General features: G+C 40.8%; 3 protein-coding genes across 4 annotated transcripts; 1 reads left to right on the top strand and 2 right to left on the bottom strand.

Moving 5' to 3' along the window:
- Positions 1–28,348: 28,348 nt before the first annotated feature.
- On the top strand, positions 28,349–100,422 carry CTNNAL1 (catenin alpha like 1). Its single transcript, XM_087721940.1, has 19 exons — positions 28,349–28,565; positions 55,405–55,594; positions 58,964–59,151; positions 59,945–60,064; positions 63,436–63,525; positions 63,864–64,034; positions 64,496–64,696; positions 67,770–67,856; positions 71,312–71,470; positions 74,259–74,351; positions 75,106–75,256; positions 88,342–88,379; positions 90,501–90,551; positions 90,652–90,806; positions 92,339–92,387; positions 93,198–93,254; positions 94,771–94,890; positions 98,189–98,272; positions 98,365–100,422. Exons 1-19 carry the CDS (start codon positions 28,404–28,406, stop codon positions 98,521–98,523), a joined length of 2,325 nt encoding a protein of 774 aa, XP_087578066.1. The 5' UTR covers positions 28,349–28,403; the 3' UTR covers positions 98,524–100,422.
- Positions 100,140–107,572, bottom strand: ABITRAM (actin binding transcription modulator). Its single transcript, XM_087721941.1, has 6 exons — positions 107,433–107,572; positions 103,281–103,332; positions 102,371–102,500; positions 100,753–100,829; positions 100,607–100,676; positions 100,140–100,518 (listed from the first exon to the last, which is right to left on the bottom strand). Exons 1-6 carry the CDS (start codon positions 107,518–107,520, stop codon positions 100,357–100,359), a joined length of 579 nt encoding a protein of 192 aa, XP_087578067.1. The 5' UTR covers positions 107,521–107,572; the 3' UTR covers positions 100,140–100,356.
- Positions 107,573–113,075: 5,503 nt separating this feature from the next.
- SLC39A6 (solute carrier family 39 member 6) lies at positions 113,076–136,452 on the bottom strand. 2 transcript variants are annotated; one of them, XM_087721942.1, is made up of 10 exons: positions 136,322–136,452; positions 131,122–131,726; positions 128,341–128,521; positions 127,869–128,038; positions 124,794–125,006; positions 124,228–124,324; positions 121,284–121,661; positions 119,346–119,426; positions 116,226–116,416; positions 113,076–113,904 (listed from the first exon to the last, which is right to left on the bottom strand). In XM_087721942.1, the coding sequence occupies exons 2-10, from the start codon at positions 131,716–131,718 to the stop codon at positions 113,752–113,754; spliced, it is 2,061 nt and encodes a 686-aa protein (XP_087578068.1). In that variant the 5' UTR covers positions 131,719–131,726; positions 136,322–136,452; the 3' UTR covers positions 113,076–113,751. The 2 variants fall into 2 exon arrangements, with proteins under 2 accessions (XP_087578068.1, XP_087578069.1); XM_087721943.1 differs by lacking the exon at positions 136,322–136,452 and adding an exon at positions 133,189–133,272.
- Between the last annotated feature and the right edge of the window lie 7,727 nt (positions 136,453–144,179).

Below are 144,179 nucleotides of genomic sequence, written 5' to 3'. Positions count from 1 at the left end.
GGCTTAGGGTTAGGTTTAGGGTTAGGTTTCGGAGGGTTAGGTTTAGGGTTAGGTTTCGGGGGGTTAGGTTTAGATTTACGCGTTAATTTTAAGTTTACCGCTCACAACGTGCTGTTTTCGTCGCGCTGTGATGACGTCACGTACACGCTTTCATCGAGCGCGCTTTAATCTACCGCGGTTTTGTGGTGGAACCCTTTTCAACTCTGTTACCATTCTATTCTATTCTGTTCTGTGCATCACTCTCATTATTGGCTGTGGAGGAAGCAAACACTGACAGATAGCTAAACTGGCAAACTAACTGTTAAAAAGTACTTGAGTGCTTTATCTTCCATGAGAAGCTGACTATCATCTGGCTCCTTTTAAACATAGGCTTAACGTTATCGTGGAACCTAGCTATTCTAGAAAATTGCTACTTATGAAAAAAGAAGAAGCAGGGAAAGTGTAACCCTAAAGGCCAAAATCAACTAATAGAAACTTGAAGAAGTCATCTCCAGTACTATCCAGGTGGCATCTCAGCAGAGGTGGGTTCCTACCAGTTCGCACCCATTCGGCAGAACCGGTTCGTCAAATCTACCGAACCGGTTAGAAGAGGTTCCACCAGTGGACCCGGAAAGCAGGCCACACCTACAGAAGAGGTTCCAACATCTTTTGAAACCCACCACTGGTCCTTGGATATGATTATTCTACACTATCATGATCATATTTATAAAACTCAGGGCCTCTGTGAAAGGTAAGGATGACTACTGCGTTTGTGGTGCAATCAGAACATTGCGTGTGTTGAAGTTGTTTTAAGGCAAACCAACGATGCCTTTTAAAAAACAAGTTTCCATCATATTCTTATGCAGGCCAGTGCTGTGTGTGAGGTAATTTAAGGTGGTTCTGACAAGTGTCGTCGGCATCTTCATATCTGGTCACATGGGCGGCAAGCCACTCCCATCCGGTCACATGGGTGGCAAGCCACTCCCACAAAGGAGGCCACACCCACAGAGTACGTTCGAACAATTTTTGAAACCCGCCACTGCATCTCAGGTGGTCAGTATCAGGAAGAGACAGAAAATCCAACCAAGAATATTTTTTTCCTTGGAAAAGAGGGACTGAAGCAGAATCCTTCTATTTGGGAAACTGAATTAAACCCCTTCCCAAGAGGAGGGGAGACCACACATAAAGTACAGAGGTCCAGTTATGTTGCCTATGTCTTTGATTTCAGTGGGGGGAAAAGGCATTCATTAATCACAATGGTTCCAATTATTATCTGATTCATTAGGAAGAACTGAGTTTCTGGGCACAGATATCTCTCTCCCCACCACCCCAACCTGGATCCCTTCAGGCAAGCAGAATATTAGCCAGACTGCAGACGTTAAACTTACAAATAGGAAAATTAAACTGCTGAGAACTGATGTTCCTTCCATCGCTTCTACATCTGCCTTTTGAATTTTAACTGCTTAGAGTTGCTTCAAAAAAGTTTGCTTTTTTAATGTTTTATTTGAACATTCTACACGCTACCGATAGGTGGGAAAACACAAAAATCACTGAATAAATCAATCACATCAGCCAGTTGCTCGCTGGATTCTAATTCTGGAGATGTCAGTGAATTCCTCCTCTCCTCTTGAAAAGATAATAATATTAGTAATTAGTAATTTAATAAATTTATATGCCGCCCAATCCCGTAGGACTCCGGGCGGCTTACAGAACAAGGACGTGTCTGTCTGTTAATTAAATGCCGTAACTTATCTTTGTGTGTTGGTGTGGGACAAGGGGGTCAGAACAGATATACATTAGAGTCAGCATGGATGATGGTTAAAGTACTGGATAAGGAGCAGGGAGACCCAACTCCAAGTCCTTCCTTAGGCATGGCTGGCTGGCTTTGGGCCAGTCACTCTCTCTTAGCCCTGAGAAGTCAGAAAATACCTACCAACCAATCCATACTTGGGGCAGTGCTGTAAATTATTGTCTAAAACCTTGAGTGAAAAGGCCTTTATCCTGCAGAGAATTAATTGGGGCTGTTGATAATATGCACCTGGCACAGACACGCACTGCTGCGCGGTGATACAATCAAATAATGGCTTGCTGCAGATTTATACCCCTGTGAGAACTATAGTAAAGTTTTTCGTTTTTTTAAAAAACCTTTAAACTGTTGTTATTGATCCTGCTATTAAAAAAACTAAGGTTTTGTTAGAAAGGGACTATTTGGTAAATGACCCAGAGCATGTGAATTTGTAGTCATCATAATTAAGGATAAAAAAAATCCCTCTCTCCCTTGTAGCGGTCCTGGTTTGGCATTAACTCCATAACTGTCACATCAGGAAAGTTCAATTATTTCTTTTGGGCTCCGAGCAATATTTATAAAAAAAGCTGTAGCTTAGGTGCAAATATAAATGTTTTACAGGTGGGCCTCAATTTACGACCATATATTTAACAACTGTTTGAAGTTACACTAAGTGTCCTTAATTGTCCTTGCACTTAATGTCCCTGTTCTCTTGTGATCAAAATACAGGTGCTTGGCAATCAGCATATATTTATGATGGTTGTAGCAACCTGGGGGTCATATGATTGACATTTGTGACCTTCTCAGGGGGCTTTCGACAAACAAAATCAATAGGGGAAGCTAGACTTGCTCAACAACCATGTGATTCATGGTTAATGACTATTGCAAAAAGGTTGTAAAATGAGGTGTGACAAAAAAAGAAATCACCAAACAAATAAACAGTATAACAAAAGTGATCTCCAATTTTTATGCAGTATAGACCATGGTGATACAACAACCTTTCTCTAATTTAAAGAAATAATCAATATTTAAACTATCTTAAAATATGAATAATAAACATTCTAAAAATCAATATTCACATTCTCTTGATTTTAATCTAACACATAACATAAAGTGTCAAATATTAATAAGCATACACAGTACTTAAGAAACCGCAATATTTCTCAAGTCAGATCAGGTCTAATCCTCAAATCCCAAAGTAAAAAGTTGAAAGAAAAATACTGGTACAATATATTGTAGTACCAATACACCAGAGGTGGGTTCCTACGAGTTCCCACCTATTCGGTAGAACCGGTTTGTCAAATCTACTGAACCGGTTAGAGGAGGTGCCACCAGTGGACCCAGAAAGCAGGCCAAACCTACAGAAGAGGTTCCAAAATTTTTTGAAACCCACCACTGCCCCCCACACACAGAGACAGACAGACTGACACAGAGAGAGAGAGAAAGAAAAAGAAAAGAAGAAAGAAAGAAAGAAAGAAAGAAAGAAAGAAAGAAAGAAGAAAGAAAAAGAGTGAGAGAGAGATGAAAGAAAAAAAGAACAAAGGAACAAAGAGACGAAAGAAAGGAAAGAGAGAGAGAGAGAAAGACAGAAAGACAGAAAGACAGAAAGAAAGACGAAAGAAAGAAAGAAAGAAAGAAAGAAAGAAAGAAAGAAAGAAAGAAAGAAAGAAAGAAAGAAAGAAAGAAAGAAAGAAAGAAAGAAAACACATGGCTGGCAAGCCACTCCCACCAGGTCACATGGCCGGCAAGCCACTCCCACAAAGGAGGCCACACCCACAGAGTAGGTTCCCAAAATTTTTGAAACCCACCACTGCAATACACACACACAGAGGGAGGGAGGGAGAGAGAGAGGGAGGGAGAGGGAGAGAGAACTTAATAGTGCATACAGTTCCAGTGACCAATACTTGAAGAAGATATTGTAGAGCTAAAAATGTGTAAAAACTTACAAGAAGTCTATGAAAAATAATTAATTGCATCTGATGCTTTTTAGCTGTATATACCTCTGTGTGTATAACAGAGGTATATAAATAATGTACAAGGTGGAAACTGTGGATGAAGAGGTGTATAATATAAGAACTCTAGATCATTCATTAAAGCTACACATGGCAAGATATAGATGTAAAACAGTAAATCCAAAGGAATTCACTGCCATTGTTATGATGGCTGCCAATTTAGACATTTTAAAAAGACGATTGGACACATTAATGGAGGATAGAGCTGGGAATGTCTACTATTCTTTTTAAAGAACATTTAAATTTGATTTTAAAATATTTAAAACAATGGAGTCTATTAGAAGGGGGGGCTAATAAATTCAAATAAATAACTAGAATTCATTTTAAACCCTTAAGGAACAAAATAAATGACTACATAACAGAAAAAAGAAGAACACAATAAAGTACATAGTAAATAGACAATAGCAGTAGCAATAGCAGTAGACTTATATACCGCTTCATAGGGCTTTCAGCCCTCTCTAAGCGGTTTACAGAGAGTCAGCATATTGCCCCCAACAATCTGGGTCCTCATTTTACCCACCTCGGAAGGATGGAAGGCTGAGTCAACCCTGAGCCGGTGAGATTTGAACCGCTGAACTGCTGATCTAGCAGTAGCCTGCAGTGCTGCATTTAACCACTGCGCCACCTCGGCTCAATAAAACTGTTGACTGTGCGTCCAGGATCCAAGGTCACCCAGCAAGCTCTCTTGCATACGGTCAAACTAGAACTCCCAATCTCCTGGTTTCTAGCCTGGTGCTTTAACCATTAGACCAAAGTGGCTCTCTTTACAACAATTTTTCCTGAAAACCGGTGATTGTTCAGTAAAAAATGCTCCATAGTGTACAATGGGTTTGCTTAACAATCACGATGTTCACTTAAGGACCACTGTCGTGTTCGTTGAATTGGGCAAATCACATCATGACCTACTTTACAACTGTCATGGCGTATGAGCGTAATAAATTCATAATAAGAGTTATGAATCCACCTAGAGCGGCCCCATGGTGAGATAGGCAGCTAATAAATCTAACAAATAAATAAATAAATGTCAGGCTCGAATATGGTCATAACTTGAGAACCACCTGTATTCATTTTCTCTGGCATAGAGCAGAGGTATCAAATCTGCAGCCCAAGCGCCACTGGTGGGATTCAGCCAGTTCGCACCTATTCGGGAGAACCGGTTGGTAACTTTCTAAGCAATTCGGAGAACCGGTTTTTGGAAGAAATCTTTTGGTTTTTCCCCAACTTTACAGGGCTAATCCTGTAAGGAAGGCAGGAAGGAAACATTCTGGTGTTGTTTCTAGCCTAATCTTTGTTGCCCTACTTACAGAAACTGCCTCTCCAGTTAACTCTTATTACCATTGTAACAACTAAGGCGAAGCGCCCATCGACCTGAGTGACATTGACACGCCCACATGATCACATGACCACCGAGCCCCGCCTATCCAGCTGGTCATTAGGGCAGAGAACCGGTTGGTAAATTATTTGAATCCCACCACTGGGCCACCCCCACCCCCATTTTAGCAAAGGGGAGGGGGGAAAGTTGCGATGCATCGCATGACGACAATGTGATGATACACGTTTGACACCCCCGGCATAGAGAATCCAGAGCACTTTGCAGGGTTTAGTTTAACTAGCAGCCATTAAGAACTTTTTTGTTAATTCCAAACATTAATAATGGGTTGCATAAGAAGTCTAATTAAATAAAAGTTGATAATAGGGTTTTCCCTAAGGGAATCCCAGTTAGGATCATCAAGTGAAGTTTGATAATCTTTTTACAATTCATTTTCTTCTAGAAATGTAGATATAACTATGAGTATTAAAGGCACAGCTCTCAAACTAAATTAAATGTATTATGAAATTGTTTATGAATTCATATAAATAATAATAATTCGGCTATTTTTCACTGGAGGATAAACACTTTCCACTTCGTTAATCAGCACTGTATCCATATATTGATAAACAATTTAGTATAAAAGAACATCACCCACCTGCATTATTCTCTTCCTCCTCAGAATTAAATATTTAGCAGTATTTCACCTGCTGATAAAATATTTAAGCCCCATGGCAATTGTAGTGGGAGGCCTATAGAGAGGTTGTTACTGTAATTATTCACCAAAGATGTACCCCTAGATAGATTGTGAGTGCTTTCTTGGGCTTATCTTACTATCTATTTTGTATCCTTTCATTTTGTTTTAAAAGCTCTCATTATGGTATTCATTTTTACAAACACAACAAAAGATACAAATATGGACTTATATACCTTTAGAACAGTGGTGGGTTTCAAAAAAAAATTCGAACCTACTCTGTGGGTGTGGTCTCCTTTATGGGAGTGGCTTGCCAGCCATGTGACCTGGTGGGAGTGACTTGCCCACCATGTGTTTTCTTTCTCTCTCTTTCTCTCTCTCTCACTCTCTCTCCTTCCTTCCTTTTGTCTCTCTGTCCCTTTTTCCTTTTTTTCTTTCAACTCTCTCTCACTTTTTCTTTCTTTTTTTCTTTTTTTCTTTATTTTTTTCTTTCTTCCTTTCTTTCTTTCTCTCTGTGCGTCTGTCTGTGAGTCTGTCTGTCTGTCCCCCCCCCCCTCTCTCTCTGTGTGTGTGTGTGAGTGGTGTGTTTCAAAAAAATTTGGAACCTCTTCTGTAGGTGTGGCCTGCTTTCTGGGTCCACTGGTGGAACCTCTTCTAACCGGTTCGGTAGATTTGACGAACCGGTTCTACCGAACTGGTGCGAACTGGTAGGAATCCACCTCTGGTTTAGAAACAAAGTAAATGTATCTTGGTCTGAAGAAAAGTGTGTCTAGGATTACAGACAATGAAAAAGCAAATTGATATCCATATCTTGGTCAATCCACCATTACAGTGCCTAGTGAAAATCAAAGACCTAAAAATAAAAAAGAAGAAAATCATAGCATCTCACAACATTCTTAATATCCATAGATCCAGCACTAACAAAAAGAATCCAATGAAGTTGTCAGGCCTGCAATTATATTCCTTTTAGCATTTTGGCCTGCCACACTTTCTCTTATTTCATTATGCTGTTTCAGTAGTGTAGTTGATGGGAGGAGGGAATAGAAAGGAGTAGGATTGTGGAATGTGTTGTTGTCATTCTTTTCTAGAAGACCAAGGTTATCTTTTGTCTCCGCACTTTTACACCTGACCGGAAGTAGCTGGGTGGAGATGCCAGCGTGGAAGAAGAAGATTGGACCATGTGATAGATTTGTGGGTGTGGGGACAAGATCATGAACTTTTAACTGGGTGGAATTCTGATGTCATTTCCAGAATTGGGATTAACACAGATGAGCTAAGATGTCTGCTTTATTAAATTGGAACTTTAAGGATCATTTTGCCTTGGACTCTGATTTAATTCTACATGATACTTGGAACGCTGACAGAAGTATCATTAAGCAATATACCCAACTATGCACTGATTAAATACCCATAGAACTCATTGACCTACATTCGATTTGATGGACAAATACACTGTACCAACAAATCAGAGAAAAACACTCATGAAATCACCACAGTCACACCGAAGATGTTATGCAATGTCTAAAGCAGGGTGTCCAACCTTGGCAATTTTAATACCTGTGGACCAACTTCCAGAATTTCCCAGCCAGCTATGCGTGCTGGGGAATTCCGAGACTTGAAATCCACAAGTCTTAAAGTTGTCAAGTTTGGACACCCCTCATCTAAAAGCATAGCACTCCCACACAAAAAACTAAAAGTATGGATCTCCTTAAAAATAACACTTTCATTACAAAAAAAGGAACAGTTACAGAAGACACCTGAGACAATCAACAATATCTTTAAAGGAATAAAATGTACAAGAGAAAAACACACACTGTCATCTTGGATATCTTCATCAGCAGAGAAAACAATGGCAAATTAGAGACCTATGTTTGTTAAAACAAAACCTCACACTAATCCAGTGCTTCACTATCAAAGCAGTAACCCAACCACCCACAAAATAAGCTATATAAGAACTTTATGCAGAAACATACTGCAGTAACCCAGAATGCCTAAAAGAGGAAACATACCAGCTACACTTCTTCCAAAACAATAGATACCCATCTCGCTTTATCAAAAAGTAATTGACTACACAACCCACTGCAACACAATCATTACAACTTACAAAAAGTCTCTCTGTATCAGTGTTGGGTTTCAAAAAATTTTAGAACCTCTTCTGTAGGTGTGGCCTGCTTTGTAGGAGTGGCTTGCCAGCCATGTGACCGGGTGGAAGTGGCTTGCCAGCCATGTGACTGGGTGGGCAGATAGCAGTCAGCTGAAGTGGCTGCAGTACTACACTCTAACCACTGCGCCACCTCGGCTCATATTTTCTTACCATTGGTTCGCTGCACGCACACACTCCCGCTTTGTGGGCACACATACACTCTGTCCATGCATGCCATCAGCCTTCCACCCATGTGCTTTGCTTGTGCACGCACTTTTTGCACATGTGCCCATGTGCAAAATGTACCTCTGGTTGTAATTGTGAAAAACAGTCATAAGTCAATTTTTTCAGGGCTGCTGTAATGTTAAATAATCACAAAATGAGCACTACCTATATGGAGATTACAATATAGCAATAGCAATAGCAGTTAGACTTATATACCGCTTCATAGGGCTTTCAGCCCTCTCTAAGCGGTTTACAGAGTCAGCATATTGCCCCCAACAACAATCCGGGTCCTCATTTTACCCACCTCGGAAGGATGGAAGGCTGAGTCAACCTTGAGCCGGTGAGATTTGAACCGCCGAACTGCAGATAACAGTCAGCTGAAGTGGCCTGCAGTACTGCACCCTAACCACTGCGCCACCTCGGCTCTATATAATGTATTTATAATTGCACGTATCTGGTATTCAGACTTCCTCTCTCTTTTGGTTGTTTTCTCTGAATAAAACGAATTGAAAAGTTAATCTTTTTGTGTTCACTTTATAAATAAGATTATCATTCCAGAGCCTGGAAGCGTGCAAACATCGTGAAGAATATGGGCTGAGCGAATTCGTAGTGCTAATTTAAAACATGGGGCAGCAACAGTAAATTCCCTTCCCTCTCCCAAGGAATTCACATGCAATCCATAAATGGCATTCTGATGATTACTGTGGTTGTTTGTTTGTGTGTGCGTACAGATGTGTGCGCCCACATCAAGTTTGCATCCCACTCGTCTATACTGTTGCCAGGATAACTACAGTGCCATGTCTGTGCAGTCACAGGCAGTCAAACCTGAAGGAGGTTTTGTTTTTGCTTTGTTCCAAAGAAACTCACAATGACATACTTGGAGTTACATATCTTCACAAATACCCTATGTGAAGAGATAGTAGCTTCTTCTGTGTCACTTGGGTCGGCTGTTATTAGCTCTAATCCCTTGAGCCCTCGGTTGTCCCTTGCCACGGAATCCTTTAAAAAAAAGGAATTCTGACCTCACAAAATGAATAGCCACTATCCTTGTAACCAGGTAGGCAAGATTATCGCTACATCAACCTCCCTCCTGTGGCATCGGAAGCTAAGATTTGAAGAGGCAGAATAATCCCACAGAGAAGAACTATGAAAAAAAAAAAAAGAATTCACCTATTTTACTGGAGTGCTCAATAGCAATCATAGGTTCTTATTACTTGTATAAAATAAATCAAACTGATGTATTAATGTGTGCCTGTTTATTTAGAGGGTTAGGAAATCAGAGGCATAGGTCCAATAACTCTCTTTTGTAGAATGAAAGATTTCTTTTTTAAAAAATATATTTTATTTTCATTTTCATACACTCACATGTATACACCATACAGTATTAAACAATAATTGCATCAATTCCTCTTGTCGACAATGCCCCAGAAAATAAAAGCCCAATATACCTCTTCCATTCTCCATACACCTCTTTCTTCCACCATCCTCCAACTTTCTATCTTCCCTCCATCATCCCCCTCTACCCTACTTCCCCTCGCCCTCTACCACTCCTTTCTCCAGATCCACTCCCCCCCTTCCTTTTCGCCTCCCCCCCCCTCTCTCTCATCCCTCTCTACCCATCTTTCTTCTTTCCTACTCCTACTCCCCTCGGTGTATTTCCACTATATGTTAATGTATTTGACTTATCCTATTTTTTAAAAAAAATATAGAGAAAAACAGTATACATGTGAAGTCACATTGCATTGAGATCTAACACATCGTGTCTAGCCTAATATATATCCCTCCCCCCCTCCACCCTCCCCCCGACCCCCCTCCTCCTTCCCCCCCCAACTTCCCAGAACCCGTACATGGTATAGATTTTTAACAAACACAGTCTAAAATCTATTGAGAAAGAAGAAATAAAGAAATTAATAACATCTCTACATTGATCTTGAATTTCTGTTCACAGAAACAGAGCAGTTTCCAATTGAAACAGGGAGGAGGTCAGTGGTGGGATTCAAATAATTTAACAACCGGTTCTCTGTCCTAATAACCAGTTGGGTAGGCGTGGCTCAATGGTCATGTGACTGGATGGGCATGGCCAACTCAACGTCACTCATGTCGATGGGCGCCTTAGCTGTTACAATGTACTAAGGGTTAACCAGAGAGGCAGTTTCTGTAAACAGTGCAATAAAGATGAGGCTAGAAACATCACCAGAATGTTTCCTTCCTGCCTTCCTTACAGGATTAGCCTTGTAAAGTGGAAAAAAAACAAAATGAAGTTTCTTCCAACAACCAGTTCTCCAAACTGCTTAGAAAGTTAACAACCGATTCTTAGTGCAATTCTGATGATGGGATAGGAGCACACCCTTAAATGGATTAGAAGGCCAGTTAGATCTGCTTTTCATACCCATATGTTCTCACCCCCCCTCGTCCCACAAAAACACATAATCCGAGCCAAAGATACTTTACGCAATTTATTAACAGACAGACAGGTCCTTGGCAGCAAACCGGCACAGACAAACAGGGGCAGCAATCCAGCACAGATAAGCCCTGGCAGCAATCCAGCCTGCCAAGCTCACAATAATGTTCTCCGACATTAATTCCTGCGTTAACTTCTGCAAGAGGGGCGTGTGCACAAGCAGTCTTTTTATAGTCTGAAGAGGAGCCTAATGACCACCAGCTGAGTGCAATTACCTCCTGTAACTGCGCAACTGTTCCTGACGCCTAGTAGCTCTTCGGTGCCGGGCATCCACTGCTGACCTCAGGCTCACTCTCCCTTGTCTCCTCCCCTCTGGTCCAAGGCTCATGTGCCTCCTGATGGCCAACCAGACTCTCTGTGCCCTGCTCAGAGTCGGAACCCTGTCCAGGGTCCTCCACATCCTCTAGAGCCGACTCATAGGGCCCCTCGCTGTCGGAGTCTGGTGGCAGCTCCAACGGCTCCTGCTGGGCCACAACACCCATATATATGCTCCTAGAGAGTTTCTTTCTCTTTCTCTTCTTTCTCTTTCTCTTCCCTTCCCTTCTCTTTTTTCAAGCTGGCTAAACATTTAAGAAAAAGGATGGTCCCCAAATTCAGAAGAGCCCTAAATCTGGCAAGATTTAACGCCCTTTCGCTTTTGAGGGGAAATTATGAGGTATACTATTCAAAGACTTTTTCCCTGTTGTGATGATGTTACTGAAATATTACGCTATAATTCGCTATATTGCTCTTATTATAAAGCTGCCTGGATTGCAGTTAATAAAGCTCCATCTCCGTCAGATTTCTGGGCCACCTAGATTCATTTTATTTTACAGTTGTTATCGTGTGATCAATGTGATTTTATTTCTCTGAAGATGGTTAACTTTTCCTTCAAGATACATTGTATTTCCACTGCAACAGTGTTATAATTATTAGATTTTATTGTCATTTTTATTTGCTATCATGGGATTTGTTTTCCTTTTTCAAGTGTAATAAAATATACTGCATTGTACTGTGCTGGCTACAGAGTTTGCAAGCACAAATAATCCAATTTCCCCTTTACACTGAAAAAAGGAATTGGCCTTATTTTTTTTTCCCCAAATATGATTTATGCATTTTGTGAATAACTTGTGGTTGGTCCTGTCATTCTAACAAAAGATTTCTATTTGCTTTAAATCTTGCAAATATTTATTTCAGCTAAGCCCCATAAGATCCACATAGGCAAGGATTAAAGAAAAATCTCCTTCAGCATTTCCCATCCTCAGAGGAAAAAATGCATGCTGCTTTCCTTGGCTGGAAAGCAGCTTTCAGCTTCAACCCCAGAAATAAGTTATGGGAGAATATTAGCTCTAATCCTGAAATTTCACAAGTAAAATACTATGCAGGTTATTATCACTCAGGGATATGCTGAATACATCTCCCTAAACCAATTTAAAGTAACAGTTCTATCCTTAACCCTATTCTTTTTCACTGGTATAGAAATCAAATTGTACAAGTTCTGTATCGAATTCCACTGCCCTTGTTAGCTAGTAGGCTAATTTTGATCTAATTAGATTACACAGTCATCCAGTTCTCAAGAAGTCCTGTTAAATGTCAACATTTGTGGTCAATAGATAGGATTAATTGAGTTACCCATATATACTCGAGTGTAGGCTGACCCGAATATAAGCAGAGGCACCTAATTTTATCACAAAAAACTGGAAAAGTTATTGACTCGAGTATAAGCCTAGGGTGGGAAATGCAGCAGCTACCGATAAATTTCAAAAATAAAAATAGATACCAATAATGCCATTGCCCATTGAATAACAAATACAGCCTGCCTGTGCCCATTAAATATACAGTAGCCATTGTAAAAATTTGCTCTGGATAACAAATTATTATCACACAATACCGGTGTATTCAATGAAATACTTCACTCACCTCATGATGCTGATGTCCCGCTGTGATGATGATGTCCCGTGCAGCCGCGGGAGCGATGTCCCGCCTCCTATGACACACGGCACAGTGATTCCTATCATTGGATCACTGTACCAGAGGAGGTGGGACATCGCTATGTGGCTGCTTGCCATAACAAGGAGGAGGTGGGACATCGTTGCAGAGCGGCAGGAGGGGGAGGAAGGGGAATCGTAAGACAGCCCTGCATTACATTAGAACGTGAGGAGGGGGGATGGTGCGGTGCGCGCTGCGCGGCAAACTGACACAGAGGGAGGGGAAACTCACAGGGGCGCCGGGCCATTCACGAGCGTCACCCAGCGGCATGGCCCCGCCCCTTTTTCTCCTCCATTTCGGGCAAATTTTTCACTGACTCGAGTATAAGCCGAGGCGGCTTTTTTCAGCCCAAAAAGTGGGCTGAAAAACTCGGCTTATACTTGAGTATATACGGTAATTGCTTTTTATGTTTCTAAGTCTTGGTTGGGGGGGGGGGAACACCAGATGGACTATGTCCATAAAAGCTCCAAATCTGGCAAACATAATTTTGTACATTCTGATTCAGAGTAGATGCCCCCAAGCATCTTCTAGCAACTCTTTAAGATATCTAGGACAAAGGTTTTGAACAACCAGAAATATCACCTTTTTTTTGAAACTGTTCAGTCAAAATTTCTTGGGGCTAGCTAGATATTAGACGTTCTTCACTGTATTTCTATTCTTCTACTCAGGCTGGAGGCTGACCTGATGTATACTGAAATATATATTTGTTGCTTTGCCATTTAAAATACTAGTTCAAATAAGTGTATTTGACTTCCCCGGTTGTTTGCAACAAGGCTGTGTTCTCATGGCTAAAGGAAATAAATTGAGATGTACAATTTCCTGGCCTCTCTACTTAATATCGTAGCTGATTTCAGGAGAGTCTATATGGATATAAAATGGCAGGTTTTTAATTAAAACCTGCATACCTCTTTTGCCCATTTTCTAACCTGTTTGACTTATTCAAAAAACTCTTACTCCTATCGCAGAAGAACGTTTACCTAAAGCATGGACAAAACTTTATTCTGATAATCTATTTATCATCCAGAAGTGGGTTCCTATCAGTTCGCACCTATTCGGTAGAACCGGTTCATCAAATCTACCGAACTGGTTAGAAGAGGTTCCACCAGTGGACCCGGAAAGCAGGCCACACCTACAGAAGAGGTTCCAAAATTTTTTGAAACCCACCACTGGCAAGGATCTTGTAACTTGACAGCTTTAAGACTTGCATGCTTCAATGCCAGAGTTTCTGAACAGCTATTTGGACCGACCTAAGTACTAATTCATAATTTCATATCCGGTCACATGGGCGGCAAGCCACTCCCATCTGGTCACATGGGTGGCAAGCCACTCCCACAAAGGAGGCCACACCCACAGAGTAGGTTCCAACAATTTTTGAAACCCACCACATCTCTCTATCCATGTACGTTTTTATCTTTCTTTGCATAAGGATCCAATTGTGTCACATCAATCTCATAGAAATCCAAATATTCTGTTCTTTTCATTCCCATCTATACAGTATGTTAATGACAACTTCTAGGATGGTTGCAAAAGTTTGTGTGATTGCCTTTTTAATCCTTCATACGAATGTTTTAGATTTGTATTATGGATTTGTTTTTGATTGCTGCGTTTAAACAGCCAGTAGTAAGCATACTACTATGGCTGTAACTATAGTAGGAAATTAAAACCCACCCCTCTGCTAGAAAACTGAAATATCCTGGGAAATATTAAGAAGGCAAAATATTATATTTCCCTGAATGTGAAAAGGGAGAAACATGTTTTTAAAGACAAAGTAGCTCCCTGCAGCTTCCTGCCCCCTCCACCCACCCACCCACCCGACTTTGTCAATCAGCCATTAAAGACTGAGCTAGTCTACATAACAAAGGTAGGATTAGCCTTCTACAGAAACTCACCACAAGGCACCTGGGAAAATTACATTAGCCAGCAAGACAGCCAAACCTGGACTCAAAGCACAGTCTACAGAGTTGCCCCTGCATGGCCCTATGGGAGTCTGACAACCAATCAGAATAAAAGATCAAGATCAAAGGCCAGAGAAAGCATAAAACCAGGAATTTTCAGCCTCCCTCTTTTTTCTTCTTCACCCAATATCTTGAAGCATGTGACTCCCCCTTTTCTGTTCAGGAGCTCAAACCATGTGGTCCTTTCCACCATTAAACCATCTTTCCAAGCAGCCTCCATGTTCCCAGTGTCTTTTTCCCCACTTGGAACTGAACCAAGAAAGACATTTCTTCCAACACTATGAAATGTAAAGCATAGCATCAGGCGTTATATGTTTTTTGATTGTGCTTATTTGGGTCCAAGATTGTAACAAAACCTTTACATATCATGTTTTCATGGCAGCAATATGAAAGTTTTCCACTATTTCTTCCAAGATGTTTTTTTTTTTAAAAGCTTCTCGATTAACCCAACAACTCTGGAATTCCAGTGGTCTCTCAAGTATTAACCAGCTCCAATCCTGATTAACTTCCAACTCCAGGCAGGCTTAACAAGATGCTGCCATATGGCTTAATCTAATGAACGTAGGGTTTATGTATAGAACAGTGGTGGGTTTCAAAAATTGTTCGAACCTACTCTGTGGGTGTGGCCGCCTTTGTGGGAGTGGCTTGCTGCCCATGTGACCGGATGGGAGTGGCTTGCCACCCATGGAACTGGATATGAAGATGCCGACGACACTTGTCAGAACCACCTTTAATTACCTCACACACCGCACTGGCATGCATAAGAATATGACGTAAACTTGTTTTTTAAAGGGCATCTTTGGTTTGCGTTAAAACAACTTCAACACACGCAATGTTCTGATTGCACCACAAACGCAGTAGTCATCCTTACCTTTCACAGAGGCACTGAGTTTTATAAATATGAGCATGATAGTGTAGAATAATCGTATCCAAGGACCAGTGGTGGGTTTCAAAAATTTTTGGAACCTCTTCTGTAGGTGTGGCCTGCTTTCCGGGTCCACTAGTGGAACCTCTTCTAACTGGTTTGGTAGATTTGACGAACCGGCTCTACCGAATAGGTGCGAACTGGTAGGATCCCACCTCTGGTACAGAAGTAAGTTAAAGTAAAAAAAACCTTAGCTCTTCCAGGAATTTTGTGCTTTCCTAGAACTACTATACATCTTAGTCCTTGGTATAAGCGAAAGTTCTCTGAAAAGGATCTTAAGATCTTTCTAACAATAATCTGTTTGCCAACAACCCAATCATCAGGGAGGATGGGGAGAACAATCTCAGGAAATCCTGAGAAAGATATCCTAAGTGATCCATCAACGCATCCTATCAAGTCACTTGCCTTTTCTAGTGCCCCCAGTGCTTTCATTCCTCATTCCCACCCACCCGCAGTTGATTTTTAATAATATATGATGCTGGAACAAAGGCCCTCAGGTTTATATGGCTTTTCACAGTCTCTTTAAGCTGATTATCTTGCATGTGAACTACCGTAATGGGCTTTGCACAGGGCTGCCCTTGAAGATCACTAAGATGATGCAGCTGGCCCAGAACATAGAGTTGCAAGTAGTTATGGGCTTCAGCTCTGTGTGCTTATCTGTTCTGACCCCCCCTTGTCCCACACCAACACACACTCCGAGCCAAAGATAAGTTACGGCATTTAATTAACAGACAGACAGGTCCTTGGCAGCAAACTGGCACAGACAAGCTTGGGCAGCAATCCAGCACAGATATGCCCTGGCAGCAATCCAACCTACCAAACTCACAATCATGTTCTCCGACATTAATTCCTGCGTTGACTTCTGCAAGAGGGGTGTGTGCACAAGCAGTCTTTTTATAATCTGGAGAGGAGCCTAATGACCACCAGCTGAGTGCAATTACCTCCTGTAACTGCGCAACTGTTCCTGGCGCCTATTAGCTCTTCGGTGCCGTGCATCCAGGAACAACTCACTGCTGGCGTCCGGCTCACTCTCCCTTGTCTCCTCCCCACTGGTCCAAGGCTCAGGCGCCTCCTGGTGGCCAACCAGCTTCTCTGCACCCTGCTCGGAGTCGGAACCCTGTCCAGGGTCCTCCACATCCTCCAGAGCTGACTCATAGGGCCCGTCGCTGTCGGAGTCTGGTGGCAGCTCCAATGGCTCCTGCTGGGCCACAACAGATAGCTACCAGCACTATAAGTCAAAAAGCATTCATGACTATTCTGCCTTTTCCCCCCTTTCCCTGTTTTTTTTTTTCTGGTGAATAAAAAATGAGAGTTAGAAAAACACGGAAACAAAAACCTGATTAATTAACTAAAACTGAAACAAAAACGGTAATTAAAACGGTAACTAGGGTTCTTAATTCATATGGATTGGACACCTTGATGGTTAGTAAGATATCCAAAAATAACTCCTATAGTAAAAGCCATTAATGTTCGAAGTATGATCACTTGTATGAAATCATCAAATATCAACGAAACTCTTGAGAACAGCCTGCATCCATTTATATTTCTACAGATCTAATAATGAATGAAGACATAAGACTGGCTTAAAGCAATTGGTGCTGTTATCTTCTTTAGCAGAATATGTGACTTTAATAATGCGTGACCCGTCAAAAGCGCGACAACACCGCTGCGCTAAAACCGCAATTTCAAAAGCGCACCGACAACAGCACGCCGACAACACCGCGCCGACAGAAGCGCGATTTCATTTAAGGTAAAATTTACAGTTAGGTTTAGGGTTAGGTTTAGGGTTAGGTTTAGGGTTAGGTTGAGGGTTAGGTTTAGGGTTAGGTTGAGGGTTAGGTTGAGGATTAGGTTGAGGGTTAGGTTGAGGGTTAGGTTGAGGGTTACGTTACAGCGTGCTTCTGTCGGCGCGCTTCTGTCGGCGTGCTTTAGGGCTAATTAGTCGCTAATTAGTCACGCGGTTTTGTCACTGCGCTTTAGACACCGCGGTTTAGTCAGGCGCGCTTTTGTTGTGCGCGCATTTGTGGTGGAACCTAATAATGTTGGTGACTTTACGCCTTGAAACGTTCTTGAAAACAAGGTTAATGCTTTCTAAATTCAATCCAGAAAAGAAAGGATAGGGGTTTGTTTGTGTATTGCTTTTCGGGTGTTTATATGTATATACACCAACTAAGTAAACTGGCAACATATGCTAATTTTTACTAATTGCTTTTTTGAATAATGCCCACACAGCGAATACATTTTCTGAGCAAGTATTGAGGAGAGGTTCCTTAATTCCCTAAATCCCCGTGGTTCCAAATGTACAATTAACATGTCTACGTAAAAGGAATTCCCAAGAACATAAGTGACTAGTTTCTATGCAGGTTGAATTTTGACCAGGTTGGAATGGAACGGGCTTTCCCTATTTCCTCTTAGAATGACTCTTGTTATGTTTGTGCTAAGAAGGCTACAATATGTGTCAGGAAACCAAGGACACAATGAATTGCTCAAGTAGATTCTGTATTGCTGTTTGCCCATAGATAAGGATCTTGCCAGATTAAAGCACACTCTGAATTACTGTCAGATAAATGGTGTGAAGATGTAGGGAGGGTGTTTTCTGGACCTCTTCCTTCAGCAGTGCTGATTTCTCTCTTTACTTCTCCCTCCTTTAACTCAGTGCCACTTTCTACTACATTATTGATCCCAAAATTATATTAGTTTAACAAATTATTATGTATGAGTAATCTACAGTTAGATTCACAGTCTAAGACTGGTGGAAATTTATACTTCAAATGCTAACCGAGGTCCTAAGAATTACTAAAGCAACATCAAAGAATAAAGGCAGTTCCCAGCTGTTTTGTGTAAAATGTTTGTGCAAGTATTAAAGTGTCCAGGTCTGATAAATTAAATATTTGAAAATATTGAGAAAGTCTTCTAAGTATCACTCTGAAGTCTCCAATCATGATTGGTAGAATGGATTTCTTTTTCCCTAAGCATCCAACTTCTATCTCAAGTCTTGGTATTTCATCCCCCCTCCACCCAATAATTTTTCCTCAATCCTAGCATCACCCAGAATATCAACATCAATGAACCACTTTCTTATTTTCAATGTTGTTTCATGCATGTTATGAACAAGATGCTTGGGTCTTCAAGTCACATAAGACCTTATCTGATCATTTTCCAAAATCTTCTCAACTTGATGGTTACAAGAGTTTTTACTACATCCAAATCTAAACCCCTGGCAAAGTTTCCAATGAATCATTGCAGCAACTTGGTCATCGCAGTGATTGTAGCCAGTAGATGTCAACTTTTATTTTATCTTTATTGAATTATTTTGTGTACTTAAACAAGGGATCTAGCTGTTGTGTATTATTATTTGCCTAAAATTGGAAAGATAATTCTAGTGAAGGTGTTCTGTTCTTCCCCCCAACAATTCCGCATACAATTTATGCATGTACTGTGAGATGAAGGAAACAATTTTTGCTTCTGTAGAAAATTTCATATTCAATACCTAACATTATCAGATTGGTAAGCTTTTTGTGCAAAAGAGCAGACAGTGTATTGCAGACCAGTCGACCTTAACTTGATACCACCTCAAAGTGTTGGATTAATTTACAATTAATCTTGCCAGCACCTAAGAGATCCACTTGCACAGTAGCTGTTCTAGTCCAAAACGTTTGACTCCCCAGATTGAGAAAGGCTGTTCTAGAATTCAATGGATCATTGGATGCCCTTGATGAAGGCAGCTCCTGGGCATTTGGACTGATGGCTATTGTGGGGTATTGACAACATTGTCCAAGTATAGTTTCATTATTGTGTCTTTGCACTAAAAACACTAATACACCCAAGAGCAGAATCCTCAGCTGGCACTAAAACCGGGAGCCAAGGTGGCGCAGTGGTTAGAGTGCAGTACTGCAGGCCACTTCAGCTGACTGCTATCTGCAGTTCGGCAGTTCAAATCTCACCGGCTCAAGGTTGACTCAGCCTTCCATCCTTCCGAGGTGGGTGAAATGAGGACCCAGACAGTGGGGGCAATATGCTGACTCTGTAAACCGCTTAGAGAGGGCTGAAAGCCCTATGAAGCGGTATATAAGTCTAACTGCTATTGCTATTGCTATTGCTAAAACTAAAAACAATGCTTCTGCCATTTAAATTTAACACCGGCCTCTCATATCTGTCAATATTAGTAGATTCTGCCTTATTATGATAATTAATGTCAAGGAAAATGTAAAAACAAGGGAAGAGTTGGTGGTAGAAGGATATACATGTGCCTGTTTTTCTTATGTACAATTATTAGGGGGAAAAATAAAGTAGACCAAATAATTTTTAGGCTTGAACATTGTAAGACTGAATCTGAAACCCAGTTGTAGTTAAATAATGAATATGTTATTGCTGAAATGTATAAACTTTTATTGAAATTTGTAACAGAACAAGTGAAAGAATGTGTGATAAAGTGAGCTAAAACTTTGGTAATAAAATGCAAATGGAACAGTGGGGAGAATATGTGGCCGAAAGCATAGAAATTTACATTTAGTCTGAAATACAATTTTTATAAAATGACGTATTGTTGAAAAAACTATCTATAATATATAGAAGTACTTCAGATTCATGCTAGAAATATAATAAACAAGAAGAGACATTTTGTCACGCTTGGTGTACATGTAAAAAAACCTTTAAAATGAACTCAATTACATATACCAATAGAGAAGATTTTAAAGATTAATAAGCATTTAGAACCATAAACCTTTCCTTTGGGATTGAGGGATAAACGTTTGGAAAAGAAACTGATTTTGTTTTTTGTAAATTACAATTACAACAAGACTACTATATGCACAATGGTGGAAATATTTGACCTTACCCACAATAGAGGAATGGATGATGAAGATGATATAGAACTTACCAAAATGGTCCAATTGACAGTTTTAATTAAAGACATCCAAATACAATTTATTTCATTATTAAACTTATATGCTGCCCATCTTGCCAATGGCGACTCTAGGTGGCTTACGCTCATTCCATAAAAATGCCACATAAAACATTAAAACAATAAATAGAGATCTTACAATTAAAGTTCGGTTAAAATTAAATTGAACAAGATGGAGAAGAAGGGAGCAAGGTCTCCATAGAGAGGAAGTGGATGTTATTTAATTCATTAGCCACTTCCAGAATGCCACGTGCACCTTGGATCCCAGGGCAGTTGGCAGAGTCATGTCTTCAAGCCCTTTCGGATGACCAAAAGAACAGGTGTGAATCTCACCTTGGGGAGTGTAATTTTCCAGAGGGTGGAAGCCAGAGTTGAAAAGGCTCTTCTGGATCTGCCACCTGAAATTCCTTAAATAATGGGATCGGTGGCATGCCTCTTCTGGCAGCATGGGTAGGGTGGGCTAATCCAGTGGTGGGTTTCAAAATTTTTTAGAACCTCTTCTGTAGGTGTGGCCTGCTTTGTGGGAGTGGCTTGCCAGTCAGGGGGTGGCTTGCCAGTGACTGGGTGGGAGTGGCTTGCCAGCCATGTGACTGGGTGGGCGTGGCCAGCTTGTAAAATGTGGTGAAACTCACTTAACAACGCTCTTGCTTAGCAACCAAAATGTTGGCTTCAGGAACTCTGGCATTTGAAGCACGCAAGTCTTAAAGCTGTCAAGTTACAACGTGACTTGACAAATGTGCACACGACAAAAGCACGCCGACAAAATCGCGGCACTAAATCCGTGACATCATCAATGCGCCGACAACAGTGCGCCGACAACAGTGCGCCGACAACAGCGTGCCGACAGAAACTCGATTTAAGTTAAGGTAAGGGTTAGGGTCAGGGTCAGGGTTATGGTTAGGCTTAGGGTTAGGTTTAGGGTTATGGGTTAGGGTTAGGGTTAGGGTTAGGGTTAGGGTTAGGGTTAGGGTTAGGGTTTGGGTTAGGGTTAGGTTTAGGGTTAGGTTTAGAGCGCCCTTCTGTCAGGGCGCTGTTGTCGGCGCGCTTCAGCACTCATTCGTCGGCGCGGTTTAGAACTCATGGTTTTGTCACTGCGGTTTTGGCGGGCGTGCTTTTGTCAGTCGCCCTTTTGTCGGTGAACCAAGTTACAAGACCCTTGCACCCCTAACCCTTTAGGAAAAAAAACCCCAAGGGTGTTCAAACTTGACAGCTTTAAGACTTGTGGACTTCAACTCCCAGAATTCCTCCTCTCGCTCTTCATCTTGATGATATGCGGACGGGCGGGAGGGGAGGGAGCTGGAACCGCTTCTAAACGGCACTGTAGATTTGTGGAACCTCTTCTATAGAAGAGGCTAGAACTGGCCGGAACCCACCCCTGGGCTAATCCCATCCAAATGAGACAGCTCCTCAAACAACCTGGACCCATAAAAGGCTTTAAAGTGATAGCCAACACATTGAATTGGACCAGCAAGCAAACTGGCAACCCGTGTAGTTCAGAACAGTGAGCCATCCGGGGACCCCAAGAACTGCCCATGCAATCTGAACCAGCTGAAGCTTCCGGGTATTCTTGAAGGATAGCCCCGTGTACAGCGTGTTGCAATAGTCGAAGTCTATGATGACCGGGGCTTGATTGACTGAATGTAGTACTTCCAATCCAGGAAAGGGTGCAATGGGGGTACAAAATGAAGTGGTGCTGTTCTGACCCAGCCTTAGCAGAACCAAGAAATAGAACCCCTTGTCCCCCCAAAAAAACCCTCTTTATTTAACTACTGTGAATTCATGCATTCACACACAAAAAAAGTCCAGGCAATAATTCTTCCAAGGGTTAACTGACCTACAGACCTTATCAGTTCTTGGATAATTGCCAGGCCGGGAGCTTCCAGCCACAAAGCTGTAAATCAAACTCTCGCAAACAGTCTCTGAGACACGAATCACAATGAGCAAATCTTCCTAAATAAATCGAATGGTTGTTTCCCACAAGACCACTCCCCTTTTGCTTCCATTTATTCCCCAGCCAGGGAGGGGCCACTCAGCGTCCACATGTGCCTTTCTTTCTGAGTCAGCTCCTGGTACTCGGTTGTTCTCCACTCCTGACAGCTCTGCTCATACGGGCATCTGTAACAGGCCCCAGCTGTTCTTTCTCCCCACCCATCTCCAACTCCGAAGGCAGCTGGGAACTGTCCAACGGCCCTGGCTCTATCTCTGCTTCTGATGTAGAGCATCGATCAGACCATTGCTAGACTACAGGACCGGCCCAAGTTCCTCCTCAACCTCATTGTCTGAATCTGCTGCCAGCTCCACTGGCACTTGGTGGGCCATAACAGGTCCCTAGCTACAACTGTCACAAGCTCATTGAACTGGAGTCATGAGTCCAGGAGAATCCCAAAATTGCGCACTAGGAAATGCCACCCATCCAGAGCTAAAGAAGTTAAAGTCCCAGAAACTGATGTTCCACATAACCAAAGCCATTCAGTCTTACCAGAGTTCAGCTGAAATCTGTCGTCCCTCATCCAGACCCCCAAAGCCTCCAAGTACTGTGAGAAAGTAGCAACAATAATCCCGATTGGAAGCCTTTCTTAGCTTGTTGGTTTGTTTGAAACAGAAAAAATGAAATTTTGACGTTATATCTTCATAAACATGGAACAAATTTTTAAACATCAGTGTGTATAAATTACTATTATGACTGTCAGGCCTGCAATTATATTCGTTTTAAAATTTTGGCCTCCCACACATTCTCTTATTTCATTATGCTGTTTCATTAGCATAGTCGATGGGAGGGGGGAATAGAAGGAGTAGGATTGTGGAATATATTGTTGTCATTCTTTACTAGAAGCCAAGGTCATCCTTTGTCTCCATACTTTGACACCTGACCGGAAGCAGCTGGGTGGAGACGCCAGCGTGGAAGTAGAAGATTGGACCATGTGATGGATTGTGGGTGTAGGGACAAGATCATGAACTTTTAACTGGGTGGAATTCTGATGTCATTTCCAGTAATGGGACTCCATAACATAATGCCAAGATGTCTGATTTATTAAACTGGAACTTTAAGGATAGTTTTGCCTTGGTCTCTGATTTAATTCTACATGATACTTGGAACGCTGACAATGACATTATAAATCATAATATAATAACAGCATAATAAAGCTGTTAAACAAAGTTTTGATGATTAAAAATATTTAAAAATTACAGAAAAAATGTCTTACAATTCTGTAACCATAGGGTAAGAGGCTAAACTACATTTATAGCTACTGTACAAGAAAATCAAGTCAGTTCTTTAAATTTTTCTTTCTTCTTTTCATTTTTTCTAGTTTCAACTTTTCCGTATTTCCTTTTTTTCTGTTCATTCTAAATATTAGTTCTTTAGTTCAGATTTTATCTTTTATCTTAAAGTTTTAATATAATGATATACGTACTTGAGAGACCGCCTGCTGCCAATCACCTCCAATAGACCTATTAGATCCCCAGACTAGGCCTCCTCCGAATTCCATCTATCGGCCAATGCCGATTGGCTACCACCCGGAGGAGGGCCTTCTCTGTGGCTGCTCCGGCCCTCTGGAACGAGCTCCCCATGGAGATTCGGACCCTCACCACCCTTCAGGCTTTCCGCAAAGCCCTTAAAACCTGGCTGTTCCGACAGGCCTGGGGCTGACGAGTTCCCCGTTCCCCGCTCGAATTGTGTGGTTGTTGATTATTTTTTAAATTGTTGTAGTTGTTTGTCCGTTGTTTTTCCTCCTGTTTGTATCTCCCCCCCTTACTTTGGTTTGTGAGCTGCCCTGAGTCCCTCTGGGAATAGGGCGGCATAGAAATGCAATAAATCAAATCAATAAAATCAATAAAAAATGTGATGACCAGCAGCTGAATAAGTAATTGCATTTCAACAAATAGCATGGTTCAAAATGATATGAATGTACTGCCGGTATGTATGTTGCCTAATTAAGTACTGTTCCTTCAGCTCTGCAATGGGATTGTAATGATAGGAACATCAAGTATCAACAGCAGATCCCACCTTTTTCCGATGCATTCACAACCTCTCCAAATATTAAAATAGCTGCTCTTAAACAAAAAAACTGACATTAGATAAAAGTAACTAGGTAACTCATGCATTCTCCTTGAAAGCAGTCTAGAAGCAGGCTCACCACTCTCTGCTTCTGGAATATTTTTGTATTCCTTCCAGTCTAATCTTCAGGCCAGAGATTTCTCATCCAAGTATTAACTTGATCTGACTCTACTTAGCTTTTGGGAATCACTAAGATCAACCGGTAGCTGCCATGTTCTGTGACAAATGCTACTTAATTTTAGCCCCTTCCAGTGGTATTCTGAGCAAAAGCGTGTCAAGATAAGAGGGCTTAATATTACAGGCATTTACATTATGAGGATCTCCACGTACTTCACACGTGCCTGAGGCTTAAGCCCTCCTATGTTATAGCAGGTTTTAGGAATAACTACACATTTGTAATAGTTAATATTTCTTTTTAATTTTTTTAAACCTTTTTTTTTTTGCTCTTCTTAAAAACATACGAATCCCTCTTTATAACCGTGAAATAATTTACAACAAGAATAATGAGCCACAATAAAACTTGAATTATCATAACTGCATTAAAACATCTATTTCAGGTAAAACTATCTAATAACTGAATCCTAAAACCCCCAACCCTACATACGTTTACTGGTGAGAAAGACTTACTGAATGCAATTAATCTTATTTCCAAAGATGCATAGAATTAGGCTTTATGATTTCAATCATGTGCCTCTTTACATTCAGTATGCTGATGTTATCCAGCTGTATATCTGTATCATGAGTCAAGAAGTTTGTCAGCACCTCTCCATTTAATAATTAGGAAAGAAAAACCATGAGACTCCATACGTGGAAAATCAAATGTACTTTTACTAATTAAAAATGGTTAAAGAGCGGTTGCATAGCGAAGTCTGATTAATTAGGCGCGAAAGCAGTTGATATATAGAATAGCCCATTCCACACCCCCTGGCATCATAGGCCTAGTCCAATCATAAGTCCTTCAAGTGTCAGGTGTGAGATAACTTCAAAAGGCATCACAAAGATGGAATGTCGGTGCCGTTAGTCCAGGCGGGAAACACCCACGCATGCGTAGTCTGACCATCCAGAGAACTCCAGAACATTCCTCCAGCACATCGAGTAACCCCACCCAAATACCATGCCCTCCCTCCCCGGTTCATGGCAGCTGAAGCAACAGCAAAGCAGAAGCTGACAAAGTGAAGGTGTCAAGGTTTTGTCCCAGCGCCTGTTGTGGAGAAGAATAGGCTTAAACTCAGCACTGAGAAGACAGGCAACTTAGTTTTGAATTTTTCGTTGATATGAAAAAGGCTGCATTTTCTCAGATAGAACCAGGGCACGATTTGAGGGTTCTTTGAATTCACAGCTCCTACATGAAGACCAGCTGTGGACAAGACGGTCTTTGCTCAGATTTGGTACACCAACTGCCCCCTTTCATGGACTAAGAATGCCTTTTCACAGTCTCTTTAAGCTGATTACCTTGTATGTGAACTACTGCAATGGGCTTTGCATAGGGCTGCGCTTGAAGATCACTGATCACTGAGCTGGCCCAGAACACAGAGTTGCAAGTAGTTATGGGCTCCAGTTCTGCATGCTTATCTGTTCTGACCCCCCTCGTCCCACATTAACACACACTCCGAGCCAAAGATAAGTTACGGCATTTAATTAACAGATAGACAGGTCCTTGGCAGCAATCCAGCACAGATAAGGCTTGGCAGCAATCCAGCCTGCCAAGCTCACAATAATGTTCTCCGACATTAGGGGCCCTATGAGTCGGCTCTGGAGGATGCGGAGGACCCTGGACAGGGTTCCAACTCCGAGCAGGGAGCAGAGAGGCTGGTTGGCCACCAGGAGGCGCCTGAGCCTTGGACCAGTGGGGAGGAGGCAAGGGAGTGTGATCCGGATGTCAGCAGTGAGTTGTTCCTGGATGCCCGGCACCGAAGAGCTTATAGGCGTCAGGAACAGTTGCTCAAGTACAGGAGGTAATTGCACTCAGATGGTGGTTATTAGGCTCCTCTCCAGACTATAAAAGGACTGCTTGTGCATAAGCCCCTTTTGCAGAAGTCAACACAGGAACTAATGTCGGAGAACATTATTGTGAGCTTGGCAGGCTGGATTGCTGCCACAGCTTATCTGTGCTGGATTGCTGCCCAAACTTGTCTGTGCCAGTTTGCTGCCAAGGACCTGTCTGTCTGTTAATTAAATGCCGCAACTTATCTTTAGCTCGGAGTGTGTGTTGGTGTGGGATGTGGGGGGGGGGGGGTCAGAACAGTATGTTTACACGATGTAGCAACTATCAGTTGGCCCATCTGCTAAGCCGATATGCCAATCAGTGTTTTATTAATATATTTTTTCAGTTACTGTACTTAGAAGTGTACAAAAGGTCATGTCAAAAGAATGTGTTGGAACGAAAATAGCAATCCATTCACACATTTAACACAATGTAGATACTAGTCTATATGACCTGACATTTATTCTGTCTATCTATGTATAATTCTTTTTGTCTTCGTGTAGCAATTTAGTCAATGAATAAACCAGTGGTGGGTTTCCAATTTTTTTAGAACCTCTTCTGTAGGTGTGGCCTGTTTTGTGGGAGTGTCTTGCTGGTCATGTGACCAGGTGGGAGTGGCTTGCCAGCCATGTGACTGGGTGGGTGTGGCCAACTTGTAAAATGTGGTGAAACTCATTTAACAATGCTCTTGCTTAGCAACCAAAATGTTGGCTCAGAAACTCTGGCATTTGAAGCACGCAAGTCTTAAAGCTGTCAAGTTACAAGACCCTTGCATCCCTAACCCTTTAGGAAAAAACCCCCAGGGGTGTTCAAACTTGACAGCTTTAAGACTTGTGGACTTCAATTCCCAGAATTCCTCCTCCAGTCATGTTGGTTCAGAAACTCTGGCATTTGAAGCACTGTAAGTCTTAAAGCTGTCAAGTTACAAGACCCTGGCACCCCTCACCCTTTAGAAAAAAAAACACCCCAGGGGTGTTCAAATTTGACAGCTTTAAGACATGTGGACTTCAACTCCCAGAATTCCTCCTCCAGTCATGTTGGCTCAGGAACTCTGGCATTTGAAGCACTGTAAGTCTTAAAGCTGTCAAGTTACAAGACCCTTGCACCCCTAACCCTTTAGGAAAAAAAAAACCCCAGGGGTGTTCAAACTTGACAGCTTTAAGACTTGTGGACTTCAACTCCCAGAATCCCTCCTCTCGCTCTTCATCTTGATGATGTGCAGACGGGCGGGGGGGGGGGGAGCTGGAACCGGTTCTAGTGGCACTGTAGATTTGTGGAGCCTCTTCTATAGAAGAGGTTAGAACTGGCAGGAACCCACCCCTGGAATAAACGAACCGCACAGCGCGCTGCCATCACCGGCTCACTTTAGCACAACCAAATGGAAAGTAGCACAGATGGAAAGGAAGGGAATATTCTTTTGTCCGTGGTTTACGCGCGCGCGGACGCGCTTCGCAAGAAAGATCTGCGCCCCCCCAAGAATTTTACATTCACACAATTCACAATTTTACATTTCACGCAAACGCAGTTTATTCAGGTCAGTTGCAAACTTAACCGGCTGCAGCGCCCAATAAGGTTAAAAACTCGACCAAGTTTAATTTTAAACTTAGTTTTGGGTTTTGACGGTTTCTGCAAGGCTGCCGCTCTCCAAAGCTGGTTGCTTACTTTAGGATTTGGGGGGCTCCTGAAGTGCGTGGAATAAAAACGAGCAGACGGCAGGAGGCTTGAACGTTGGTAACAGTGAACACGGCACTGTGCAATTTTCCCCGCTCGAAGGATCGGCGAGATCACACCAAGGGGGGAGACCCGCGTCCCGTTTGCAGCTGGAGGGAAGGGCGAGGGCAGAAGGCGGGAAGACGGAGGAGGAGGTGGAGACCGGGCGGAGCTCAGTCAAAGCAAGAGAGCCTCGGCTTCGCCTCCCGCCTCCTCCTCCTCCTCTTCCCCGGCAGGTCCCGTGCGGGCGGGAGAGTCGGGAAAAAAGAGCGAGCTGTGCAGCGCCGGAGCAATGGCCGCGTTTCCCGGGGTTAGCAGCAGCAGCGGCGGCGGCGGCTGCGGACTCGCGTGGCCGCGCTCGCCGCCCGCTCCGGCTCTGGCTTGGGAACCGATGCTGGGGCTGCAGATCCGTTCGCGCTCGGTGGAGCAGACCCTGGTGCCGCTCGTGGCGCAGGTAAGGAGGCAAGGGAAGCCTTGATCTCAACCCGATCGCTCCGTCCTTCTCCTTCTCTCTCTCGCCGGCAAGGAGCCTTAGGATACCCGCGCGCCCTCTGCACCCCCCCAGCCCCATTTCGGGTGCAATAGGATCCGCGCTCCCTCCGGAGAGCGGCCTTATAAAACAGACGGCTTCTCCAGGAAAGTGCATTTTTCGGGGGGGCTCTGCTTGCTTGCCCCAACTCGCCCCCCTCTCCGGGGCGTCGTGGGAAAGCGACCGGAGTTGGGGAGAACCGATGCAATATGTGCGCGCGCGCTCACGCGTGTTTGCTTTGGTTTAAAGAAAAAAAAAAAGCATTTTAAAGTAGCCTGGAGCAAGAATCCCTTTTCTTTCCTTCCCCCCCCTCCCCTCCCCTCCTCTCTTTGCGCGCTCCCGCGCTTGCTTTCGCTCCCTCCGGAAAGAACTTAGGAAGCGTCTCCCGGAACGGGCGATTGGGGGGGAAACGGCTGGGTTTTGGCCCGAGCCCAAGTTTTGGGGGAAACGAAAACCGACTTCAAACCACTTTGGTTTCCAGAGTTCCAAACTGGAGGGTCTTCGGTCCGGTTAGAACTCCAGCCCGGCCTTTGTGCTTTGTTTTTTTTTGGCTTTCTCTCGGGGCCCAGGAGTCGTGCAAATAACTTTTTTGTTTTGCTTTCAGCCTCGCAAAACTGTAATCCTTGGAAGGCGCGCATCGACCTCGATTGGTGTTTTTTCCTTGGAGACGCTTTGCTTCTCATCCCAAGTTCGTCTTCAGCTTCACTTCGGAACTGAAGAAGCTTCTTGGATGAGAAGCAAAATGTCTTGAAGGAAAAATGCCAAGGAAGTCTAGTTGCCTTTTGAAAAAAAGCACCTTTGGGATAGCCTGGTCTTCATTTGATCAACCCCAGAAGGATAGAAAACTGAGACAACCTTGAGCCCCGCCAGGATCAAACTCCTGGCTGTGGGCAGAGTTAGCCTGCGATCCGGTACTTTAGCCCCTGCATCACCAGGCAGTTACTATTGTATGTTACTTATGTTTATAATAAACATAATATTAACAATATATTATTCATGTTATTCTAGTACAGTGGTTTCCCAAAGTTGGCAACTTTTAAGACTTGTGGACTTCAACTCTCAGAATTCTCCAGCCAGCTCTTGTAAATCGAGTAGGAGATATCGCTTACGAATGCAAACCCCCCCCCCCCCAATGTCCCACATAAAGGAATATAATGATTTAAAATCTAATACTTATATAAACCAATAAGTAATGGGGGAAATAGAAGGCAGAAAGATTTCTCTGCCAATCCTAGGCAGGAGGGTTGCTGGAGGGTGCGATGGGAGGCATATATATTTTTAAAATATATATATATATATTGGTTCTTTTTAAACAAAACAACACGTACAGAACAAAGCAAGGGGGGAAAAAAACAACAACTCTCCTCCATTTCATCAAGCGCGTCGTTCGGTTGCAAGTTTTTGTGCATCGGTTCTTAAGATTTAAGAATCGCATCGCTGGTTTGGCATGAAACATAACTGGATATATGCTCGCTGTGGTTGAGCATTATGCGTGCAAATCACCATGAGTGTTCTTTCATTTGGTAACAATCCTTGGAAGCATTTTGACTGCCTTCCGGAGGATTAGCAGCGCATCCCGCTGTAGCCTTCACTCGCAACCTCAGTAGGGTGAGTGGTGGGGGGATATACATTACAGGAATGTTAACCTTAATCGAGGTCGATGCGCGCCCCGTAAATCTTATAAAAGCAGCACTTCTCCGGCCTCCAAAAATCCAGCAAATTCAATAAGAGCAATTCATCTGCAGCTCTCTGAAGTTATTCTTCAAGTCGCCCCATCGGCTTTATAAAATACAAAGTTAGAATAGAGCCATTCTGAGAAAATGTACTGGAAAGACGATGGAGTATTGGTAAATCTGTGCCTTTGGAACCAGTAAAACTTATTTCCCAGTTAAATGTAAGATACGTTTGGAACTTGTGAGCACACAAATTAAGACTTGCCATTTATGCAAGGGTTGAACTAGCTGAAGTCGTGGTATCTTCATTATCTGCAGTTCTCATTCATTTCACAAGGAGCATTTTGATCATCTTGGCTTGGTGGCCATCAGTGGCTATCCAAAGGCACTGGGAAAGTCAGTCGGCTTCTGGTATCTTCATTATCTGCAGTTCTCATTCATTTCACAGGGAGCATTTTGATCATCTTGGCTTGGTGGCCACCAGTGGCTATCCAAAGGAACTGGGAAAGTCAGTCTGCTTCTGAATTAATCCCTATTCGGGAAGTACATTTCAGCAGGACTAAGAAGCTTGCTGAATCGCAGCCTTAATTTTATTGAATGTTAAGTCTGTGGGTGTGGACAGAATTTGAGGCATTTCAGTTGGAAGCCAGGATGAATGGAAACTGGGAGAAAAACTGATAAAAATGTATTTGGATTTTACAGGCATTCTTGATGAAGCGTTCTTTTTTAAAATTCTAAACAGACTAATGGTTATGTTGGATGATAAACTACTATGACTTTTTTTCCCTGTATCAATTTATTTACAGAATGCATATAAGACATGATTATATATTCTTCTGGATTTATGGTCTGTGGTTAATGAGGGGAAATGATTTGAAACAGAAGTTGCTCTGCTGCTTCCAAACTAAATGATGGTTAGAATTATTCAAATATTTTAAAAAAATAGTTTAACAAACTCATAGAATATGCTGTTCCATTTTTTTTAAAGATTATTTACTTCCCTGTAGCTATTCAAAAGTTTCTTTACTGTACTTAATGCAAACCTTTTCTAATGGGTAAATTAAAAAGCAGCTATTTACTTGCTTACGTGCGCCAGACCCAGTAAAAATGTTGTAATAGTTTACATCATTCAATGCATTCTGAAGCATGAAATATTTGAGAGTGAATTTCAGTGAATTAAACAGAATAAGTGAACATGTTTTGCATTAAGATTTTGGAAGCGCCTTTAAGACAAGAGACACAATGTTCAATAGTTTAGGGACTGGCTTTGAAAAAATAGGAAATCAAGAAATATTGAAACAAGAACTGAAGTAATAGTTTAAAAGCTAACATTTAGGAATATTTAAAAGTAGTCCATTTATTCTGGTTTTGACTCCAGTACTTTATTAAATGCAAGATGCATTAGTGATAATTTTAGGTTAGAATTAATAAGCCATTCTGTGTATATCTGAATAAACAAGTAATATGCATTTAGCTTTCCCAGGAATTCAAGTTGAATTTAAATGAACTTGTTCAAATAAAATAGAAGTACCATATTTTTCGCACTGTAAGATGCCCCTGACCACGTGACCCGACAAAAGCGCGCATGACAAAGCCGCGCTGACAAAACCGTGTTGCTAAAACCGTGATGTCATCAATGCGCCGACAACAGCGTGTCGACAACAGCGCGTCGACAGAAGGGCGATTTATAACAGCGCGTCAACAGAAGGGCGATTTAAGTTAGGGGTAGCGTTACGTTTAGGGTTAGAGTTAGCGTTAGGGTTAGGTTTACAGTGCCCTTCTGTCAGCGCGCTGTTGGCGCGATTCAGCGCTCATTCGTCGGCGCAGTTCAGAACTCGCGGTATTGTCACCGCGGTTTAGTCGGGCGTGCTTTTGTCGGTCGCCCTTTTGTCGGTGAACCCCCTGACCATTAGATGCACCTAAGTTTAGAGGAAGAAAACAGGCAATGAAAAAGACAGAAGAGGCGGGGTTCAGCACTGTAAAAGGACCCTGCAGTGGCGGCCTGTATTTTTAGCTTCATAAGATGCACAGCATTCCCACCCACTTTTTTTGGGGGGGGGGAAGGGTGTCTTATGAAGTGAAAAATACGGTATATGAATGCACAGAAGGCCAAACATCATCATGAGACAACTATAATTTTGGCTCTAAATTGCACAGAATAAATTTACTTTTGAAATTGTAGAGTACAGGTAGTCCTTGACTTAGGACCACCATTAAGCCCAACACTTCTGTTGCTAAGTGAAACATTTGCTAAGTGAGCTTTGCCCTATTTTACGACTTCTTGCCAGCGTTGTTAAGTGAATTACTGAAATTGTTGAGTTAGTAACGGAGTGGTTAAGTGAATCTGGCTTCCCATTGACTTTGCTTGTCATAGAAGGTGATCACATGACCCCGGAACACTGCAGCCATCATAAATAGGAATCAGTTTACAAGCACCTGAGTTTTGAGCATGTAATCATGGGGATACTGCAACAGTCATAATGGTCATAAGTCACTTTCAATGCCTTTGTAACTTCGAACAATCACTAAATGAACCTTTGTAAACCGAGTACTACCTGTACTAGATTACAAGAGCAAGAATAACTAATATAGATTATTTGCCTAGAGTTTAAATGTATATTAAATTGAATTATTCCCCTCACTGATCTAAACCAGTGATTCCCAAAGTGTGGTACGAGTACCCCCAGGGGTACGGGAAGAGTTTGGTGGGGATACGCGTTGAACCGGAGTTTGGTGGGGATCACGTGGGAATATCCACTGCACCATGCTTAGCTGCGCCCACAGGACAAGGAAAGAAATAGGCGCGTATCGCCGTTTTTACATGGGAACTGGGGCCATCGTACATCGTATCGCCACTCATTATGGCGGGAACTTCTGCGCATCCTTCGCGCAGCTCGGGTTCGGCCATTTTTAAACTGCGGGAACATTAACAGTTGACGTTGAGCCGCGGAGATGTTTAATGTGCTTTTTATGAGGGGTACTCAGCGTTACGAAAATTATAGAAGGGGTACGCATATGTCAAAAGTTTGGGAAACACTGATCTAAACCTTTGCTATTCTTGTTATCATGCAACTGGAAAAATAGGGGTGATCCTTTATGCTTCACAACCTACTTTATTGGATTTTGATGAAGATAAAGGAGAGGGAGACTCTGTATGAACTTCCACAGTGAACAGCTAGTCTAATATTACAGCATATGCTCATAAAGCCAGTGCATGTCTTAATCACCTGTTGACTGAATTATCACAACAGTCTTCCTGCCACTTTTATCTGATGCTTGATCTTTGTAAAATTATTACTGTTGTCAAATCATTTCCTTTTCTGCTGCAGATATTTGTAGCTGTTTTTTTGTCTTGTCTCTCTCTCTCTCTCTCTCTCTCTCTCTCTCTCTCTCTCTCTCTAGATGATGATAGATAGATAGATAGATAGATAGATAGATAGATGATAGATAGATAGATAGATAGATAGATAGATAGATAGATAGATAGAGAGGGAGTGAGAGTGAGAGTGAGAGTGAGAGTGAGAGTGAGTGAGAGAGTGTATATGCCGGAATATTTGGGAAGAACTTACTATTCGGTCAAGGTGGAGTTTCTACTGTCCTACTCTGCATTTTATCATAGAAAAATTGCCTTGATGTTTATAGTGAAACAATAGGAGGCAATTCTGAGTATTTTCTTTTACATAGATTAACTGTATTATCCTCAAAGACCTTTGAGGACTACCGTATAAATTAGGGATTTATTTTTATTTTAAAGAAAAAAACAATGAATTTTTTTTTTTGTGAGATTGCCAAATCTCAAGAGAAGATTAGTGTGTTCATCTTAAAAACAAAGATGGCCTTAAATAAATATCTCTTTTATTTTACAAATTCCAAAAATGACCTGCAGTAACTTTCTAAACCGCCACCTGTCTCCAGAATGGAAACAGTTGCAATAGAGCTGTCCAACTCGCGGGCTGCGGGCCAGTTGTGTCATGCGCTGGCCACGCCCCCGCTGATTTAGTGAAAGGGGGCGGGAATTGCAATACATCACGTGACCACAAGGTGTCAACAACAAGTTTGACACTCCTGCAATAGAGGAAATAAGTGGATAGTTTGGAGATGTTTCTTTTTTAAAAAAACGAGCCATGCTTAAACTACTGTGATCTGAGCCTGAACAATATGTACTGAAGAATCAAATTGTAACAGCAATAATTGTTTCAGTAAAACAAAAATAGAATTGAAAATTAATTAAATGTTGGCAGTATGATGCTGGTGGTAAGGATGGCTTATGAGGGGTGGACAACCGAATACCCTTCATGTTTGAGAGAAGCTTGTTTTAAGGAAGCTGGTGATACAGATAGCAATAGCAATAGCAGTTAGACTTATATACCGCTTCATAGGGCTTTCAGCCCTCTCTAAGCGGTTTACAGAGTCAGCATATTGCCCCCAACAATCCGGGTCCTCATTTCACCCACCTCGGAAGGATGGAAGGCTGAGTCAACCCTGAGCCGGTGAGATTAGAACCGCCGAACTGCAGATAACAGTCAGCTGAAGTGGCCCGCAGTACTGCACCCTAACCACTGCGCCATCTCGGCTCTTGCCGAGATCAGATGGGTCAGTGATATAAAGAAGAAGATTTCCTATTTTTTTCTGATTTTTTAAAAGAACATATAGAGTTAATTCGTATATGCCCCACTAAAAAGTTTTGGGAGAAACTTTTGGCATTCTGCCTACAGATTTTCCATTCCTGCTGCAGAATTGCAGGCAGATGCTCAGGAAGGAAGAGCTGTTTTGTTTTTTCATGATATATGTCTATGAAGACCTTGAAATTTCAATGCCATCATGGTGTTCATGATCTATTAAATTTTCAGGCAAGAAAAATGTCGAAACGATTCCGGATTTATTTACAAAAGCATATTCTTATACTTTCTAACACGGAGATAAGCATCAAATCTATGACTTGTCCATTGAGTATACATTCAAACCAATGTCTCATTAATAGTTTTTTAAAATAAATTTATATAGGTTGTATTGATATAATTGTACATGACTGCATACAGGGAGATTAATTGGAAGGCTGTACATGATTCATTATAAAAACTACCCAGAGGGCCGTTATTATACAATGGATACTGGCTGAGGCAAGATTATATCTGAAAGGATATTATCATAACTGCAAGAATTAAAGTACAAAACAGGTTATCCTTTTTGATTCAACATCAAGATACATAACTCAACATCAAGACATAAAACACTGTGCAGATACAGTGAAGATACCTTTTATTTCTTCCAAGTGTGATACTTTTCAATGGGCAATTTCTTGCATTTTTTGTAATCTGAACCACTGAGTTGAGATATATTTACTTGGAAATGAGTCTCATTAAATAAAAGAATTTATTTTGTAGTGGTATTTATCAATGTATGTGAATCACAAGTGCCTACAATTATTGCTGTTACAAAGTATTGAAAATAGATAGTCTGTAAAATTGACTTGAAGATTGGTAAAAAAGTAGGGAGTGTGTTGTGAGATGAGAGGGAGGGAAGAGGAAGCGGGATGGCAGGAGAAAATATAATGTATATTTTCTCCAAAGAACAATCTTTTCTCAATCTAGCAATAGCAATAGCAATAGCAATAGCAGTTAGACTTATATACTGCTTCCTAGGGCTTTCAGCCCTCTCTAAGCGGTTTACAGAGTCAGCATATCACCCCCACAGTCTGGGCCCTCATTTCACCCACCTCGGAAGGATGGAAGGCTGAGTCAACCTTGAGCCGGTGAGATTTGAACTGCCGAACTAGCAGTCAGCTGAAGTGGCCTGCAGTACTGCACTCTACCCACTGCGCCACCTCGGCTCTTACTATCTGCAATATAAACTGCCTTTGAAACTGTAGGGAGGGGTGTGGAATTAAGAAGGGATGTTCTGAAATCTCAAATTATTGATATGGGGATGGGATTAGTGTGAACCAGTCTTCTGGACCTTTTGAATTCAAGCTGCAGTCTACCTGTATCTCTCAGGGGAGCAAGTCACATTGAATTTGAGTTGACGTGCAGAAAATTGAACTGTCAGTCACATAAGGTGAATTTAGAGCCAAGGTGGCGCAGTGGTTAAATGCAGCACTGCAGGCTACTGCTAGATCAGCAGGTCAGCGGTTCAAATCTCACCGGCTCAGGGTTGACTCAGCCTTCCATCCTTCCGAGGTGGGTAAAATGAGGACCCAGATTGTTGGGGGCAATATGCTGACTCTCTGTAAACCGCTTAGAGAGGCCTGAAAGGCCTATGAAGCGGTATATAAGTCTACTGCTATTGCTATTGCTATTGCTATTGCTAGTTACCTGTAAAAAACAGTTTAGTTACTCTGCCTGTAGAGAACAAGTGGTGCATAACAAGTGGACCAAAACCAACAATTTATAACATTCGGCATCATTATGTCTGCCTTCTTAGAAGTGCAGTTTTGTCACGAAAAGCTTTAGCAACAATGACTAACACCTAATCACAAGATTAGATTACTGTGGTGCTCTTTCCATGGGGCTCCCTTTAGATACCACTTGAGAACTGTGGTTGGAGCAGGGCAGCTGGCCCGTATACTAGGAGGAGGCATCCGTTACAGCTTATTACAGCCATATTACAGCATCTGTAGGTGGCATTGTGTTGACGTTCGGTAGGTGATTCAATGTTCCAGTTTTAAAGCTCTGTTTGGCTGGGCTGTCAGTCATCCTCAGAAATGCTGCCTTTCTGTACTGCCAGTTTACCTTCTGTATTCATAGGGATGTTTAGGGTGTCCCATATATATGAGAGTGAAGGGGAGAAGTGTCCTGGAAGTAGTGGTTTTCAGTGGCAGCCCCATTTGGTAGAATAGTGTCAACAGTGGTCTGTTTAGTATTTACTCTTTTATCTAAAAGAGTATCTTTTTTAGTGGTTTTCAGTGGCAGCCCCATTTGGTAGAATAGTGTCAACAGTGGTCTGTTTAGTATTTACTCTTTTATCTAAAAGAATATCTCTTTTAAAGCCCTACATGGCATCGGACCTGTCTACCTGAGAGACCTCCTCCTGCCAATTACCTCCCAAAGACCGATTAGATCACACAGATTAGATCGCACAGACTAGGCCTCCTCCGGATTTCATCTGCCGGCCAATGTTGGCTGGCCACCCCCCGGGGGAGAGCCTTCTTTGTTGCAGCTCCGGCCCTCTGGAACGATCTCCCCGTTGAGATCCGGACCCTCACTACCCTTCCGGCCTTCCGTAAAGCTATTAAGACCTGGCTGTTCCGGCAGGCCTGGGGCTGTTGAAGTATCCAGCCCCACTTTAAGTGATGAATGTTGCTGTAATTTTAAATTGTTGTATTGTCTTTTATATTCCCCTTCCCTTTTTGATTGTAAGCCGCCCGGAGTCTTCTGAGAGTGGGCGGCATACAAAACTAATAAATACAAATCTACTTATTTTATATTTATTCATTTCTTTTATTTACAGATAGTCCTCCGTTAACTGTACGTGGGAGTGGGGACTTCAGAGACACGGTTGTAAAGTGAAAAATCATATGATGGTGGGAATGCTGCATGGACCAGCATAGGTCTCCTCATTCAGCACCATTATAATTTTGAGTGGCTAATGAAAAAGTGTCGCTGAGGACTACTTGTATTTAGATTTTTTAAAAAAACATTTTAATGTTTGTGAAGATTAAATTTTTCTGGAAAGTCTTTGAAATCCAATTGTTGCTGCTATTAAGCTATGTGATGTCAGGATTGTATTTTGTGATTTGTCATTTTTCGGTTACTTTAAATTACTTTAGTAATTGTTCTCCTAGTTTATTATGTGCTTGCTTTTAATTGTTTTGCAAAACCCTGAGAATAATCTGGTGACACCAGTCTGTAAATACAAGATATGAATAAACAAATCCGTTTAGTACAGTAAGTAGTGTTTTTATCTTCTCAAGAGTTACATTCCACTGTGCGTGTGTACTATTTCAATTGTATTTTGTACTGTCTACAGTCAGAGATAATTGATGTGCTTATCCTTGGGAAAAGGAATGTTGACAACCTGTGGTGTATAATATCTTTAAAAATGGTCTGCCAATTTCTGGTTTTTAAAGACTGGAGCTATGGGGCCTTTCAGCTATGTTTTTTGTAGTGTTCAATAACTTGTAAACTAGGGTGAATCCTTCTTTTTATGAGATTTGGTCTTAGCCTCTAAAAGCAAGATTTCTCCCCTCCCCTCCTCCCCATTTTACTCCCCAAAGTGTAAGGGAATGGTGGGAAGAAAGTAGAGAGAAGATATAATAGATTAGGGAAGAAAAACAAGAAATATACACCAGTATGTGTTCATGCAGTTTCTCTACATGTATGCATTGTGAAAGCACACAGAACAGAAGCAAAAGGGAATATAGATAGCATGTTTGTGAGTATTAAATATGACAGTGTCATATTTAATTCATGTCATTCAATTTACCTTTTTTTTGCTGTGATCCTAAATCATGTATTCTAAGGTAGGAGTTTTCAAACTTTTTTTAGACTACAGAATTTGTTAGTTTAAATATATACTATACATCCTGGAATAAGGCAAAATTCTAGTAATAAGAAAATTAGTGACTGTATGATTTAGTGAATTTTTTTGTTTTGTTTTTGCCCTTAGACCAGTGGTGGGATTCAGCCAGTTCGCACCTATTCGGGAGAACCGGTTGGTAACTTTCTAAGTAGTTCGGAGAACCGATTGTTGGGAGAAATCTCCTTTTGTTTTTTTCCACTTTACAGGGCTAATCCTGTAAGGAAGGCAGGAAAGAAACAGTCTGGTGTTGTTTCTAGCCTAATCTTTATTGCCCTGCTTACAGAAACTGCTTCTCCGGTTAACCCTTATTACATTGTCACAGCTAAGGCGAAGCGCCCATCGACCTGAGTGACATTGAGTTGACCACGCCCACCCAGTCACATGACCACCGAGCCCCACCTACCCAGATGGTCATTCGGGCAGAGAACCGGTTGTTAAATTATTTGAATCCCACCACTGCCTTAGACTCTCACAGAACATAGTTTGAAAAACTCTGCTTTAAGTGTGATTTTGCATAAAAGGCCTAAGAATGGCCACTTTTCTCATCCTCAAATTCATTTAAGTCAATTCCAGGCCTGTAGATAATAGTGCAAGCTCTGGGGTCACATTTGTTAAGGATGTCTTGATTTAATATTTGATGGTACATCTTGGCACGAAGAAGCCAAGCTCAAATAAGTTTATTTGGAAGCACTTTAATTGCTCTGCTGGCTGGAGAATTCTGGGAGTTGAAGTCCACAAGTCTTAAAGTTGCCAAGTTTGGGAACCACTGCTCTAGACATTAACTGCTCCAATAGCCTTTGCAAAGTTGAGGGGGGTTTCTCTCTCTTTCTCTCTCTCTCTCTCTCTCCCTCCCTCCCTCCCTCCCTCCTTATTATGTTTAGGAAAGAGATTGTCATTGCAACTTACATCACTGTGTTCAAACTTGCAAATACATAACACAATGAAGAAAGCATGGGGGGGGGGAGAGAGGGAAACAAACTTATGAAGTGAAATTTTCTTTCGTTCTTGAAAGATGATGCTTCTGAAAGTTCTGTGGTCAGATTCCATGTTCAAGAATTACGTAGCTAACATAATAGCTAAGATAATTGGCTGTAAAAAAGTGTCTGAAGCCCTACAAAAAATATTACTAATTACTAATAAGACATCAATTTGAGGTAAGAGAAACCCTGTTCCTCAATTTACTGGGGTGTTGCGGAATTATAATGTATTTTGCATAAGTGCTTTTAGGGATGTTCAAAAGAAGGTTTGTGGCCTCTGCTCTGCTGACTGATTGCCTTCTGCTATTATTGTCTTCTTTGGGTACCTGTTGTGACTCAGCAGAAGTTTGCTGTGAGTTGAGTCGGGATGCAGGATTAACAATGCAGCTGGGGCTCGTTAGTGTCGTCTTTTGGAGATAAAAGGACGGATGGTGCCACGCCCTGGTTGCAGAAGTCAACGTTCACTCGTTCGTTCATTCATCGGTCGTGGTTTATTTGTGAGAGACACTTGGATAAGTGATTTGCTTTCTGTAACCCTGATTAAAAGAGACACTTGGAGAAGTGAATTGCTTTGTAAGAGATTTTGTTTTGAATTCTGTTATCTTCTTGCCAGAGACTTTATTTATGTTTATTTTTGGGCTCGCAGCCAGTGTGAGTCGAGGCTGATAAAAGTTCTTTCCTTTTAAGTCTATCTGCCTGTCGTCTTTGAACGAGCGGAGAAGGGGGGGTCAGAACAGGTACCACTATTAAGGACTAACTGATCAGGGTGGTGAAGATATGCTTCATCATCCTGATGCTACCGTAGATGAGCAGAAGACATACATACTATGTACATCTTGACTTCTGCTTCTGACAGGATGAGGTAGCATCTCCAGCTTCCCTGGAGGCAAAGAAAAGGCAAAATCCAGCGTGATCTCCCATCCATTGCCTAGAAAAGAGGCAGCTGAAGCGAGCTTCATCTTCCCATCCCTCTAGAAAGAGCACTTTGTTCCTCCTGCCAAGTTTAGAAAGAGGTAAATCACTTTTTTCCATGTGTGACCCCATCCACCCAGAGGAGAAATGGTTTCAGGATATGTTAAGCCTCGGGGACCATGTGATTGAAAGGATCTAATAAAGGAACTATGTGTGTATGATGCAGTGTGACGGACTTCATATTCCTACTTCCACTGAGCCAAACTCTGGAAATTAAGATAGATTAGCGTAAATATGCGTGGTACATACCAAGTTATATGCGGTCCTTTTCACTGTTCAAATGTTCAACTGTCTTGAGAGGAATGCAGGTAGCCTGGGTTCAGATTTGCAGGTTTTGAATATTATGCACATACTTTCCCATATGAACATTTTTAGCATAAAGATTTATGGCACTCCATATTAAACATTCCCCCTATTATATTAACATGGATAGTAGCAGAGTGCTAAATGACTCAAGTTGTTTTGTTTCTCTTTTTGTTTGATGTGCTCAGATTAACCAAACACTTCCTTGATTTTTAACATAGGCTTAATATTCCAGGTATGCTGCTGAGTAGCAGATTTAACTCTTGGGAATATTAATATCCCTTGAAGAACATGTAAAGACTATTTAAGGAATAAGATGCTGATGTTTGAATGCCAAGGGTGAAGTATAATGAGATGTAGTTAAAATTAAATTAGCCGTTTGGACGTATTGCATCTTAGACTTCCTGTCTTTCTAAGGATAAAGTATAGGCTAAACATATAGATACTGTGGATTAATATAATAACTTTTTTTTCTTTACACTGTATACGAGAAGGATCCTTTCTAAACTGTCTTTATAGAGAGAATCAAGAATTAACATGTAGAGAAATTCCAAAGATTCCTAGGTGCGCGTGAGCTCTCAATTCCTAAGTGGATTCTAAGCCATGATTTGGTTTCCTTGAACAAGTCTTATGTGCTTGCATGAAATGTTGAGCTCAAGGGCTATGCTGTCTCTCTTGTTTTGAGCATTCCTCCCCACCCCCCTTTTGTATTCTGCCAAAAGGAATTTATTTCAACAGTCAAACTAAAGCAGATTTCATTTCAGTCCCGCAGATTCTTGGCTTGTGATTTTTTGGGGTAAACCCAGGGGTGGGTTTCTCGCCCCCTTCCAACCGGTTTGGTTGGAACGAGGCCGGCGGCGTCCTCGCGCATGCATGCGGCGTCCTCGCACACGCACGCGGCGTCCTCACGCACGCCCGCGACACGCGTGTGCATACTAGCGTCTGCGCGATGCTCCAGCTGCTCCTGGAGGATCGCGCAGGCGCTGTATGCGTTCTGCGCATGCGTAGAAGTGCAGAATTTGTAAAAACCGGGTAAGGAGTGGGCGGGCGCGGGGGGAGGGCTTCACCGTTCCCTGAAGTTACTTACTTCCGGGTTCGGCGACCAACCGGACCGGTGCGAACCGGTCGAAACCCACCCCTGGGTAAACCAATATCGGAAAGTGAAACTATAAACTCTTTACTTAGATAAATCATTAAAAAAAAAGATTTCCATGGATGATTTATTGAGCAAAGAATATTATTTTAAAATCATAATTTCCAATCTGCATATAAGAAGGCAAACCAGGAATCTGCAGATAAACCACGCAGCTCTAGTTTAGCCATCTCCCAGTTCAGTGGTGGGATTCAAATAATTTACCAACCAGTTCTCTGCCCTAATGACTAGCTGGGTAGGCGGGGCTCGGTGGTCATGTGATCATGTGGGTGTGGCCAAGTCAATGTCACTCTGGTCGATGGGCACTTCGCCTTAGCTGTTACAGTGGTAATAAGGGTTAACTGGAGAGGCAGTTTCTGTAAGCAGGGCAATAGAGATGAGGCTAGAAACAACACCAGAATGTTTCCTTCCTTCCTGCCTTCCTCACAGGATTAGCCCTGTAAAGTGGGGGGAAAACAAAATATTTCTTCCAACAACTGGTTCTCCGAACTGCTTAGAAAGTTAACAACCGGTTCTCCCGAATAGGTGCGAACTGGCTGAATCCCACCACTGTCCCAGTTGAAGAGGAAAGGTGGGTAGGATAAGAGTGCCAAGCATTATGTGTGTTTAGGCCTGTAATGCTGTATTGTGTGTTAGCCTTATGGGAGAACCAGCCTACATAAGCCATGGAATGTCAAGTATCATACAATTATTTACTGTTGTATGATACTTCAAAATCAATCTACCCTTTTCAGGAGCTTTTCTCCAGTAAACAGTATCACTAAATATATTCTGATTTTATACTGCACTTGAAAACATTTAAAAAACCTATTCTTTAAAGAGTGGTAGTCTTTTGCTGTGTCTTGGTGCCTTTTTGAATAATATTTTCTATACTCATAATGATTCAATATGTAACCTGTTGTGGCCCAGCAGGAGCCGTTGGAGCTGCCACCAGACTCCGACAGCGAGGGGCCCTATGAGCCGGCTCTGGAGGATGTGGAGGACTCTGGACAGGGTTCCGACTCAGAGCAGGGCGCAGAGAGGCTGGTTGGCCACTAGGAGGCACCTGAGCCTTGGACCAGTGGGGAGGAGACAAGGGAGTGTGAGCCTGAGGTCAGCAGTGAGTTTTTCCTGGATGCCCGGCACCGGAGAGCTAATAGGCGTAAGGAACAATTACGCAATTACAGGAGGTAATTGCACTCAGCTGGTGGTCATTAGGCTCCTCTCCAGACTATAAAAGGACTGCTTGTGCACATGCCCCTTTTGCAGGAGTCAACGCATGTCAGAGAACATTATTGTGAGCTTGGCAGGCTGGATTGCTGTCAGGGCTTATCCGTGCTAGATTGCTGCCCATGTTTGTCTCTGCCGGTTTGCTGCCAAGGACCTGTATGTCTGTTAATTATATGCCGTAACCGATCTTTGGCTTGGAGTGTGTGTTAGTGTGGGACAAGGGGGGTCAGAACAGTAACCTAAAAGTATAAAGTTAAATATTATATCTTTCTCCAAATTTGAATGCATATTTGACATTTATGTGTCCTTGTTTACAGATTCAAAAGAATAAAACACTTAATATAGCAGGCGCAGAAATTTGGATACCCTTCTGGTCAGTGCTTTGTAACACCTTCTCTGGCAAAAAAATAACAGCTTTCAAATATTTCAGCTTGCCAACTAAGAGCTTATTTTTGGTTTTGGATTCTCCCCCTTTCCTTGCAAAACACATCTAGTTCATGTATAAAAATGGTGGCATTTTCCGGAGGGAGGGACAGGAGTCCTCAGTTGTGGTATAATCACGCTCAATTGGCCGCGAGACTGTGATGAAGCTGAAGCCACGCCTCTGTGCTCCACCCCTTCTGGCTCCAATTTCATCTCAGTCCGGCCAGTCACAGGACATATAAAATTGGACTCCGTAATTATAGCCTTCTGGATCCTCTTTACTTCCTTGATTGTAAGTTTCCTGGCTGTAGCTGCCTGGGGCTGGTCACTAGGTGGGAGCAGGCTGTTGCTGAGGTTTGCGTGGCTGAGGATGAGGAGGATTCCAAACCGGATCCCCCCGCCTTCACTGGATTATTTCCCCCAAATTTATTCCGATCCCTTTTGTGCCACTGCACAGCCGAGGGGGCTATGGAGGGGGCTAAAGAGTGGGCTAAGAAAGGGACTGTGGCTAAAAAGCCTGAGAGCCCAGTTTTTTCCGAGCCCAAGTCTGCCAAGGAGGAGATGAGCTAAGGTGGCGCAGTGGTTAGGGTGCAGTACTGCAGGCCACTTCAGCTGACTGTTATCTGCAGTTCAGCGGTTCTAATCTCACCAGCTCAAGGTTGACTCAGCCTTCCATCCTTCCGAGGTGGGTGAAATGAGGACCCAGACTGTGGGGGCGATCTGCTGACTCTGTAAACCGCTTAGAGAGGGCTGAAAGCCCTATGAAGCGGTGTATAAGTCTAACTGCTATTGCTATTGCTAGATTCCTGCACTGCACCTGTTTCTGGAGATGTAAGATAAATGAACTTTTAAAATGATGGTTCTCCGACAAATGCGCGCCTGACAAATGCGCGCCGACAAAAGCGTGAGGTCAAAAGCGCGCCGACAAAAGCGTGCCATCAACAAACAACATAGTGGGACACGAAAACGACTTTATAACCCTAACCCTAATTGCGGTTTTGTGGTCACAGTTTTGTCGGCGCGCTTTTGTGCGTGTGCTTTTGACGTTGCGGTTTTGTCGGGTGCGCATTTGTCGGGTCACGAAAATGACAGAGCCAAGTGTCAAAGAATAAAAAAAGCAGTTTGTTAGGGAAGCAGATTAAAGGAATAAAAAAAAAACAATTAAAAGCGATGCACAGATGCAACTCCAAATAAAACAAAATTAAAATGCATTTTATCTAATTAGATAGGACTTTTGGTTTTGAGGCCCAGCGTTCCTTATTGAAAAGATGGTCTGGGCACATTTGGTTAGATGTTGTCAGAAAATAAGAAGTCACATCTGTATTTTTACGGAAACTTGAAATTCTAAAAGAGGTGGATGGTTTTCCATTCAGTGATGGATCAAAGTCCATTTCTAAGGTCACCAAGCAGAAGGAAGATAGCAATAGCAATAGCAGTAGACTTATATACCGCTTCATAGGCCTTTCAGGCCTCTCTAAGCGGTTTACAGAGAGTCAGCATATTGCCCCCAACAATCTGGGTCCTCATTTTACCCACCTCGGAAGGATGGAAGGCTGAGTCAACCCTGAGCCAGTGAGATTTGAACCGCTGACCTGCTGATCTAGCAGTAGCCTGCAGTGCTGCATTTAACCACTGCACCACCTTGGCTCTTACCAGATGGCTACTACCACGCTATTACAGGTTCTAATAAGACTATGGATGGTTTGTAGTAGGTAGCAATAGATTTTAATTTTCTTGTGGTTGATAATAACAACAGGATGGCTAACAGCAGCAAAAAACAATCAAGCAATTGGATAGGATATAGATGTGAAAATTATAAAGTGAATTCTTCATTTTATGTTCTTCTACCAAACTATCATTCTGTACTTAGCGGACTTCTGGGTTCTTCAATTAATACATTTAAAAATAACTCGGCGAGCTTAAAGAAATCTGCCTGACCCATTCTTCAGTCAATCAGCATGTTAATTAAGAACTAAATCAATGCCTTAGTAATTCCGAATTTGTATTTCTAAAGAACTGCGAAGTTCCAAATTCAATACAGCGGTTTGAGGGAAAAATCAGTGTTTTATGTATCTTGAATAGCGATATAGAATCGGTTTGATTTAACTGCAAGTTTAAGGGGAGAAAGTTCATTTAAATTTACTGATTTAGCAGATATAGATTTACTCTAAAATGCTGGATAATTTTCAGAGAGTAGCAATAAAAAAATTCCTTCTGTGACTAAAACTAGTATGAAATGAATGAGGCTAGGAAGCATAGCCATTGGTTTTTAAATAGGATAACTATGGGCTCTTTTCAGTTTTGACACATAAAGTAATTGGATACTTGCCATTTCTTTATCTATCTAAAGAAATAGCATTTTAGAAAAAAAGAAAATGTAACTTATAGATGTGAATTTTGAGAAGATAACATTTTACATGTTGATTGACCCATTCCTTGGAGGATAATGAAAAATAGAACCCTGGTGAACTCTGACTCCATTCAGAAATTGAATTTGCCACATCTTTCAAATGGCTGTTATGCATAATATATATGTTTTTTGAAAGTGGGTGCTTCAGGCATAATTTGATTCACTGTGTCTATAATATAAGTTGGGTTTCAGTTATGAGCACCAAGAAATCTGTGTTTTTTTTCCCCCAGGCCCATGAACAGAATATGTGATTAGAAACAAGTCAGATGATTTGTAAAAATAATGAATATGTGTGTATGAATGTGAAAAAGAGAGAATGCGGTCTCAAATAAGCTTTTATTGAATGCTGAACTGAATTATGCTGAAATTCAGCCTCAGTTCATTAAAAACAGAAATAATTAAAAATGCATATATGCAAAGTATAATGTCCATTTGTCGCACTTAGTATTATTATTATATTGTCCACCAGGAGGTTGTTTTGCCATGCAATTCTTTTAATATCCATGAAACACATTAGGAAGTAATTGCCTCAAAAATAGCATTGATATGGCATTTTTTTTTTAGCAATAGCAGTAGACTTATATACCGCTTCATAGGCCTTTCAGGCCTCTCTAAGCGGTTTACAGAGAGTCAGCATATTGCCCCCAACAATCTGGGTCCTCATTTTACCCACCTCGGAAGGATGGAAGGCTGAGTCAACCCTGAGCCGGTGAGATTTGAACCGCTGACCTGCTGATCTAGCAGTAGCCTGCAGTGCTGCATTTAACCACTGCGCCACCTTGGCTCCTTTAAATGCTTTTCTTTAAAAAAAAAACAGTATATCAGTAGTTTGATGTTTAAGGTATTTTGCTGGTCCCCATTTGAAGATAGGCAGGCTGAACAAGCCTTACAGTGGTGGGTTGCTAATCCCGTTCCAACCGGTACGGTTGGAATGGGGCCAGCGGCGTCCTCGTGCACGCGCGCAGTTCACGCATGCATCTTAGCGCCTGCGCGATGCTCCAGCTACTCGCGGAGAATCGCGCAGGTGCTGTATGTGCCATGCGCCTGCGTGGAAGTACAGAAGCCTTTAAGGAGTGAGGGCGGATGGGTGGGCCCTTCGGCGTTCCCGGAAGTTAATTACTTCCAGTTTCACCAACCAACCGGTCCGCGCGGACCGCCGCGGACCGGTTGAAACCCACCCCTGAAGCCTTATAACACAGACTGGCTCCAATAATACTGTTGTTGCCTCCATTTCCAGCAAGTGCACAAACTCGGCTACAGTCCTCTGAAATAGGAATAGATAAATAGAGATAAATGCAAGCATCAGCAATGCACTATTGCTCATTTGTCACTGGAGCTGTTTAGAAAAGATGAAAGAAGGATTTAAGGGGTTGGTGAAACTGAACTCCCACGTCCAAACATCTTTTCAAGGACAATATACTACCCTCTGGATAGCTGGAATGCACGATCGCAGGAGAGACGACAGAACAGAATATGTTTCCAATTCTAAGGCAATGGCCATTGTCATTACATGAAATAAAATGTTCCGGTGCTAGGGGCAAGCATGCTCACTTTCAGTTCAATGCAAACAATGTACCCTGATTGTTTTTGTTACGCATTGTTCCAGAAAAATATCTTAAATATAAATATGTGCCCCAGAGGTTCCAGCGACTAGCCAACCTCGCTTGATTTCAGTTGATCAGCCCATGTTAGTATTTGAATGACGGACGGCTTCAATTTTCCAGAGTTGTAAGCGAGACTTGAGTATTTGTGGGGTCCAGAAAATAACTGCAAAGCATTTTCATATTGTTGTCAGCAAAATTGGATTGTCTTTGAGAGTGCCTTTATAATTTGAAACAAAATGATCAAATTCTGTACTTGTCTAAACAAGATTTACAGGTGTTTCTTTTAAGAACAATTAACCCTGTTAATGTAAAGGTTATTGTAATTACGGCCCTGAGTAGAAAGATGGGTTTTAAATTGACTGGATAACGTTTTGGAGACAAGCAGCAGTTAAATTTTTGGTGGGGTTGAATGCACAGAACAATTATATCTGCTTCCCAAAAGGGAACTGCTATACATTTTTGCAACCACATTAGAGGGAGTCCCAGGGAACATATAAAAACATAAGCCTCAGGCCCGCAGGTTTCTACTCCCTGTGGCAGTAATACCTACTTAATATTACTTTATAGAAAGAACCCACCACACCTTTCAATGAATTTGCATAGCTTTCTGCAGTTAAAAACAGCTTGCGGCAGAAAAATATTAATAAATGCTATGGCAGATAACATTCCTAAAGGATGGTCTTTGTTTCAAATAAGGAGAAGGTATAATTAAAAATCTCATTGGCAAACCAACCTTCTGAGGATTCTCCAATAAATAGATTGCCACCAACACTGAATCTCCTGCCATGACTCTTGGGGAATTTATAGCCTTTCCATTAAGAATTTGTGCCTTCAACCATGCTGCTTTTGTGTGTGTGTGTGTGTGTGTGTGTGTGTGTGTGTGTGTGTGTGTGTGTGTGATTGCTTAAAGAAGTCCCTGTAGTTTTCTTGGCAAGATTTCAGAGATGGTTTGCCCTTGCAGCCTTCCAAGATTGACAAAGTGTAACTGGCCCAGGGGTGGATTTCAATTTTTTTTTACTATCGGTTCAGTGTGCGTGGCTAAGTGGGGCATGTGACTGAGTAGGCGTGGCCAACTTGATGTCACTCACGCACACTCAGTCACATGACACCCACCAAGCTACGCACACTGAAACATTGGTGAAAATTTTTGACAAGCGGTGGGTCCCAGGCTGGGGCTCTTCACTGTCTCCTCGACCGCACTGGGGGCGAGCCGAGCAGCCGGCTCTTGAAATGGCGGCTGTAGCTGATGAGCTTGGGCTCTCGCTCTGTCTGCCTGGGACGCTCCATCTGCCCAGGAATCGAAGCCCAGGGAGAAAGGTAACGGCCGTTCAGGTGGTACCGCCCGGTATACTTTGGAGGCAACAGACCCAATGGAGGCAAGCGCTCCTCTTGGTGGGGCGGCTGTGCTCACCTGCTCCTGGCCCGAAGCCTCGTGGCCCGTCCCCCCCTGTCGGGCTAAGCGCGCTTGGCTGGGCAGGGGGGTGGAGTGGGGTTTGCAAGGCTTTGAGCCAGAAGCGGGCGAGCATGGCCATGGCACCAAGAGGAATGCTTATCTCCATTGCCTTTGAAAGCGGAGGGCAGGTGCGTGGCAGCGGGGAGCGGCGGGCGCTGCTGCTACAGCTTTGAGTGGAAGGTGCTGGGGATCAGGGGCGGTACGTCCACCTCGTAGAAGTTGCCCGGCTCCATCGATTAGCTAAAGCGTACCGTGGCACATGGTTGGGAGTCTGGCAGGTATCCAGTGGTGGTGGCACTCGAGGTCGGGATGGGTTGGCTGATCTGATTGAGTCATCCTGGGCCGGCTATTTATACCTGCCAGTTGATGGGTGCCCCATAGTATCTGCCTCCTCCCCAGCCCAGCAGTTCCTCCCTGTTCCACCTCTGGCACCACTTCCGGGCCGGCTGCCTGGATGGGCCTTGGGAGGGGGCCATCCCTGCCGATCCAACCGGTTCGGAGAGCCAGGCCCAATTTTTACTACCGGTTCAGCTGAACCGGTCCGAACCAGTAGGAACCCACCTCTGGACTGGCTCAAGGTCAACCCGGCTGGCTTCATGCCTAAGGTGGGACTAGAACTCGTAGTCTCCCAATTTCTAGCCTCTTGCCTTAACCTACACGAAACTGGCTCAACCAGCCACGTTTTAGGAATATAGAAAGCAAATTGGATCTTTCAATCTTCCTGCCCCAAGCCCCAAAGTATAGTTTTAGGAAATGTGGTGACACATATATATGTTAGTGATTTTCCCCGATTTATTGCTGCTGTAGCACGTTTCTCTCGGCCCAATTCTATGTTAAAAATTCTTACAATATTTGTCAATGACTGAATTTCAATTTTTGATTTTCCATAAACCTTTAGGTCATCCATATAAATCAAATGTGAGTTTATTTTTGCACTTTTTGCCTTTTGATAGCCATTTTTTTTTCAAAATCACTGAAAGTGGGATCATAGCAGTGACATACAATAGAAGTTGATAATGCCTCTCCTAACATTGATATGTGTTGTTTTCTTTCATTTCCAACCACGAAGTCTGTCTTCCACTGCTTCATTATTTCTTCTATAAACAGTTCAGTGACATTGGTTGTTTCCAAACATTTGATTACTGTGGGAGAAGGACTTGCAGAGCCAGGGGGAGTAGTAAAAAGAGGGATCTGCTTAGAATCACTACATAGCCACAAGTGAAATAATTCTTTATCCATCGAGTATTTATATTAGTTTTTAGAGCCAAGGTGGCGCAGTGGTTAAATGCAGCACTGCAGGCTACTGCTAGATCAGCAGTTCAGCGGTTCAAATCCCACCGGCTCAGGGTTGACTCAGCCTTCCATCCTTCCGAGGTGGGTAAAATGAGGACCCTGATTGTTGGGGGCAATATGCTGACTCTCTGTAAACCGCTTAGAGAGGGCTGAAAGCCCTATGAAGCGGTATATAAGTCTACTGGTATTAGTTGAGATTGCTACAGAGCTTTCCAAAACTAGATTGTTTCCTATTTTGTTTTCCATTTTCAGGGTTTGGGGGAAGTTTTATCAGTGAGTCCTGGCTGTGTCTCACTCTGAAGATTCACAAAGGCAGTCCTTGCATAGCTTCAGATGCCACTTTATTGTGATCACTTTGGACAACTTGTGTTTTTCTGGATGCCATACATTTTTGTCTCATTGTAATTTGTCTCATTGAGTCTGACATTCTTATAATATTTTGCTTCCCCAGATTCCTAGTTTGATATTTCTTACTGCAAAATGGGTTAGTGGAATTGAACAGTATAATTTTGTATTACGGGAAAGCGGGAGAATTGCATTATTAAATATTCTTAGATATTTTAAAAACAAAAGGGAAGTTTCATAGACGTAGAAAGTAACACAGCAGGACAATTGTGCAGCAGAAAACAGAGATAAAGGTAGAGAAGAAATACTTAGCTGTTGTGGCCCGGCAGGAGCCGTTGGAGCTGCCGCCAGACTCCGACAGCGAGGGAGCTTATGAGTTGGCCTTGGAGGAGGTGGAGGACCCTGGACAGGGTGTCGACTCTGAGCAGGGCGAGGAGAGATTAGTTGGCCACCAGGTGGCGGCAGAGCCTTGGATCAGAGGGAGTGTTCAGGGAAACACTCGTGAGTTGTTTCAGGATGCACCCCGTCGAAGGGTTACTCGACGGAAGGAACAACTGAGTACTTAACAGGAGATGATTACGAGCAGCTGTTGCTGATTAAGATCATCTCCTGAGTATAAAAGGGACTGTTTGTGCCACGCCCTGGTTGCAGGCGTCAACGTTCTCGTTCGTGTTCACATACCGAGAGAAACCAACTTGGATAAGTGGCTTGATGAGAGAAGCTTGTTTGCAGTGCTGCATGAGTTATAGGACTTTTGCCAGAGCGATTATCTTTGTTTGTTTTGTGCTCGCAGCCAACAAGAGCCTGGACTGATTAAAACATTCTTTGGTACGTCTGTTTTGGCTTTCGTTCCTGGATGGAGAAAGGGGGGGGTGTCAGAACACTTAGTATGCAATAAAGACAATAAAAAAGTCTCAATTCGGGAAAGAGTATGATAAATGCTTAAAATAACCCCTACCTTTGTTCCGTATGGTATAAGAAGATTCTCAATAAGGGTGGAGATAGCAGGCGGGTTATATAGTGGTTAATTAATTAGTAACCAGACTCAGTCCAATCAGAGCACGAATAGTGTCAAACCATGCATGGATGCTATCTCCACCTTATTAGAAGAGGCGGATCAGGTAAGTTACCAGGTTCCACCACAAAACCGCGCCCGACTAAACCGTGTCCGACTAAACCGCGTAGCAGTAGCTGACGTCATCAACAGGGCGACAACAGGCCATGCAGTGTGCCTCGCAATGAGTTAAGGATAGTGCTGTTCTTGAAATTTGGAAACAGTGATCTTGTTTGGGTCGCTGACTGATTTGTAGTAAATAGGGTATTAATACAGTAAACATATAAAGGGGATAAGCTGCATAATCCAGTTGACCGTCTGTATTTAAATTTCTTTGTTTCAAAATTGAATTGACTTCTTCTAACTCCATTGGTTTAAAAAAAAAAGGTTTCCTAAGAAAAGCTGTAGAAATATAATTACCTGGAAATGTTTTTATTTTTATTTTTACTAGTTGGAGTCAAAAACGTCTACTATAATTAAAGGGGCAAATCCAACTGGATCATGTAATCATTTCAGCCAGCATTTATAATTATAATCCAAAGGCCAGATTCCGGTGACTTTTGCTTTTTTTTAGAGTACTGTATTTGGGAGAGACTTGTGAAATCTGTCTCAAAAATTATGTTTGGACTTTCTCTTTTATTGCTGTCTTGCTGTAAGGACCCAATTGAACCCACTATAATAATTTGATGTTTTTAACAGCGATTGGAATGAGCTATTTATTTTGAGTAAAATAGAAAGCTTATATAGCCGAGTCCAATTTCTGCCCTTTGGGATATGTAGAAAGGCATTTTAGGCTCCAGAAGTTTGGAAAACCTAAGTATTTAAAAATTCTGATTTGTTTGATGGTGTGCCCTCCTAATTTGCCAGTTCTGGGTTCACCGACAAATGCGCGCCCGACAAAACCGCACCGACAAAACTGCACCGACAAAACCGCGCCCGCCATCAACAAACAACATAATGGGACGCGAAAACAACCTTCTAACCCTTTATAACATTGTTTTCGCATCCCATTATGTTGTTTGTTGATGGCGGGCGCGGTTTCGTCGGTGCAGTTTTGTCGGCGCGCATTTGTCGGGTCACGCAGTTCTGTACCTTGGGAAGTTTGGAAAATACAGATATTTTAGATTTGGAATATTTTATCAGGAGATTCTCATTATTAGAACAAAGCTACCACTTCATTGCCATAGAATAGTAATTTCATACGCCATTAGCCGAGTGTAGGCTGCTTAAACTAGCCACAAGTGAATGTACGTATACATTAAACTGTGCTGGAGGTACCACACAATCCTGTTTTTACTTCTGTACTCATTGGTATTTCTTTGGTTTTACGTCCTTGGTTACTGCATCTGACTTTCATTCTTACATCTTTATTTATTCTAGATATTAGTAGAAGCAGACTTTTATCAGTTGCGCTAGTTTTACGTTTGTGCCACGATCTAATCCTGAAAATCAAGTTGAATGCACCCTTAAAATCAATGAAAAGCACAAATGCAGATGTTGCAGCACTATAGTATGGTCCCTAATGTAAATCTGGCTTCCCCAAACTTTGCCTGTTTATCACTCAGAATAGATTAAGACCAAGGCCAGTCTGTGGAAGTTCATCTGCAGGTATAGTATCAATTTAGACCAGTGGTGGTCAACCTTTTTCTACTTACTGCCCACTAATGGATCTTTCTTGGTGGAAAAATTTCCTTACCGCCCACCAGTTTTTGCGCAAGTGCGGAACATGAGCATATTTCTTTTTTTCAGACATGGGTTCTAAATTTGTTTCACAATTTAACCACTACTTTTACGTTTTGATCTGCACTCCACACAGTGCTTTTTTCCCTCCTCGTTTCCCTTTTATTACAAACACCAAAAACAATGCTGTATTAGGTGCCAATTTTTATTAAGTGTCACCATCAAAACAAAATTCCTTTTCCTGCCTTTTTCTTTTTTACCTTTCTTATAGTATTTCACTATATCAAGGATCTCTTTTTCCCTTTTTTTATTTTCTCCTTCTTCTTCCTTACTTCTTCCTTTCTTTTATTTTATAAGATAGCAAAACTTAATTTATGAGCCAGACTAAAGACTGCTTACTCTCCTCCTTTATTTTATCCCCTTTTCTCTATTTTTCTTCCCTTTTTTTCTTAATTTTTTTTTATCTTTTCCTTTTTATCTCCTTTTTTTTACCTTCCTTAGGGCAATGTACAAAAGTAAGGCTGAGCTAGTTAGCCCACTGATTATTATTAGCCAACAACAATTCTCTCCTGCCTATAACTTTTCTTTCTCCTATTTTGCAACTGCTCCGCTTTATTTTATAAGATAACAAAACTTATCTGCCTGTCCCTGCTATCAGTTTCCACTCCTCCCCTTCCTCTTCCCACGTGTTTGCTTGTTTGCGTGCACGCGCACATTGGTTTATTGATGTGTGCGCTCGTGCCTGCCCACTCGCTCAAAAAGAGGTTTTAACCTCCGAAGTCCCTACCGCCCACCTGGAATCCCAAAACGCCCACTAGTGGGCAGTAGGGACCAGGTTGACAACCCATGATTTAGACCTGGCAGGAAGCGGATAGAGGTGAAATTAAGATTCGAATACAGAAGCACCCTTTTACAAGTACTCCCCAACACATTTTATAAATGTCTTTTTAGTTAGCAATTACTTTTATTTCCGTTCATTTTGTTTTAATATTGCTTTCTGCTCTGCTTATCAGACTTGGAATTTTAATTGAATGTTGATTTTTTCTTTGTCCGCTGGGTTCTGCCTGGACTCTCTGTACTCCTTCACACAAAGAAAGTCATTGGGATGGAGAGAGAGTGAATTCTGATGTATAAACATTGCATTGCATACATTATTCAAATAACAAAAATTAAAAGACCTCAAAGGAACTAAAAAAAAAAGATAAAAAGGAACATTTAAGTAAAAATTTAAAAATACTCATCCTAGCAGTGGCCAAACACGGTTCACCGACAAAAGGGCGAACAACAAAAGCGCGCCCGACTAAACCGCGGTGACAAAACCGCGAGTTCTAAAGCGTGCCGACGAATGAGCGCTGAAGCGCGGCGACAAGAGTGCGGCAATAGAAGCGCACTGTAAACCTAAAACTAACCCTAAACCTAACCCTTACCTTAACTTAAATCGCGCTTGTGTCGCCGCGCTGTTGTTGCCGTGTTGATGACATCACGTTGATGACGTCGCGGTTTTAGCGCCGCGGTTTTGTCAGCGCGCTTTTGTCGTGCGCGCATTTGTCGGGTCATGGCCAAACACAGGCAAGGGAGATGAAAAGGGTTTCAAGATCTGTTATTTAGGTATTATTTTGAATGGAACTTCTTGGGAATAAAGATACCAAAAACAATATTTAATACATGGTTTTGCCTGTCAACTGTTTCTGTTTTTAGATAACAACTCTGATTAACCATAAGGATAAACCAAAGAAGTCCGATAAGACATTGAGAGCAGTCCAACAGGTGGGCCAGGCGGTTAAGCTAGCTGTTGGAAAATTTGTCATGGTGGGTGAAGCTATAGCCAATGAAAACCAAGAGCTGAAAGAAGAAATGAAGGCAGCCTGCATTGAAGCAAAGCGAGCAGGTAGGTGAAGGTTTATGAACCTGAGAAGCAGGGCATCATTTGCTATAAAAATACCGGATGGATGGATGGATGGATGGATGGATGGATGGATGGATGGATGGATGATGAATGGATAGGGATGGATGGATGGATGGATGGATGGATGGAAACAACACTGTCAGTGCTTAGATGATTTATTTAGAGCCAAAATTGAGTTATTTATATACAGTCAGTTGGTGGTTTTAAAAGCTGCATTGAGGAACATCTCAAGAACATCCCAAGGATGTCTGGTCTGCAGGATCAACCCAGGTGGTTTTTCTGACATATTATGGGTTTTTAAAATCCATGTGGAGATTCTTTTAGAGAAGAACAGATTCTCAAGAGAAGTTTGAAGACTTCGTCTCTGATCCAACCATCAAAAAGGTTTTGAAGATGTTCTCATTAAAATACCTTGCTCTTTACCCTCAAAAAAAAAAAAACCTGCTGCCTTCTGTTCTCCTGGAGTTAGTAAATCCTTACCTGCAATGGAGACTTGCATTTTAATCTCTTAAATGTTTGGAGAAAATACCACGGGAGATTATTTTAGTTCCGATATCTCCAGTCTTGTTGAAATGGTATTAACTTCTACTGTTGATCTCTCGCATTCAGTAGGGAAGCATTAACACAAAGAAACTGTGGAATAGTTCATGGTTCTCAAAAATATCTGCTGTGATTTAAAACAGTAAGTCTAATTATGAATTTGTTCTTTGGAGAATGAATTGCAGTTCCTAGTTTCTCAAGAATATTGAGTCATGTGGGATAGGTGATATTCTAGATGCTTAAAATGGGTCTGAATTCTTTTTCGTGAGGAGCATTTGGTGATTATAACAGCCGCCTTTCTCAAACCATGAAAGTTTACAGGAGAAGAACTAATTGATAGGGCAATTAAAAAAGATACACCACCGTTCTCCATATTTTGTAAGAATAAGAATGAGTAACTCCAACATATAGGTAGTCCTTGACTTACAACACTTCATTCAATGACTTTTTGAAGTTTCAATGGCACTGAAAAAAGTGACATGATAGTTTTTCACACTTAACAATCATTGCAGTATGCTTTTGGTCATATGATCAACATCCGGATGCTTGACAACTGCTCATATTTATGATGGCTGCATAAATGTCCTGGAGTCACGTGGTCTTTCACGACCTTCTGATAAACAAAGTCAATGGGGAAGCCAGATTCACTTAACAACTAACTATTGCTAACCTAACAGTTGCAGTGATTCACTTAACAACTGTGGCAAGAAAGGACATAAAGTGGGTCAAAACTCACTTTTAACAACTCTCTTGTAGAGCAAAAGAAAATTTGGGCTCAATGTGGTTGTGGTTATAAGTCAAGGAATATTATATATATATATATATTGTTGTATTTGTGCTGATAAATAAATAAAGGGAGACTAGTATAGATCTATTTCAAACTATTTAGCTCTCATCAGCTAGCCATACCCTTACTGGGATTCGGCTAGCTGATGAGAGCTAAATAGCTTGAAATAGATCTATACTAGTCTCCCTTTATTTATTTATCAGCACAAATACAACACGTGTAAAAGGCAACAGTAAAAATATTGGGTTTCTGTCTGGATGGTCTCTTGTGACGAGCCGATGGACAGAGAATGGAAGTAATGACCTTCCTCCCATATTTGGGCATACCAGGGGTTGTAACTATATATATAGTTACATATGTATATGTATATATATGATTTTTACAACCCCTGGTAAGCCCCAATTATGGGAGGAAGCTAACTGCTTCTATCATCTGTCAATCGGCTCGTCGCAAGAGTCCATCACGACAGAAACCCAATATTTTTTTTACTGTTGCCTTTGTTATATTTGTGTTGTTTTTTTTTATTTGTGCTAATAAAATAAATAAAGGGAGACTAGTATAGATCTATTTCAAGCTATTTAGCTCTCATCAGGTAGCCATACCCTTACTGGGATTCGAACCTGGGCTGTATTATATATTAGGCAGTTGTATTAGCCACTAGGCCACAGCCTTTATCAGCTAAGCCAGGGAAATAGGTATGTATTGTGTCACAACCCCTGGTATGCCCAAATATGGGAGGAAGCATACTGCTTCCTTTCTCTGTCTATCGGCTCATCACAAGAGACAACAGTAAAAATATTGGGTTTCTGCCTGGATGGTCTCTTGTGATGAGCCGATAGACAGAGAAAGGAAGCAGTATGCTTCCTCCCATATTTGGGCATACCAGGGGTTGTGACACAATACATACACACACACACACAAACACACATATATATAAAACAGATCTGTAGGTCTCTATGTTCTACTCAGCTGTAACAAGTTTCCTTGGTCCCCAAATCATAGTGAATGAAGAAGATAATAAAAACTAAAGCAGTGACATTACATAATATGTTTTAGATTATTAGTTATTATGCCAAAGAATAAGGATCTAATCGCCAGAAAATGTGGTTTCAGCCCCAAAGATGAGCAAAGGGCTTTTAAGGAAAGCAAACACTATGACAATATCGAAGCTTCGTTTTTTTTAATTTACTAAACTTATTATTATTAGACATTCCAGACCAAAAGAAGGAAGCCTAAGTTAAAAATGTTTTAAAATAAAGATGAACACGCTTACTTCTTCCTAAAACATAACCAATGTCCTCTTGTATCAGACAGAAATCCATTAAGTCCAGCAGTCTCTTTTCATAGAGATTCCCCATTGTGCACGGAGGTTCCACCACAAATCCGCGAAGCGCTTATCCGCGGAGACATAAGCGTGAAGACTAATTCGCACTGTTCGAAGCGCTAAGGAAAAATGCATATGACATAATCGCGGGGGCAAATCCGCGCATTCCCAAGCACTCAGTACCCTAAACCTAACCCTAAAACAAACCCCTAAACCTAATCCTAACCCTTACCTTAATTGAAATCGGCTTTCTGCTGCGGCGCCATTTTAAAGCGCCCTTCTGTTGCCGTGCTGTTGTCGCCGCGGTGATGACGTGCGGTGATGACGTCGCGGCTTTAGCGAAGCGATTTTATCGCCGCTATTTTGACGAGCGCGGTTTTGTCGTGCCACAGTGCAAGGAAGCCCGTTAGACTCCAGCAGGTGGCCTTCAGAGGCAGTTACAATGCCATCAAAGTTAATCACTATTGATCCCCATGATTTCCCTGAATTGGCCCCACACATTTTTGAAGCCAGTTAAGCTGGTAGCCAGCACCACATCTTGTAACTATCACCACCATCACATGGCAAAGATAATGCATAGAATTTAAAATTCTCTTGCTGCCCTGCTGATGTTGGCCTATATTCTCTTTTGTAAAATATGTTTTTTACCAGTGGATTTTGTATTTGGAGGAAGCCCGAACTAACTACTATTTGCTTATAGGTGAGACCATTGCACACCTCACAGAGATGGCAACCTTGGATCGTCCAGAATCTGATGGCCAGATAACAATTTTTACAGACAAAACAGGAGTGATAAAAGCTGCAAGACTGTTGCTTTCGTCAGTTACAAAAGTATTGGTTCTGGCTGACATAATCGTTATTAAGCAAATTATAGCTTCTAGAAACAAGGTAATTGTGATTTTTGTGAACAGCGATTGTACATTTGCATACAGTTTTATACTGTATATTATGGAAGTGATAATTTAATATTTTTAACTGGCATTGAGTTCAGTCCAAGGAAGTGGTGGGATTCAGCCGGTTTGCACCTATTCGGGAGAACCGGTTGTTAACTTTCTAAGCAGTTCGGAGAACTGGTTGTTGGAAGAAATCTCATTTTGTTTCCCCCCACTTTGCAGGGCTAATCCTGTAAGGAAGGCAGGAAGGAAACATTCTGGTGTTTCTAGCCTAATCTTTATCGCCCTGCTTACAGAAACTGCCTCTCCAGTTAACCCTTATTACATTGTAACGGCCAACGCGAAGCGCCCATCAACGTGAGTGACATTGGATTGGCCACACCCACCCAGTCACATGACCACTGTGCCCAACCTACCCAGCTGGTCATTAGGACAGAGAACTGGTTGTTAAATTATTTGAATCCCACCACTGGTCCAAGGTCATTGTGTGTGTTTTTGTCTCTGTGTACATACATACATTTTCTTATTAAGAAACCTAAGTGCTAAACTTTAGCCAGATAATACATTATAGATATGTATAGCCATTATGGGAGCAATAAATAAGCCTTTCATCCAGTAATACATAAAGTTAAACTGCATTGTGTGTTGAAAGTACATAAATAATCTTGACTTGCCATGCAGAATTGGTTGCATCTTAAAATAGAAAACAAGAACTGATTTTTGAGAAATTCTAAATTTGTCTTGTCAGCGATCTATCACTCATGGTTTCTTTTCAACATATTTGACAGGTCCTTATGACAATGGAACAGTTAGAGAAAGTGAGCAGTTTTCAGGAATTTGTGCAAATATTCAGTCAGTTTGGAAATGAAATGGTAGAATTTGCCCATTTAACTGGAGAGCGACAAAATGTAAGTGCTCGATAAAAGTTCTTATCCGTTCAATGCTTTGTAGAAAACATTAGCAAAATTACTTCATGTTCAATTCTGCCATTTTACAGAAAAAAATAGTCACCTGGTTAGAAACTTACAATTGGTGTTTATAACGTGAGCACCCGACCTGCAATTTATCAAATATTGTAAGATATAAAAGTATCTCTGAACACTGAGATCCCATCTGAGCTGTCATGGTTAATAACCATAAAAGGCACAATACCACTGACTTTAGTCGTGACCCATCAAAACCGCGGTCCACTAAAGCGCGCCCAATCAAAGCGCGTACGTGACATCATCAGCAGCGCGACAAATAAAATTAAAAATAAATTAAATTAAAATTAAAATAAAATTACAGCAAGACGATTCACATAAAGGTTAGGGTTAGGTTAAGGGTTAGGGTTAGGTTTAGGGTTACATTAAGGGTTAGGGTTAGGTTAGGTTAAGGGTTAGCGTTAGGTTTAGCGTTAGGTTAAGGGTTAGGTTTAGGGTTAGGTTAAAGGTTAGGTTTAGGGTTAGGTTTAGGGTTAGGTTTGGGGGGGTTAGGGTAAGGTTTTCGCGTTAATTTTAAATTTACCGCTCACAGCGTGCCATTTTTGTCGCGCTGTGATGACATCACGTACGCGCTTTCGTCGAGCGCGCTTTAGTCTACCGCGGATTTGTGGTGGAACCACTTTAGTAATACTAGGGATTTTTAGTCTCAGCAACTGTTCTAATGGAGCCACAGCAGCAGTGTTTCCTCCCAACTGTGAAGTTCTGGCAATCTTGGATGACCCAATATTTGCAAAAGTACAAAAGAAAAAAAAAAATAAAGTAGAAATATGCTGGGAAACTGCCGTCGTTAAATAAAAAAACAAAACCCTCACAATAGCCTGCGTAGTATGGAATGCTGACTGACCATCAGTGGGAAAATGTTCTTAAATAGATTGCTGGGTTAGCAGAAATTCTTCGTCAGCATGTAGACCATTGTGAGAAGTCTTGCAAGTAGCTTCCCACTTGAGCACCCAAGACTGCCCGCCAGAATTTGCCAGCAAACTACTATACTAAAGAAAAGCACCTTGATTTTTGTGCAAAATGAGATGTTTCGGACAGGCATAAGACACTAATGTTGCTTAAACAAAGAGAAAGCCCCACATCTAGTTCCAAAAAGAAACCAAAAAAAAAATGGTGTTCCGGATCTTTTGGACATACATTGTTGCCTTGCTCTCTGTTGCTATCTACCAGGGGTGGGTTCCTGCCAGTTCTAACCTCTTCTATAGAAGAGGTTCCACAAATCTACAGTGTCATTTAGAACCGGTTCCAGCTCCCTCCCGCCGCCCGTCCGCACATCAAGATGAAGAGCGAGAGGAGGAATTCTGGGAGTTGAAGTCCACAAGTCTTAAAGCTGTCAAGTTTGAACACCCCTAGGTTTTTTTTTTCTAAAGGGTTAGGGGTGCAAGGGTCTTGTAACTTGACAGCTTTACGACTTGCTCATTTCAGTGCCAGAGTTCCTGAGACAACGTGACTGGAAGAGGAATTCTGGGAGTTGAAGTCCACAAGTTTTAAAGCTGTCAAGTTTGAACACCCCTGGGGTTTTTTTCTAAAGGGTTAAGGGTTTTGTAACTTGACAGCTTTAAGACTTGCGTGCTTCAAATTCCAGAGTTTCTGAGCCAACATTTTGGTTGCTAAGCAAGAGCGTTGTTAAGTGAGTTTCACCACATTTTACAAGTTGGCCACGCCTACCCAGTTCACATGGCTGGCAAGCCACTCCCACCCAGTCACATGGCTGGCAAGTCACTCCCACAAAGCAGGCCACACCTATAGAAGAGATTCTAAAAAATTTTTGAAACCCACCACTGCTATCTACCTTGAAGAAAGTGGTAGAAAAGTATGGTTACTGGTTTAGTCTAGCAAACAATTCCTTTAATTGTTCTATACTAGCAGACAGCTCCTTTAATTCTGTTGAAACCAAATCTATCTTACATCTAAATTGTTAAATGTTTTGGATTCCTTCTCTGTAACTTCTACATTGTAAAGGGAAAATGTTTGTGTTATGTCTGTGGAATGCTTTTTTTTGTTAAATCCGAGATATTTTCCTGACCGAACCTATTTCAGTTGTTATTCTCACTCTATTTAGAATTCTAAGAATTAGGCAAAATTAACATCTTCATCAATGACTATAATAAAGAGTAATAGTGTTTCCCCCAAAATAAGACCAGGTATAATTTTTTGGGACCAAAAGACCCATTAGGTCTTATTTTTCAGGGAATGTCTTATTTTGTGTCTGGTACGCCGTTCCCTCCCACCATCTGCTTCCCTGCGGCCGCAACGACTTACAAGGCTTCCTAAGGCAGATGCGCTTTTCACCCGGATGGAGAAATGATGGAGACTCGAAGCTTCGTCTGCTGGCAAATGGGACGCTTTGAAACTGAGCTGAGCTCATTGGGATCGCCGGCCTCTCCCCCCCCCCCCCCCCCGCCTGGGATCTCCGAGTCTCCCTCATTTCTCCATCCAGGCAAAAAGTGTTTGGGCACCTATGGGGCGCTTGGGAACGGAACATGAAATCACATGAATCTAATAGTTCAGTAGCAGCGGAAAATCTGCCCCAAATTTCTCTCCATATCCCATTTTTGGTATCTGTCGTTTGTTTTAATAATTAAAAGATACGACACGCTTTGTTTTTCAGTAGATGCTCTCTACCTCCCTTTGCCAAGAATTATTGTTGTCCATTAGGTTAGGTTAGGTTAGGTTTATTAAACTTGTATGCCGCCCTATTCCCGGAGGGACTCATGGCGGCTAACAAACCAAAGGGAAGGGAACAATACAAAAACAAATAAGACAGGAACAAATTAAAAACTCACAGCAGCCATAACCATTCGAGTGGGGCTGGGAACTCATCAGCCCCAGGCCTGCTGGAACAGCCAGGTCTTAACGGCTTTGCGGAAAGCCTGAAGGGTGGTGAGGGTCCGGATCTCCACGGGGAGATCGTTCCAAAGGGCCGGAGCAGCCACAGAGAAGGCTCTCCTCCGAGTAGTCGACAGTCGACATTGGCCGGCGGATGGAATTCGGAGGAGGCCTAGTCTGTGGGAGGGATCTAATAGGTCTTTGGGAGGTAATTGGCAGGAGGCGGTCTCTCAAGTACCCAGGTCCGATACCATGTAGGGCTTTATAAGTGACGACTAGCACCTTGAAGCGTATCCGGAGACCAATAGGCAGCCAGTGCAGCTCGCGGAGGATAGGTGTAACGTGGGTGAACCGGGGTGCACCCACAATCGCTCGAGCGGCTGCATTCTGGACAAGCTGAAGTCTCCGAATGCTGCTCTTCAAGGGCTCCGAATGCTCTTCAAGAGATTTTGCTTTTCTTTCTTTAGGATCTGAAAGATGAAAAGAAGAAAGCTAAAATGGCAGCCGCTAGATCTATTCTCGAGAAATGTACCATGATGCTCCTCACTGCTTCCAAGGTAATTTTTTTTTCTTTTTGTTACGAGCAAAACAAATATCTTGAGAGCTGCTCTCCAGAAAACATGGGGACAGCATTGACTAAAGCCACATCAGTCAGCATGTCTAGAGATTGGAAAGCTTTCTGGGGGATACCAGAGGAAATGTTGACAAATTCAGTGGCTAATTGACTGATAAAGCCGCCTTGGCTGATTTGCTCAAGGTGGGACAACACACACACACACACATTAATGGGATTAATGGGTAAATAGAATAGAAAGATCCAAAGAGTGTTGATGTATCTATTATTTACCTGCTTGCTTATTCCTCCCCCTCCTCAAATTATTGATTTTTTTTTCAGACCTGTTTAAGGCATCCTGATTGTGAATCTGCCCGTGTTAACAAAGGAGCAGTGTTCCACAGAATGAGACTAGCTTTGGAACAGGTTATAGAGATTGTGGCAGACACTCGGCCCAATGGAGAAAATGAATCGGGCCCAATGAGTATCTATACTGGCATCAAGGAATTCAAGGTATGAATCAGATGAGGCTTTTTTTGGAGGGTATTTCTAGATGCAAGAGGAAAAAAACATTTCATTGGTTTCGATTAGAACTTTCCAGTGATTGTCAAATTCTTCAGTGTTCTGGCCCGCCCTCGTTCCACACCAAAGCACTCCCAAGCCAAAGATACTTTACGGAATTTAGTAATAGACAGACAGGTCCTTGGCAGCAAACTGGCACAGATAAGCCTTGGCAGCAATCCAGCACAGATAAACCTTGGCAAGCTCACAATACTGTTCTCCAACATTAGTTAACCAGCAGTTAGCCCAAACATTGGTAAAACACCAAATTAACTGATATGTGAATCTCACTCGTGAGACATGCATAGTCATCATAAAGACACTGAGATGCCATCTTTAATTCGATCAAAAGATATTTCAGTCTTTTTTGTTTTATTTTTAGCATATCATCCATCCTTTTCCCCTCTTTTCAGAATAAGGTGGAAGGTCTGCGAGAAAACCTTTATCTTCTACCAAGGGAGAACCTTCGAGCATTGCTGCGTCTTGTCCTTGAACTCACAGAAGATTTTACTGATTCTGCTTATACAAGCCATGAAACACGGGGACGCATCTTGGAGCTCTCCAAGCAAGCAAAGTTGGAATTGGAGCAGTTGCTATCAGCCTGGATCAATGCTGTAAGGAACACTTTTTTCCCCAGCACAACTCGTTGTTGTTGTTTGTTTTTTTTATTAGTTTTGTATGCCGCCCACTCCCGAAGGACTCCGGGCAGCTCACAATAAAACAGGGAAAGGGAAATAAATAAGACAATACAAAGAATTTAAAAATGCACAACATTCACAATTGAGGCAGGGCTGGATATTTCAACAGCCAGGACTTGGTAGCTTTACGGAAGGCCGGGAGGGTAGTAAGGGTCCGGATCTCCACGGGGAGCTCATTCCAGAGGGCCGGCGCAGCAACAGAGAAGGCTCTCCCCCGGGGGGTTGCCAGCCAACATTGGCTGGCCGATGGAACCCGGAGAAGGTCAAGCCTGTGAGATTGAATCGGTCTTTCGGAGGTAATTGGCAGGAGGCAGTCTCTCAGGTACCCAGGTCCGATGCCATGCAATAGCAATAGTTAGGCTTATATACCGCTTCATAGGGCTTTCAGCCCTCTCTAAGCGGTTTACAGAGTCAGCATATTGCCCCCAACAACAATCTGGGTCCTCATTTTACCCACCTCGGAAGGATGGAAGGCTGAGTCAACCTTGAGCCTGGTGGGATTTGAACAGCCAAACTGCTGAACTGCAGTGCTGCATTTAACCACTGCGCCACCTCGGCTCCTGCAGGGCTTTATAAGTAACGACTAGCACCTTGAAGCGTGTCCGGAGACCAATGGGTAGCCAGTGCAGCTCGCGGAGGATAGGTGTAACATGGGTGTACCTGGGTACATCCACAATCGCTCACGCGGCTGCATTCTGGGCTAGCTGAAGTCTTCGAACACTTTTCAAGGGCAGCCCCATCTAGAGCACGTTACAGTAATCCAGTCTTGAGGTGACGAGGGTGTGAGTGACTATCTGAAGTGCCTCCCGGTCCAGGTAGGGTCGCAATTGGTGCACCAGGTGAACCTGGGCAAAGACCCCCCTGGTCACAGCCGACAAATGGTGATCTAAAGTCAGCTGTGGGTCCAGGAGGACTCCCAAATTGCGAACCCTCTCTGAGGGGCGTACAATTTCACACACACACCCAGCCTGAGAGATGGAATAGTTTGCCAATCTTTGGGAGGGAACATCAATAGCCATTCTCAAACTGTTTGTTTGAGAACTAATACTGGTACTAAATCAGCTTATACACTCTGCGTGATAATATGTATCATACCACTATTGCAGTTTCTATCCTTGCCATCTAAAACCGGATTTTATAAATGTTTACCTAAATCAGAACAAAATCTCAATATAATTCTTTTTATAACTTTTATCCTAGCATTAGTAGTCAGATTCAGAAAAAGATATATGCGGTACATATTTGTCCTCTGCTCTGCTACTATTGGTTGCTGTTGTAATTTATCCTACATACAGTAGTGATCTTTATAGAGAATGGGACAATAGCACCTACTACTCTCAGCTAATATGGGTAACCTAAAAATGTTAAACCCCAATACATGTGGAGAGCTCCTAAAGATTTACATTTTCTCAAAATGTAGGGAAGAAATTAAATTCATGTAGAACTGAAATACAGGTGAGCCTTCAGATTAAAATTGGGAATCAAATTGCCACTGCTAAGCTAAATGGTTATAAAGCTTTATAGCAATAGCAGTTAGACTTATATACCGCTTCATAGGGCTTTCAGCCCTCTCTAAGCGGTTTACAGAGTCAGCATATCGCCCCCAACAATCCGGGTCCTCATTTTACCCACCTCGGAAGGATGGAAGGCTGAGTCAACCTTGAGCCGGTGAGATTAGAACTGCTGAACTGCAGATAACAGTCAGCTGAAGTGGCCTGCAGTACTGCACCCTAACCACTGCGCCACCTCGGCTCTTATGCCACGTGACCGTTTCACTTAGCCTCAACAGTTCTGACAGTCCCAATTGTCATTGTTAAGCAGTGACCACAGGGCTCAGTACGCAAACTGATATCCTGTCAATTTCACCCTCGATTTTGCTTGTGGGAAGCCAGCAGGGAACATTAGAAATTGTGATCATATGACTGTGCTCATTGTGATGTCATAATTGTGAGCAGGGCACCGAAAACCTAGATGTCAAACATGTGACCATGAAAACACTGCCACAGTGGAAACTCTTAAGGACCTGTTATAAGTACCACTTGTTCAGAGCCGAGGTGGCGCAGTGGTTAGAGTGCAGTACTGCAGGCCACTTCAGCTGACTGTTAGCTGCAGTTCGGCGGTTCAAATCTCACCGGCTCAAGGTTGACTCAGCCTTCCATCCTTCTGAGGTGGGTGAAATGAGGACCCAGACTGTGGGGGCAATATGCTGACTCTGTAAACCGCTTAGAGAGGGCTGAAAGCCCTATGAAGCGGTATATAAGTCTAACTGCTATTGCTATCACTAGTTTGAATGGTCATTGAAAAATAGATTGTAACCTATCTGCAATATTGCTTAACAAATTAAATATATTTTATTGGCTTTAGAACATACCATATATTAGAGAAGTATATCTATCTGTATGCTAACCTGTGAAGCCATTGTTTATAAATTACAATGGTTGGGTTCCCATGTTCTTCTAAATTAAAGTTTGCTTTGTTTGGTTTTGGTTAGTATGATATATGAACACAACTATTACAGTTTGAAAACTATGTAAGCAAACACTGGATTAGTATGATGTATCAATCCAGCTAAACTTGCCACATTTGTCTTGTCCATATTAAGTGTATCAACAATATACTTAAGGACAAATTTTGCGAAATAAGAACAAAATTGATTATTGTCATTAATTATTCATATGGAAACTTATTGAGTTCTCATATTGCACTAAACCATAAACTAGTTTGATTTTAGCACATTGTTCATCACTGCGTAAATCAGTCAGTTGTTCCTTAGTCAACAAACCATGATTAAACCATGGTTCAGCATGATATATGAACTAATGTAGAATTCATGCACCTCTATCAGGCATATCTTTTCAAAGCCACATTTCAAGGTTCAGTGAGCCTTTATTTCCAGATAAAATTGCTATTTTATTTTAAGATATTATTTTAAAAAAAGCAAATGGTCTAATGTCATGAATTTGTGGGATTTGTAATTGTTTTTGTTTAGCAAAATCAGAAGAAAAGAGAAGTCACAGAGGACTTGGAAATATCCATTCTAAAAATGTGCCAGTGCATGAATGAGCTTCAAAGAGAGGTAAGTTAGAACCAGAAGTGGGTTCCTACGAGTTCGCACCTATTCGGTAGAACCGGTTCATTAAATCTACCGAACCGGTTAGAAGAGGTTCCACCAGTGGACCCGGAAAGCAGGCCACACCTACAGAAGAGGTTCCAAACTTTTTTGAAACCCACCACTGGTCCTTGGATATGATTATTCTACACTATCATGCTCATATTTATAAAACTCAGTGCCTCTGTGAAAGGTAAGGATGACTACTGCGTTTGGGGTGCAATCAGAACATTGCGTGTGTTGAAGTTAATTCGTAATTTAATAAACTTATATGCCGCCCAATCCCGTAGGACTCCTGGCGGCTTACAAATACAAAGTTGTTTTAACGCAAACCAAAGATGCCTTTTAAAAAACAAGTTTACATCATATTCTTATGCATGCCAGTGCTGTGTGTGAGGTAATTTAAGGTGGTTCTGACAAGTGTCGTCGGCATCTTCATATCCGGTCACATGGGCGGAAGCCACTCCTATCCAGTCACATGGGCGGCAAGCCACTCCCACAAAGGAGGCCACACCCACAGAGTAGGTTCGAACAATTTTTGAAACCCACCACTGGTTAGAACCCAGTACAATCTGGACTATATTTGAGTTATGTGTAATTTCCTCAGAATGAATTATTATAATCTCAGTAGAGATATAATGATATAACAGGTTTTCCAACTGTCTGACTTTGTCATTTAACCAGCAGGTTGTTTTGAGTAGAACAAGTCCAGTTTATGAGCAGCATAGATGTGGGTAGCCTTGTCAGCCTTTGCTGTGGCCCTCCGACCTTGAATCACTGATGGCATAGTTTCCTGCTTAAACTGGAAGAAACAAAATTCTCAAAAAGAGACATAACAATTCACAATGCATTTCTGAAAGATTACTTTCAAAATCTCTTTCATTCCCTTCCCAAGCTATAAATGAGTGGACTTGTTTAAGAAAAGAACAAAAGCAGAGAAGCCGTTTAGCCTTACTGTCCTTAAGAGTACAACAGTTGTGTTACCCACCATTGCTGTTTTTTAGAATTAGAGTGAATTCTACGGCGGATAATCGCCTACGTGGAAATCCTCTGAATTTGTGACAAAGCCTCTTATAAGCCTGGTTTTCTGCCCCAGGTGTTATGTACTACCCTGTAGATTATTTAGCATACTTTTGATTTTATTCCAGATCACCTAGTTCCCTTCTGGGAGAAGAGCCAGGATAAAGTCGGGGTTATCCTTTCTTAATCCTGTTCTTTCTTCTGGCAGATTGATTGATTGTTTCGGAGGAGGGCCTTCTCTGTGGCTGCTCCGGCCCTCTGGAACGATCTCCCCATGGAGATCCGGACCCTCACTACCCTCCCGGCCTCGCGCAAAGCAGTTAAGACCTGGCTGTTCTGGCAGGCCTGGGGCTGTTGAACTATCCAGCCCCACTCGAGGTTATGGCTGTTGTAGAATTTTGAACTATTATTTTTAATTTTATTTTTTGTATCCCCTCCCTTTTTATTGTTAGCCGCTCTGAGTCCCTCGGGAATAGGGCGGCATTCAAACTTAATAAATTGAAATTGAATTGAAATTGTTTATAGCAGCAAAGATTGTTGCAAGAATTATGAACAATAATAATACGAACAAACAATGCTGAAGAAGAACACTACAATTAATCAAAATTCTGCACTAGAAATATTTTAATTAATTATGAGACCTACTTCAGTGAATTCTTATTCTGCCCACATTTTCCTTTTTTGCTGGAAGCCTTCAATACCCCCAAAAAACCTAACCCCTAACAGAAATGTTATAAATGTTCTTACTCTTCTCAATGCAGGCCTTTTCAGATTTTTATAGTGTCACCCACATTTTTTCATATATATCTTTGCGACCATGAGGGTTAGATACTTGTGATATTTTTTTTAATTAATACTGTTGTTATCAGGAAGCAGTTTTCAAGTCTGCATCCGAGATCTCTGCCTATCAGATAATATAATCATTTGCTGATATGTAGGACTAACAGGTCTAATAGGATGCCAGAAGAGAAATGATAAATGGTTTAGTAAATTCAAACTGGAAATGCTTTGCTCCATAAGCCCTATATTAGTTCATCTTTTTTCTACTTCGAACAACTACTACTTCAGAACAACCATATATGTTTGAGATTTTTAATACAGATAGTCTTCAATTTACAACAGTTCATTTAATGACCGTTTGTAGTTACACTGCACTGAAAAAAGTGATTTAATGACCATTTTTCACACTTTGCAGCAACCCCGTGGTCAGGTAATCAAAATTCAGACAACTGATTCATATATTTATAATTGTTGCCGTATTTCAGGGTCATGTGATCCCCCTTTTGTGACTTTTGACAAGCAAAGTCAACGGAAACCAGATTCACTTAACAACCATGCTACTAAGTTGTTCTGACCCCCTCCTCCGTCCAGTAATGAATGCCGAGACAAGCTTAACTGGAATGCACTTTAATAGCAAGGCACCAAAACCTCGGTGGCTGAAAGCCAAGCAGAACAAACAGATAAGGACCTTGGCAGCAACTCAGACAAACTCAGGCAGCAATAAACACAGATAAGGCTTGGCAGCAATCCAGTCTGCCAAGCTCACAGTAAATGTCCTCCGACATTCAATCCTGCGTTGACTTCTGCAAAGAGGGGCGTGTGCACAAGTAGCTTTTTATAGTCTGGAGAGGAGCCTAATGACCACCAGCTGAGTACAATCACCTCCTGTAATTGCGTAATTGTTCCTGACGCCTAGTAGCTCTTCGATGGCGTGCATCCAGGAACAACTCACTACTGGCCTCCGGCTCACTCTCCCTTGTCTCCTCCCCACTGGTCCAAGGCTCAGGTGCCTCCTGGTGGCCAATCAGCCTCTCTGCGCCCTGCTCAGAGTCAGAACCCTGTCCAGGGTCCTCCAAAGCCGACTCATAGGGCCCCTCGCTGTCGGAGTCTGGTGGCAGCTCCAACGGCTCCTGCTGGGCCACAACACTAAGTTAACAACTGCAGTGATTCACTTAGCAACTGCGGCAAGAAAGGTCGTAAAATGGAACAAAACTCGCTTAACAAATGTCTCACTTAGCAACATAAATTTTGAGTTCAGTTGTGGTCCTAACTGTATACCTTGCCCTATTGAATTTTTTGTTATTGTTTAACACTCTGTGAACTAAGCCACAGTTACATCAGTTCTTGGTTAAGCAGCTTTATCCTCTTCTCTATATAAATGCAGTTAATGAGTTTTGACTATTTATTCCTTATTGTTCATAATTTTTTTTGAGCTTCATTATATAGTCTACAATACCAGTTCAGAAAAAATACGTTGCCCACAAAAAAAATGTTGAACAGCTATGCCAAATTCCCAAATAGAAACATCAATGGCTTTTGTGCAGATGTTCTAATTGCCTGGAAATTACTACTACTTGCTCCAAGTCCCCGTTGTTTTGTGTTAATTTTTTCCACTATCAAAGCTCCAGTGTGCAGCCATATCTGTCGCAGCAGACCTGATAAAGTTTCATTCTGATCACCTTGCTTTGAAAGCGCTGAAAGCCTGCGGCGTGGAAGGAAATATAGAAGCCATTGCAGAGCACAGCTATAAGCTCTCTGAACAGAAAGACCAATTGATCGAGGTAAGTTTGGGTTATGTTTAAAAAGACCTAAATTCTGCTTATTTACGGTACTTTGTTGATTCTTTTTTTCTTTAATAGCGGTATTAGTAATTGCTTGCTACCAGGGGTGGGTTTCTCGCCCCGTTCCAACCGGTTTGGTTGGAATGGGGCCGGCAGCGTCCTCGTGCAGGCGCGCGGTGCACGCATGCGTACTAGTGTCTGCGCGACGCTCCAGCTGCTCCTGGAGGATCGTGCAGGCGCTGTATGCGTCCTGCGCATGCGTAGAAGCGCAGAACTCGTCAAAACCAGGTAAGGACCGCGGGTGGGCGGGCACGCCCTTCGCCGTTCCCGGAAGTTACTTACTTCCTGGTTCGCCGACCAACCGGTTCGCAGGGACCGCCGCGAACCGGTTGAAACCCACCCCTGCTTGCTACCATGAAGATTACTGCAGTCGGCTGGGAGATTTGAGTGGCTGATCATGTTCCTTAGACAGGAATACCCTTTGAATGGTCATATGTGTGCCCCCAGTTTTCTTTCCCTTCATAAAAAAAATATTGCTGAATTGCAATCTTAATGTGTCAGGAATTACTATTACCACAGGGAATAATCAGATAAGCTGTATTTAGTTTACATTTGCATTTAATTTTATTTTTTTGAGAAAATTTTGTTATTGTTTTAGTTAAACAAAAAAAAATACGAAGAACAAATAATCTTTCGTTGCATCTTGTTGAAAGCGTATCGATTGGTTACAAATATATTCCGTGCGTTTCTTCCACAGTCCTTACATACACTTCATTCAAATCATGTTGTACATTTTAAGTCAAGAAAGAAAAGTTATGTATTTTACTATCCCTGTAACCATAATTCTCATTTGGTTACCATTGGTTAAACATGTTTTTAATCTGGAATCATTTATATTAGAAGACACAACCACCTACTGGCATTCATTTGCAATTTCAATAGATCTCCAATAACATTACACCTTTATGACATATTCTAAAATTAATTTGGTTAAGTAAGATATCTAAGCATTTCTCTCCCTCCCCCCCCCCCGTAGCACACCTGCATGTATCATTAAATATTGTCCATTAACATTTCATTGTTATTATTGTAGTTAACTAAAGGTTATTTACTGATTATCTCTCCTCTCCTCTCCAGGCCCACACAATATTATAACTTTATAACCGTCTTTAAACAATGATTTAATAATAAGATTTATAGGACTTTTCCCTCAATCCCAAATTAGTTAGTTACGTGCTAAGAAAATAAACATAAGACATCTAACACAATCTAAGAAATAATAACATTTCTACTTGACAATCACCCAGAATGTATATTAGCATTTCTAAGGTCTGGTTATTTATCCTAACTAGGGTTATCATTTCTCTATTAATATCATAGTAAATTTATGTTAATGGATAAACATTCAGTGGTAATTTAAAACAGCATTTAATTTTTATACTGGCCCAGCTGACTTCTTCGTCCTTAACCTACCATATCATTTAAAGACCAACTGCAGCTTCTCCCTTTCACCCAGGGAAGTAAAAGGGAATATCCCCAACTCTGGCAAGAACAAATTCCCCCCAAATAATAGATTTTTGGAATTGAAGTGCTATGTTAATGCTCCTGCTTCATTCTTCAGAACACCCTTCTGGTGAAAGCTGCTTGGAGCCTTGGAGTATCTGTTCTTAAAACCAACAGTTGATTGATTTCTAAAATGCAAGTAGTAGTTGTACCAATCCTACCATATTTTTCATACTATTGATACAAAAGGAGAAATAAGCATGCTTACGGAACAAAACAATCATAATAGCAATAGCAATGGCAGTTAGACTTATATACCGCTTCACAGGGCTTTCAGCCCTCTCTAAGTGGTTTACAGAGTCAGCATATCGCCCCCAACAATCTGGGTCCTCATTTCACCCACCTCGGAAGGTTGGAAGGCTGAGTCAACCTTGAGCCGGTGAGATTAGAACCGCTGAACTGCAGATAACAGTCAACTGAAGTGGCCTGCAGTACTGCACCCTAACCACTGCGCCACCTTGGCTATAACAATAACAGTAACAATAATTTATTAATCTGGTATGCCATCTGATTCTTAACAATCCTGAGTGGATTGTTGATTGTAGAAATGTTGATTGTGGATTGTAGAAATGGATTCCAGATGTCATCAAGTAGCTTCAAAAAAAGCAAGAAGTAGAATTTCAGGGAGGAGGTTTCCTAGCTTTGACTGCTTCCCTTCAATCTTTGTCCCAGCTAAATATCCCTTGGCTTATTTAGCTCAAGATTGGAGAGACGAGTTCAAATGACAAATGATTGGCAGAGGAATACTTAAGCATCCTCTAGCTTAGATATCAGGCAGGTGTCCAGCTTTCTACCAAGAGTAAACCTGTAGATAAATTCCTGTATATTCAAGACTTTCATTGAGTATCCACGGTTCCACCACAAAACCGTGCTAGACAAAACTGCGTAGCTGACGTCATCAACAGGGCGACAACAGCGCGGAGACAGTAGCACGCTGTAAACGCTAAACCTAAAATTAACACCTAAACCTAACCCACCTGAACCTAAACCTAACCCTTACCTTAAGTTGAATCGGCTTGCTTTCAAAGTGCTATTTAAAGCGCCCTTCTTTCTCCGCACTCGCTGTTGTCGCCCTGTTGATGTCAGCGACGCGGTTTAATCGGGCGCGGCTTAGTCGGGCGCGGTTTTGTCGTGCCACGGTATCCACCATATATGTTCCCTAAGAATTCCACAATTCATACACAGGCTTTATGATTACGTTGGATTGTTTTGTTTCTCTGTATAGATATGCCATCTGTTGAGACATGTCTCTGGAACAGAGCCACTTGAAATCACTTGCCTCCATGCAGAAGATACTTTTCGTGCGACTGGGCCTCAGGTATTTATAATTTTACATGACTAAATTGCTCCAGTTGAATTCTGTTTCAAATCCTTTAGTTTCAGGTGCGGGAAATTAGAACTGAAAACTTAGTCCATAATATCTACTGCTCCCATATGGAAACGGGTCAATATTCCATCAATATTTGAGAATAGATCAGAATTTCATAATGGAAAATGTATATTGGGCGTGGAATAATAGTGTTAAAGTATCTTTAAGTTCAACATACTTACAGACTTCCTAAATACTTAGGAAGTATTTCTAATAGTAGCAAAACAAAAAAAAATCTTCAAAGAAGGTTCTGGATGGGAAATTATGTTTAATGAACAATAATCATGGCTGGCATGATTTAGGATGCCAGATTCACAGTAACTATTCCTGACAGTATAATCAATAAAATGCTTCTTTAGAGCCATTTCACTCTGTTGGAAGACTTTCTTCCCTACACCAGAAGAATAAGTTAATAATGCTTTTCAAAATCTTCTTGAAAGTAAGATTTCTTACAATAGTTATATTCTCTCCGCTTACGTTGTTTAAAACGGCCACTCGCTCAATACAATATATAGCACAATAGCATTCCCTATGAAAAGTCTCCTGGGTTTTATTTTTTGGAAAGCTTTGTTGTTAGTAAATGCTATACAGCCTTTCTTTTTTTTTAATACAAATGAGACACAGCTTACCTTTTGTCCTGTAGAGAGATGGATGCTGATACACAATTGTATGTGTATGACAAAGCCTGTTTTGTTCCCTTCAGATAATTTCGGCTGCTGAAACTCTGACATTGCATCCTTCCAGTAAAATTGCAAAAGAAAATCTGGATGTATTCTGTGAGGCTTGGGAATCTCAGCTGAGTGACATGTCCCTGCTCTTAAGAGAAATCAGTGATGTGTTGGAAGGAAGACGAGGTGAGCAGGTTGTTCCTAAATACCGACAACCTATGTCCTTAAACACAAGCTTACAGCTTACAGCGCACGCATATTCTGAGCATTCTCGCTATGAGATGTGATTATCCACATTCTTCCTAAAGCCAACAAACTACAACTCGATGCCACTTAACACTTTTAGCTACTCTGTAGGTGTTTCGGTGTTGACTACACTAAAATATATTAACTATGGAGGGAAAACATAAAAACAGCCAAAACTGATCAGTAACGTGGCAGATCCTTGGAATGTGTCTACCCTGTGTTCACAGTTCATAGTTATCAATCTAGCAAATATTAGAATACCTGTGATGTAGCTTAAAGTCAAAAGCACTTAAGTATTTAGATAATAATTCAATCTCGCCTCCTATTTTTCAAGGAGATAATGAATATCATGCTGAGACTGAACCTTTTTATGGTTTCAATTTCAGTGGAATCCCGTGAGACTAGAAAGAACAGTCTCGTCTAATTAAAAGCATATTTACTGCTTTTAGTTAAGTGATTTTCAACCTTTGCTTCATTTTTTCTCCTTTTGTATGATAATAGAAAAATCTCTGCTTATCAGACCTACAATTTTTCCCCAACATCTAAGATCATATAGGTGCACTTTTGATAGGTCTACATAAGTTAGGTGTGTGCTACATGAATGCGTTCAGTTGTCTCTTTCATTTATATATTACAAAAAAGGTTGCTAAGAGCCGAGGTGGCACAGTGGTTAGGGTGCAGTACTGCAGGCCACTTCAGCTGACTGTTATCTGCAGTTCAGCGGTTCTAATCTCACCGGCTCAAGGTCGACTCAGCCTTCCATCCTTCCGAGGTGGGTGAAATGAGGACCCAGACTGCGGGGGCGATATGCTGACTCTGTAAACCGCTTAGAGAGGGCTGAAAGCCCTATGAAGCGGTATATAAGTCTAACTGCTATTGCTATTGCCATGTCTAACGATCTCTCTTAAGAATCACAGTACTGCAGTCGAAGGCCACCATTTTAATAGGAATAGAGTTCTTTTGTAAAAGAATTTGAAAGGAATAGAACTTGTTATACAATGAGGTTATTGTGTAGATCAGCAATACATTTTCAAGTATTCAAGGAAGTGATTCATAATTCAAAGCAGCTAAAAAATTTTTTTGAGGGGGATGATGGAAACATAAAAAGTTCTTCTTTCAGTCTGACCTGAACTGTCTAGTGTTCTCGCAAAAGAAAGAAACCCTTATATATATATATATATTTTATGCTCTCTGCTGACTTCACAATGTAGTGAATTTAGCTATTTGATTTTTAAACTGCTACCGTTTCTGCTTGGATGGGATCTGTGTGATGACTGCCCACAACTTTTGGCCTATATTCTGTGGTAAGTCACCTGGTATTTAAAGTGTAGCATTTAGAAAACTATAAAGGGCAAATCTGTTTCTTAACATCCTTGCCAGAGGCACTGTAGCATTATTTGTTGGGAGATTTCTCATTCCTCTGCTTCATTTAATTTTCTTCAGAAGGCTTTTCGGTTCTACAGAAAAGAACACTAAATTCTGCCATTCTTTCTGTGATAGAAATGTTATATTTGCTGAATTGATTCTTTTGGGGGAATTTTCTTGAACATAATCACTCAAGGCAAAATCATGTACAGTACCAGGCTTGACATTAGAGAAAAATCAGGCAAGTAACAGTAGCTTTTAACTTATAAAGCCATTGCAGAATGCCTAAGGAGGCAGTTATACATATCTGATTATGCCCCTCACTTTCTAGCATACTGCTTTTAATGGGTCGAGACCAGTGACGTGTGGTGAGGTTTATGGCTGGTGAGGCACTGACACAGGGGTTCCAAATTTTTTTAGACTTGTGGACTTCAACTCCCAGAATTCCACAGCCAGGCATGCTCAGTTCCGATTTAAAGCGACAGCATTTGTTTTTCTCCTTTGCGAAAAAGTTGTCCTTCATTCTTTTTCTTCTCCCTCCCCCTCCTTCCTCCCTCCCTCCCCCCTCTCTCAAACAGACACACGCACACGGAGAAGTTGGATCCCTCTCTTACTCACTCAATCTCAAACAAACACAAACACAGAAGTTGGATTGGATATGTTTTCCAATGGCTTGAAAGCAGCTCCTCTGCCATATCCCCCCCCCACAATTCCCCTGCTGCCTTCCGATCTGAGCCTTTGATTGCAGGTGGAGCCACGTTACCTTTTCAAACTTGTAATCGGCGAAGCTGGGCTTGCATACTTTTATCCAGGTGTGTGTGTGTGAGTGTGTGTGTGTGTGTGTTTGAAAAGGCAACGTAGCTCTGCATGCAATCAAATTACACTTGGGGAGGGAGCTACACTTGAGGATGAAGTTTGAATTCCTCCTCCTCCCTCCAACCCACACACGTACCTTTTCCAGCTGTTTCAGAGAGGATTTCAACTCTGCTCTTGCCTGCCATCATGAAAAGAAAAGAAAATGTAAACGGAAAAAGGCTGAGCTAGTTGCTGCCAGAGTCACCGTGTGGATGACTCTGCTTAACTGTTTAAAAAAGGCTCTTAAAAAATGCCCTCTACAGGAGGCAGGAGAACGACGTGCCTCATCTACGTCAGGAATTTTTCGGCTTTTAACCCTTGCTTAGCTCTGCTCGAGTGATCATAAAGTCAGACTAGATGAGGCAACTCGTTCTCCCGCCTCCTCCTGTAGAGGGCACTTTTTTAGAGGCTTTTTTAAACAGTTAAGCACTAAGCAGAGTCATCCACTGTGTCTCTGGCAGCAACTAGCTCAGCCTTTTTCCTTTTACATTTTTCTTTTCTTTTCATGATGACAGTGGTGAGGCTCTGCCTCCCCTGACTGCACGTCCCTGGTCGAGACCTATTAGACATTGCATGCTGATTTATCCTCATTTTTATCTTCATCTTGAAAGCAAAAATGAGATACCTCTTGCCAAAATGAGGCCTGTGTTTTTGTTTTTGTGGGACATAGGTATACAGTGCTAAGACCCAGGTATTTTTTTATAATGTAGTAAAGATACTTAGGAAAATGATATACAGCAGAAGTCCACAACCTCCGGGCTGCGGACGGACACCGAAACTGAGCGAAGTACCATCCATGTGAAACCACACACATACCCGATCCATGAAAAATAAAAATACCCTCCATTGAACCGGTCCCTGGCACCCAAAAAGGTTTGGGGGCTGCTGTCATAAAGGGTTCCACCACAAATGCGCGAACGACAAAAGCGCGTCTGACTAAACCGCAGTGACAAAACCGCACCGACGAATGAGCGCTGAAGTGTGCCGACAACAGCACGCCGACAGAAGCGCGCTGTAACATAACCCTAAAAATAACCCTAAACCTAACCCTAAACCTTACCTTAACTTAAATCGCGCTTCTGTCAGCGTGCTGTTGTCGGCGCGCTTTTGACATCGCGGTTTTAGCACCGCGGTTTTGTCAGCGCGCTTTTGACGTTCGCGCTTTTGTCGTGCCACGGTCATAAAGTATTAAATTCAGGGAAATGTTTCCATCTCAGAGGATAATTTGCTGTGTCACATTTTCTGTGATTTGCTAAGTATCTAGTATCTGATCTCCTATCAACACGATCCTTAATTTAGTTTCAGAGAATGTTTTTATATTCTGACTGGGTTTAAATAGGCTTGTTGAATTTTCATCTCCATTCTGCTGCACCATTAGACATGGGTTATAATCCACAATAAAAACAGTGGATTCCTGTAATAAAATAAGTCTAAATGCTTAGCGTGATAAACTCAGTGTCTAAATATGTGGGGTGGGTTCTGTATACGAGAGAATAAAGCCATGCAACCTAGCCTTTTCTTTTTCAGGCAGGAGATCTGTAGGGGACCTATAGGAGATCTGTATTTGTGAATACTTGAACATGGGTATAATTATTACACAAGGACAGCTATCAATGCGATACAGGCCTACTCCTCTCTCTTTGCTGATCTTTTCATACATTTAGGCAACTGCCTGAATAAGACTAGAATGATTCGGAGCAAATGAATGCATGGAGGCAGCCAAGAGCAGCAACTGAACCAGAATTAAATGTATGTTGAATAGTGTAAATTGAATTCGAGTTATAAATTCATTATGAAGATAATTTTAATTGTTTATACTATGAAGTTTTGTATCAATTAAACCCTGTAAAAGTCAAGGTTAGCTTGGATGTTTTGTCATCCTGGATATGACCTCACAAATAGACAGTCGTATTTAAAAAGACTTTCTCATAAGTGTATTAGGAGAATAGGATTCATGTGCTCTTAAAAACAATGTAAAAACTTCAACAAGTGCAGTTTCTCCGTGGTATAAGTTAGCAACAGCAATAGCAGTTAGACTTATATACCGCTTCGTAGGGCTTTCAGCCCTCTCTAAGCGGTTTACAGAGTCAGCATATCGCCCCCAACAATCCGGGTCCTCATTTTACCCACCTCGGAAGGATGGAAGGCTGAGTCAACCCTGAGCCGGTGGGATTTGAACCGCCGAACTGCAGCTAACAGTCAGCTGAAGTAGCCTGCAGTGCTGCACTCTAACCACTGCGCCACCTCGGCTCTTGACATCAACCGCAAGCCTTCCTTTTTTTGCAGGAAGATACATGTGGCTCCTAATGTAATTTCACTGATTAGAGGTTTTTGGTGTACTGATTAATTACGTTGGAATCATTGGCTAGAGTAGAGGAGGGAGTAAAAAGCTGATCTAGCTTGGAGTCACTCTGTAGAAGGAAGACTATTGAAGCCTTTATCTGCCTGTTCCAGTGGTGGGATTCAAATAATTTAACAATCGGTTCTCTGTGCTAATGACCAATAGCAATAGACTTATATACCGCTTCATAGGGCTTTCAGCCCTCTCTAAGCGGTTTACAGAGTCAGAATATCGCCCCCAACAATCTGGGTCCTCATTTTACCCACCTCGGAAGGATGGAAGGCTGAGTCAACCCTGAGCCGGTGAGATTTGAACCGCTGAACTGCTGATCTAGCAGTAGCCTGCAGTGCTGCATTTAACCACTGCGCCACCTTGGCTCTTGACCAGGTGAGCAGGCGGGGCTTAGGGGTCATTTGACCATGTGGGCGTGGCCAACTCAACATTACTCAGGTCGATGGGCGCTTCGCTTTAGCTGCTACAATGTAATAAGGGTTAACCAGAGAGGCAGTTTCTGTAAGCAGGGCAATAAAGATTAGGCTAGAAACAACACCAGAATGTTTCCTTCCTGCCTTCCTTACAGGATTAGCCCTGTAAAGCGGGGAAAAAACCAAAAGAAGATTTCTTCCAACAACCGGTTCTCCGAACCGCTTAGAAAGTTACCAACCGGTTCTCCCGAATGGGTGCGAACTGGCTGAATCCCACCACTGGCCTGTTCCCAAGAGAAAGTACTGGTGAGATTAATGTCAAAGTGCGAAGAACCAGAATAATTGGCTAAAGTAGTTTCTTTATTGCTGTTTGTTTATGTTTTATTCGTATCAGAAGCTTCACAATCAAAATAAGACATATCATATGACATACAATTTAAAATATAAAATACAAAATTAAAATACATACAAATTAAACAGAAACTAGCAACATTAATTGTGTTGTGTCACATCGCCGCGAGGTCCTCGGGCATACACTAATCAGGACACAAAGGGCAAATATACATATGTGTTGTTGTCTGCATGTTACCATAGTTGCAAAGAGCAGAAGCTACTGAATAGTCACATTTGTCTCTGGGTCTTCCCAGAGACACAGCCTGTTAAATTATTTCCATACTTCCCAGTTTTCATTAGACCTGGGTGCCAGCTCCTCCATTGCTTCCATCCAGGGTTGGTTCTTCGTAGCTTTCCATAGGTCCATTCTATGACTTTCTTGTCAAAGGACATGGAAGGAGGCTTCCCGAAGAATGCATGCTGTTAACACATTTGGGCATCCCCTGGATAACAACTTATAACTGGCTAATCCTTTCAATTACCTCCCATAGACCGATTAGATCTCACAGGTTAGGTCTCCTCCGGATTCCATCTGCCAGCCAATGTCGGCTGGCGACTCCCCGGGGGAGAGCCTTCTCTGTTGCAGCTCCAGCCCTCTGGAATGACCTCCCCGTGGAGATCCAGACCCTTACTACCCTCCCGGCCTTCCGCAAAGCCACCTAGTCCTGGCTGCTCGTGAAATATCCAGCCCCACGGTAACTGTGAATGTTGCGTATTTTAAAGTGTTGTTTTGTTTATTTATCCCCTTCCCTTGTTTATTGTAAGCCGCCCGGAGTCCTTCGGGAGTGGGCGGCATACAAGACCAATCAACTCAACTCAACTCAATACAGAAGCCTCCAAAATTTAGTGAGATGTTCATTCACCTGTTTCGTTATTGTTAAACATATATTTACAATAATCTCACCGGACTCCCTGTATACCCTTGAGAAAGGCTTAAATCAGTGGTAGTCAACCTGGACCCTACCGCCCACTAGTGGGCGTTCCAGCTTTCATGGCGGGCGGTAGGGGTTTGCTGTAACTCTGCTTTATAAGTTTTATAAAGTAACGTTACTTCCCTACTTTATAAATCACCGTTACTGTGGAACCGGTGGGCGATTAGAAAATTTTACTACTAACAGAGATACAAAAGTGGGCGGTAGGTATAAAAAGGTTGACTCCCCCTGGCTTAAATTGTCTAGCCTCAGCCGCTTCCTTCCATGGAGCGATTTCAAGCTACCGTACTTTTCAGAGTATAAGACACACCTTTTTCCCCGCAAAAAAGAGGCTGAAACTCTGGATGTCTTATATACTGAATACAGCATTTTTGCCCCCCGAAGCTCCTCTCCCTTCACCAAAATGGCTGTGCATAGCTTTTAGGAGGCTTTCAGAGAGCTCCTGGGGCTGGGGAGGGCAGAAATGAGCAAAAAAGTGGGTTATTTCCCCCCCCCCCCCAGCAGCACTCTATAAACTTCTTAAAGGCTATCCATGCTCTTTTTTTGACAAACACCAGGCCCATTTTCGCCAAAAATTGGGCCATTTTTTACTTCCCCCCCGGAGCACTCTACAAGCCTCCTAAGGGGTATTCATGACTTTTTTTTTTTTTTTTGAAAAAAAAAGGGCCTGTTTTCACACGGTTTGCAGAATGCAAAAACTTTTTTTTAAAAAAATTTCTTCTTCAAAACCTTGCTGCGTCTTATACTCCGGTGCATCTTATACTCTGAAAAATACGGTACTCCCCTGTCTACTCTAGCTGATGATTCCACCACATCAATCCAACTTAGGTAAAAGAGCCGAGGTGGCGCAGTGGTTAGGGTGCAGTACTGCCGGCCACTTCAGCTGACTGCTATCTGCAGTTCGGCGGTTCAAATCTCACCGGCTCAAGGTTGACTCAGCCTTCCATCCTTCCGAGGTGGGTGAAATGAGGACCCAGGCTGTGGGGGCAATATGCTGACTCTGTAAACCGCTTAGAGAGGGCTGAAAGCCCTATGAAGCGGTATATAAGTCTAACTGCTATTGCTATTGCTAAAAGAGAATTTTTAAAGAGAGAGAATTTACTTACAGAATGATCCATTTTAAGTCCTTGACATCTCAGGGGTGTTGTAAGTTTCCTATTTAAATTAATGGGACAGCATATTTAATTAGCTGATACCTTGGCAGACAATTAGGTTATATTTTTATTAACCAAAACACATTATTTTCCTAGATATTTTAAAATTTTCTGTATCATAGTAATTGATTCTGCCTTTTTCTATAGAAAAAGATATGGGACGGCTTTCTTGATAAGGGGAGGTATATCTTTAATATTTTGATTAAGAGATAGATGCATTTAGCATATCAGGATGACAGTTGAGGCTATGCCCAAGCTAACCCACTCCACTTAACTCCTAAGTTTACACATACTATATTTTTATGGTAACATCATTTTTAAATTGCCAATTTAAAATATTGAGCTTGATATTGGCATGTAATGAATAACTGTGTTTTAATGTCTGAGACAATAGCCCTCTGCTTTTGATGATGGTTAAAGACTACGGATGTGCTGGACACTTTCTAATAAACCAATTTCAGTTTTACAATGAATCATGTTGGCTCCATTTTGGTTTGTTTTCTCTACTTCATGGGAAATACAGAAATGTAATGGCTTTAATCCTCAATTGTTTCTATACCTCACCCTGGCCTTCTATAAAGTTCTTTATCTCAATCTTATCCAAGTCGCATTTCTTAACTTTCCTTTTGCCCATATATTAAATTGCTTCATTGCATTTGCGGTTCCACCACAAAACCGCGCTCGACTAAAGCGCGCTCGACGAAACCGCGTAGCTGACGTCATCACAGGGCGACAACAGCGCGGAGACAGAAGCACGCTGTAAACGCTAAACCTAAAATTAACCCCGAAACCTAAACCTAACACCCGGAAACCTAACCCTAAACTTAACCCTTAACCTAACCCTAAACCTAATCCTAACCCTTAACCTAACCCTAAACCTAATCCTAACCCTTAACCTAAACCTAACCCTAACCCTTAACCTAACCCTAAACCTAACCCTTACCTTAACTTGAATTGGCTTGCTTTTAAAGCGCTATTTAAAGCGCCCTTCTTTCTCCGCGCTCACTGTTGTCGCCCTGTTGATGATGTCAGCGACGCGATTTAATCGGGCGCGCTTTAGTCGAGCGTGGTTTTGTCGTGCCACGGCATTTGCAGGTCTTAAAGACACTCATTGACTGGCAGAAACCAGGAATAAATTAAGATGGTATGAAATATGTAGCTGTAATTACTTTTACATATTTTCTACTGAATGACTTGAGGTTTAATATTAACTGAAAAAAGGACATTGGCAAGTTCAAGGTGGCCATGATTTTTTTTTTGTTCTTTTTTTTCCCCCCAGTCAAAAAAACATGAGGTTTAAAAACTTGTTCTTCTGGTATTCTAAATATTTTATTTGTGGAGGAGTAGAAGACAGAATGGCTGGGCCAGGCAGGAATCTATTTCTTGTTACATGGAAACAGTGTGTGGTCTCGTTTCGAGGGAATAATTAGAAAAAAAGGAAGGTGGCATACGCTGCCTTATATTCCATCATGTGTGAAACATAATGCATTTCCCCGACTTTTGAAAGAATGAATTTCTATAATAATAATAATAATATGTGGCGAAGGGAAAGAGAAGAATGTCAACTTCGATCTTTGCAAATGGTGCACCATCTGGTAAACATGTTTCAATAGAACAGTTGCATTTAAAGATTTTTGGTAACAAGGCTTTTTCTATCTCATGTGAACAGTTCATATAGCTAGCCTTCATATGCGTTAATAAAAACCATTACTTAATTTGCTTGCGGAAATGCAGATTTTGAATTAACCTGGAACCTTCAGATGTATTTGGTGATGATGCATAAGTCAGATATAATTATATCAGCCTTGTAAATAAACCAACACCCTATTAGACTTCAAGGGGGAAAAAATTGAGAGTTAAGACCTCGGACACCTATATTTCCCTGCTGGCTTTCTACCTCCACTCTCAGATAGCATACAAATATAGTGCTAGTTTTCTATTCGAGGATGAATAGATGTGTGTGCATGCGTGTGAGTGTATAAACAAAAAATCCTTTTCTCATCCAGATGGGTAATGTTCCACATCCTCTCTTAGTTCCTCCTCAGGCTTCTCCAGCTTCTCGTACTTGTCCCTGATGTTGCTGTCACTTGGTATCACTATATATGACATTTATCTCAACGTGTGTGTGTGTGTGTGTATACGTGTGTGTACTATACTCACTATGCCCACTCACTTATATATCGTATTTTTCGGAGTATAAGACGCACTAGAGTATAAGATGTACCCAGGTTTTGAAGAGGCAATTTTTTTTAAAAAGTAGGTAGGTAGGTAGGTAGAGGGATAGAGAGGGAGAGAAAGAAAGAAATACAGTAGGTAGGGAGATAGGGAGGGAGAGTAGTTAGGTAGGTAGGTAGAGGGATAGAGAGAGAGAAAGAGAGAGAAATACAGTAGATAGGGAGAGAGAGAGTAGGTAGGTTGGTAGGGAGAGGGATAGAGAGAGAAAAATAGAGAGAAATACAGTAGATAGGGGGAGAGTAGGTAGGTAGGTAGGTAGATAGGTAGATAGAGGGGGGGAAGAGAGAGAGAGAAATACAGTAGGTAGGTAGGGAGAGAGAGAGTAGGTAGGTAGATAGATGTTTCCAGGTGTATTTATCCATGTGCTGGAGAAGGAAATCGCTGACAACCTGTAGCACCTAAAACTTTGTTTCTGCTGGCACAGCACTTAACCAATGCAATTCTCACCAACCACACTAACTAAACAGCTTTCCAAAGGGGGCAGGGCTTCAGGAGGCAAAAAATGCTGTATTCAGTGTATAAGACGCACCCAGATTTTCAGCCCCTTTTTAGAGGAAAAAGGGTGCGTCTTATACGCTGAAAAATACGGTACTCATGTACACATACACACATTTCTGTTTGTGTATATGTGTATAATATATGAATATTGTATGTGTATAATATATACATATGGTGTGTGTGTTGATGTACATTGTGTATTTGAGATTGGAGTGCTGGTTGCTAAGTAATGCATTCATTAAGCCATCATATGACTCGACCCAATTCTATTATCATTTTACCCCAGTTGTTAAGTGAAATTATGCGAGACAATCTGGGTTCCCTAATTGATGCGGCTTGTCAGAAGCTATCTGAGAAAGTTGCAAATTGTGATACTCTCATGGCAAGATATTGTGATTGTAAATGCAAGCTGGTTGACAGCCCCCCTCCCCCAATGGCAAATCCCATGGCGGTCTATCAAGTTATAGATTAGATTATAGCAGTAGACTTATATACCGCTTCATAGGCCTTTCAGGCCTCTCTAAGCGGTTTACAGAGAGTCAGCATATTGCCCCCAACAATCTGGGTCCTCATTTTACCCACCTCGGAAGGATGGAAGGCTGAGTCAACCCTGAGCCGGTGAGATTTGAACCGCTGACCTGCTGATCTAGCAGTAGCCTGCAGTGCTGCATTTAACCACTGCGCCACCTTGGCTCTAAAGTTGGCAAGAAGTGTTAGTCTTTGCATTTTTGTGATGACCAAAGAAAAATGGGATTTATTTCTTGACAAACAGTGGCTAGGCTGATCTTAAATTTCTCTGTATTTCTAATCACCTATGATTTTCAAATGGATATTTAAATATCAGACCAAGTTATTTCAAATTTAAATAGCAAGCTCAGACATCACATCTGGATGCCATGATAATTCTCTAAATAATATGACCTTAAGTATTGATAATCAACAAGGACCATTATTAATGGTTCACCAACAAATGCGCACGCAACAAATGCGCGCCGACAAAACCGCGCCGACAAAACCGCACCCGCATATGCGCGCCATCAACAAACAACAATGGGATGCGAAAACAACGTTATAACCCTAACACTTTATAACGTTGCTTTCGCATCCCACTATGTTGTTTGTTGATGGCGGGCGCGGCTTCGTCGGCGCGCATTTGTCGGGTCACAATTACGAATTACTAGCAGCTATGGAAGTTTACCTATTTATCTACCTATTGTTAGATGTACATTTTGAATAGCAATAGCACTTCACAGTGCTTTGCAGCCCTCTCTAAGCACTTTTACTACGTTAGCATATTGCCCCCAACAGTCTGGGCCCCCCCAGAATGATTAAACCCTTTTTTCAGGCAACTCAGAATCAATCATACTTTGATATTTATTTGAAAATTATTTTGCATAAATTATGATTTGGTATGATGTCTGAAGTGAAAACCATATTTGCAAATGGGATTCAATCCTAGAAAACAATGTACGAGAGAAATGATAAGTAGTGAAAGAAGAAAAATGAAGTCAGGTAAAATATTGGTTGGCTTTTGAAACTGAGAGTTCAAATATTGGTTTTAATAATGAATGCTGGTTGGAATGAACTATGCTTGTGTCTGAATTAACCTGAATTGCCTCATAGAAAAATTTGAAAAGTGATTTGGAAAACCTGAAAGATGGGTTCCACCACAAAACCGCGGTAGACAAAAGCGCGCTCGACAAAAGCACGTACGTGACGTCATCACAGCGTGACGAAAACATCGCGCTGTGAGCGGTAAATTTAAAATTAAAGCGAAAACCTTACCCTAACCCCCCCAAACCTAACCCTTAACCTAACGCTAAACCTAACGGTAACCCTTAACCTAACGCTAAACCTAACGGTAACCCTTAACCTAACGCTAAACCTAACCCTTAACCTAACCCTAAACCTAAACCTAATCCTTACCTTTATGTTAATCGGCTTGCTTTAATTTTATTTTAATTTTAATTTAATTTAATTTTTAATTTTTTTCATCGCGCTGCTGATGACGTCAGGTATGCGCTTTCGTCAAGCGCGGTTTTGTCGACTGCGGTTTTGACGGGTCACGGAAAGATGATTTTGAAATTTTGATTGGTGTACTTGTCTGAATTGACCTGAATTGCATCACAGAGAATTGGAAAAGTGATTCTTATGGAAAAAAAATATTGATATCATCTGATCAAAATTTAAATTCCCATTAATTTCTACAAAACATCTGAAATATTGGACTTAACCTTAAGTATCCACTCGACTGAAAATACTGTAGCTGATTTTAATCCATCATTCAGTATTTTAAAATGAAGGGTAACTCATGCATTCTGACTTGGGACACTTAGAGTAAGATAAATATAATAAAACAAAAACTTTTTAAAAAGCATTAAGTACATATCGGTGTTGATTTCAATGGAAGAAATGTCAGAGTCCTATCAAAAAGCAAATGGTTCCTCGTACTATTACAAAATCTGAACTTTACTTCAGAGATTACTTGATTTTAATCGTGTACACTAGACCTTGTACATAGGCTTTGTCCACACCCAATTAGCTGTTCCTCTTGGCATTCAGAAAGATAAAACGATTTTTGTACAAATGTTATCAACTAAAAGGAAAGGTTTCTGGTGAATGTGTCAATGCCTTCCGTAAGCGCAAATATAGGCAGTATTAAAATTCCCCTTTTACAATGCTATGCATGGCAAAATACAGAACCTGTCTGATCTATGAAGAGGAACCAATAAAGGGTAAGGTACATTTTTATATGATGACTTTTCCAAAACTGGAGAGAAGATTTAAGAAGTACACTACATAATCAATTTTGGTGTATTGTTTTTAGGGGAGAAGCGTGCGTACTTGTCACTACCCAAACCTGGGGTAAGTTCATTTTTGTGGGGCTGGTGGTTTCTTTATACTTTTCATCAATTGTTCACTCCACATATTCACATTTCTTTAACAAGCTATCCTGGCCTGATTCAGATGTAACACTGTAAGGAGGTTTGTATATCACACTAAGTTAAAAGTAAATCAATCACATAATGACATAGCATTGTAGGCAATGGAAAGTTATCAAAGACTAATCTTTCTAGAACACTAACGTTAAAGCTGAATTCTGCAAACATCTCTTTTCCATATTAATAGTTGTATAAGAGTGCTAAGGGAAATGTCTGAATTCTGTATTTATGATAGAAACATAGAATTGGAAGGAGATAAGATGACCAATGTAGGAAATTCACACTACAGTTGCCATCCAGTATTTTATTTCCAGTCCTTCAAAACTTTTTCCTTTATTCTTTATTGTAATGTCAACTCTCTGCAACAATGGTAAATAATATATGATCTATTTCAAAGCTTTAAAGATACATCCATCTTATTGCCTAACGGCTATTGTAATTATTACAAAATATCACATAGGGTTTTGATCAAAATTAAAAAGAACCTTTTCCAATTACTTTGTAGTAGTAGCTTTTGATACAAAAAAATGTTTAGCTTTGTATATTTTTGTGCCGAGATCTCAGCTCTCTTGTTAGAAAATGCCTGGATCATTTGAAATCTGTTTTTAATAAGTTAGATTTTATTACTGTTATGAATAAGGCTATATAAACTCCAAAATGATTTGACAAAAGTGGGCCTGCATGAACACAGTGTTTTTCTATTGAAATGACTTTGAACACATCTAAGATCAGTGTTGCCCAATCCTGGGAACTTTAAGAAATGTGGATTTCAACTCCCAAAATTCTCCAGCCAACCATTTCCAAGGTTGGAAAATACTGATCTAGATTTATTTTTTTCAGTCTTGTTTGCAAACTTGAAAAAGGCTTGAAACGATGCAGATAAAGTAATTGTTATTTCAAATTATGTGGTTTGATCTTCTATGTTCTGCGAACACCCGTTAATCAAAATCTACTCTTGTTTTCTCCTATACATGTCAATGGCAGCATATTCATTTGTATGGCATCCATCCATTGCATGTGGAAAGTATCACTGTCCATTTCTTAGGTACAACAGTGTTTGTACAGATTTGTGGTCAGAATGTCCTTATGGTGGGAAAGTCTCCAGCCCATTTCCCATCATAAGGACATTTTGACCACAAATCTGTACACCCAACTGTAGCTACATGCCTAAATAGCATCGCTCCTAAAGATGTTCCTAACATCTTTAAAAATTGAACTATATTTTGTAATAGGATACATTTAAAATAACCTGTACTTGAGAGACCGCCTGCTGCCAATTACCTCCCACAGACCCATTAGATCATACAGATTAGGCCTCCTCCGGGTTCCGTCTACTAGCCAATGTCATCTGGCCACTACCCGGGGGAGGGCCTTCTCTGTGGCGGCTCCGGCCCTTTGGAACGAGCTCCCCGCAGAGATTTGGACCCTCACCTCTCTCCAGGCCTTCCGAAAAGCCGTTAAAACCTGGCTATGTCGGCAGGCCTGGGGTCGATGAGTTCCCTTCCCCTCTCGAATCGTGTGGCTGTTGGTTGTTTTAAATGCCCTGTATTTTTTGTTGTAGCTTTTGTGTTTCCCTTCCCCTCCTTGGGTTTGTGCGCCGCCTTGAGTCCCGCTGGGAATAGGGCGGCATATAAATAAAATGAACCTCGAACCTCTCCTGAGATTTTAAGGGAAGATAATGCTAATTACAGCACTGAACTATATGAGGATGCTGATGTTGTATAAGGCTCTTTCATATATTTTGAAGGTTTAACACAGGCAACAGCTATGTTGTATAATTACAACAGTAACATAACTCTTGACTATATAATTTTTAAATAGAAATAAGCTGATCTAAGCAGAACAGTTGCTTTCTTCTAATAATGTTCTCAGTTGTCTGGAATCTAGAACCAGAAGGTTGAGCTTATTTCAGAATCAACCCTCTTCTTAGAAATCTATTTTCTTTAGCATACTACTCTTGACTTCAGCTCCTAGTACATCTGTTTAATTTAGATAGAATTATTTAAAAAATCAAATTCTGTTCTTTAAAAATATTTTTTTACAGAAGCATAATGCAAACTTGAAAGCCTTAAAGCCAGCCAGACTTGATAATGAGGTAAGATGTTTGTTTTATTCATTAGCACCAATTTAGATGTTGTAATTAGTTTGAGTTACTTAATGAACAAAAATGATATATTTCCTCTTTTCATTTGCAGGAGCAAACAAAATTTGGGAAATTAGGTTTAGAACTTCATAAAGTAACAACTCGGGTTGATTCTGAAATGGAGAAATGGGAAGACCCAGAAAATGAGATTATAAGATACGGACAAGGTCTATCCAGTATGGCTTATTCCATGTATTTATTTACAAGGTAACAACAAGAGTGGGAGAAGGGAAAACATTAAAAATTAAAAATGAGAGGGCAAAATAGTTTGTAGAAATGGCCTTGAACCTTTTCTTCCCCATATCAAATCTAGATGATATTATTTAGTAGGCTAGAATTTCTCTGAATTATAGTAAAATCCAGATAGTACTCAAACAAGTAGTGTAAATTCAAAAATAGGATTGATCTCTCTCCCCCCTCTCCCTCCCTCCTGCCCCCCTCCCATATATATATATATATATGTTTGTGTTTGTGTGTGCGCGCGCGCGCATATTATCATTTGCCTACATAAACATGCACAGAACAAGTGGATAATTTATATAACATTTCAGGTGTGTTGGCTTTACTTAATGGGGAGAGGATTTGGAAAATGTCAGGATGTTGCAAAATTTTGCTAATCCTACATAAGGTTTTTAAAAAACCCTTAAATTGTACAAGACTATGATATGAGCACAGATTTATATATTTTACTTAACCGTTAGGATTTGAAATAAATAAACAATTTTGAGCCCTTATTAGAGTACAGAGGTGCAAATAAATAATAATCTGCTTTATACCTTAAAATTCTGCTGCCCCATTTATAAATTTTGGAGCATTTCCTATCATATTAGTATTAGGTATTAGTATTATCTTAACTTATGCATTAGCATGGGTTCCTTACCTTTTCATTTTTTTAACTTTCTTATCAAAAGCAGGGGAGAAATCCATATATGTACTATTGTGCAAGATATTAGCCTGGTATCAAGAATTTCTTGTTTCACTTCTGTAGAGATCCATACATTTATCAACAGATATGTTTTTTATTAAGAATTTCAATAACAATAGTAAAAAACTAATACAAATTAAATTTCGAGAAAGAGAAGAAAGAATAAAATGCAAGAAAAAAGAAAGAAGAAAAAGAAAAGAGAATATAATAAAGAAATATATAAAGAAATGACATCTAGCTTTCATCACAAGTATAAACAAAGTTAGTAATTCTTTATCCTTATAAAGTTAAATGGATTATCTGTTCATCCCATTTCTCATCACTTATAAAAAAAATCCATAGAACATCAACATGGTGTTACAAAAGGTCCATCAAGGATTGCCAGAAAATTGCCAATTTTTTAAAACTAATAATATTCTTTGATCAAATAAACTAACTTTATATCCCTTTCTATTGCTTCTAACAGCCTTAATCTTTAATCAAATCAAATATTGTCATAGGATTTAATTTCTTCATCCACCCACACAGATTTCTTCAAGGTTTTAACAAGTATCTTATGTAGTTTCTCTAAAAAAAACATTTTCCAGGTCACTCTCCTCTTTATAATTCATATTCAGATATTTCAAATGTTAAAAATTCAGCCAGTTTCTTTTGTATATCTAATTAAATGTATTTGGTATATCCAGTTACATCTCAGTAGAATCATTTCTTTTCTTTTCTGCTCCTCTTACTCAGTTTTCCAAAATCATAGTGACATAGTTGTAAATTATTTGTAGATTATTGTTGAATTTAATTCTTTTTCTTTCCCTTTTAGAGGGGAAGGACTACTGAAAATTACCCAAGACTTGTTCCACCAGGCAGAGGTAATAAAGCAACGAAAAGAGAATTTAAAACTCTACTTTGAAGTTGCTAACTATTTTCTTCTGTGAATATTCTCCTATCAGTCAACTGAAATAAAAGAAATTCTAGATATGTTGTGCGTCCACTTGATTACCTTGTATAGTTATTTGAGGAAACGGTGGACATATTACTATATTTTTTCAGTTTTCTATCATTGTTTTATTCTTGACTCTATTCTTCTTTGCAGACTAAGGTTATAGCAATAGCAATAGCAGTAGACTTATATACCGCTTCATAGGCCTTTCAGGCCTCTCTAAGCGGTTTACAGAGAGTCAGCATATTGCCCCCAACAATCTGGGTCCTCATTTTACCCACCTCGGAAGGATGGAAGGCTGAGTCAACCCTGAGCCGGTGAGATTTGAACCGCTGACCTGCTGATCTAGCAGTAGCCTGCAGTGCTGCATTTAACCACTGCGCCACCTTGGCTCTATAAATGGGGACTATATTTTGCATATATGAGAGCAATAATTATTACCTTTATTTTAAAAATGTTGTAGAGCTATGAATTTCTTGAGACTGGATTATCTAACCCAAAATAAAAAGCAACACATATGTTTATGTGTATACTGTTATGAAACAATCCAGTTCATCAACAGCCACTTTTTTCTTTTTCTTGCTTGGAAATGGAAAAAAGAAGGGAGTTTTGTCAACTACATTTTTTTCTGAATTTGACTAATTGGATTACAAATTGGGCATACACAAATTTGAATAATAGAGGGGTTTTGTTTCCTTTAATGATTTTGCATTTAACTTTCTGCACTTTTCCTCCTTAGGCCTTTGCTACAGAAGGATTAAAGCTTACTTCAGCTCTCCATATATTTTCCAATCAGGTATGGTACAGCTTCCAAATCTTAAAGACAGTTACTTTTTAAAATGTGTGGACTACCTTGTAATAGGTAGTCTTTGAGTTACAACAGTACGTTTAGTGACCTGTTCTGACCCCCTCCTCCGTCCAGTAACAAAAGCCAAGACAAGCTTAACTAGAATGTCCTTTAATAGCAAGACCAAAATCTCGGTGGCTGAAAGCCAAGCAAACAAACAGATAAGGACCTTGGCAGCAACTCAGACAAATCTTAGCAGCAATCCAGCCTGCCAAGTTAGTTTCAACAGTTCTCTTTAGTCAATGCGTTGAGTTCTGCAAGAGGGGCGTGTGCACAAGGAGTCTTTTTTATAGTCCTTTTATAAGGACCTTGGCAGCAACTCAGACAAACTCAGGCAGCAATAAACACAGATAAGGCTTGGCAGCAATCCAGCCTGCCAAGCTCACAGTAATGTCCTCTGAGATTCAATCCTGCGTTGATTTCCGCAAAGAAGGCCATGTGCACAAGTAGCTTTTTATAGTCTTGAGAGGAGCCTAATGACCACCAGTTGAGTGCAATTACCTCCTGTAATTGCATAATTGTTCCTGACCCCTAGTAGCTCTTCGATGGTGTGCATCCAGGAACAACTTACTGCTGGCTTCTGGATCACTCTCCCTTGTCTCTTCCCCACTGGTCCAAGGCTCAGGTGCCTCCTGGTGGCCAACCAGCCTCTCTGCGCCCTGCTCGGAGTCTGAACCCTGTCCAGGGTCCTCCACATCCTCCAGACCTGGGGGGAGAGGGCCCCTCGCTGTCGGAGTCCAGTGGCAGCTCCAACGGCACCTGCTGAGCCACAACAGCCATGTGATCCCCTTTTCCAACCTTCTAGTAAACAGAGTCAATGGGGGAGCCAGATTCACTTAACAAATGTATTACTAACTTAACAACTGCAGTGATTCATTTAACAAACGGGGCAAGAAAAGTAATAAAATGGGGCAAAACTCACTTAACAAATGTCTCACTTAGCAACGGGTCTCAACTGTGGTTGAGGACTACCTGTACCGTAATACAATAGCAGCTATCTGTGCCATTGATATTTTTCCCCATAACTTTTGTTATTATATCGTATGTATTTCATGATTTACATTTCCCGTATTTGATTGATTGCTGTCAATCAAATTGCTGTCCCCAGGGTGCCAGAGGTTTATTGTGTTTGGTATTTGTTTTTATTTTTCTAAGTTGCCTGGAGTCAGTGTGAGTTGGCGGCCATATACATTTTATCAATAAAATTAGAGTGCAGCACTGCAGGCTACTTCAGCTGACTGTTAGCTGCAGTTCGGCTGTTCAAATCTCACCGGCTCAGGGTTGACTCAGCCTTCCGAGGTGGGTAAAATGAGGACCCAGATTGTTGGGGGCGATATGCTGACTCTGTAAACCGCTTAGAGAGGGCTGAAAGCCCTATGAAGCAGTATATAAGTCTAACTGCTAATTGCTAAAATAAATTAAAAAATAAATCATGTTTAGCATGCCTGCGCAACATCTGTTTCAGCTGGAAGATGATGACAAGCCACTGCTTCTGCAGGAGATTGAGAGGATGGTCTCTGTATGTCAGCAGCTTCAGGTCACAGCTAGAGGCCCTGCGCAGGGCAAAACTGCAACTTACCTAAAGGTAAGGTATTTATTTTATTTTTTTAAAAAAAGAAAACTTTGTTTTCCTATCTTACTTTGTAGATAATGAAATATTTTAACTGTGTTAAATCTTGAACAGAATACATCGGATGATACATGACAGTTGATAATTTAAGGAGACCTTGAGTTAGTTGGAATGGATGAGAGGACAGTCTGCAGTTATGTTTTGATGCTTGAAGCCCAGATTAAAATGAAATATCAGTTAACCAGGCAACTCATTAGAAACAAATTTAGTTTATCGTAGTGTCCTATTTGGGCTATAGGTAGTTTTGGATTCGCAAGAAATGAGCACGTAAGTATGGGTTACCAAAGCTTAATTCCGTTGCAAAACAGTAGAATAAGGGGGGAAATTATGGTTCCACCACAAAACCGCAGAGGACAAAATCGCGCTCGACGAAAGCGCGCATTTGACGTCATCACAGCGCGATGAAAACATCGCGCTGTGATCGAAAAATGTAAAAATAAAGCGAAAACCTTACCCTAACCCCCCCAAACCTAACCCTAAACCTAACCCTAAATCTAACTTTAAACCTAACCGTTAACGTAACGCTAAACCTAACGCTAACCCTTAACCTAACGCTAAACGTAACCCTAAGGCTCTAAACCTACCCTTAACCTAACCCTAAACCTAACCCTAACCCTTACCTTTATGTGAATTGGCTTGCTTTAATTTTAATTTTATTTCAATTTTTAATTTTTTTCGTCGCGCTGTGATGACGTCACATGCGCGCTTTCGGCGAGGGCGATTTTGTCCTTCGCGGTTTTGACGGGTCACGGGAAATTATATCTAAGAGAAGCAATAGGAGCACTAGCACTAGACATAATTTTAAGTTTATAGGATATGTAGTTGGACATATCTGTAATATCCCACTATCACTTCTTATGCCTTATAAATAGATGGATCTATCTACCAATTTAGTAATTAGTGTTTGGCTTCTTCATTCTCATGACAGACTTATATGTATGATTCTTGTTACTGGAATCTTCTACCTCCAAGGGATGTATGATATGTCCCCCTATCTAAAATATTGATTTGTAATTCAGATTTCCTGTGCCAAGCATATAGTTCAAGTATTTCTGGTCCTACAGCATCTGGGCCTGTTCTGACCCCCTCCTCCATCCAGTAATGAATGCCGAGACAAGCTGAACTGGAATGTACTTTATTAGCAAGAAACCAAAACCTCGGTGGCTGAAAGCCAAGCATAACAAACAGATAAGGACCTTGCCGCCCGGAGATAAGGACCTAGCCGCCCGGAGTCCTACGGGATTGGCCGGCATATAAATTTATTAAATTACATATTACGAATTAACTCAGACAAGTCTTGGCAGCGATCCAGCCTGCCAAGCTAGTTACAAAAGTTCTCCAACTTTTAGTCAATGCGTTGACTTCTGCAAAAGGGGCGTGTGCACAAGCAGCCTTTTTATAGTCTGGAGAGGAGCCTAATTACCACCAGCTGAATGCAATTACCTCCTGTAACTGCGTAATTGTTCCTTACGCCTATTAGCTCTCCGGTGCCGGGCATCTAGGAACAATTCACTGCTGATGTCCGGATCACACTCCCTTGTCTCCACCCCACTGGTCTAAGGCTCAGGCGCCTCCTGGTGGCCAACCAGCCTTTCTGCGCCCTGCTCGGAGTCGGAACCCTGTCCAGGATCCTCCAAAGCCGACTCATAGGGCCCCTCGCTGTCGGAGTCTGGTGGCAGCTCCAACGGCTCCTGCTGGGCCACAACATGGGCCTATAGATCAGGTTTTGTAACTTGTCTTGCAGGTTACCAAATTCATACATGATAAAACTACTCGTTGCCATGATCAGATACACTTTAGGTGTTTGTAGAAAAGATCTTAGAATTAAATTCTCTTGAGTTTGCAAATAGGAATGACAGTTCGCAAAATACCGCAGGGTTCGAATAGCAGCATTTTCTATCAGCAAATGGCATGTTCTCCCATACAGTTGGAAGACGTCCTTCCATTTCATGTTCCCAGGCACATATACAAAACATCTTTTTAGCTCTGATATATAGACCACTTTGCAGACTCTTTCTTCCCCGCTAGATATCTGCAGGCCCAGATACAGAGGTTGCTTCTAAGTTCTCTGTTTGGATGCAAAGCATCTGTTGGCCTTGCCGGGTTAAGCAGATAGGAATCACAACCAGATGAGCCAACTCTACTTTATTGTAAGACTATATGAATAGAATCTTGCAAGTCTGGAAGTACAATTCTCATCGGTCTCCTTTACACCCTGAAAAATTAAGGAGTGTCTTCTCTGAGCCTCTTGCTCCTACCCACTGTTCGGCTGCAGGCTGAGCCGTGCTTTAATCGTCCATTCCCTTGTTAGTGTCCCTTTGTCCAGTCCCTTAAGATTAACAGAGACGAGGTGGCGCAGTGGTTTGGGTGCAGTACTACAGGCCACTTTAGCTGACTGTGATCTGCAGTTCAGTGGTTCAAATCTCACCAGCTCAAGGTCGACTCAATCTTCCATCCTTCCGAGGTGGGTGAAATGAGGACCCGGACTGTGGGGGCAAGTTGCTGACTCGATTTGCTAAAAAACATTGTAAACCGCTTAGAGAGGGCTGAAAGCCCTATGAAGTGGTATATAAGGGTTCCACCACAAAATCGCGGACGACGAAAGCGCGTATGTGACGTCATCACAGCGCGACAGAAAAGATCGAAAAATGTAAAAATAAAGCGAAAACCTTACCCTAACCCCCCCAAACCTAAGGTTAAACCTAACCCTAAACCTAACCCTTAACCTAACGAAAAACCTAACGCTAACCCTTAACCTAACGCTAAACGTAACGCTAACGCTCTAAATCTAACCTTAACCTAATCCTAACCCTTAACCTAACCCTTACCTTTACGTGAATCGTGCTGTAATTTAATTTTTATTTCAATTTTTCGATCTTTTTCGTCGTGTTGTGATGACGTCACATACGCGATTTCGTCGACCGCGCTTTTGTGGAACGCGGTTTTGACGGGTCACGGTATATAAGTCTAATAAATAAATAAATCTTTCTCACCTGCGATTACATCATCACGTGACTTTTTCTTCGTTCTGGCAATTCATTAACTTAGAACACTGACTCTGCCTTTTATTAGAAAGGTATTAAAATTACTGCGTTTGTACTTCACCTAAAATACTATTTGGTACAATACATCCATAGCAGTTATATTATTAAACTCCAGTATATTTCTTTCTTCGGTTATAATTAAATTTTAAAACAAATGTTTTCTCAAGCTGAATTGTGAAATTATTTTTGCTTCAATGCACTGACTTTAGGTGGATGCCTGTATTCAGAAAGCCAAGTATATTCTGGATATACTTTCCCAAGTTCTGCCACTTAGCTTCAGGTTACTTAGAAAGGTGAGTTGATGATATGTCCAAATATGGCAAAACAAACCATTTCTGGCTAGAGTGCCCACTTCTATTTTTATTAATGGTTGTTTGTTTTGCAGCCCAAAGCAGGAAATGGGTATCTAATGGCCCACTGCTCTTGGAATGGCCAGAATGCAGCGTCAAGAGAAAACAGAGGTCTGGCTGGGAGAACGACCAATTTTGGAATCAGATCCTTGGAACAACATGTAGCAAGCCTCACTGTATTGGAGAACAAATGAACGGGAGACGGACGCATTTCTATATTGGATTTGTACTTTTAAGTCTCTCCTAATTGCTTTCTTTTGAGAAAGGTAAAACCGGGTTAGAAAAAGCTGATGTAATCTTTTCACATCTAATAGATGTCACGGTACTTAGCAATTAGCAAAAGGAACAGTCAGATTTAATGGCTGCATATTTTTGTATGGTGAATAACTTTGGGTTCACTATTAATACTGCTATTTTTGTAACCGAGTACATTATGAATGTCTTTATTTTTCAAACCCCAAAGATGCTGCTTTTGAATGTTCATGCAGATGATCTGGCTAATATCAGATATGCTACATGGAAAAACTACTGGTGGTGGTTACTGCTGCTATCCTTTGTTTGTTTAACGGCCGTCACTTATGTGAGTCTTGATCCTTGCCAATATCATTTTGCTGGGGAAGTCCGTTTTGAAAAAAGCTTAACTGGCTGAGTAGCTGGTCAGTCTTTGCCTCTTGAAGTGACTTGCCAAGAAATTCTGTTGCCATAGATAACCACATTTGTCTCCTGGTGGGCAAGGAAGGTGAGGAAGAGAACTAGGAGAGAGAACGTCAAAGAAATCCATGTTGCTGCTACCGGATACATAAGTTACGATAAAGCTTTAATGATGATGATTTTATATTCATTTAAAAACAGTTTTAACAATATTTAAAATGAAAACTAAAGATCAGTAACAGCATTAAAAAAAACCAGCTATGTTTAAAAGCTCCCTTTTATCTTATTCCCTTTTATCTATATTTTTATATGCAATCTTTATAGCGCTATCTAAAGAATCTTTTCAGAAATAGTTCTAAAACTGGTAGGGCCTAATTCCCTAATAAATGTGATTATATTTACAGCCTTAAGCATAAAAGCTTGAGCTTTCGTTTTTAGCATGTTACAGGAAAGCTTTAGACTGATCATTCAAATAAGTTGCAGCTATTAAAAATACTTATTTCAAAGAGGGCATTATCTACTTCGCAAGTTCTTTTCCAAGCTTGTTTGAGATCTGTATATATTTTAATGGTCCTATGTTTCAGACTGTAAAGTTATCGTTGAATAACTCCTTGCCAGTCTTAAGTACTGTAACTAAGTACGTTTGAAAATTATATAGCTAATACATTACTCTCATGTCCTTTACATTTTGCTCAAAGGACAACTTGAAGTCACAAGCTAATGATTCTCAATCATATTTGACTATATCATGCGATGTAGGAATTGGGGGGGCAGAAAAAGAAAATAAGTAAGCACTTCTAATCTTCTTACCTCTTTTTTTCTTCTGTAACTCCAGTCCCATCCTCCACTTCCGTCTGGCATTTATATTAATGTTGCAATTGATAAACATATTCTTTCTTAACATTTGGTCCTGTAAAACCTTGAACATTCACTCTGCAAACTTTAAGGCAACATGGGCATTAATAACTGATGTATCAACTAGTTAATTTATAGGTTCAGTGTTGCTATTCAGCCATCTTAAGGCACCATCTTTAGGCTTCATCAATAAAATCCTCAAGAAACAAAATAATAAAAAAAAAAGTATTGATTTGTTGAATTGGCATTTTCAGATTGGATTTTGGTTAATAAAGTAGAAAATGAGTATAATGTACCAATGAAATTAAGTAAACAAAGGCTTTTATTGACATAAAGAATAGTACAATATTTTGGCACTACATCCTTAAATCCAATAGTAAAGTTACAGATTGAATTTTGAAGGTCTTAAACACTGACTTCGTTGTCTGAAAATGAACAAGGTTATAATCACCCAAAAGTAAAGTATGAAAATCCATAAAGTCACTTTTGTATGGGATATACTGGAAGATGTCTGATGTTTTTCATACTTCTGCTGAGTTCTCTTTCTTTGTATTGCATAATGTGGAATTAAAACGTTTTGACATAAATTCTTCGTATTCTTCCCTTGTCAGAAGCCCCTGAGTTACTTTTTTGCTTTCTTCAAATTTTGGTAACACAACTGCAATGTAACCCTCTGTGGAAGGCTAAAAAAAACAAACACAAACAAAAATATTTGTGAGAAAATTAAAGTAGGGGGCAGAAGGAAAAAAGAACTAAGTTTGAAATCCTGACCTTTTCTTGTAGAAGAGATGGATTCTCCAGAATATTTTCATTCACCTCTATTAATTTTCCTCTTATACAGCTGCAAAGAATTTTCATTTTATTAAATGCTAGAACAGCATGAGCAACACAATATAAGTAACATCTTACCGCCTTACCTATAGATGGTGTACTCTTCTCCATCTGAGCAAAGAATTCGACATAAAGGAGCAAGTTCTGTTAGAAATTGAGCACCCTAGAGGGAAAAGCCTACAACTAATTAGGATTCTTGCAAAATGATAACACAATCAGAAACTGATACAATTTAACATTTGAAATTGAATATTTACCATAGTTATACAATTTGGCTCCTTTAATTTGGCAGAACTGACCGGGCACTAAAAACCCGTATTAAAACCTCAGTCTTTTATGAAATCCAGAAGGCTTGTAATTAATGTGTGTTACTAATTTTCCACATTTATAAAGCTGCCCAATTTCTTGATGATTCTGAGTAACATACAAATTTAAAAATAAATAGAATAAAAAGATGGTCATTCTGGTGGAACAGACAAATCCTGTCACACATCCCATCCTGGCCCAAATCTTGGGGAAATAGCAAGGTCTTCAAGGCTTGTTGAAAAAATAACAGAGCTAGTACATTTAAACTTTGAGGTGTGGAGAAACTTTTGTATTATAGATTGCATACTCCAAATAATTTTAGCTCTTACAAAAACTACTGACGGGTATTTGAGAGTTTACATTTCCATGTGCTATAAATGCTGAAATCTCACATAATTCCAGCTGCTAATTAATATTTGCCAAGGAAAGATTCCCAATATCTGCAATCATAATCAACTACCACCTTAGGCATATTGTTTCTCAGTAAAACTTGCTTCACAAGATAATACGTATTATTATCTATCCTGGTATTTCTGATCCAGCTTTCCAGCTACCTCAAACAACTAAAAGACCAGTATCAGACATGTGACCAATTATTTCCATTGACTTCAATAACTTTGTGAGAAGATACCAATGAAAATATGCTTGTCAGGCTATTTTCACTGAGTTTTAACTGCACCAGGTCTAGTAAAGTAGAACCTCTGGTCACGGCTATAATTTGTTCCATAACTTTGGTCGCAACCAGATTTGGTCCTGACCTAAACCTAATTTTGGAAATTTGGCACTTACAAAAAAAAAAAATGGTGCAAAAGGGGAAAACAGCCGCGAAAATAATAATAATAAAAATTGTGAATTTTTTGGTTGGAACCCAATTTGGTCATGGTCAGAAGCATTCGTGACCAGAGGTTCTACTGTATAGAGAACAGCACCGACTGACTATTGGGACAGCAAAAATCCAGACCATTAGATGGCATCTTTCTGTATTTCTTTGTTGTGTAGTTGTTGTGTCAATTTCTACAGCCCAAATTTATACTTCCTTCCAAGCATTCAACAACATGAGTGTAAGAGTGGACATGCCAGAAAAATGGCCTTCCTCTTATTGACCTACTTTTCTTTAAGACTCCCCCATCTTGAGTCTCTCGGGAATAGGGCGGCATACAAATTGAATAAACAACTACTACTACTACTACTACTTACTTTAAATCAGTCTGCTGATAAAGTGTTTTGCCAACAAGGGCCATACTGATAGAGTTAAGGAAAAATTTGAGTGTTGGGATATATAACCAATCTTGATACTACAGTTCTTTCACTTTGAGCTAGCCTAATAGATTTTTTTTTAAAAACAATCTAGACTGGAAACTCGGATCTACGTTATAATGGAAATTAAAAGAACCGTACCCGTTTAGACTTTCCAGAAACTTTATTCTGCAGCCTGCTGCAGTTTGCACTAATCTGATAACTAATGCTCTTAATTGGTTTTTCTTTTTGAAGAAGAGGATGGGCATCTGCTATAGTGATGACACAGATTCTACAAAACAAAAAGTTCTGTTTATTCAAAGCATATTTTTCAAAACAAGACTTCCCAGAAGCACCTGCAGTATTTAACACAATTTAAAAATTAATTTTAAAATGAGAGAATAAAATAGACCAATTGTAACAATAAGACAAAAATGCAAAGCATGAAATTGAAGCATAGAGAACAGGAAGAGAATAGACGTGAGGGTACTCAATATTCTAGAAAAGCTATTATAATTTATTTTAAGAAAGCTTGAGTTTTGTTTCAATGAAAGGAAAAAAGCCACTGGTGAAGCTAACATTGCTATAGTATTTAGATTAAATGAGCTGTCATTTAGATATGCGTCTGATTTATGCTTGCAGTTTTCAATCCAGCAAGGCTTCTTAGGTGTGGAAATCAACTGCAAAAGTTATTTTTAATTGCTTTAATATATAGAAGGAAAGCAAAAGAGATTGACTAAACAAGAACAAAATACCAGTACCTTTACTTAGCATGTGTCTTTATGATAATTCACAACATAACTATTTAGTGGCAGGCCAAAACAGAGGCTATAGCACAGGATAGGGATTAAAAAAGGGAAAGTAAATTGGAAGCATATTCTGCCAGATCAAAACAGAAGATTAGCACTTTGGAGTGGTGAAAAGCTCTTCAGACTTTAACCACTGCCTTTTGAAAGTGGTCCCTTTAAAACTAGGTTTGATACCTGGCTTGTAAAACATGCTAGGTTCTCTTGAATGATGACTGAACAGAGAAGCATTTTTGTGTAAATAAGCATGTAACTTTAAGTCTTACCTGTTAGAATGTTGCAATATGCAATGATCTTCACACTGATTACCTTTTACATCTGGGAAAAGAAAGTTAGCAGTTAATTTTTGTGCAGAGTTCAGGCTGACTAAAACGTTCCAAAAAAGTATTGTAGCCTTTTAATAACAAATAAGCTTAATTTTAGCATAGGTTTGTGTAAACTAGAGGCTACTTTAAGTAACCAAAATGTTAAATCAGCTGGCAAATAAATGCATGTAATGGGAAAGGAGGGAAAAAGTTACCTATAAATAGCATAATAAAATGCAAGAAAAAGATGAGCTGACATTAATATAAAATAAGGTACACGTAGTCATTGTTTAGTAACTATAATTGGGACCAGTAACTCAAATCATTAAGCAAAGTGGTTGACAAGTGAAACCATGACTGAGCTTTTTTCAGCTTTCTGTTCCTTTACAGAGCTGTGAAGGTCATAAAAGTGAGGTTTGATCACAAGTTACTTTTTCATCACTGTCATAACTGCAAACAGTTGTTAAGCAAGGACTACCAGTGTTACCTTGAATCTCAGGCACTTAGTTTACATGGATATGAAGACTTATTCCCTGAATTTGGGAAAGAAAAACACTTTTATGTTTGCAAAGATGACTTTTTTCACCCACCCAAAAATACAAACCAAATAAATTTAGGCAAAGCAAAAAGTATTTATTTAAGGGGGAATGAGGTCAAGACTTTTTTCAGGGTGTAGGAAATAATGGGGATGTGCATAAGTACCAGCGTGCCTTCTGTCCCCATTCCCTTTGTTCATGTCCATGTTTATACTTATACCTGTTGTCTTGTACACATTTGACAAATTAAATAAATAAAAATAATTGTTACATTCCTTACATGTCAGAAAGCGATCAAACAAAGACATTCCACCATTGACAAATTTATGGGTTATATCACCCCCCTTTCGGGTGCGATTCAAGGTACTAATTATGACCTTTAAAGCGCTCCATGGCTTAGGCCCAGGACACCTGTGAGACCACCTACTGCCACCGGTAGCCTCCCACCGTCCAGTGCGATCCCACAGAGTTGGCCTCCTCAGGGTGCCGTCGGCCAGACAGTGTCGGCTAGCGACCCCCAGGGGGAGAGCCTTCTCTGTGGGAGCGCCTTCCCTCTGGAATGAGCTGCCCTCGGAGCTTCGTATAATCCCCGACCTCCGGTCCTTCCGACGCGCCCTAAAAAGTTGGCTTTTCCAGCAAGCCGGCCTGGCCTGAACAAAACAAAATAAATAATTGATCACTGTTAATTTTAATCGATTTTTTAAAAATGTTATTGTTAATCTTAATTGGGTTTGTTTTTTGGATACTCTATCTAATTTTTTTTAAACTTTTGTAATATGTGGTTTTTTTTTAATGTTGTACGTCGCCCTGAGTCCTTGGGAGAAGGGCGGCATATAAATCCAATAAACCAAACCCTTTCCCAATCAGGTTTGTACTGTATCTTTATTAGCAAGTATATTCAAGGACATCCAGAATACACTCCCTGTTGTTTACTTATTGAAAACTTCTGGATGTCAAAAATGATGCTGGTTAAAAAGAAAACATGGTTTTCCTGCAATTCAAAAGGAGATATGGATGCCAGCTATATGTTAATATCACCTTTTATTAAAATTAATGAAACTTAAAAGTCTAAGGTAAACCACAGTGTCACAGTTTTTTTCCCTTTTTTTATTATCTTCCTGTTTTTTATAATAGCAATCATCAATCGATACCGCTCACCTTATATTATTTCCCCTTCTATTGTATTTCATTTAGATTTCACCATTCTTAACCCTCTTATTTTACTCATAACTATTATTTTTGAGTTTTGTTATATTCTTTCATTGATTCTTGTTTCTTTCCCCCATCCACCTATACCATTTATCCCATATCTGGTAGAATTCTGATGCTTCCTTTCCCTGGATTACTTTAGTTAGTTAGTTTGTCCATTTCGGCACAGTCCATAATCTTTCTTATTATTTCATCTTCATTTGGGGTTAATTTGTTTTTCCATTTCTGTAGCCCTTGTTGATTAATCATATATTTTGGAGGATATTTACATTTCAAAGAACATGTAGCTAAAGTGCCTCAAGGATTTCTGCTTTCTGAGAACTCTAGGCACATGTGTTCTGTATGTCCTTTGGGTTACACAGATGTCCTTTAAATATTACAGGTATGAGATAAAGGGGGGTGCTGCAGTTTTTTTCTGCTCTAATATAACTTCATAGATTTTAGATTCAGAGACAAATATAAATTGTTGCTTTGTTTTGATGAAGATGCACACAGCATGCAATGTGATATACTGAGGGGAAAAGTCAATAATCTAATCTATATGGGAACCTGCTAGTAATTACAAATCAGAAAAACACGTAAACGCAATTAAAGAAAATAGACTTTGATTATGATTGTACATGTATACTGCTATTTTTTCTTTTTTATGTATATTGAAATGGAATTATAAATACCATCAACACAAAAGGGAGTTTGCTCAGAAGCTGAAATACACCAAGTGAATTAGAGGAAGAGTGGGAAGCAGAGGAGAGAAGAAAGATAGGAAGAGAGGGACAGGAGAGAAGGTGAAGGGAGAAGATGAGGTGTATAAGGAGGAGTGGTAAGGGGAGAGAGGAGAAGGAGAAAGGTAGGGGAAGTAGAGTATTAAATGATGGAGGAAAGACAGGATGTAGAAAGGGGGAGGAGAGAGGGAGAAGAAAGTGTGGATAAGGTATAAATATGGTGTATGGAAAGCAGAAGAGCCAATAACTGGGGTTTTTTTCCTTTGGTAATTGATGGTAAGATGAATTGATGTAATTACTTAATAATACAACATGATATTGACTATGTAATAGTATACATGCGATTATATGCTATGAAAATGGAAAATAAAAACTTTCTATGTAAAAAAACAGAAAAAGAAAATAGACTTTGAGAATAGCAACAAACATGGTTGGTGAACAAGAAAGATTAAAGCACATGTGACTAGTAAGGATGATGACGGCAGTGATGGTATTGATGAGTATGTTAATTTTATGAAGCCTCCTCATAAATAGAGATAAATTAAGTTTTAACAAGTAACCCATATCTAAGTTTTGCTGTGCTGGATTTATTTCTATTTTTTCCAGAGTTTTTGTCAACGTTGGCAACTTTTTTTAAAAAAAAAATATTTATTTATTTATTTTCAAAACAAGCACATATTGTAAAAAGCATATCAGCTGGTTACCAAAAGCTTTTGTGCATCTCTCCCACCGTCATCAATATATAATTCATATTAATTCAAATACCTTAACTCACATATTTACTATATTGACATCATCATACTTCCTTGGATATAGTTAAATAAAGAAAGGATAACGATAATAAATTATATACATGGGAGGGTTAGAAAACTTTTGGTATTAAATATTATGGATGTTTAGCTAAAACAGGATATAGCAGTTAGCAATAGCAGTTAGACTTATATACCACTTCATAGGGCTTTCAGCCCTCTCTAAACGGTTTACAGAGTCAGCATATCGCCCCCACAGTCTGGGTCCTCATTTTACCCACCTCGGAAGGATGGAAGGCTGAGTCAACCTTGAGCCGGTGAGATTTGAACCGCCGAACTGCAGATAACAGTCAGCTGAAGTGGCTGCAGTACAGCACTCTAACCACTGCGCCACCTCTAATGGGAGGATTTTATAAATAAGTAAATGAAATGCCAGCATGTGGTATTATGGATTGAAATCTTGGGATACTTAAGGATGAAGGATGTTTAAACCAGTGTTTCTCAACCTTGGCAACTTGAAGATGTCTGGACTTCAAGTCCCAGAATTCCCCAGCCAGCGAATGCTGGCTGGGGAATTCTGGGACTTGAAGTCCAGACATCTTCAAGTTGCCAAGGTTGAGAAACACTGGTTTAAATAACTGTAGTCAAATGAAAGTGGAGGTATGATGATGTCAACATAGTAAATATTTGAGTTAACGTTGGCAACTTTTGAGGTTTTGACTTCCCACAATTCCCCACTCGCAACAAAAGCAACCCACAAAGCTGGAAGGCAGTTAGGGGAAGACTGGGGTAGAGGCGGGAATCGCTGGTTTCTTTTTTTAAAGGTCCAGATCCCTTTCACAGCTCGCCTCCGATCAGAAGAAGGAGGAAGCGGCCGAGGGTCGGGGGATAAACTACCTGGTTTATACCAGCGGGTGAAATACCGTTCCGTTACGCCGGGCACCGTTGCCATGGAAGCCTGGGCCTCCGAAGCCCCCGACGCCATGATTCTTCCAGCCGTGGGCGTGGCCAAAGAGCCGCGCTTGCGCTTCAGCTTCCGCAACGCAGCAACCAGTCGGGCTTCGACGGGGGGGGGCGGGGCGGACTAAACCAAGTTGTGGGGCAAATCAAGTGTTCGCCGTAGAGCTGTACAATGAATAGAGATGAACGCTGGATTTAATGGCAGGAGTTTCCGAGCTCAACTAAGAAAACTAGTTTGTTTGTTTTTTGGTTGCAATTCGTATTTATTTTTAAACATAAAACGACATAAAAAAATCTCATCTCCAATGATGAGATTTGTCACCGTGGCGGGGTTGTATGTTTAAAATTGTATTTGTATGTTTTACTCTTAAAAAAATGTATAACTAATAAAGATTACTTAAAAAAAAATCTCATCCATTACATACAGCATGTCGTTTGGTTACAAGTGTTTTTGCATCCATATTCTCAATTGCATTTGCAGTCACAGATTTTTCATCTAGTATAACTAAATACCTCACTTTCATTGTACAATGTATATTCAATTACAATTAGTATATTCTTTTTTCCGATAAACCTAATTCCCTTACATTCTTAATTGTCTGTTTAATAACAAATTGTCTTTGGGGGCATAGTAAAATTTGTCCATAGAAGTCAGGGAAAAAACTCAAGTGATAAAGGAGAATATTTTTTAGCTCAGGGCTGAAAGGAGGAATATGCAATAATTTACGCCAGCACCAAGTTCAAAGATGTCAACTCTTCTAAACTCAAGCTGTTCTAAAGCTTGAGATTTGGACATCTCTAAAGTGAGATTTGGACATTAAGTGCGAAACCTACTGGGTCAGGCTGGACAGCCTCTGAGAGCCCCTTTACTTCTATATTAAAGCCACATAGGCAGAGTGGCAACTTGCAAAAGAATAGGAAGCCAGCGCCATAGAAGTCAAGGAAGAAACTCAACTGATAAAGGAGAATATTTTTTAGCTCAGGGCTGAAAGGATTTGGACATCTCTAAAGTGAGATTTGGACATTAAGTGCGAAACCTACTGGGTCAGGCTGGACAGCCTCTTAGAGCCCCTTTACTTCTCTATTAAAGCCACATAGGCAGAGTGGCAACTTGCAAAAGAATAGGAAGCCAGCGCCTAACCACAAGATGTCAAAATCTATGTCAAAGGTCCAAGGTTCCATTAAAGTTCGTTAATGACACGTACTCCATAAACAAAAGGAGAAGTAAGACCCCATCTCCTTATAAGGCTTTCTCCTCAAAGCAACCACTAAGAAATGTGTTAAGTATTTCCGTGTTGCAATGCTTTTGAGAATGTATAAGAACGCGTGTTTCGATAATAAAGGTTGTTCAGAACTTGCAATGGGCTAGCTTTCTGAACCTGGCTGCCAAATAAACTTTTCCTGTATCCTGAGAAGTCTAAAGCCTGTCACTTTCTGCAACAGTTCAGTGTTCAACTCTTACACCCATTCATTATTGTAGGGAAGACTAGTGCTCTAATTAGCCTGCTTTTTGTATTTATATCAATATCTCTGCTTTTCCAGATTTTATTCATGTTAACCATTGCAGGGCAGCCTAAGGATATCTTGCATTGATTTCAGGAATACAACCACCACCATGAACAATTTTTGATCCAAGGAACATAAAATCTCAAACTAATTCAGTTTTCTCAGTGTTGATTTTTAACACCCGATGTCCATCTGCAGCTTTTGTCATTATCTTTGTTTTCCTGAAAACTCAATCCTACTTTTTTACTTTCATCCCTGGTTTTTCAGATCATTTTTTCAGGTCTCCCTTATTTTCAGTCAATAATGTATCACTGGCGTACCTCCAATTATTTAGGGTTCTTCCTCCAGTTTTCAATCCCAACTCAGGCAATTTCAGGTCTAATCTCCACATATTATCTCAGCATACAGATTGAACAAAAATGGTGATTAAAATACATCCCTGCCTAACTCCCTTTTTGATCCTGAACTAATCTATGTCACCATAGAATATTATAGTGTTCACACTCGCATCTTGGTCTCTCTGGCCAAAGATGCCAGTAAATAGTAAACAAATAACACTGCGAGGTAGCTAGGAGTTAAAACATGCTTCAGGGGGAATTATATTTTTTCCACTAATTTGCAGCAAATAAATAACATTCTTGTCTTCTGCAATCAACACTGCTTAAGGGCTTGGTTTATCAATGTGGCTTTCAAATGGATATTTTTTGAAAGGCTTGTTTCACTTCTTCTGAGATTTGGTCAGCTAACAATCTGTTCCCCTTCCAGATTAAATAACAACAAAATATGGAATTATGAGAGCTGGTTTTGCCATTTCTCTCATAAATTGCTTTTCTGGAATGCTATAAATAGTTCTTGTTATCTTTCTGCAACAATTCTAAAACCACCCATCTGATATTTTAAAGCATTTTAGCTACAAGATGCAAATGAACTCACACTGATACAGCATGACAGAATCTATTTCATTTCTCTGTAGCTAAAAACCAAGTGTTCTAAAAATAAAAAAACCCAAAACCTACATAATTGGAATATGAATTCTCTATCAATTATACAAATGGCCTGAAGAATGCATGCTTTGCCATCATGAGTTGACTATTTTGGAAGTTTGGTCTGCATATAATTTATGTTTAATTTGCTATTTTTCTCATTATTAAATAAATAATTAACTGATATAACTTACTTTGGAAAAACATGTAAACTGATTTTTTTTTCAGTCTATGGAAATTTTAATTTTGTTGTTCCTCTTTATATACAATATAAAAATATTCTGATTAATTACAACAAAAGATGTTACTTTCAAGTTTGGCATAAGACATTCCCAGGATTCAATTCTGAACAATCATGGTTATTGAGGAACAGCCTGCTTAAAACATGGTATGTGTGTGAAGTAATGATTAGCAATCTTGAAAAAAAATACAATAAAATACAATAGCAGAGTTGGAAGGGACCTTGGAGGCCTTCTAGTCCAACCCCCTGCCTAGGCAGGAAACCCTATACCGTTTCAGACAAATGGCTATCCAACATCTTCTTAAAGACTTCCAGTGTTGGGGCATTCACAACTTCTGGAGGCAAGCTGTTCCACTGATTGTTCTGTCAGGAAATTTCTATTCAATTCTAACTTGCTTCTCTCCTTGATTAGTTTCCACCCATTGCTTCTTGTTCTACATTCAGGTACCTTGGAGAATAGCTTGACTCCCTCTTCTTTGTGGCAACCCTTGAGATATTGGAATAGTACTATCATGTCTCCCCTAGTCCTTCTTTTCATTAAACTAGACATATCCAGTTCCTGCAACTGTTCTTCATGTGTTTTGGTCTCCAGTCCCCTAATCATCTTTGTTGCTCTTCTCTGCACTCTTTCTAGTCTCCACATCTTTTCTACATCGTGGCGACCAAAACTGAATGACTCTGGCCAATTATTTTTCTGCTTATAGCAATAGCCCTTAGCATATTGCCCTCAACAATCTGCGTCATTTTAGCGATCTCAGAAGGATGGAACATTAGTCAACCTTGAGCCAATGAGAATCGAACTGTTGGCAGCTGGCACTCAGAAGTAGCCTGCAGTACTGCATTCTAACCACTGCACCAACACAGCTCATATGGTTACTGTGACAATAAAGAAGTAGAGAAAGCACTGCGCTCTACATGGGGCTGCCCTTGAAGAGTGTTCGAAGACTTCAGTTAGTCCAGAATGCAGCCGCGCGAGCGATTGTGGGTGCACCTAGGTACACCCACGTTACACCTATCCTCCGCGAGCTGCACTGGCTTCCCATTGGTCTCCGGACACGCTTCAAGGTGCTAGTCGTTACTTTTAAAGCCCTACATGGTATCGGACCTGGTTACCTGAGAGACCGCCTCCTGCCACTCACCTCCCAAAGACCTATTAGATCCCACAGACTAGGCCTCCTCTGGATTCCATCTGCCGGCCAATGTTGGCTGGCGACCCCCCGGGGGAGAGCCTTCTCTGTAGCTGCTCCGGCCCTATGGAACGATCTCCCCGTTGAGAACCGGACCCTTACTTCCCTTCCGGCCTTCCGCAAAGTAACTAAGACCTGGCTGTTCCGGCAGGCCTGGGGCTGTTGAATTATCCTACGTTATGACTGTTGCTGAATTTTAATTGTTGTTTTTATTTTTGTACCCCCCCTTCCCTTCTTATTGTTGTCCTGAGTCTTCCGGGAATAGGGCGGCATACAAGCTAAATAAAACTCTAAACTGACGTTCACTCCTAAAATTCTTTACAACTCCTTTACCTCCGCTGGCCTTAGGAGGCATCTGTACGTTTCTGTGTATCAAAGTAACATGTTGCATCTGCATGTGTGCATTTTGTCCTTAAAAGATGATCAAATTGTACATGTTACTTACATGAAGCTGAGTTAACAAATTGCTTTAATCAGCAAATTTAGTGCTCTGGCAGTTTTATGAGACATGTGTTCTCCAACTTTTTCATAACAGCAGCTTTTTAAGAATGCAAATCCTTAGAAAGTGAAGAATGTTCTGTCACTTCTTCTATTCCGAGCATATATGGTGTGAAAAAGTTGTTGTGATTCAAATATGCATCATCTATCAAATGGCTGCTGAAGACTCACATGAACCCAGAGAATTAGACAGAACCTTGATTACTGTAACTATACATAGCAAAAATCCCCTATTATATATACTATTCCAGATGTTTAACTCCTTAATGAAGGCTGGAATAGACTTCTACTGCCTGGCCCTGAATGGAACATATGTAGCTATTTGTTGTTCAGGGATGGTTGCCTAGGCATTATTTTTACACAACAGCAAATTTTAACTTTTCCCACATACCTTGCCTTCTGACATCTCCCAGTAGGAAGTCCGAATCAATCAGCACACTGGGAACACAACTCTGCACTCAATACAGTTGGGATTCAGGATGTGTTCCTTTAAAACCTCCGCTTACCCATCAACCCCTTCACAGTATAGGTAGGTGTTGTGGCCCAGCAGGCGCCGTTGGAGCTGCCACCAGACTCTGACAGCGAGGGGCCCTATGAGTCGGCTCTGGAGGACCCTGGACAGGGTTCTGACTCCGAGCAGGGCGCAGAGAGGCTGGTTGGCCACCAGGAGGCACCTGAGCCTTGGACCAGTAGGGAGGAGACAAGGGAGTGTGATCCTGACGTCAGCAGTGAGTTGTTCCTGGATGCCTGGCATCGAAGAGCTAATAGGCATCAGGAACAGTTGCATAAGTACAGGGGGTAATTGCACTCAGCTGGTGGTAATTAGGCTCCTCTCCAGACTATAAAAGGACTGCTTGTGCACACGCCCCTTTTGCAGAAGTCAACGCAGGAACGAATGTTGGAGAACATTATTGTGAGCTTGGCAGGATGGATTGCTGCCACGGCTTATCTGTGCTGGATTGCTGCCCAAGCTTGTCTGTGCCGGTTTGCTGCCAAGGACCTGTCTGTCTGTTAATTAAATGCCGTACCTTATCTTTGACTCGGGAGTGTGGGACGAGGGGGGTTAGAACAGGTAGGCATTGCTACAGGAAATTGGGGGCATCTTGAAAAATACATAAAAATATACTTTGGACATTCATTCAGACCAAGGATCATGTAATCTTAATTGCAAATAAAACATTAGATCTCTTTATTGGAATACATGTTTGCAGTAACGTAACAGTTCTCCACCATCTCTACCAAGAAAAAAAAGGTGATAATTTTAGATTTTTTCTATATCTTTAAAACAACAATAGTTGACCTGTTTGTACCACTTTAACATACAGTATACAAGACAAACTCTAGCAATGCATGCTCTAATCAGATTTGCAATATTATTATTTTTTAGAAGAAAGTTCAAGTTGCAAACTATAGTTTCATTTTGCACTATGTTTGGAAAAAAAGGTAATATTTAACAAGCCAATTCTCTCTCTTTGCCGCTGGCAAGCCCCTGCAATTTATGAAAGATTATATTATTAAAATCTCTACGACTAATTAATGGGAGGGAAAGTGTCTACAATTAAACTAGAGAGACAATATCAATAGTATGAAAAGTAAACAGAACATGCAGCTGGAGCAGTGTACAACTTCAATAAACAAAGAAACTTCAGTTCATGGAAGCAACTGAAATCCTTCAGTAGTTCAACCCCTGGATAAAGAAGACTGGGGTGCGATTTCACAATTTTCTTCCATCATCCCGTACCTTTTACATCTCTCATTCCTCCCTGAAGGATCAGGAGGAACAAGAAACTGGCAAAAATCATTCTACCTCCTGAATTGCAGCTCCGAGTAAGAATGCAATCCTATAAATTTATGCTGAACACAATTTTATGTTCAAACACCGAGATAAGTAACATGATACCAAAACCTAATAGAATCCCTGCGTTTTGTAACAGGAAATATCCCCAGCGGCTGCATCCATGATCACTGGCATCATTGTGAAGCATTTCAGGTACCTATAGTTAAAGAAACATACAATAATTTTAAGTCACGCTATGTATCCGAATGTACAGCCTAAATGTTGGAGGTGTGGTTCTCTTGGTGCTACATATTATCATATATGGTGGACCTGCCAAAAGGTTAAGGCATTCTGGATAAAAATATGGTGGGTCATGCAAAATATTTTTAAAAGAAGGATAAAGTTTACTCCTCAGTTATTTTTACTAGGTATATGTACTGACTTTACAGTGGTAGAGACTAATTTGATTCTGCATCTGATAACTGCAGCAAGACTGTTGGTGGCGCAATATTGGAAGAAGGAAGACTTGCCTACAATCCAAGAATGGACATTGAAAATCACAAACTTAACCGAGATGGCTAAAATATCGGCATATCTTAAAGATCATTCAAATGAGAGATATAAACGAGACTGGAAAAAATGGATTGACTATATACAAAATAAATACGGGACCAAGAAATTCCAGTTAGCCTATGCTTAAGATCAGAAATGATTTAAACTGTTAAAAGTTAGTTCAGTAAGAAGAAGCTAAGGTCAATGTAGAATGTCATTAATTTCTTTATTTCTTTTTTCTCAATAGATTTTAGACTGTGTTAGTTAAAAATCCATACCGTGTACGGGTTCTGGGAAATCGGGGGGGGAAGGAGGAGGGGGGTTGGGGGGGTGGAGGGAGGGAGGGGCACACAAAAAAAAATTGTACTTCAATGTCTTAATGATTGACAAATGATGAAATATTTGTGTTTTTTTTTAAAATAAATAAAATAAATATTTGAAAAAAAAAATAATTTTAAGTCACGCATATTATAAATGTTTCTACATATGCAGTGGTTAATGTTGGTAATATTGATCAACCCTCTGTTATTATACGTATAAAATCTGCTAGAAAATATTGCAGTATATTCCCATCTGTAAAATATGCTCCTATTCTTCTTTCCAGGCAGCTAAGAATATCTAGATCTAGAATACCTAGATTTTTTTTTTTAATGTCCCTGTAATCCATTGCATCAGGGTGGCGTCAGGATGACTGAATGGAACTCTAGCATTTGCTGGACAGGTGCCCTTTCTGATGCCTATGCAGAGTTCACAGCAGACAATTACTCATTGTAATTCTGGCGAGAAATATCTGCTGCTACTTAGGATTGAACTCACAGCCTCCTGATTGTGAGGTGAGAGCTCTACCTCTAAGCCACCATGCCACTCATATCTAGGAAATTAAGGAACCAAATTCATTTTATTTATATTTCTATTACTTTTTTTCAGTAAATGACTTAATTTTCCATGCTTCCTGGATCCACTGATCGTTATGTTACTTTAATAACTATTGTGGCTGATTGCCTGTGATCAAATATGAGTTGAAAGTATTGTGCTTCAACAAATCTTGAAATTCTTCTTAGTATACTATTTCCCACCAATCCCCTAACCCCCAATGCATTCGTTAGAATGAATCCTACCTAGAAATGTATATGTCAAGGTTTCATTCTTAAAATGAATCCAGGATAGTCCTCAGAAAATCATAGCAATTGGATGAATGAATACATTTGGCTATAATTGCCAGAATGGCCATGTTATTTGGGTAAAATTTTTAGTAAGCTGTTGTGGCCCAGCAGGAGCTGTTGGAGCTGCCACCAGACTCCAACAGCGAGTGGCCCTATGAGTCGGCTCTGGAGGACCCTGGACAGGGTTCTGACTCTAAGCAGGGCGCAAGAGGCTGGTTGGCCACCAGGAGGCACCTGAGCCTTGGACCAGTGGGGAGGAGACAAGGGAGAGTGAGCCGGAGGCCAGCATTGAGTTGTTTCTGGATGCCTGCCATCGAAGAGCTACTAGGCGTCAGGAACAGTTGCGCAAGTACAGGAGGTAATTGCACTCAACTGGTGGTCATTAGGCTCCTTCTCCAGACTATAAAAGGACTGCTTGTGCACACATCCCTCTTGCAGAAGTCAACGCATTAACTAATGTTTGATGAACAGTATTGTGAGCTTGGCAGGCTGGATTGCTGCCAGGGTTTATCTGTGCTGGATTGCTGCCCTGGCTTATCTGTGCCAGTTTGCTGCCAAGGACCTGTCTGTCTGTGAATAAATTCCATAAAATATCTTTGGCTTGGATTGTTTTGGTGTAGGAGGAAGGGTGTCAGAACAGAAAGCTAATATTATTTCCCCACCCTACTCCCATTCCTCTAATCACTACTTCTATTGGCTAGAGAATAACCATATGCTGAAGTCAATGCCAGGCTAGTATTCCTATAAGAATATATCATTGGCATTCCAAAGTATTGGAATGCTATTAATATATACTAATATCTATTAATAAGCATGTACTTACCATATCAACAAGGGCAACATACATGAACAGCCCAGCCGTAAGGGCAAAAATCCACATGGAAACATTGTCAGCATAATGGCCGATAAGTATCCCAGTCGCCATTCCGAGGTATGCCAGCATAGCTGAGAGAGCATTATAGAGAACAGCTTGTCTGACAGTCATACCAGCTTTAAGAAGTACAGCGAAGTCTCCTTCAAAAGAGAGATACAAATGTGTTTATATCAATCGTTTATATTAAAAATGTAAGCATTTCACCCCACATGATAGCCGTTAAAACATTATGGTTTTTTTTCTTTTAAAAAAAATCATTTGCTTTCATATAATCAGGTGCTTCAAAACTTTAGAAGAATGGAGACAAGTGTAAGCATAATTGCTTTTGTCACATTTTATCATTTTTTATGTGCTTGTCGATATTCAAATATATGCAAACTAGGAAGGCTGTTGGTGGCGCAATACTGGAAGAAGGAAGATCTGCCCACTATTCAAGAATGGACATTAAAAGTAACAAACTTAGCAGAGAGGGATAAAATACCAGCATATCTCAAGGACCATTCAGATGAGAGATATAAACTGGAGTGGAGAAGATGGATTGACTATACTCAAAATAAATACGGGACTAAGAAATTCCAGATAGTTTATGACTGAAGAAACAAGGAATGATATAATCTGTTTAGAGCTAGCCTAGCAAAGAGGAGTTAAAGCTCAAATGAAAGATGATACTAACTTTTTTAAAGTTTAGTTTAGAATATCTTTGTTAAAGATTTATACCCTGTATTGTAAAAGGTTTTTTTTCAAAAATTTTCATATATATATGGGAGGAAGGTCACACTTCCACTCTCTGTCTTCGGCTCGTCACAAGAGACCATCCAGACAGAAACCCAATATTTTTTACTGTTGCCTTTTTGTTATATTTGTTATATTTATGCTGATAAATAAATAAAGGGAGACTAGTATAGATCTATTTCAAGCTATTTAGCTCTCATCAGCTAGCCATACCCTTACTGGGAATCGAGCCTGTGCTGTATTGCCTCTAAGGCAGATGTGTTAACCATTGAGCCACAGAGCTTGACTCCTTATCAGCCAGCCAGGGTGAAAGGTATATATTTAAAGTCACAACTTTGCCCAGTGATCTTCCTCCCATATTTGGGCATACCGGGGGTTGTGACTTTAAATAGATAGATAGATAGATAGATAGATAGATAGATAGATAGATAGATAGATAGATAGATAGATAGATAGACACATACATACATATATATATATATATACACACACACACACACACACACATACATACATACATACATACATACATACATATATATACATATACATACATACACAAACTAGGATTGTATACAGATAGGATTACAAAAAACCAGTGTCTTTTCATGATTGTTCCCCTCGGCTGTAATACAACATCAAAAACAAGACAGGAGCAACTCATAACACATATCACAGACTTCACAAATCTGAGTTTTTCCATTATTTTAACACATACTTCTACAATTTATATTAATGTGAAATAAAACATTTTGAAATAATTTGCCATTACAGGTAGGCCTCAAAACCACAGTAAAGCCCAGGATTTCAATTGTAAGTCACTGCAGTCGAAAAATCAAAAAAATGGTCGTAGATTGAGGACTACCTATACAGGCAGAAGGGATCTTGAGTTGGAAGTTGACAGCTTAATAAATCAACAATTCAATATCTGAAAAGCAAAATGTTCATTTCTGAACAGAGATCATTAGTAAATGGAAAGAAACCTAATTTCCAGTATCGTAATGGCTTTATAGAAATTTAGGAATTTGGAATATATTTAGAATACCGTGCATAGTTTTATATGCTCTACAACGTCCCAAAAAAGTGATACCAAGGTACAGAAAATCCATCCAGAATAATCAGAGAATTAAAACAACTCTCCCATCGCAAAGTAACAAGTGTCAGGATTAGTTTAGAAAAAGGTGGAAATTTAGAATGTGGAAAATGTGGAAGGACGGATGAAGAAAGCAAATAGAGAAATGTATTTCTCAATCTCTCACAATACCAGAAACCCATAGCATGTAATTAAACTAAATGTAACGATGATCATAAACCTAGCTTAAACCTTAGGTGTACAGAAAAGAAACACAGAAAAATCTATGAAGAACAAGCTTCCCAAGCTTACTACAGATACAAGGGTTTTATGATATATTTAGAAACGGAAGAATAACAGTTGCAAAGGAACAAAAGCAGAGAAGGTTGTTGTTCTGATATATTTTGTGACTCCACTGTGTATGCTTGACAGGTTGCTGTGAGAGAGGTGCTGGTCGTCACCTATAAAGCCCTACATGGCATCGGACCTGGGTACCTGAGAGACCGCCTCCTGCCGATTACCTCTCTCAGACCAATTAGATCGCACAGGTTGGGTCTCCTCCGGATTCCATCTGCCAGCCAATGTCGGCTGGCGACTCCCCGGGGGAGGTCCTTCTCTGTTGCAGCTCCGGCCCTCTGGAACGAGCTCCCTGTTGAGATCCGGATCCTTACTACCCTCCCAGCCTTCCGCAAAGCCACCAAGTCCTGGTTGTTCCAGCAGGCTGGGGGGAGCTGAGAAGCATCTACCTCCATGGAAATTGTGAATGTTGGTTTTGTTTTTAATATGTTGTCTTTGTCTTGTTCCCCCCTTTCCCTTGTCTTTTGTAAGCCGCCCGGAGTCCTCCGGGAGTGGGCGACATACAAGACAAATAAATAATAATAATAATAATAATAATAATAATAATAATAATAATAATAATAATAATACGTTACGACGTCCTAGGCCCCTGGGTGGGGCCCGACTAGTAACCAATGCCAAATCCGGCAAAACAACTGGCCGCTGTGATACAATTGTACAACAACAACAATGATAATAATAATTGTTTTCTCTGATCTGAGAAGACAATTACATTGTGATAAACCTTAACAAAATGGCAGATTGCTTTTCAGCATTTAAACAAAAAGCAAAAATAAATACTAAGGAGTGAAAAATCGGAATTTGGGGCTTATTTGGGTATTACTGTCACTCTGCAGGCGATATACCAGTTAAAGCATGGAAGTTATATTTTACGTGTGTCTAATATGTCTCTAATACATATATCTTACCCAATTCATGTGGCAACTCATGACAGAAGACCGCAACAGATGTACTTAAGCCACTGGATAAGCCTTCGGTGAAAGCAGCCCCTAGGAAAAATAAATGAACATTGTTAAAAAGGAATCACACTGAAAAATGCAGGCAAACCCCAAAACAGATTTAAATTAAGAAAGATGTTTTGTAATCAGCATTGTGTATTGTATAGGTGCTGTATTGCAGGAACCAGGGATTAAATCATACAAGGGAGAACGAGAAATAAGTGACTAGTTGTAAGAAATATGCTCCCTATTAAAAAAAAAAAGTTTAAAAATACACCCATTTTCTGAACAAAAGCTATATACTTTCAGCTAGCCCATTCTTATTCCCATTTCAGTTCTAGTGGAGAGAATCAATTTCCTATCTGTGTACTTGTTTAGAATTTCAATTTAAATGAAGAGCAGTTTGCAGTTACATAAAAATCACAGAACTATAGCTTTTAATAAGATGCAATCGGATAAAGAGCTAAGACAATCGCAACATGACTACAGATCAGTGGTGGGTTGCTTATCCCGTTCCAACCGGTTCAGTTGGAACGGGGCCGGCGGCGTCCTCGTGCACGCGCGCAGTTCACGCATGCGTCGTAGCGCCTGTGTGATGCTCCAGCTGCTCACGGAGAATTGCGCAGGCGCTGTATGTGCCATGCACCTGCGTGGAAGCGCAGAAGCCTTCAAAGACCGGTAAGGAGCGCGGGCGGGCGGGTGGGCCCTTCGCCGTTCCCGGAAGTTACTTACTTCCGGGTTCACCGACCAACCGGTTCGTGGGGACCGCCGCGAACCGGTTGAAACCCACCCCTGCTACAGATAATCTTCACTTAACTATAGTAGTTGGGACCTGAATTTCTGTTGCTAAGTGACACAGTCATAAAACACGGCTTCGCATAACCATACTATTTACCAACAGCCATTCTAGCATCTTCAGTTTCTGTCATTAAGTGAATTAACAGCAGTTTAATTGAGTATGTTGCATGGCTACCATTTGTGGCTCACTGCTGGCTTTCCCACCGAGTCATAATTACCATTCATTCAACACCATTGTAAGTTTGAATGGTCTTTGGTCTCTCGGCTATGCCAGTCTCAGAGTGCAATCGTTGCAGCTGTGCCAATCCAACGGGTAGCCAGCCATATCGTTGCAGTGGCTGTGCCGGTTAAACCGGGGTTGTGGGAACTTTCCTTCCTCCTAACAGCTGATCGTTGCGGTGGCCTTCCACGCCATTCACTGACAAACAGCTGACAGGAGCTGTTTCCCTCTCTCGCCGAACAGCTGGCAGCCTGAGCGGCTGCAGTGCTCACCTCAAAAATCGCGCTGCTCTCTGAAACCCGCGCTGTTCCAAAGGAACCTCGTAAACCGCTGAGAATCCTAAGAATTTAACTCTGCCATTTTGCTCTGAAGAGCTCTCCTCAAAAACATCTCTCTTGGGCTAAGCCTTCATCAAAAACTGGAGAGGGGGCGTGGCTGCAAACTTTAAAAGGACCCAGTCTTTGGGTAGAAGGGCAGAGTTAACCCATTCTTTGGATTCTCTGCTCAGCACACTGGAGAATGAGTGGTTGTTAAGAGAGGACCACATGCAATCTTTATGTACTTTAGACATCTTGATTCTTGGTTATAACAGGAAAAAGTAACCAATTATTAACAGAGCCAGGAAGACAGACAAATCAGATTCACGTCTACCTAAGCGCTAGCTATGTTTAACAAATGAAACATGCATTTTAATGAATTCGGAATTTCTGAGATATTTATAAATTGGCTGGGAAAATACTAAGAATCGCGCAGGCTTAATTTTAACAAAAATCTTTTTTTATTATTATTATTCCTCTTGTGCATTTACAAAAAATGTTGCTGCAATGCTGCTCTCCCATTTACATGTATGGACTAGCAGCCACAGGGAAGCCAATACATAAAGCACTCACCAATTGCGAGACCGTCACTGAAGTTATGCAAGCCATCTCCCATTATCACCATCCAAGCTAAGGTAGCGATCCCAGCATCTTTCAATTCCTCGCGTGAATACCGCTGGCTATGGCTATGTGGGTGATGGTTTTGATGGTGATGGTGATGCAAAATATGATGGTAGTCATGGTGATGGTGACTGAGATGATCTGATTGGCCTAGGGTGTCATGCAGGTGTGAATGGCATTTGTTTCTACATCCCCTGGATTCATATTCATGATCAGCTGTCTCTTTGTGGATGGGGGCGATCATGACCTCCTCTTCTTCTTGTACCATGGGTTTCTGGGATAGGAAATTTGATGGCTCTTGAGAAAGCACCCCCAAATAATTTTCAGGCCCTTGGAGGGGGAAAAAAAGAAAAGAAAACAACTCAAATAATTATCCAATTGGTTAAAAAAAAGAGAAATAATTAGAACAATTGCTATATAGCTAAAAGACTCTGTTTTATTTTCACATGTTTTTATTGGAAGTATACCATGTAAGTAAGTAAAGAATGTTTTGATCTACTTTATGTTTTAGGACAAACCTATAAAAGGCAGGCACACTTTGACCATACATTATGCCACATGTTTAGAATCATGTTTAAAAACTGCCCTATGAATGAAAAGCAATAGCAATAGCAGTTAGACTTATATACCGCTTCATAGGGCTTTCAGCCCTCTCTAAGCGGTTTACAGAGTCAGCATATTGCCCCCAACAACAATCCGGGTCCTCATTTTACCCACCTCGGAAGGATGGAAGGCTGAGTCAACCCTGAGCCGGTGAGATTTGAACAGCCGAACTGCAGAACTGCAGTCAGCTGAAGTAGCCCGCAGTGCTGCATTTAACCACTGCGCCACCTCGGCTCTTGCATCTAAAGTTCAGGTTCCAACACATGCCCAATAATCAAGATAAATACAAACCATCAGGTTTCCTGTCTCACCTCCTTTTTTTTCAAAAGTAGATTGCACTCATAAAAAAGTGGCATTAATGAAAACATTTAAAAAATGATTATAACCTATGCGTTTCATTTCCAGGTGTGTCCACATGCCTGGGGTTAAAAAAAGTGAAGATAATAGGGAGTATCCTGGAACATTCCTCATGACCTGATTTTGTCAAGGCCACCATAGCAACCTTTTAAAAAAAAAGGGCAGGATTTTTCCCCCCATTACAATGGGAACTATTTAGTAACAACTCCCGTTGCATAGTTTCAAAATTCCTGATGTGTCCGCCAGCACAAATGGTTCTACACCCTTATTGTGCAGCGTGTAAAAATTACTTAGCAGTGCAAACTGAACAGTCATTTTCAAAACTTACTCCTAAAGGCCAAATCAACTTCTGATGGATCAACATAGCACAGGGATGCCTCACTATATATATATATATATATATTTATTTAGCTAACAATTTATAGTATTTATAATAATAACTACGTAGCAGAATCCAGAGACACAAGGACAGTAAACATCAATCATCTCTCTGCAAAATCTCTGGGTGAGAAAATAAAAGAGATGGTGCATAGTTAAGAGCCACTTGGTATAGTGGTTAAGGTACAAGAGGGAGATCACAAATTTTAGTCCTGCCTCGAGCACAAAGCCAGCTGGGTATACCTCAGGCCAGCCGCTCCTTCTCAGTGTTAGAAGCAGGTAATGATACACCATTTCTAAAAAATGCTGACAAGGCATTGTCCAGGCACTGACTCCAAGGCCCGAAAAGGAGGAGCGGGGGATTACACAAATAAATGACAATGAAGAGACGCTCTTATGGAGGAAAAAAAAGCAGGAATGAAGAAGAGGTTGTAATAAAGAGAAACTAAGATCATGTTTGCCAAAATAGCTCTAGTAAGAGAAATGCAGGAGAACTGCTAACAACGTTTAAATCATTATATTTAAGAGCCGAGGTGGCGCAGTGGTTAAATGCAGCACTGCAGGCTACTTCAGCTGACTGCAGTTCTGCAGTTCGGCTGTTCAAATCTCACCGGCTCAGGGTTGACTCAGCCTTCCATCCTTCCGAGGTGGGTAAAATGAGGACCCGGATTGTTGGGGGCAATATGCTGACTCTGTAAACCGCTTAGAGAGGGCTGAAAGCCCTATGAAGCGGTATATAAGTCTAACTGCTATTGCTATTGCTATCTGCTATATTAATGATGATTGAGAATGAAAAATTATGAAATTAGGAATATTCCAAACAATTTCTACACCACTTACACACTCTATTACAATTATTGGACTTTCTGGAAGGTTTTTCTTTATAACTGTAGCAGCCATTTTTCAAAACCTGGGACATAAATGGGAACTTAACTAGATTGCCAAGTACTCAGATGGATATTGGCCACCCTACTTCAAGTTTATCTTCCCTAGGTTAATATTTGGAACACGGAAGGAGCTGAAAAAATGAGACTGAGGATAAATGATAAGTCAGCACTGTTTTATGACAATGTTTCTTAACAGAATGTTTCTCATTCATTACCCTCTGTAATGAAATGGTGTTTATTAAAGGGAGCGGACAATTCTCATTCACTTTTTAATATATTTGTCAGAGATGAGGAGACAACAGGGAGGTCTTTTAGGAGAGAAAAACATTTTCTCCTTTGTATATCCAATACTGTATTAGAAAGTGAAATCTATAATGCATTTAAGATTGAAAATAATATCATGTATTTTATTTTTGTTCATTCTTGCTTTCCTTAAACCTTCTAGTGCTCTTAGTACCCACAGGAAAATTGTAGCCTTTTTCAAACTGCAGATAAACACATACAAAACAGGGGAAAAAACATGTTTTGTACACAGGGATTTATATTAATTTTATTCTACTTAAAAATCGAAAGCTTCCAAGCTAATATAGGTCTCAGATTCTCCTATATTGCCATAAATACATTTCACAAAGATTTTAGAAGATATTTATACAAAGTTTATTGAAACTTACTATCATCTACATCTATTTTGTCATCATTTGCTGAAAGTTGAGAGTCATATTTAGACAGCTGTTTCTTGATTTCTGATTCATCGTCATCATTTTTTTTCTAACTCCGAAAAGAAATACAGTGAAATTGTTAACATTTTGGCTATACATCCCGAATGACACATATATCAGCAGAATACAGAAATAGAATATAGAAAAAATATAGACAGTGGAATAGAAAATATGGACAGTGGAATAGAAAAACATTGAAATGCATGTGAAATTTCTATACTTGTTAGAAAAAAACCCACAGATTTTTGCTATTTTAATATTTCATTTCAGTTTTAAAACCTTACACCAGCTAGGAAAATTCAATCTCAAATACACTTAAGGATATATCAGGGTTTTTTTCCTTTGAAAAACCTCCTCTGTGATGGTGAAATCTAAGTAACTGAGACTATTACAGAAAAGTAATATCCAGTGAAAATTATATAAATTATATAAATTGGTTATAAGCATTACTTTCAAATAGTCTCATAAAAGGAAATGTAAGCAAAACAAAACTCTGATGAAAACCAGTAGTTTCTCACCTTTTTTTTCTTATCCTTAAATTGTTTAATTAATGTGATCAAGTGCTCAACAAGAAACATAAAATATAATCCTCCAAGGGCCGTAAGTCCTTTCCACGTAGAATCCAAATAAGCGTTCTCTTCCGAACTCTGGAAAACTAGATGCTTTAAAGGGAGATCCTTACTGTGTGCCATCAATGGTTTTTCATGATGATGGTGGTGCTTTCCATGAGACTGAATGTGGAAATTTAAAAAGAAAAATAGTTTAGACAACATTCCATATAGAAGAAGACTAGAGAAATAGTGATGTTTGTCAGCCCAAGAATGGTATAAAGCAGGGATTCCCCAATCCCCAGTCCAGAGGTGGGTTCCTACCAGTTCGCACCTATTTGGTAGAACCGGTTCGTCAAATCTACCGAACCGGTTAGAAGAGGTTCTACCAGTGGACCCGGAAAGCAGGCCACACCTACAGAAGAGGTTCCAAAAGTTTTTGAAACCCACCACTGGTCCTTGGATGTGATTATTCTACACTATCATGCTCATATTTATAAAACTCAGGGCCTCTGTGAAAGGTAAGGATGACTACTGCGTTTGTGGTGCAATCAGAACATTGCGTGTGTTGAAGTTGTTTTAACACAAACCAAAGATGCCTTTTAAAAAACAAGTTTACATCATATTCTTATGCATGCCAGTGCTGTGTGTGAGGTAATTGAAGGTGGTTCTGACAAGTGTCGTCGGCATCTTCATGGACCAGCACCGGCCCACGGCATGCCAAACTGGACCACACCAACAAGCAAAACTCCATCTGCAGGATGCAGGCAGCATGCGAAGCCACGCCCCCCTCTCGTTTGCCGAAAAACCTCTCTTCACGAAACTGGTCCTTAGTGCCCAAACGGTTGGGGGACACTGGCATATAGACAACAAGGTAGAAAAGGTGAAACTTGCATTTTATTGCATTAAGTGACCCCCCCCCAACAACTAAAACTCACAGACTAAGGCCTGGGACGACTCTAAAACAATAAACTCTTATAATTTCACACAATACATAAGAATATGGAAATAAGATGAGATTATAGTGTCAAAAGTCCTTGTACTTCTTGCAAAAACTCCAAGAAAATGGATGTGTGTGGTGGAGGTGGGAGCAACTGTTGCATTAATTTGACCTACAGGATATTCTTTGTGTCATTTTAAAAAAAAGAGTAATACCTCACCTGTAAAATAAAAATTAGTGAAATATTGATTATAACATCTCATGCTATTCCAGGAATAAGACTCAAATTATATTCAGATGACTGTCCAACTACACATTTAGCATAATAGTTATATTTATAAACTCAATAGCCTCTTTATGCCAGCTATGAAATATTTCCAAATTATACCAAATGTTTACTTATTTTTTAGCCAAAATGTCACACAGGTTCATCTGATCCGTAGAAGATTTATTTGCTTTGAATACAGTAGTCAGCTGTGATACTAAACCTTTCAATCCCCTCAAACTGAATGACGCAGAATAGCTCTTGTATTATTTGGCAAATCTAACCTGACCACAAACCATAATTGGCAACATGAATTGTAAATTCTTTCCAATGTTATTGTATGTGAACCAATAACTATACTACGTAAGCAAGCACAGTTTGAATTAGTTGTTGCAACAAGTTAATACAAAGAATATCTATGTAGAAAAATACGTGAATTAAATGCCAATGATCCTGGATACCAAACGTAAAGGCAAAAATATGAAAAAAATCTCAAAGGTTTGGATTTTATAAATGTTCGTTTAACTATCTATTAAACGTCTCTCTTGATTTCTGTGCCACAAATATTTAGCCATATAAACTCCGTTACTAAATCAAATTGCCACTGAATGGCCTTGTCACATGTTCAAACTCCAATGCTATAAACATCCCATAATGCTCTTCTCCCAAAATATTTTTTTCTTTTCAACCAAAACAGGAGGGGATGGTTTTTCTCCCGCTATAAGCTATGAGAGCTACAAGAAGAAAGGAAGAAGGGAAGGAGAAATATCTCCCTTGCATACATACACAAAGTTTCACAAAGCAAACTTTTCCTGAGAAATGCACAACGCTACAGTTTGCAAAGAATTCGACCGGACAGGTTTTACATTACTATAAATGCTTATAGGTTGAATAAATAGTGAGCAGAAACAAGAGACACAAAACAGAATTGAGGAATCCAGGCCTAATGGGACCTTCTGAATTTTAATGGCATAAGAGAAGAAATTAAATTGAAGCAAGTATGTGTTTTTCTTACTTCACACCAGTGGTGGGTTTCAAAAATTGTTGGAACCTACTCTGTGGGTGTGGCCTCCTTTGTGGGAGTGGCTTGCCACCCTTGTGACCAGATGGGAGTGGCTTGCCGCCCATGTGACCTGATATGAAATTATGAATTAGTACTTAGGTCGGTCCAAGATTCAGAAACTCTGGCATTGAAGCATGCAAGTCTTAAAGCTGTCAAGTTACAAGATCCTTGCCAGTGGTGGGTTTCAAAAAATTTTGGAACCTCTTCTGTAGGTGTGGCCTGCTTTCCGGGTCCACTGGTGGAACCTCTTCTAACCGGTTCGGTAGATTTGACGAACCGGTTCTACCGAATAGGTGCGAACTGGTAGGAACCCACCTCTGCTTCACACCATAGTCAAATCCACCAAAGGGATGATGAAATAATGTGACTTTTAAAATGCAAATAACAAGGATGACGCCGAAGCAATATTTCCACTAGGAGAGAATAGTGGTTTTTCAGCAGGACTTGAGCTGGCTAAACTCTCCCTTCCCCACAGTCCTGTAGTTGCTTCATCCCTTTCCTAACAGCTGGCATAAAACTGTGTGGGTACACTATATTTAGTAGTAGTAGTAGTAAGCATCCTTAGTAGTACATTTACTTTAGCTCTAACCTAGTTAAGAAAAATGCATCTGCAGAGGAGATTTAAAAGATGATGGACAACACAAGGTCATAAGATTAGATGCTTTCGTTTCATTGTGACTCCTTTTTCTATTTATAGGCTTCCACTGACCAAAGGACACTGCTGTGCTTCAATGGAACATCTGCACTATTAATAGGGAAAAAAAACAATGTACTTACATGTGGAAGGAGATGTAAAAGAGCATCTCCGCTTAGCGTTCCAACCGCTAATGCCACCAGGAAACTTAAGAGGAACTTGAAAAACACACGATTCATAAGTGGCACAAGTATAACACCCAGTAATGAAAGAAAACTGATAATAGAAATGGATATAAAGCCACCGATCCAAGCTGAAAAGAAAAAGAGATTTTTTTTTAATCAAAGGATTCAAACATACGTTCTTTATTAAATAGCTTTCTTTCATTTTGGCGACTAGCTAAAATAATTTTCTAACCTGAAAGATCAGTAGGATTTTTATATTAGTTTGTTGGCATTTATAAAAGGACCTATTCCTTGAGATAAAAAAAAAATACGTTTTGATTCAGATAATTCAGCCAAAATAAAGCCACTCCTGGGATAAGAATGTATTACACCATCAAAAAGAAAAAGAAAAAGTAGAAATATTAAATGGAAAATCTGCCATCAAACTCACCAACTTGCAGTGAATATGTTTTTGGAGCTGCTTCCGCTGTTTCACTTGCTGCATGGACTATGCAGTTTCTGCCATCAATCTGATTAATTATAGCTGGACAAAGATAACTAAATTCTATGGCTGTCAAAGATGCTTGAGTACTTATTCCATGGAAAAGCATCATTTCTGATGTATTAAAGCACTATGGAAAACAAGCAAAATACATACATTAAGAGACATAATTTCAAAACAGCAGCTTTTCTTCAACCGACAAACTTGATGATAAGAAAAAAGTGGGTTTTTTAAAAAAAAAAGTTAAAAATGCATCAAAGCTATTACATCGGATTACGTTATAGCATCATAGAGCCAATGCATTTTTGTATGTCACAAATAATTTAATAATGTGTTTAAAAATCAAAGGTATTACAACTACCATCGAAAGCGTGGCTTGTGCTATAGGAAAACAATAAGTGAATGCATTTTTTAAAAAAAAAAAAATCTGCCAGACTAGTTTTATAAATATTAAAATGAAGTCCCTGAAGATTGCATTACTTTTGGTAACTGGGCATCCCATGGGCAACTGTGTTGTCACCGGCAAATCTTTTCAATCAAAAAGCACCTCTAGGTTCAGTGGCGGGGTCCTACCGGTTTGGCCTAAGCGGTAGTGGTTTGGGGGCCTGGGTCGCTGGAAACGGCAGCGACCCAGGCCTGCCATGCCCCTGAACTGGTTGTCCAGGCAGCGCCCTAGGCACTGCCATCTTGTTTTTAAGTTCTGCGCATGCGCAGAACAATTTTAATTGCACTGTGCATGGGCGCACTGTGCATGCACGCGCAGTGCATGCGCACATGGTGCGCATACGAGGAGACCGACAGTAGTACCTGCCGGAACCCATCCATGCCTAGGTTACAGACTTTATAAATTTATAAACAAGCATTAGGTAAGTTTTTGCAACATTGATGGGTACATCAAAATTACTAATGTAATTTTAAAGCGCTCCATGGCTTAGGCCCAGGATACCTGCAAGACCACCTACTGCCACCGGTAGCCTCCCATCCTCCAGTGCGATCCCACAGAGTTGGCCTCCTTAGGGTGCCGTCGGCCAGACAGTGTCGACCCGTGACCCCCAGGGGGAGAGCCTTCTCTGTGGGAGCGCCTTCCCTCTGGAATGAGCTGCCCCCCCGGAGCTTCGTATAATCCCCGACCTCCGGTCCTTCCGACGCGCCCTAAAAAGTTGGCTTTTCCAGCAAGTCAGCCTGGCCTGAACAAAACAAATCAAAGTATTGATTATTGTTAATTTTAATTTGAATTATTTTAAAAAAATGTGTCATTGTTAATTTTAATTGGGTTTGTTTTGGATATCCTATTTAATTTTTTTTTAACTTTTGTAGTATGTGTTTCTTTTAATGTTATACGCCGCTCTGAGTCCTTGAGAGAAGGGCAGCATATAAATCGAATAAACCTCAAACCTCGACTAATGTAAGTATACAATCTTCAAAATGTCGAAGTTTAATAACTTTCAGAAGTCCAGGGTGGGACTGGCAAAGCTATTCAATACAATTATCTTCTTTCTGTTTTCGTAATCTACGTAACCAAAAAATTTCTATACTCTTTAACGGTAGTGATATTGATGAATGTTCTTATTCAAGCTATACTTGAAATTTCCAAGATTTCCACTTTAAAGTTTAACACATGAATTATAAGCAAAGCATACCACATGGAAACTGCTTTTCTCCATGAGCTAATAAATCAATTATGTAATTTAGTAATTTTATACACACACACACCTTTGAACCTGTGGATATCTAAACATTTCAGTACACTCAGAAAGACCACAAATTATAGGCATATAAGAATTAATACATTCAATTTAAATGTGAGCATGGCAAGGTTGTAGAAAACTATTCATTAGGTTAGGATTTGATCAGATCTCAGACGACAGCAGAATCCCAAATTTGCCAAACTGATTGTTCAATTTAAAATGCTTCAGAAATTTATTACAAAGAAAATAAATCCAGCGGTCAGGAACCTTGTTTGTTTTTCAAAGAGCAAGATTAAAATACTGATGAACAAGGGGAACCTTCAGCATGCAATTCTTTGCATGATTATCCTATATGAAAGCATCTGAACCAACTCTTAGATGATATTTTATTTGGAAATGGAACAACACAGTGTAGAAGGTCTACAAAATAAAGAGGTAACTAAATTATTAAGGCTTTAAAAGAATAGAATCTTATATCAAATGTCTTTTTTTTAAAGCCTCTTTCCAAATATATTTTGTGTAATTTGTTTGCTAATTTTAGAATACAGGGGAACCTCCTGTTTCAGACCTCCTCACAAAAACAAGTGGTTCCTTCATGACCCATCAAAACCGCGATCCACAAAATCGCGCTCGACGAAAGCGCGCATTTGACGTCATCACAGCGCGACGAAAAAAATTAAAAATTGAAATAAAAATAAAATTAAAGCAAGCCAATTCACATAAAGGTAAGGGTTAGGTTTAGGGTTAGGTTAAGGGTTAGGTTTAGAGCGTTAGGGTTACGTTTAGCGTTAGGTTAAGGGTTAGCGTTAGGTTAAGGGTTAGGTTTAGGGTTAGATTTAGGGTTAGGTTAAGGGTTAGGTTTAGGGTTAGGTTTGGGGGGGTTAGAGTAAGGTTTTCGCTTTATTTTTACATTTATCGGTCACAGCGCGATGTTTTCATCGCGCTGTGATGACGTCACGTACGCGCTTTCGTCGAGCGCGATTTTGTCGTCCGTGGTTTTGTGGTGGAACCGGTTCCTTTGGTTTTCTATTTAAAAACTTACATCACTGCTGCTTCCTAGAACAGTGCTGGGTTCGGGGCTGACGAAGCCTACGCGTGCTGACAATTCTGCAGTTTCTGAGTGTTGTAGCAAAGGGTTGCCCTCTGTAGTTGTGGTATAGGTAGCTGTTGTTGTAGCAACGGTCGTACTCTTGTTATCCATGGATTCTTGCTGGTGGTCCTCCAAATTCTCTGTTCTAGGCACATCTTTTGCTGGGTTATTCCAAAAACCTTTGCTGCGATCATCACCCGATTCATCATTAGGACAATAGGTTTTGTCAGAGTTTGTAGCATGGTTGTGATGGTGGTGGTAATGGTTGTGATCTATTCTTTTCACTTTCTCAATGCCTATGCTGTGTAGCAATTTTTTAAACCCTTCAATATTCAATGTATTGTTCTCCCCATAACGAGAGAAGAGATCCTGAAGATGATGCCGCTGTCGACATAAAGCCAAACTAATATTAATGCCAGCTGCCTTCTCAGGAGTGAGTTTCTCTGTAGTTTGTGAAATTGTGGCTGATTCCAAGCTAGAGTAGGAAGCATCACAATACAAGAATGTGGAAAGTAAGTGAAGAAAACTTATGTAAAGTTTGTTTGCCATAGTAAGTCCTATGAAAAGAAAATGAGATAAAATTAATTTTAAAAAACGGCCGTGTATATTGTTCAATTCATACAATAGAAAATAAAATGAGAATTCAAAAGAAACTTCTGCAAATTTAAAATGGTAAATTGCACACGTTTTACTATATGAAATTCTGCTTTTTTTTTATTTCAAGCAGTACCAGGTAACCACTTTAAAATAAACTCAAGATAATACAAAGGATACAGAAAATACAAAAACAATCTACAATTTGTGTAATTTTTTTTTCTAATGTGGCAATTGAAGATAATTTGTTAATCCACTACTCAATTGTTATGTTACCTAACATTTTTCAATGTTGCACAATTATTCTTTTGGCTGATAAAATTAAAATACGATATGTACCAAAGGGATTTAAAGCTTTAAATCCCTTTGGTACAGATCAGTTTCTGATCTGGTGGTCGAAAAGACCAGAAAATTTGACAGCAGTTATGGAAGCCAGCAAAGTCACTACAGCTTCAATGCAAGAATTTCAGTGAAAGGTCGTACATTGCGTGACCCGACAAAAGCGCGAACGTCATAAGCGCGCCGACAAAACCGCGGCGCTAAAACCGTGATGTCAAAAGCGCGTCAACAACAGCGCGCCAACAACAGCGCGCCGACAGAAGCGCGATTTAAGTTAAGGTAAGGTTTAGGGTTAGGTTTAGGTTACAGCGCGCTTCTGTCGGCGCGCTGTTGTCGGCGCGCTTCAGGGCTCATTCGTCGCGCGGTTTTGTCGGCGCGGTTTTGTCACCGCGGTTTAGTCAGGCGGGCTTTTGTCGTTCACACATTTGTGGTGGAACCATACATTGTTGACATTGGATTCCTATTTAATTGGCACATAGTATCAAATGCTTCCTAATGCTGGGGAGGTTGTCAAAAAGGGGCCATTTTCTTCATTTGTGGTGCTCATATGATAAAGCTACATCTCCTTGTTTCAGTGAAACAATTTTGGAGAGATAAGTATCACTAAACGTGAATGCTGTCCAGAGTGAGGCTTATTGCATTTATTTATAGAATCAAACCATATCTTTAAAAACAGATTATTCTCATTCATTGCAAGAATAACCTATATATTTTATATCTTTTCTTTTGGTTGTTATAAATAATAAGGTATTAAATTCTCAAAATTGGCAGAAAGGCCATATTTCTGAAGCTCTAATATTTCTATTGCCCAAAAAAGATTTGAACTGACACCAAAAAAAATCAAGTTGCATACTGTAGTATCCCTCCTTTGGAATTCCCTAAAATAGGGAAAAACTCACTTAAAAACTATCTTGCTTAGCAATGGAAACTTTAGGTTCAATTGTGGTCGTAAGTCACAGATTACCAGCACAGAGTTCTATAGATATTAAAGATTCCCAAAGGAAACACGTCAAATAGTCTGAATAAAAATCATTTTGAATTTTGATCGAATGCTTTCCAATATTTATTTAATTTCTATCAACTTACTTCAAATAACAAGATTTCAGTTTTATGGTGTACTCGAAACACTTTGCTGCATTCTCATCAATCTAATGTCTTGAGAGAAGATGAAGCATAAATGTATATTCAACTATAATAAATTGGAAGAAGGGTCACAGACAGGAGACAGGAGAATCAAAAGTAAATGCAGGTGTTTAAGTCAGAGGTGAGTTGCTCCTGGTTTGGCCTGGATCGGCCGAACCCGTAGTAGTGGCAGTGGGAGGGGCTCTGCTCACCCGCTTCTGTCGCGCACGTACAGGAGCTTGGCCAAACCAATAGTAAAGAAATTGGCAATCCATCTCTGGTTTAGCCGAGGTGGCGCAGTGGTTAAATGCAGCACTGCAGGCTATTTCAGCTGACTGCAGTTCTGCAGTTCGGCTGTTCAAATCTCACCGGCTCAGGGTTGACTCAGCCTTCCATCCTTCCAAGGTGGGTAAAATGAGGACCCGGATTGTTGTTGGGGGCAATATGCTGACTCTGTAAACCGCTTAGAGAGGGCTGAAAGCCCTATGAAGCGGTATATAAGTCTAACTGCTATTGCTATTGCTATTAAGTCCAAGAATAAGCATTTTATAGTTAATTACCACTAATCATAAAGTGAGATATAATTCTAAAATAAGAATTTCAATCTTTTAATTGAACCGAATTTACAATAGATACCAAATAGTAACGGACTGCTACTAGAAATACATTGGGACTTTTGTGATCATTTACTGTTTGGTGACCCTATAGAATTCAGATAAGAGTATAATTCAACCTGTGCCAGTAACCAGATGACCTATTTGCAGCTACATGAATATTATCTATGTATCTTCTCTACACCTACAATCAATGAACCTTCATTAAAAAGACTGTGTAATTTATCACTAATGGGATCATTTTTTCCTTCTTGATTTCTCATCTTATATTTTTGCATTGACAGATGTCCTAGGTGCACTTTCCATACCAAAAATTCAGGGGAAACGTTGATGGATATATCAATAATTTAGGGAGTCCTTCGGGATTGGGCGGCATACAAATCCATTAAAATTGAAATCATAGATCTTAGAAATTAGGTTTTTACATTTATTATTCAATGTATATTTTTAATCATGGATTTTCAAGAAACTTTGCTCTCTTTGTAACCATTTATATCCTCCCGTTCTTTCAAAACTTACATGGTCCTCTCCATCCTTTCCATTTTATTCTGATATCCACCCACTGAATTAAGAAGAACTGGACTAAAAAGAACTCGTAATCCACCCTCCCAATAAATTCTATGGCAGGGGAAGACTGAATTTGGGAAAGGCAGGAAAGTACTGGCCAATCAACCAGAAACTGTGTTAGTAGACAAAGGCCGGAAGACAGCGGTTGTGATAAATGTAGCAGTGCCAATTGATAGCAACATCAGGAGCAAGGAATATGAGAAGCTGGAAAAATATCAGGGCCTGAAGGAGGAAGGACAGAGAATGTACAAAAATACAGGTAGTCCTTGACTTACAACAGTTCATTTCAAGTTACACCGGCATGGAAAAAAGTGACTTTTGACCAGTTTCCACACTTGTGACGGGTTTTAGCATTCCCATGGTCATGGGATCAAAATTCAGGCGCTTGACAACTGATTCGTATTTAGGACGGTTGCAGTGCCCCGGGATACACCCATGTTACACCTATCCTCCGCGAGATGCACTGGCTCCCTATTGGTCTCCAAACGCACTTCAAGGTGCTGGTTATCACCTTTAAAGCCCTACATGGCCTAGGACCTGGATACCTACGAGACCGCCTCCTGCCACATACCTCCCAGCGTCCGCTAAAATCTCACAGGATGGGCCTTCTCCGGGTGCCGTCGACTAGACAATGTCATCTGGCGGCTCCTCGGGGGAGGGCCTTCTCTGTAGCTGCCCCGGTCCTATGGAACGATCTACCCCCTGAGATCCGGACCCTCCCCACTCTCTCTCGGCCTTCCGAAAGTCTACTAAGACCTGGCTTTTCCGGCAGGCCTGGGGCTGTTGACCCTTGATTGAGTCCCAGCCCCACTAAGGTTGAGTGCATGTTGTATTCTTTTAATTTTTTGTATTCTAAAAAATTTAGAATACAAAGACAGAGCAATACTGTCTTTGTATTCTAAATTTTTTAGTATTTTTAAAACTGTTTTTATGTAAGCCGCCCGGAGTCGTTCGGGATTGGGCGCCATACAAATTCATTAAATCTTGAATCTTGAATCATGTCATCCCTTTTGCAATCTTCTGATAAGCAAAGCCAATGGCGAAGCCAGATTCATTTAACAACAGTCCGGCCAATTTAACAGGGATTCACTTAACTCCGGCGAGAACGGTCTTAAAACGGGGCAACCTCACTTAATGAATGTTTCGCTTAGCAACAGGAATTTTTGCGCTCAAGTGGCAGTCGTAAAGAGGAGGACTCCCTGGTAGAAGGCCAAAGCGGTCGCCAATTTGGGCTCGGCGCCTTCAAGACTGCGAAGAGCGGCTCCAACAGATCCCAGGATTGACAATCAGAGCTCTCTGCAAAGAACTAGGATATTTTGGCACGTTGCAGCATGCATCCTGCACCTGTCGAAACTCCTCTCCTACACCTTCCTCCTTCTCAGCTATTAAGAAAGGCAGCCTGCCCTCTATTGTGCAAGAATTGCCTCTCTGATTGAAACCAAAGCAGATCCTGTTTATTCAGACTGGTGGCCCCAAGGAAGACAGGCAGGCAACACTAATAGCCCTCTCCTTTCCTCCTTGGCTGGCATTTAACACCCAGAGATAGACTGCTATTGGACATGGAAGCTTGACTCACCAACTAAAGCAACTTTCTGCCCCCCCCCCCCGCTCAACTGGGAGAGGCTGATGAAAAAAGAGAAGTTCACCAATCGCTGCTGATTCAGTGGTCTCCAACCGTGGCAACTTTAAGACTTGTGGACTTCAACTCCCAGAGTTCCTCAGCCAGCAAAGCTGGCTGAGGAACTCTGGGAGTTGAAGTCCACAGGTCTTAAAGATTGGAGACCACTGCTTTACGACCCTCCAACTATCCAAAGAGCGACTTCCGGACAACTAGCGCCCTAACCGGGGTTGCCCACCCGCCCACCCACTCACCCTCCCAAACCTAGACCGACAACCACGAAGCCGCGCTTCCTCACCAACTGCTCCGGTCCATTCCGTGCCCGGAACCGCCTTCGCTCGCAGCTCCGGGGAGAAGGTGAGCAGCAAGCCAGCCCTACGGGATTAAAGAAGCGGGGTGACGTCACTCAAACCAGCCAATCGGAACGCGCTTTCCGATCAGCTGGGCGGATAAGAACCAATCAGCCTCTCGTAACCCCACCGCGTTTCGTCCTTGGAAAAGGAGGGCCTTGGTCGAAAAAGGGAGGGGGGAAAAAGCGAAGACAAAAGAGTACTGTACAGGCAAGGCGGCCCACGTGGGGAGGAAGGCGGCCTCCTGCGCATGCGTGAAGTAGCAGGCGCGTTAACGTGTAAAGTGGTTTCTTGGGTGGAAATTTATTAGGCAAATTGGTCGGTTTAGCTTTGCGGTCATTCTTTGCACCAGCCCTCGCTTTTAGATATGTATAATGCGGGTTTTTCTATCCAGTTTTGGCAGCGTGACGTTTAAACAGCAATTAAACTTTTTTTCTTTTCTTCCACCGAGCGGAGAAAGATCTGTACAGTTTTAGTTAAGTGTTTGAACTAACCTTACAGAAAGTCTAACCTTACAGAAATATTGAAAAGGCAGAATATTTATCTGGATGTGAAAAGGGAAAAAAAGCATGTTTTAAAAGACAGAATAGCTGCCTGCAGCTTCCTGCCCATCCCCACTTTGTCAATGGGCCATTAAGAAGGCCAAGCTAGTCCACTTTACATAATAAAGACTTCTCCACTTCAGCTGCAGGGGAGGGATGGGATTAAAGCATGATAATGTCCCTTTACCCAACTGGCCACATGGCATCTGAGAACTCAACCATACCTGGATTCAAAACACAGCTTAGAGAGTTGCCCCTGCATGGCCCCATGGGAGTCTTGACAACCAATCAGAATACATTTCTTGAGAGAGGGTGAGGGGGGAAGATGAGGAGTATAAGGAGGAGTGGTAAGGGGAGAGAGGAGAAGGAGAAAGGAGGGGGAAGTAGAGTAGAAAATGATGGAGGGAAGGAAGGATGTAGAAAGGGGGAGGAGAGAAGGGGAAGAAAGTGTCGGATAAGGTATAAATATGGTGTATGGAGAGCAGAAGAGCCAACAACTGGGTTTTTCTTTTTTCTTTGGTAATTGATGGCAAGATGAATTGATGTAATTACTTAATAATACAACATGATATTGACTATGTATACATGTGATTATATGCTATGAAAATAGAAAATAATTTTTTTTATGCAAAAAAAAAAAGAATACATTTCTTACACAGGAACAGGAAACAGAGAGGTGGGACTGAACAGGTTATAAAAAGCCTAGCAAGCCCCTCCCTCGGCCCTTCTCTTCTTCTCCACCAACATTGAAGCATGTGATCACCTTTTCTGTTCAGGGCTCAAGCCACGTGGTCCTGTCCACCAATAAACCATCTTTCCAAGCAGCCTCCATGTCTCCAGTGTCTTCTTCCCCACTTGGAGCTGAACCCAGAAGGACATTTCTTTCATCACCATGACCTAGAATGATCGTGGATCTGACACTTTTTGGGCAACGCCTTGATATTAAAACAGGAATCCAGGGCATAAATCTTACTGGGCTTTGACGTTAAATCTGAAACATCAGAAAAATCACAACCAGCCAAGAAGCCTAAATGTTGGGGAATCTGACAATTGTTGATTGCCCCCCAAATGTGATCCAAACCACTGTTTCTATGTCTCGAGCTTCTTTGGGAATGACCTCCTCTGAATGACTGTTTTTGACACTTGTCATCCTCAATGCTGTACCAAATACTCAGCTGCGCAGAACTGAGTGAGATATGCACACACGTTCTCACACTCGCTCAACGAAATCTCAGTGAAACTAAATTAGATCAGCTCCTCGGTCTTCGATCATTGTGCCAATGAATGCTGTCTTATTTATGGCTGAGCTGGCCACCGATCAACAGCAGTTGCCTTAACGTCCACGGTGGAATGTTTTAGGAGTGAAAAACTGAATTGCTTTACTGCAATCACGGACCACAAGATAGCAAAGTGAAGCCCTTCCCCAATTACAATCATTGGGGAAGCAATAGCAATAGCAATAGTTCGACTTATATACCGCTTCATAGGGCTTTCAGCCCTCTCTAAGCGGTTTACAGAGTCAGCATATCGCCCCCAACAACAATCCGGGTCCTCATTTTACCCACCTCGGAAGGATGGAAGGCTGAGTCAACCTTGAGCCTGGTGGGATTTGAACCGCCGAACTGCTGAACTGCAGTCAGCTGAAGTAGCCTGCAGTGCTGCATTTAACCACTGCGCCACCTTGGCTCTTGGGAAGGTCTTTACGATCCATCTGTGGGATGGTATCAAGGTCAAAGAATTTTAAAAAGTTTAAAGAAATACGATCTTCATTGGCTAGTATACAGTGCTAATAATACATATCAGAAGGCCTGGAGATCAGCGGATGGCAATTATCTCTGTAAAACTGGCAATAATAAGGAACATTGAACATTGAAGAGTATCCGGAAGCTGCAATTGGTACAAAATGCAGCAGCCCACATGATTTTGTTCAGACCTCACATGTACCCAGAGGTGGGTTCATACCAGTTTGCACCTATTCGGTAGAACTGGTTGGTCAAATCTACCGAACCGGTTAGAAGAGGTTCCACCAGTGGACCCGGAAAGCAGGCCACACCTACAGAAGAGGCTCCAAAATTTTTTGAAACCCACCACTGGTCCTTGGATATGATTCTTCTACACTATCATGCTCATATTTATTAAACTCAGTGCCTCTGTGAAAGGTAAGGATGACTACTGTGTTTGTGGTGCAATCAAAACATTGCGTGTGTTGAAGTTGTTTTAACGCAAACCAAAGATGCCTTTTAAAAAACAAGTTTGCATCATATTCTTATGCATGCCAGTGCTGTGTGTGAGATAATTGAAGGTGGTTCTGGCAAGTGTCGTTGGCATCTTCATATCCGGTCACATGGGCGGCAAGCCACTCCCATCTGGTCACATGGGTGGCAAGCCACTCCCACAAAGGAGGCCACACCCACAGAGTAGGTTCAAACAATTTTTGAAACCCACCACTGCATGTACCACCTCTCCTGGGGGAGCTGCTGATTTGCTTCCGGGTGCAATTCAAAGTGCTGATTGTCATCTTCAAAGCCCTTCATAGCTTGGGACCAATTATCTGAGGGATGGTCTCACGACAGTCACATCTACCCGACCCATTAGAGCAGGGAGGCAAGGAATGTTACAGGTCCCATCCCCTAGGAAGATACACCTGATGGGACCCAGAAGGGCCTTCTCCGTGGTGCCTCCCTCTCTCTCTGGAACATCATTCTCCCAGAAATTAGAATAGCCCCCACTCTAACACTTTTCCAGTAGGCGCTGAAGATGCGGTTCTGCCAGTGAGCTTGGGCAACCGAGAGTGGGATGGAGCCAATTAAATGGTTTGTCCGATGTGTTGCCCCCAGGTGTGTGTGTGGGGGGGGGGGCTACTGTATTATTTTATTATTTTATTACTTTCTTTCATTAGTTCTATTTTTTATATATGATGTTTTTACAGTCCTGTAAGCTGCCTTGAGTTGCCATGTGCGAATAGGCAGCAATATAAATAAATAAACACGAGCTGCAGTTTTTCAGAAAAAAAAAATCCCCCAGTCTCTACCCCCACCCACCCACCCCGTTCTCACACACAGACACACATTGACACAGGAATACAGGAAGCCACATATGCATACAAATAGATCACTTATGCCATTCTGGAATCCTGCAAGGATGGAATCCTGGTGGAACACTTTGTTACTGATAATCCTTTTCTTTTTCCTTCCATTTTTTCAGCATTATAGATTTCTCTAGAGAACTAGGTCTTTGCATAGTTATCCAAAATATTGGTAACTTGGTTATTTGCCTTGAATGAAGACACTGGATTTATTTGTTCTGTTATCTGTTAATTTTCCTCACTATTGATGGCATTTTCAGGAATGTTCTCTTAACACCAGACTTCAAAAATCATAAACATTCTTTTTATTCTGATTCTTCAAAGTTCAACGGTCACTTCCATAAAGTGTTGATGAAAGAAATGTCCTTCTGGGTTCGGCTCCAAGTTGGGAAAAAGACACTGGAGACATGGAGGCTGCTTGGAAAGATGGTTTATTGGTGGACAGGACCACATGGCTGGAGCCCTGAACAGAAAAGGTGATCACATGCTTCAATGTTGGTGGAGAAGAAGAGAAGGGCTGAGGGAGGGGCTTGTTAGGCTTTTTATAACCTGTTCAGTCCCACCTCTCTGTTTCCTGTTCCTGTGTAAGAAATGTATTCTGATTGGTTGTCAGACTCCCATGGGGCCATGCAGGGGCAACTCTCTAGGCTGTGTTTTGAATACAGGTATGGTTGAGTTCTCAGATGCCATGTTGGGTAAAGGGCCATTATCATTTAATCCCATCCCCCCTGCAGCTGAATTGGAGAAGTCTTTATTATGTAAAGTAGACTAGCTTGGCCTTCTTAATGGCCCATTGACAAAGTGGAGATGGGCAGGAAGCTACAGGAAGCTATTCTGTCTTTTAAAACATGTTTATTTCTTTTCACATCCAGAGAAATGTTCTACCTTTTCAATATTTCCTAGGATATTTCATTTTTCTGGGAAAGAGCTGGGTGATAACTTCCTACAGTGTCATAAGGAAAACTGTTCTCTGCACAACTCTGATCTTTATATACACGTTATGATATCTGAAATCTTTTCCACCTCATTGATTCCTCCTCTACCATATGCTAGTCTATGGCATGTTGGTTGATGGCTGGTTCCTTCACTGTTAATAATCAATCTGAACAGTCAGAAGCTATCTAGCACTTCAATAAATGTATTGTCACTTCTCAGACTCATTTCTGAACCTGCTATAATTAGTTTGCGTTCTTTCCTTTAATTGTAGTCCTATTTTGTCACTGTGCTCCCTGCTCCTTGATTTTCATTACTAGAGCTTGCAGATCACTTGGGTTTTCAACTATCAGAGTAGGGTCATAAGCATAGGACTGAGAATTGATGTTTCTTCCTCCAATAGAATTATTGAATAGGTGAAATTCTTCACAGATTTGAGCATTTATTTTTAATCCTCTACCTTTTGGGAAAAGCAAGAAAAAGCATTACAGTTATCTAAAAAGCCCCCAAAGCATTTCTAGGTGCTATTAAATTTGCAAAGTGACATGGGAATAGTTCGACTCAGCTGCAATTAAATCATTCAAGGCCAAAGGTCTAATTGTTTTGCTTCATGGAATTCAGTTGTGTATCTATAAAAAGATACACAATATAAATTCCTTAAACCAATATAGCACCAAGCATCCCTCGTTCAAGCTTTAGCGCCCTAATGCAGTTAGAGTGGATCATGTTCCAGAATTTTGTTTGCAAGGTAAGTGTAAATGAAAAATCAGTAGATATGCACATGATTTACACCAGCAGTCCCCAGCCTTTTCACTTTGGCGGGCCTCCATGTGGAGGGGGGGGCCGCGTGTGAGTGGCATGTGCACACGCGTGCACACAGCTCCATTATTGCAAGTGGTATGCCCACGTGCCCTCCACTCGCATGAATAGAGCTTTGCGCATGAGGAGAGGATCTTGCACTTGTGCCTGAAGATCAACTCACGCAAGCAAAGAGCATACAAGCAGGGGGCGCTTCTGCTGACGCACGAAGCTCCACATGGGCAGCTTCACACGCCTTGCTCACGTGAGTGGAATTTTACATCTGCACTCGCTTGCATAGCCCTGTTTGAAACAGGCCCAAATGGGCCACAGCCTGGGGTTTGGGAACCCTTTTCTTACACTGTTGGAAGAAATGTCCTTCTGGGTTCGGCTCCAAGTGGGGAAAAAGACACTGGAGACATGGAGGCTGCTTGGAAAGATGGTTTATTGGTGAACAGGACCACATGGCTTGAGCCCTGAACAGAAAAGGTGATCACATCCTTCAATGTTGGTGGAGAAGAAGAGAAGGGCTGAGGGAGGGGCTTGCTAGGCTTTTTATAACCTGTTCAGTCCCACCTCTCTGTTTCCTGTTCCTGTGTAAGAAATGTATTCTGATTGGTTGTCAGACTCCCATGGGGCCATGCAGGGGCTACTCTCTAGGCTGTTTTGAATCCAGGTATAGATGAGTTCTCAGATGCCAAGGGGAGAGTTGAGTAATATCCCTTCCCCCTGCAGCTGCAGTGGAGAAGTCTTTATTATGTAAAGTGGGCTAGCCTGGCCTTCTCAATGGCCTATTGACAAAGTGTGGGTGGGCAGGAAGCTACAGGCAGCTATTCTGTCTTTTAAAGCATGTTTCTTTCTTTTCACATCCAGAGAAATATTCTGCCTTTTCAATATTTCCTAGGATATTTCATTTTTCTGGGAGAGGGCTGGATGATAACTTTCCACAACACAATGCTTAGCAGGACGGTGGCTTTGTTATCTTTTAAACCCTAATTATCTCAGTTCCTGCACTGATATTGGTTCATTCTCATATTTCTGTTCCTTAGAAATGGAAGAAAAGCTACAATAATATATGATAACTTTTTGTTTTTACTTCCTAGGATGATTGTACTGTACATAGATCCACATAATAATACTTGAGCATTTGATGAACTACTGTTAGATTAAAAGCTTTAAAGCCATCTGAACCCTGCAGGCCAGAACTACATTTTTATTTTTATTTGTTTTTAAATATTTCACATTAGAAAGATCTTTGTATATTAAACAGATTAATGATGATGTAAGGAAGAATTGATATATACATGAATTGAAATACTTGTTTGTAGAATTTTAAAAGAATTCTGGAGACGAGGTTCGGAGTAGAAGAATAAAGTTCCTTTTTATTATCAAAAATCAGAGCTAATTTGAAAACGGTTTGCAAAGCGTTGGTGGGTCTCACCCTGACTTCACCTGAGTCACAAAGGAGAGCCACACCAAATTCGAAAGTGAAACAGTAGTTATAGCCTCCCTAACTCCTCCTACTCCTCGTCAGCTAGCCTGACGAGGGTGGTTACAGACCAATCAGAGACAATGATTACCCTATCTTTTACCTTATTTGGGAATACAATCTTAACCAATTAGCCCTCAGTATCCCTCTGGCCAATCAAGCAATCACATTTTTCCCGCTCAATTCATAGCCACTCCTCTCACAGTTCATTGTTCTCCTCCCTCCAATCAAGTATTTACATATTCCTTCTCTCCGCCATTACCACGTGGTATAGCTCCCCCTAGGGGACTATTTCAGTAAAATATAAACACTTTATATTATTTTATTACTCCATACTTAACTACTATATGGACGAATAATTAATAATGGGAAACCATTCTTGGAAGTCTGGACGATTGGAGACATTATGGTCAATTGAAAATATGAATGTTTTATTATAAACCAATGGGAATTCTTTGTCCCAATCTTCGCTTTTTCTCTTTAGAGTTAGGTGATACTATAATAGTTCAAAGACTTATTGTTATTTGATAGATAATTATGGATTTAAGGAAATAAGGATTGTTACAAATGAAATAATACTAATGGTAATCTAAGTGTATAATGCTCAATGACAGCGAAACATTTAGCTATGTTTAATGTAAACCAGTGATATTAATCCTAAATTTAAGAATTGATGCACAAAAACTTGTAACCAAACGACATGCTTGAGGAAATGGAGGAAAGTTGTTCTTTTTTTCCCTCTCTTGCTTTGTTTTTGTATGTGTTGTTTTGTTTAAAAAGAATAAAAATACATTTTTATTTTCAAGGTAACAGTTAAAAGCCCAGAACATTCATTATCAGACTCAGTACTGCTTAATCTAGCAAAGATTTATTATACTAGTATTCATTTCCATGGAGCTGAAATGTTCCTTTTAGTTTCATTTTAAGGATTTTATAATAGCTTGCCCTTTTTGTTTGTT

This window comes from Thamnophis sirtalis, unplaced genomic scaffold (genome assembly GCF_051295495.1).
Source record: "Thamnophis sirtalis isolate CommonGarterSnake01/CBP01778 unplaced genomic scaffold, rThaSir2_p1.2 scaffold_8, whole genome shotgun sequence".
NCBI lineage: Eukaryota > Metazoa > Chordata > Lepidosauria > Squamata > Natricidae > Thamnophis > Thamnophis sirtalis.
Note: the sequence above shows the minus strand (reverse complement) of the source record. Positions and strands in the feature narration are given on the sequence as shown.

Coding starts and splice junctions, on each gene's coding strand:
- SLC39A6 (XM_087721942.1), bottom strand. CDS start 131,718: ATGGCAAACAAACTTTACATAAGTTTTCTTCACTTACTTTCCACATTC. Junction 128,039..128,340: donor AACATATTCACTGCAAGTTG/GTGAGTTTGATG, acceptor TTTTCTTTTCAG/CTTGGATCGGTGGCTTTATA. Junction 119,427..121,283: donor CAGTGACGGTCTCGCAATTG/GTGAGTGCTTTA, acceptor TATTTTTCCTAG/GGGCTGCTTTCACCGAAGGC.
- ABITRAM (XM_087721941.1), bottom strand. CDS start 107,520: ATGGCGTCGGGGGCTTCGGAGGCCCAGGCTTCCATGGCAACGGTGCCC. Junction 102,501..103,280: donor ATATTGCAACATTCTAACAG/GTAAGACTTAAA, acceptor TTTGTTTTGTAG/AATCTGTGTCATCACTATAG. Junction 100,519..100,606: donor CATCTCTTCTACAAGAAAAG/GTCAGGATTTCA, acceptor TGTTTTTTTTAG/CCTTCCACAGAGGGTTACAT.
- CTNNAL1 (XM_087721940.1), top strand. CDS start 28,404: ATGGCCGCGTTTCCCGGGGTTAGCAGCAGCAGCGGCGGCGGCGGCTGC. Junction 74,352..75,105: donor TTCGTGCGACTGGGCCTCAG/GTATTTATAATT, acceptor TGTTCCCTTCAG/ATAATTTCGGCTGCTGAAAC. Junction 94,891..98,188: donor AAACTGCAACTTACCTAAAG/GTAAGGTATTTA, acceptor CACTGACTTTAG/GTGGATGCCTGTATTCAGAA.